Source organism: Gymnogyps californianus, chromosome 15, assembly GCF_018139145.2.
Source record: "Gymnogyps californianus isolate 813 chromosome 15, ASM1813914v2, whole genome shotgun sequence".
Lineage (NCBI taxonomy): Eukaryota > Metazoa > Chordata > Aves > Accipitriformes > Cathartidae > Gymnogyps > Gymnogyps californianus.
The window spans coordinates 17,275,529-17,394,551 of record NC_059485.1 but is presented as its reverse complement, the minus strand read 5'-3'; the positions used below and the strand labels follow the sequence as shown (position 1 = coordinate 17,394,551).

The 119,023-nt window shown below is 43.9% G+C and overlaps 2 protein-coding genes across 2 annotated transcripts in view; both read left to right on the top strand.

Moving 5' to 3' along the window:
* Positions 1 to 6,692, top strand: part of LOC127022577 (sarcalumenin-like) — a 23,966-nt gene extending 17,274 nt beyond the window's left edge. Inside the window, exons 9-12 of the mRNA XM_050906207.1 lie at positions 2,946 to 3,102; positions 3,805 to 3,921; positions 4,653 to 4,886; positions 5,676 to 6,692. Of these exons, the coding sequence (XP_050762164.1) occupies positions 2,946 to 3,102; positions 3,805 to 3,921; positions 4,653 to 4,886; positions 5,676 to 6,487 (1,320 nt within the window). The 3' untranslated portion in view covers positions 6,488 to 6,692. The remainder of the gene's footprint in view (positions 1 to 2,945; positions 3,103 to 3,804; positions 3,922 to 4,652; positions 4,887 to 5,675) is intronic.
* A 20,851-nt stretch (positions 6,693 to 27,543) lies between these two features.
* ADCY9 (adenylate cyclase 9) lies at positions 27,544 to 117,569 on the top strand. The gene is made up of 10 exons (XM_050906327.1): positions 27,544 to 29,577; positions 76,314 to 76,486; positions 81,825 to 81,929; positions 86,314 to 86,531; positions 91,294 to 91,396; positions 94,444 to 94,652; positions 102,611 to 102,770; positions 106,153 to 106,301; positions 109,308 to 109,349; positions 115,400 to 117,569. The coding sequence occupies exons 1-10, from the start codon at positions 27,876 to 27,878 to the stop codon at positions 116,586 to 116,588; spliced, it is 4,050 nt and encodes a 1,349-aa protein (XP_050762284.1). The 5' UTR covers positions 27,544 to 27,875; the 3' UTR covers positions 116,589 to 117,569.
* The last annotated feature ends 1,454 nt before the right edge of the window (positions 117,570 to 119,023 follow it).

Here is a 119,023-nt window from a genome sequence, read left to right as displayed (position 1 = left end):
AAGCCGATGAGCCCGCAGCAGCTGTCCCAGTAACACAGGCTGGCCCCTGCGCGGCGGCCTCAGCCCCCTCGGGAGCCAGAGCTGGCTCCTCTCCCTGCCTATCCTGCTCGGGGGTGTGCTGCCAGGTCCCCCCCAGAGAAGCAGGAGATGGGAGACGGGCCAAGAAACGCCAGCCAACACCCAGCCCTTCCCCTGGGTCAGTTGCTGGGCCACGGGGACAATGTCCCTGCTGCGTTATGAGGCGGGGAAATCCTATCTTCTGCCCCTCGTGTCCTACCCCACGGCCCCCACTGCCGGATCCTGCCGAAACGGGCTCCTCTGCACCCTGGCCCCGGACGCGGCAGAGCCCTGCCAGCGCCTGGAGGGCCTCTGGCTCCCTGTCGTGCCAGCGTGCCAGTAGCGGAGAGGGTTGTAGATATATATAGCATATTTCGATAGCTGTCTTATCTGCATCTCTAGCTGCAGGCGCACACACGCGTGCTGCTTGTGTGGGCGTATGCACACGGGGAGCACGGCACGGAGGCAGGCGCAGGCAATCTGCAGCCACGTGTGGCTTGTCCCTCCGTCCGCGGGCACACGTGCCGTGTGGATACTCGTGGCTTTTGAAGCTTCGGGAGCAAGCTGGCCAGCCCTCCAAGGGCTGCCGGGCAGTGCGTCCATACCATAGACAGAGCGGCCGGCGGTGTTTGTGGTACAGGGATGGGGTGGCAGCGTGGGCGACGCTGGGAGAGTCTCCCCAGGTGTTTTAGCCTTCCTGGGCGGTTTGAGGACAGAGTGAGACCTTCGTGCCCGTGGCTCAGTCTGAACCAGGAGAGGAAGGAGGTTTTGCCGCGTCCTCCACTTTGCCTAGCATCCTCGGGACAGACTTGTGCAACGGGGGGTGAGCCAACACCAGGCACTTCTGCTGGGCTTGAGGACAAAGAGGGAGAAGACCCGGCCCAGGGTTAATCCCAGCCCCAGAGCAGCAGTGCTCCCACCCAAGGGCAGCCTGGCGTTGCAAGCAACATGGTAAAACCTCCCAGAAAGCCACTGCTCTAGGAAAAAAAACTATTTGAACAAATTGCTCCTACCCCCAGAGCTGAACAGTCCAAGACAAATGCAGGCTCTGTGGAAGGAGCCATGACCTTCCTGGCCTTGTTTGCCAGGCGCTTTGCAGGATCGCACCGTGCTCTTTACCCTGCAAACCTGGCAGCTTAGAGAAGCTGTGTTTTAAGCCGCTGTGTTTTAAGCACGACCACAGATGAAGGGGTGCAAGGTTTGAGGACCCCCCTGCTCGCAGGCAGGGCCTGATCACGCACCAGCGTGCGACTGCTTCTGCGAATGCCACCAGGACGTGCCTGGCTCGAGCTGGGATGAGCTTGAGCCAGGGTGAGCTTGAGCCAGGGTGAGCTTGAGCTGGGAGTAAGGCAGGCTGGGCTGGGAGCGAGCAGCCACAGGGTGGCTGGAGAGAGCTGCCGTGATGGAGCTGCCACCATCCCTGCCCTGCAGCCAGCAAGGACTGGCTCCTTTCCCCTGGCCAGACCATCAAGGTGACCCAAATCAGTGCCGACAGACATAGCAGGGGGGATGTAGCAGGGACTGATGCTCTCTGCTCTCCCAGACCCTGGGCAGCAGCAAGGAGGACCCATGCGTGGGTGCCTCACATCCTCGGAGCTGCTGCGCTACCCAGAGAGCTGCAAGGATCCAGTGCCTGGCGCTGCCCACAAAGCCCATGGGCTCCCAGCACCCCGCTCCCAAAGCAAGGGGTAGAGATGGGCTTGACGAGCCGTCGGTGACCCGACAGGGGGGCTGCCTGCATGGCTGCCCGCCTTGGCACAGCGGGGCAGAGGTGGGGACGTGAAGCGGAGCCGGGGCGCGCGGGCTGCCTGCGTTCACACAGCCACGCCTGGCCAGGAACGTGTTACGAAAGAGCACGCGGGGACCCGCCTCAAACCTCTGGCACAACATCACAGGGGATAATAATAATAATAATAATCATCCGAAACCCAATTAAAGCCGGCAAGCGAACAGAGCAGCAGCGATAGAGTGGCACAGAGGAGTGATTAATAACGAAAGTCTGAGGTTTCAACATTTGTTTTTGTCCCGTGTGAGAAGACGATGTTGGATCCCCACGGCTCGCAGGCAGGGAGCCGGCAGCGGGCAGGGCCATCCCCCTGGTTCGGCTGTGGCTGCCCTGCTTTGGGGAGGAGGGTTGAGCTGCATGGACGCAGCCGTGCCCCATGGAGAGATGTCCCCAGCCCGTTCCCTTCCCCAGCGGTGACATGGTGGCCCTGCAATGGGCAGATGCAGGCAGGAGGAGGCTGGCACGCTCTGCCCAACTCCTGCACCCATGGTCGGATGGGTGCCCTCCGGCACCCTCGGGAGAGGGAGCTCAGCACCACGTGGGCTTTGCGGCTCCCTTCACCTTGGAGGTGGATCCCTGGCTTGCTGGAAAGCTGCTTGCTCCTGCATGGGTGACAGGCACAGAGCAGCGGGGTCTCTCAGCCGTCGCAGGGAAAATAGCTCTGCCTTAGGCGTGGGGCTGAAGAGAGGGTGCCGAGGGCAGCGCGGGTCCCCCAAGGGCATCTCCTCGCCCTGTGCCATGGGGAAAAGCTCAGCTCTGGCTGAGAGACAGCAGCTCCCAGCTCCTCCAGTGGCATCCAGCCCCTCCCCTGGCTGGGCTCCAGCTGGCAGCAGTGGGACCGACCCTCTCCCGCCCTGAGCGCAGGATGGGGATGGGGAAGGTTCCCCCCAACGGGAACTCACTCATCCAGTTTTTACTTCCATTTCTGGCCTGACTTGGGCTCCAGCTGACTAGCAGGCTCCTGGCCGTCCTGGGCACGGCTTGGGGGCTGACAAGGGCCAGGGGCTCTTCTGGCTCTGCCGGCTGCCTGCCCAGTGGCCTGGGGGCTGGGGAGGTCGAGCGGTGTGGGCACAGGCTGATTGCACGAGTCCCGCTCGAGCAGGGATTTGCTCCTGAGGGCAGTGGCTGCGTGTGTTCAGGGACCTCCTTGCCCCCGGACCGATTGTATGGCACGGGGACAGGTCCTTACGGGCCCATCACCAGCCTCCTTGAGCCCCTTAGCAAACTGCGGGACTCAAAGAGCGCGGATGGGGACTGTAGTTAGTTCTCCTTCTGCCTTTCCCCACACCCAAAGTGGGGCCGTTTGCCCAGCCTGCCCTCCCCGCACCGGGCTGGAGCCTCGCACCCAGCCCACATGTAGGCAAGGACCTTCTGCTCGACCGGAGGGCTGGGAGCCACGACCCGGGGGCAGATCCCTGCGAGGGTATGGTGGAAAGGCTTGCAGGCAGCTGGCACAAGGCTCAGACCGCGCTTATCAAGCACCGCGCCGTAGCGTTGCTCCTTAAACCACCCCAGCTCCCTTTGCACGAGGCATTCGCCTGGTTGCAGCATGGCCACCTCCTTCGCATGTCCCGTGCTTCGCGGTGGCTGCCTTCAAACAACACTCCCCCCCACAGCCAGCCCCAAACTCACTCCAGCTAAACCAGAACCAAACCGAGACAAGATTTCAAAGACCTTCAAGTCCTCCCGTAGTCTAAGAAGGGCCAAACCTCAGAGAATGTCAGACAAGTGAGGTGGGGCCTCCCGCAGAGCATGGTGACGTCCCACTCCTGCAGACACTGGGGCCCGTCGCTGGGCGATGCCTTGGCTCGCGAATGGCTGGCGGCCCCAAAAGGGTGGCTGTTTCCCCGGCAGCATCACCGTGCCGCTCAGATGGGATGCTCGTTACAGCCGGGAGTTAATCGCGCGGCGGCGACGGCTATTGTTTCTTCACTTCCTCTTGTTATTTCCCCTCTCCGCAGATGGGGAGATCACTTCCAAGCCGATGGTGCTATTCCTGGGACCGTGGAGCGTCGGCAAATCCTCCATGATAAACTACCTCCTCGGGCTGGACGACACTCCCTACCAGCTCTACACAGGTACCACGCTCACCGCTCCCTCCCTGCTCTGCCCAGGGCGTGCCGGCACCTGCATTTCTGCATCCGTGCAGTCAGCGATTCCCAGCCACGTCTCTTTGATCCCCCTCGTTACGGCAGGGAGGTTACGATCTGGTCCGTGTCGCCTGGCCGCGGTGCCACGCGGAGGGAGAGGTTCCCCACCACGGCCCAGGGCCTGGCCACCCTCCCCCGGGAGGAGGAGGGCATCTCTCCCCGCAGCATCCCCGTCCTGCAGCGCAGGGCTCACTGCCTCCGACCCTGACCGTGAGAGCAGCACTCACGTCACAAGGGCAACTCTCCTTTGTCTTGTCCCCTTCCCTCCTCACGTGGAGCCAATTAATTCACCCTCCCAGGAGAAAAGCCATTCCCCTTCCCTCCTCCCTGCTCCCACGCATGTCATCTCGCAGCTGAGAGCAGATGTCCGTGGCCAGCTCCGCGCCCCAGTAATGAGGGCTCCGGGGAGGTGGTTCTCCAGGCCGCCTCGTGCAGTCAGGCCACTTCCAGAACAACCAGTCCCTGCAGAAAACAGCCCTGCTGGCATTTTCTCAAGAGGTTTGGCAAGAATTTCATAGCCCCGCTGCTTGCCTTTCCCCAGCATCTCTTGGCAAGCGAGCGATGCTCCTGAGCTCCCTGGCTAGTCCCAAGCCAGCCCTGTCATGTCCATTGCCTGGCACGGCTTTCACAGCTCCGCTGCTCCTCTCGTTGCTGGGCAGGGGCAGAACCCACCACCTCCGAATTCACTGTCATCATGCACGGGCCCAAGCTGAAGACCATCGAGGGCATCGTGATGGCTGCTGACAGCGCCCGCTCCTTCTCGCCCCTGGAGAAGTTTGGGCAGAACTTCTTGGAGAAGCTGATAGGGATCGAGGTGCCCCACAAACTGCTGGAGCGAGTCACCTTCGTGGACACGCCGGGCATCATTGAAAACCGCAAGCAGCAAGAACGAGGTAGGGGTTTACTGGGTTCATCTGGTGCACTCCAGAAAAGATGCTGTAACGATGTGAGATGGCAAAGATGGCTGAAGCACAACGGGGAAGAGCCCAGGGCTACAAAAGGGGTCTTGCATTGGAGGGGATGGCGAGATTTGTCTGCCCATGGCTATGGCAGCAGCAGCTGGGACCTGGGCAACATACGCAAGTGTCATCAGCTAGAGCAGCCGCTTCTGCTGTTTGGAGGTATGACAGACAGGCGTTTTGGCAAGGTTTTTCCTGGGGACTCCTTGGGCTGTTGATTGTCTGCCTCAGCTCAGCATTTAATGTCCCGTTTGTCACCCTTGGAGCCAGGCTTTGCCAACGGCTGGTGCTACAGCAGGGCCCAGAGAAGCACCGGTCCGTCCCCACAGCAGCTGGGGTGCCAGGACAGATCAGCAGGGCTTCTCGACCCACTTGGTGCCCACTGGGGGAAGCAATGATGTGGCCGATATTTGCTCACAGGAGCAGCAGGAATCTGTGGCCAGCAGCAGGGAGAAAGAAGGTTTAGAGGTGAGGCTGAGGGAGACACGTAGTCGCGGGCCCAGGCACACAGCGATGGGTTTTCACGCCGAGAAACTCTGAAGTGGTTTTAGCACATGAGAAACAGGTTCTAGGCTGCATGGGAAGTCCGCTGTGTCTCACACCCTGTCCAACCCAGACAGGGTGTGAGGCACAGCAGGCTCAAGGTTTATCTACCCCTTGACCTGAAGGGACTCATCCCGTGCTGGCCATTTCTGCTGGATTTCTCTCTTTCCTCTCCTCAAGGTTACCCGTTCAATGACGTGTGCCAGTGGTTCATTGACAGAGCTGATCTCATCTTCGTTGTCTTTGACCCTACGAAGCTGGACGTGGGCTTGGAGCTGGAGATGCTGTTTCGCCAGCTGAAGGGCCGCGAGTCTCAGATCCGAATCATCTTGAACAAAGCCGACAGCCTGGCTACCCAGGAGCTCATGAGAGTCTACGGTGCCTTATTCTGGAGCCTGGCTCCTCTCATCAACGTCACGGAGCCACCCAGGGTGTACGTTAGCTCCTTCTGGCCCCAGGAGTACCATCCGGATACCCACAAAGACCTGTTCCTCAAAGAAGAGATATCGCTCCTGGAAGATCTCAACCAGGTGATTGAGAACAGGATGGAAAATAAGATCGCCTTCATACGCCAGCATGCCATCCGGGTGCGCATCCACGCCCTTTTGGTCGATCGCTATCTACAGACCTACAAGGACAAAATGACCTTCTTTAGCGATGGAGAACTGGTGTTCAGGGACATTGTGGAAGATCCTGACAAGTTCTTTATCTTTAAGTCCATTCTGGCAAAGACCAATGTCAGCAAATTTGACCTCCCCAACCGCGAGGCTTACAAGGACTTCTTTGGCATCAACCCCATCACCAGTTTTAAGCTGCTGTCTCAGCAGTGTTCCTACATGGGAGGGTGTTTCCTAGAGAAGATCGAGAAGGCCATCACTCGGGAGCTTCCCGATCTCTTGGGAAGCATCGGCTTGGGGAAGAAGCCCAGCGTTCTTTCCTGCGACATCACTGGCTGTGGCGAAACCCCAAAGAATCGCTACAGGAAACCCTAAGGTGTTCTGTAATATAACCATCCACGTGTTCCTACCAGTGAATGAGCTTATGTCTTATCTGTCCAAGAAGCCGTGGTTTGTTAACCCTTTGAGTGCCGCACTGGCAAAGGCGATGCCTGTACGATGAGGACTTTGGGTCATTGACATCGATGGCAGGGGAAGATGGGTGGGCATAAGAAAGAGAATAAAAACTGTGAATTCCTGACATTTTATCTTTGTTCTTTCAAGTAGAAGGCAATGTTTAAGCTGTAAGTATGAGCAATGCACGGTGAGCTAGAACTGTAGCTGCTTTTTCACTGGTGCCAAGAGTGCGTGAACAGGAATTTCAACCTCTGCATCTCCGAAGCTGGCAGGGAGCGAGAACGAGGGCACGGCGTGAGAGCACAGGGGAGCGCGGTGACACACTAACCCGGGGCATCACCGGGAGCCCCGGGCCAAAGCGCTGGGCAAGGAAAGAGAGGCCAGGTCCCAGCTGTTGTTTTCAGGCACAAACATCCTACAAATCTCTGCAAATATTGATCTTGTTTTTCTTTCCGAGACTTTTAGATCACCCGGTGAGTTCTCCTTTCGCATAACAGCCGAGTTGAACTTCTGCAGCCTTCACCCAGGTGTTCGCCTTAAGAAGGGGCTTTTGCAGGGGCATGTGTAGCTTCAGACAGGTAGCCATGATGGGATTTGCAAGTCCACGTCTGAGGAAGCAGTGGGCTGGAAAGGAGCTGAGCTGTGCTGGAGAAGGAGGGCCAGCACCCCAAATCACACAGTCCCGCAAGGAGCCGTGGCCAGGTTTTCCTCCCCCTGGGCCAGCACAGGGACAGGGCACTTCGTGCCTGCGTGTGCCATCGACCTCAAAAACCCATGCTGGCAAGTCAAGCCTGCGGATCATCAGGGCTCCGAGGATTAAGGGTTTGGCAGTTTGACCTTGTTCAAGTCCGTGTTGCTGTTTTCTCAGTCAAATCCCTGGGTTTTTGTGCTCTGTGGAGGAAGGCAGGAGCAGGGGGTCACTAGCCGCATCCTTTTGCCCGTCTGCTGATCTGTTCTCCCTAGGACAACCCAGGCAGGTTTCTCTGGCTTGTTTGCCAAACTTCCCTCATTTTAGCCATGATTTTGTTGGCTCATCTCTGTGCATCAGCACTCAGTCCTGGGAGGAGACTGAGTATTGCTTCGGAAGCACCCGAGCAGGGTGAGGTTCCCTGTGGACAGCCGACCTTGAAACGCAGCAGTGAAAGCCAGGGGATTAGAGGTGGCCTCGTCACTTGGCCCTCACGGCCAGCACGGCTGGCTGCTGAGCCGAGCACAAACCAACCAAGAGGTAGATGTTGCCCTGGATGGAGACCAGTGCCTTCGAGCCCACCAACGACCTGCTGAACATCCCTTCTCCTTTCTCCTGCCAAATGACCACAGCTAGCGCTGCTCTCCAAGAAACCTCTGGAGCAGAGGGACTTACCTTTGACAGGAACAAGAAGACGTGGAGGTGCCGGGTGAGGCAAGAAAAAGGCAAAAGGAATGAAAGAGGGAAAGAGAAAGCTGGGAATGGAAGGCTCTGTTGCGATGGGAAGGGTGTGAAGGGCAGCGCCCTTCATCTCCACGTGCCCAAAGGGACATGGGCTAGCGCAGAAGGTCTGTGGAGGCTCCACGTCCCCCGGCACTGAGGCCAGGCACTGCGAAGAAGAGGTCCCCTCAAGTCCAGGTGAGTTTGGGGGGATGCCGCCCCAGGGACTTCCATGCTCCTTGCCTCTGCTTTGAGGTAGGACTCTACATTTGAACTAACGAAGACGAGACCCAAATCTACGTCCAAGCATGGGGAGGGGCATGGCTCGTGCAGAGGGATTTTGCCCGCAGCACAGAGGGGACCAGAGGTCCGAGGGAAGGCAAGCAGAGCGTGAGAGAAAGCAGCAGCCAGAACAGCCCGGAGAGAAGTGATGTGCTCGTGAGTCAGCGCTGCGAGGTCTCAAACCCTCCCCAGAGCTGCTGCTCTCCTCCGCTGCTGTTCCTTCTTCTCGTACGTGATCCCGTTGTTCATCGGCGTCCCTCTCTGTCTCACCCACTCCTCCTCGCCTCTCACTCTCCTCCGCCGGGCTAGTCTGCATGGTTTTCTTAAGAGCTAATGGAATAGAAACACCGACAGAAATGGGCTAATATTGTCACTGTTCCTGCTGTCACACTGCGTGTCACTGTCATGGCAAGCAAAGGCAATCAAATGTTTCTATTTGCAAGCGCCGTATCGCGCCATCTCTTTCCTTGCTGCCCTGTCCCCCCAAAGCCCGTGGGCTCTGGGGTACCCAGGGAAAGGCCCCCCATCCCAGGAAGGAGCTCCAATTCTCCCTTACAGCCCCGAACCCAAAGGCACCATTGCTCTGCTCTCAGGCCGTTCCCATCGTTCTCCCCATCCCTTCTCTGTTTTCCTTCTCTTTTGCTTTGTTCTCCAGCACTCCTTGCCTCCTCTCCTCCCTTTCTCTTCCCTTCAGCACCTGCACGCCCTGTGCAAAGCCCTGGTGCCCGTGTCCTGGATCGGGCTCCTCTGTGACAGCCAAAACCTTTTCCCCCCGCCCCGATATCGTACGTTAGGGTTCTCTTTCCAAAGCGATGGCAGCGGTGGTCCGAAGCTGGGGCTGTTTTCTGCTCCCTGTGACGCACGCTGACTCGGCTCCGTGCTGGCTCGGGGAGACGCCGACACTGAGATGCTTTCTCTCCCGTGGATCTAAGTAGCTGTCAGTCCCAAGAGGATTGCAGTCCCCAGCCCAGCTCTCTCCGAGCTTTCTTAGGAGAGCTCTGGGAATCTGGGAGTGGAAATGGGGAGCAGGGAGACCTTTTCATTTTGCCAGGAAACCCCAAGCCCCCATGCCCACGGCACCGGGGGTGTGAGCGTCTCGCCCGAGAGCATCGCAGGAGGGAGGGAGCTGGGACACAGGCTCACGTAGATGCCCGTGATCGTGTGCATTGGGATGAAACTGTCAGCTTGAACATCAGCCTGTCTAATAAAACCTGGTATTTTCCAAACACACTCCCTGGAGATGCTTGTTTTGTTTCTCCTGCCGGTGCGGTGTGAGCGCCGGGGCTGGGGTGTCCAAGGGGGTGCAGCTGCAGGGAGCGAGGCAGGAGCTCCCCTCTCCTTCCCTGCACCCTGGCCTCGTACCCATCCCTCGCCCGGGACCTGCTGGCCACGCCTGAGCCATTTGGTTGCTTTTTCCAACCTGGCTTCCCGTGCCGTAGGCACAAACGGGCAAAGCGAACCCCAGCTCCTTCGCTTTGTGCTTCAGAGCAGCGCGATCCTCCCTGGTGGGACAGGTCCTTGCTCCCACCCGCACCAGGAGATGCTCTTTAAACCCCCTTTGTGTGCGGTCCCCCTCCTCCTCCTCCCCTTGCAGAGGTCCCCGCCATGCTGAGCGCTCGGAGAGAAAAGCCAAGCCTCCCCTCCGCCCAGGGACCACAGTCCCCCGGGGCCCGGCACAAAGCCGGCTCTGATTCACCCGCAGGGGCTCCGGCACAAAGCCCCGGGGAGAAGCAGGAGCCCCGAGGCCGGTGGCGAGCACTGGCAGCCGTGGGGCTGAGTCACGGCCGTGGGCCCACACGTGCCGCGGCAGGCACGCCGCCCCGTGACTCAGCCTCGCCGGCAGCACCGCGCACGGCTCGCCCGCCTCGGCGGCAGGGTGGGCTGGCTGCACGCAGGGATGCTCTGCGCGGCGGCCGCTTCTCCTCCCGCCAGCATCACGTTTGCATCCAGCCTTTGCCGCTGCCACGGGGAAAGCCCTGCACGAACGCCCTGGCTGAGCCCTGCAGAGGCTGGATGCGGCCTCTGTCCTCTCCCTGGTGGCAAAGGCACCCGCAGCCAGGCAGGAGCCGTGCTGCAAACCAGAGCCTGCGCACCACCCGGCTCCGGATCCACGGCAGAGGGCAGGGGCTTGGGGACCACAGCAGAGGGCAGGGGGTCCAGGACCATGGAGGAGGGCAGGGGGTTGAGGGCCATGGAGGAGGGCAGGGGGTCAGGGACCATGGAGGAGGGCAGGGGCTTGGGGACCACAGCAGAGGGCAGGGGGTCCAGGACCATGGAGGAGGGCAGGGGGTTGAGGGCCATGGAGGAGGGCAGGGGGTCAGGGACCATGGAGGAGGGCAGGGGCTTGGGGACCACAGCAGAGGGCAGGGGGTCCAGGACCATGGAGGAGGGCAGGGGGTTGAGGGCCATGGAGGAGGGCAGGGGGTCAGGGACCACGGCGAACAGCAGGGGCTCTCAGCAGCCACCCAGCGAGAGGCGGATGGAGGCACCATCCCACCAGAGGCGGGGCTCATGCAAACTGCTTATTATAACCCTACTGCCTGGCCTGTCTGTCTGTCTGTCTTTCCAACTATCTGTCTCGCTCGCTAATCAAAGAAGGTTGTTCCAAGAAAGCTGGAAGAGGAGAAGGAATGTCTCGCTTGGCCGTGGCTTCCTTTGGAAAGTCTGGAAAAACTGTGGCATCTTGACGTGTGTGAAGGCCTGCCTGGCGAGAAGCACATTTTCCTTCCAAAGCTGCTGTGAAGATGTGAATCATGAGCCGGTAACGCTCCTGGCAGAACGAAAACTGATTCCACTGAGACGTGGTGCTGGCAGCGGCTCTGCTGTATCTCTTGGACGGAAAAGACAAACATTTATCTTAGAGACATTACTGGGGAAGAGCCACTGGTGCTGCCGAGAGCCCGGTGGCGGCCGGATCCTGTTTGCACCCAGGGTGCTCCCGCCAAGGGGAGCCTCAAGCAGGTTTCCCAAAGGTCTCGCAAAGCCCGGCGGTGGCATTGCCAATATTCAAACACAAGCCAAGGGGTTTACGGTCCCCTTTGGTTGCCCTCCACGACCTCAAGCCCTCGGCGGCATCGCTGCATTTCAGGGATGAAAATATCCCAGAGCCCAGTGACTCGTTTGCGATGATGTCGATTCGATTTCTGGGGTTTTATAGGCATCACTTTGCACGTTGCAGGGAGAGACGAGGAGGGGGTGCCTGAGCAGATCGGTTTTTCTTGCTGTGAGCTCGAGGCCAGAGCTTCTCGCGGTAATGAGCCAAACTCCGCACCTCTGCAGCCGGAACCACCCCGTGGCAGAGCACGTGCCTTTCGGTAGCGGCAACCGCGTATGGGCAATGTGGGGATTCATTGCCCGTTTCATCGGAAAAGGACCTAAAACCTTTGGAGAGGTCTGCTGGGAGCCGGGGGGGGAGCCCCGGTGCTCCACCTGCAGCGCGGTGCAGGTCTCCCTGTGCCACCGTCCCCATCCAGCCTGTCCCCTGCTGTCCCCATGCACCCGACGCTGGGGCCAAAACCCCATCAAACCTTGCCCCCGAAATGCCCCGTGCTGCAATTGCAAGACCCCAGCGGCTGTGGCACATTTATGAAGCCACTCGCTCCCTTCCCAGGTGGCCCCCAAAATCCGCCCGCCCGGTTGTCTGCCACAGAGCTGGGGCTGCTGCCCTCCCCGCCGCTCCCACGCCGCTGCCAGCAGCTTGCCCGACCGGCTCAAGCCGCCGTTTACAGGCCCCAGAGCAAACAAAACACCCCTTCCATGCAAGTCCCTCCTTTTTGGGACTTTCGAGCTTTCTGGAGCCCAGAGGGCACCCTGGCTCACACCGTCCCCAGCCTCGGGGCCATCCCCTTCCTGGGGTGCCGCGGCAGGGGCCGGGCTCAGATTTTGTCATCGCTTCGCTGCTCGGACCTGGAAGAGTTTCGACATTAAGCGTCGATGTGCCGCGTGTGGCTTCAGGTCACGTCGGCCGAACACCCTCCGCCTCAAGCCAAAGCACTACGGCCAGTTTATGTCTGCGGAGAGCCCCCAAATCGATACGTTTTGCCCAAGACATGCATGTGCAGGACACTGAATCAGGAGGGCAAGTAAAGCCGTGTCCTGAAGAGCGTGCAGGTGCTTTGGGGACACTTCCCTCGGTTGATACCCAGGGGAGGAGGATCGCCCATTTGCAGGCTGCAAAGGGGTTCAGACCCAGAATTGGGGTTTGCAGGTGACATTGACCCTTCCCGGTGGAGACAGGGTGAAGGATGGGGAGCAAGCCCACCGCTGGGGATGCCTGCCTTGGGAAGAGCCTCGGGCTGGGGACCAGTGATGCCCCGAAGGATCGGCTGCTTGAGAGAGATAGGAAAAGCCTGGATATTGGCCCCAACAGGTCACCGTTTGCTTTAGCACGCCTGGGTGACATTCAGGGCAAGAGGCAGAGAAGCCAGGGCAGCCTGGAGCCCTGGGAAGGTTATTTTTGCCCCACGGGGTGTCCAGCAAACGTAACCCCTGCAAAATGGGGGGATGAAGGGCTGGTGGTGGGTGGTTCAAGCGAGAAGCTCGCTTGGATGCTGGAAACGAAGGAGGTAAGAGGGAGGTGGGTGGTGGGCCAGGACCTGGGGGGGGTCCCTTGAAGCAGACGAGAGACCGGAGGGATTGCAGGGTGCTCACACGCTGCTTTCTCCTGGCCAAGAGCCTGTGCAGCACGGGAGGCAGTTCGGTGCTACGTTACAGTGAATTCCCATGCAATTATTATATATATGCCCAGCACTCCCGCATGGGTTATCTGTCTCATTTGGCTGCTCCTTTTCTAACACGTTCATTAGTGGTCATTCAATTACCGGATGCAAAAATGAGCTGTTCTGAAATACTAATATACGTATGCAAAATATGCAATGAGCAATTAGTGCTACTAATGAGAGAGGGAGGCGTGGTAGCAACAACAGGAAAAATACAGCAACGTCCCAGCAGACCTGAGATCCGACCTAGGTGAGCCAGCCTGCTGTGACCTGGAATTATCCCAGCCGCCTTTCGGGACACAGGGAGAGAAAATGAAACCCAGGTGGGCGAGCTGCTGGCGAGCGGCCCTTTCCTACCCACGGGAGAGACACGGGGCGTCTGAAACCACCCCTTATTCACAGCAAGGGCTGTCAGAGGGGATGGGAAGGGGGTGCCGGCGCCGCTTCAACTCTGGATCTAAATTCAGCAGGACAGGGAAGCCCCTTGCTTCCCGGCAACTCTCCAGTGCCGTTTGCCTGGAGATGGGAATTAATGGGGCCGAGCATGGGAACCGAGCACTCCCAGGGACGGGGAACGCTGCCGGGTGCTTCCTGGTAGCTGTGATTAATTGTTGTTAATATTAAATTCAGCGCTCTCATGCAGGATGGAGAAGTGTTTAGGCAGAAGCCCAGCTCCTGTCCTACCTGTCATTAAAAAACATTGCAATTAAGCCATAGTGGAAGGAAATACGAGTAAACGCATCCTCTGTAAGTGGCTTCAGCTTTCCACAGACATCTGTGTCCCACCGTTTCCTCTTCGGCTGGCCGAGCTGCTTCTGTTTTCCCTCTTCCCATGACCCGTACGTTGCTTTTTCTCCTTAATCCTGCCCGCAGCTCCCGACGGCGGGGGCTCGAGCAGGGAGGAAAGGAGCCCCAGCTGCCTCTGACCCATTGCAACCCATGGAAATTCTGTGTCAGCTGCAGCTGCAGCCCCAGCCCCGGCCAAACTCAAGGCTGCGCTCCGGGTACTTGCTCACCTAGCTGGTCCCCGATGCTCTCTTCGCTCCTTTGCTCCTTTGCAGCCGGCGCCAGGGCAGGGTGCAAGCTGTACCCGGACAAAGAGAAATGCTAAAGCTCTGCCAGGGAGGGCAGTTGGCAGCAAAGCCGGGTACACGAGCACGGTACGCCCCAGTAAAATCATTAGTGGGGCACAGAGAGGCTCCTCAACCCACCCGGCTGCTCTCGGTACCTGCTTACGCTGTGATGAGAGGTGATGGGACCTGGGGAAATGCAGGAGAGGTGCCCAGGTCCCTGCTGGCACTGTGAAGCCAGGCGGTCCCTCTGGTTCGGCCCCATCATCTTCATCAGCCAGAGGAGCACGGCACAGCCAGGAGGTGCTGCCGGACCCCAGATCCCCCGGGGACGCCGGGAATAGGCAGCGCCGCGGCACACCATGCTTGCCAGCACCCCCAGACAAAACATTTCATCCTGCTTCAACAAATCTTTTTGTTGCATTCAAGCAGAAAACTGAAGAGTTTTAGAAACCATGAAGAGGTATTTAGGAACTCTGGGGCTGCCCGCAGAGCGCTCCTCTTCTCCATCGGCAGAAAACGGAACGTTTGGTGCTCTCTGCTTGATGAAGGGTTGCTGCTGGCCCGATATAAAGCGTTTCACAACTTGTTTCCACCTTGCAGCAGATCTGGATGGGATTTTCAGCAGTTGAGACCTGCTCCTGCTTAACTCAACGGTGACTGACCTCAGCCAAACGCTCCCAAAGAGCCAGCCCTGGCTACCGATCCCGCAGGGCCCGGCACAGCCCCGAGCTCTGCAGCAGAGCCGTGCCGACACGTGCGATCATGGGGCAAAGAAGAACTGGAGGGGGGGTCGTTATTGCATCCCGGGACAGGGTTTTCTCACGGAGGTGTCCGCCTGGTTTATTCCGGCTGCAGTTCTCCCCTGGCAAAGGACGAGGCAGGATGCCACGGGGCGGGATGCGGGGCCGGTGGCGATGGGTCAGCCTTTGCCAGAGGACACTGAGAGGAGCCGCGCCGGCGGGGGCCAAAGGGGGACCCTCCTCTGCCTCTCCCCAGTGACTGACGGGACTGCGACACGGCCAGAAGCCGTGGTTAAAATCTAGGGAATGCCAGGAGAGACAGGTCAGGGCGGCAACGACGGAGAGCCAGGTATGCCACACCACGGCAGGTTAGAAACAGCATGGCCAGCATCCCCGTCCCTTCCACAGCAGGTCCTTAAACCCCTGACATTGCCTGGGGAAAGGCAAAAAAAACCAAGATAAGACTTAGGGTGAGGGAGTTGGAGATAAAGAGGGGCAGCGAGGGAAAATAAACCCTGCGGCAAGTAAGATACTGCTGCCAGGAACACTGTGTTGAATATTTTGGACCTAGTGTGATAAAGATCATGTAAAAAGTGTCCTGAGAGCCGAAGCTGGCTTCTCAGAGCCACAAAGGATGCTGGCAGAATCGCACTGGCTCAATCGGAGGGTCAGGGTGGACGGGGAGGGATGGGGGAGCACCAGGCGTGCCTAAATTCGGGTGGATCTGGGACTCTGGCAGCCCCAGAGCCCGGCTGGCTGGGGACACGGCAGGACCCGAGCAATGGGTCTGGGATGAAACGCCGGGGATTGCGGGAACGCCCCGGCTTCACTCGGCGCCGGATGGCAAAGAGCGACGGGAACGGTCCCCGCGCCGGACCGGGGCTCCGGCCACGTCCCTGGGCTCTGCTGCGGTGGCAGAGAAGGGAAAGACTTTGCCGGGACCGCAGTGCTGATGAACGACATTTTTTTTTTTTTCCCATTGCTTGCAAACATCGTCATCTTGTATATAAACAGAAAATGCCAAACTGTGAGTCAGCTTAATGGCAGTTTGGCTTCTGCACAGAAACCAGCCGATAAACGGCAGAACGACAGTTTGCAGAGGTGATTTATTCCTGTTTCAGGGGGTTTCAACAAGTCGCTTCATGGCAGGCAGAATATACTCCCATGTTATAAAAAAAGAAAATTAAAAAAGAATTTTTAAAAAAATTATTAAGAAATAATTTTTTTTCAATGAATTGCTTCCCATCGATGAGGGGAAACCTTTCAGTCTCAGCTAGTGGCCAAACATACTTTATTTAGCTTTGATATACATTAGAGAGTGGAAAGAAATGCAGACAATGTCTTCCTATGAGCAGCAGATTCAAACTATATAAAGGTGGTCATTTTTTTTTTTAATAGCTGCTAAATAAGTTTTGTGGCCCAATGCCGTGATCCGGCACAACAAAAGATCCTATTCACACCAGGGAGCAGATCTGAGACTGCCTCAGGAATCTTAATTCTTGAATTTCTCAGGTTTTTTTTCCCTAACATAAAGAATCTCAATGAGCCAATTATGGAGACCTTGACCTAATGTCATTTTTTCGGTAACAAATGCTATAGTTTAAACTCCGCTCTGTAGACACTCAGGCACGTACTTATATCGCCACGTGCAAATAATCCCATCGCAGGTCAGCAAAACTAACCACGTATCTGAAGTTAAGTGCGTGTGAAAAGTGTCTGCAGGATTGAGGCCAGCGATTGCAAAACAGTTCAAACTATAATCCTCCATTTTCATTAGTTTCTTGAAAAACTTCTGCTGTGGGCTTGAAATTCTTCCTGTTTTGTTGAGCCAGAGGTGATTTTTCTCCCCAGGCAGCCTAAGCAAAAATCTTCCCGCTGTTTTTAAGTTGTTAGGCTTTCAAAAATCACATTTCCCACTAAGGACATTCTGCCCTTTTCATTTAGAGAGTTCAATGTTGACATCTATTGTGTAAATAAAGCTAATTAAAGACAGTTATTATTTGCCATACATAAAGTCCTCCGGCACGACAGTCCGGTAGATTTGGCTGCTTTTGTTAAATAAAGCAGTATCTGTAGGCACTGGGAGCATCCTTTAAAATGGGGTGTTAATTTTGCAGCCTAATATATAATTTAAATAAGACCTCAGCTCCAAAACTCCACGTGTTCATCCTCTTCTGGGACGCTGAGCGGCGCAGAAGTGGCGGGCTCCAGGCTTAAGCTCTGTTCTCTCGAAGAGAGCGACATCCACCCGTGAACGGTGCCAAATCGTCGCTGCCGTGCCTTGCCTGGCTGGGAAAAGCAAGGCAGCGACTGGGTGTTGCTGAAGTTTCCGTGGTTAGCGAAGCACGCTGCTCGTTTAGGGGAAGAAGGTGGGTTGCGGGCTGGTTTGCAGTCTGGCTGAGGTTAGGAAGATGCTAATCTCTCCGAGAGGCCTGCCCGCATTTCTGGCTTGTAAGAAGAAGTTGGAGGCTGTAGCGAAGCGATGAACTCGGTGCCTCCTGGTCTAAGCAGCCCGGCTGTGAAGGTAAGACAGGGCAGGATGAAAAACCTGGTTGAAAATGAACGCACCGCCGTTCAAGACAAACTGCCTCTAAAGGAATATGGCGGGTGCCTTGAGTTCGAACCGAATGCAACAAGAAAAGGAAGCAAGAGATCCAGATTAAGGGCAAATCCTTCGTTAAGAGCTTAAATGGTCCAGATAAAAAATAAAACATGGCAATCATTATTTGGGTTATAAGAAAATGGGATTTAATAAATATGTATTACAACTGTGAAAGGGGAATAGAATATTTTCCCTGCTCTTCCACGGAGCCAAAGCTGAGGAAGGCACTGAAATGAGGATGGTAAAAGAGGAGAAACGAGCAGAGAGGAAAAAGCCGCTTCGCACAATAAACCCGCTTCTCAGCCCCCACTTTCCCGGTGTGCGGCCGGAGCCTTTTCTCTCTCTGCGGCCACGTGTCTTCGCCTCCCGAAACGACTGCGGGGATCCGCAGGAGCGTGTGACGTCCTTCAGCGGTCCTCGCAGAAGCCCAGGCACTCCGGCTGGGAGAGGCGAAGCCCTCGCGGGAGGCGCGAGCCCACGAGCCGGCGGTCAGCACCACGTACGCACCAGCGCGGTGGCACAGCCCTGCTGCCGCACGGCACGGCCCGTCACGACAGGGGAGAGGGGAGGCTGTTCTTGCTGCTGAAACATCAGCTGAGGATGGCGGAATAAGTTTTTTTGAATATTTTCAGCCGCGCTTCAGCTTTGTAGCTTCTTCAGGAGCAGGTTCTCCAGGCACCCAGGAGTTTAATATTAATAACGGAGATGTTTTGACTAGACACATAAGACACACAATCTGCTTGTTTGTTTTGTTTGTTTGGACTGAAGAAATACTGAGAGGCAATTTCAGCTCCTTGTTTTGTTTTCTAAGTGTTCTAGGAAATAATTTACCAAATTAGCAGACAATATGTGGGACAGTTTCAGGCATGCGGTGACAAGACGGGGTCACACATAGTAGCGCAGCAGCCAACTCGGTCTGCAGCAAATTCCCTTTTAGAGATATCCTTCGGTAAATAACTCAGCTGTCTAAATCTACCGAAACACAACATCCGAGCAGTTCTCGCAGGTACAAATCACACAGAGCCTCCGAAAGCTGCAGCCTGGAGGAAACCTTTGGTGGGAAATTACCAAAAAGCCTGGGATGGGTTATGGTTTTTCCTGACTGTGTTCATTAAGAGTTTAGCACGTGCCATGAAGCACGAGGGTTATTTGATTTTTGCTTCTCAAGTGTGACCGTCAGTACTCCCATGATCCAATTTTAGGAGATTCCTGCTTTATAAAAGGATTAGGGCCCCGTTCCTAAATCCTGAGTGCATCTAGCCAATAATTGCTGGATTGAACGGAATTCCTCCCTCGACGGCCTTTCCTTGCATCCTGTGTTTTGCTCCCAACTCACCCTTTTAACAAACATTTGCTGTGTTTTCAGTACCCCAGGACGGATATTTCTCCTTCGCTGCAGAAGCACGCACTTTCTCTTACCTCCATCCAAAGGTACTGAATGCATTTGTCTAGTCCCCAAACAGCAGAACTCAGACCTGAGTGACTCCACATTTTATTTCCATAATACACCACAGTTGTCAGGGCAGCAGCATAGGTAAAAATGACGAGGAGATGCGATAACCACCTCTGCCAAAGCGTTTTGTATTAGTGTTTTCAGCAACATCTCTTCCCATCTTGTTCCCTGGAAACAGAACTGGGTGCGTGGCAGAAACACGCATTCACGCTCAACTTGAAACCTGACTGTTCGGAAGGTGTTCGCTGCTCTTTTTGCACTCACGGTCCATCGATAGCCCAGCAACAGTCCTGAATACTCAGCGAGCATCAAGCACTCCGTGGATATTATCTGAGAGTGTCAAAATGCTAAAATTAACGTCGTCTTTTTGTAATTTTTAAGTACTTGATTCTGAAGCCCCAACAATAACCTTTTACTGTAGCCTTTTCTTTGTGCAGTGTAAATAAAACCTTTAAATCATAAAGAGTGAAGTGCAGCAGCGACCGGTTTAGAACGAAATCAGTTTTTAAGCAACACAAATGCGAAATATTTCACCTAGCAGTAGAACCAGTGGACTGCGTTGGGCCACCCCAGTTTCAGTCACCACACTAACGTAGCAGGGGTCAAATTGCCCTGTATAATTTCTTCGTGTTTCATCAAAGGCTTAAACCTACCACCACAGCAATAAATTGAAATAATGACTGGTTCCTGTGTTTGCAGACAGGAGAAGTGTGCTCTTTCTGTGCTTATAGAACCCAAGTGTGTAGAAACCACCTTAAATACAAATTAAAAATCAATATAAGACTTTCTCAATGCCTTCCACTTCATGCTTGTCACATCGTTGCTAAATTGCTCAGATATATCTGCTCCGGTTGGAGTAGTGGGGATCATCTATATTCCTAGACAGCATTGGAGTTGCAGCCATGCAGGTGAAATCTCAGGTACAGCTGAGAAGAACGCTCTCTTCTACCCTTTCTGGGAAAAACAAAAAAAGAAAATCACCCAAAATCCACTATTACTGAGTTGGGTTATTTTTTTAAATGATTCTGGCACCCACAGCGCAGAATAACAGATTTGTAGTTGTAGCCTGAGCCAGGGGAAGAGAAAGTGAAACTATTCCGGGATGCGGTTGGGAACGCTCTGTCACGCTCAGCTCAGGCAGCGACGGCTGTCCCCGCAGCCGTTCCCAGCTCAGCAGCGCTCAGGGTCACCTTGCTGTCGCAAATCAAGCGAGACAAGGGATCAAGCCACAAAAATGCCACAGCAATTCTCTTCCCCCCAGAAACCTAAATTTAAAGAGGGCTTGGTGCGTGCACAGCAAATGTTTTACTAAGTTTTACGTTGTGTAATTCCTTGCGGCACTCACAATCCCCCAGCTAGGGTTTTCTGTGGATTTGCAGCAGGTCTTTCTTCCCAACCTGCGGCACGGGCACCAGATGATGGCATAAGCCTGTAATTGTGCCGGTAAAGTCTCATCCCCATCTCTTTTTGGTCGAATAATCCAAAACGCTAAATATAAAATGCGTTGCGATTTGCAACTGCACCGTTGCAAAAATCAGAAAATGCTAAAATTGTGTGTTGCAACGTTCACACCCATTGCAGAAATGACGATTTTTCCGCATCTCTATCGTTTCCTCCATAGTACTGCAGCAAAATCCCGTACCAAGTGTCACCCTAGGAGGAAACTTGCCTGCAAGGTTATAGGAACAGTTTAGGGTAGTTTAGTTCTGAACACTTGGACTAGTTGAGAATAATTTCATTCTGAGGGTCCTTGTGCTGCTCCCGTAAAAGGGAACTCCCCTATCCATCAGGATCTTCCCACAGAAACTGCTATCAAGACAGGTTGTCTAAATAAGTGAGCTGTGAGAATAGAAAGGTTTTATTTTCTGTTCCTCTATAGTGTTGGCTTCATAAACCTTATTTTGCAAGATCACAGAAGCTGTGATGTTACACAGGTAACGGATCACGTACGAGATCTTCACGGCTGGAGGGGAGCCGGTCGCGCTGCGGCACAGGAGAACAGCACGTGGGCACCCAGCCCTTCTTTCGGAGGAGACGGAGGGAAAGGTTCCAGAGAAAGGAAAATACATCTGCACTTTCCCTAAGGCACAGGGTTTTTTTTCCCTCAGCCCAGTAATGCTTGCGTATCTCATCTGCTCAGGGTTCGAAAGGGGTTACTGGTTTTTCGTTTGCCCCGTGGAACGGCCTGCTCTTTACGGAAGGCAAAGCCAGTTCAGCAGACTTGTGACGGAAGCGCCAGCGGCAGCCATTTGCTTGGAGCAGGAGGAGCGTGAGAGCGGCCGGCAGCATGCCTGAAGGGAAAACCAGGAGCATTCCCGGGCGGGTGGCACACCACAAGCCGCTGCTTGACAGCCCCCGGCAACTTGCTTTTTAATGGGCCTCCTTTTGTAGGATGCTAAAAATCACTGATGCTGCATCTGCAAGATGAAAAGCTGAGCACCTTGAGAAGGGCAGAACGGGTGAATTAACACTATGATTATTTTTCTGCGTCTTGGCCTGACTTGGAGCCACAGAAACTCCTCCCTAATTTATATCACATAGGGACTATTTTTATATGCCTTTTCACTGCCTTCCACCTACTCACGGAAGTCCTGCTGATGACTTTACAGCGTCACTTCCCACTATTTGACTGCAACTGTTGGTCATTTTCACTGTTTCTTGCTATTTTACGCTGTGCTATAAAGCGGAGTTACGGCACGGCAGCGAGAGTGACTCAGCTCTACTTTGGGAATCCTGGATGAGCACCGCTGTAGCTGATCTCCAGTCAGTGTTTTCTAGCTTCTACCCTGCCTTCTCACCACCATTTCTTAATGGCTTAAGACTTTGCTTGAGCCTGGTTGCAGCCTGTCCCTTGTCTCCCTAATCTGAATGTCCTGAGAAGCTGGAAGTAGATGGAGTGGGAGCTTGGTGCTGGGCTAGTCTGGGGGACATCAACGACTGCCACTTGTACAGTCCTGCTCCTGCTGTTTACTCCTTGGTGCTTCCACACCCAGACAGCCCCATGCAGAGCAATCTTAACACTCCTATTTCAAGTAAGAAAATGTCTTTTTTTTTTTCCCTATTTCAAGTAAGAAAATGCCCTTTTTTTTTTTTTTTTTTTAAAGAAGAAGCAGTGTCATGCAAGTTCCTCCACCGAGTATTCGTAGTTATAAAAGCACGTTAGATGTGGCTGTATTTGCAGACAACAGTGGTACTTCCTCTCTTCGGAAACGGAGCAAGTTTCTATTTCAGGCTCTGCTGACTCAAGGGTGAGGTACCCAAGCTGATTCAGCAGCTTGGCAAGCCAGGAGAACTTCTGGTTATGAATGGAATGAGCAATAAATTTTAAGTTTGTCTTCGTCTCACAGAAATGTATATTTGAGCGAAGCCACCTCCTGGTGGCAGACATTTTGCCAAATAAGTGGTATAGCCTGCCTTGCTTTCAGCGCAGAAGGCCGCTCGAATGAGACAACCGTAAAGCCTGCAAGGAAAATCCCGGTCCTGTGGGAGCCAGTGATTCCCACTCAGCTGGGCCAGGTTTTATCCTCCCTCTTGAGGTCCAAGTCACATAAAAAGATCTTCTACTGCTTACTCGCTTATTTTATCTGTGCATCTCACCTGGGATATGAAATCATGTCAGTAATATGGATAATTTGAACTGCAGTTTCAGAAGGGTGAAAATAGAGAACACAAACCCAACCTGGCTACCCCGAGGAAGTGAGAAGAATGCACCGCTTACTTACTCAGCTTCCGTGGCTTCATATGGAAAAGATGTCAAAGGTAATCCTTTGTGCCCTTCTTTGATGGAAAAGTGAAATAAGCGTCGTGATACTTTGCTAATTTTAAAAACCACGGAGGAGTAACAATCCTCCAAAATATTTTCTAATGCTTACCTGTTAGTCTGTGAACAGAAGTCAGAAAAGTTGTTGTTTTTTTTTAAATCCCTAACATGAGTTCTTTCACCTAGAGGTTACCAGGATCCAAAACAAAGCTCAGAATGAATGCTGCACACGTCAGCAAGGATGCGGACGCAGAAGTTTGTCAGAAAGTGAGATCCTGCTATTTATTAAGGTAAGAAAGTAGGGAATGGGGCATCTGGGCTGTCTCCCTTGAGCCTTTCTGTCTGTGGATGGACAAAACAGGTTTTAACGTATTTTCCTCCAATATTTATGCTGTTTCCAGAGCCAGACAGGATCAATAGTCTCCACCCATGGCATCCATGATGCCTTTTCTTGCAGGCCGTAAGTTTTCCTTTGACAGCATACAATAAAAGCCACAAACTTCTAAATAGCATTCCTCCTCCCCGACTACACCAACTATACTGGCATTAACATACGCTGTTGTTCTAGCCCGCAGTTCCCATGTCATATTCTTCTGCCTCGTGAAGGCAGTTTGTGAAGTCTGAAAAAGCATCATGTGGGTTGTCACATTTCAGAACCCCCCTAAATCGTTTCGCGCAGCTCCATCAGATAAGCGGTGAAGTACAATATTATGAACGTCAAACAAAAGCTCATCATTAGAGCTGACAAAGCTGTGCCTCTGGGAAGGGAAGTAAATTCAATTCTATAGACTAAATATGTATATTTAGTGGCATGAAGTTAAAAGAAATGTGCAAGTAGGATACGCATTTGCTGAGCTATTGCTCTGTAAGATATTTCCTCTAACTCGGTCTCTGAGAAAGGAAACCAGTCACAGAGCGTTTTGGAAGGGCAGTCAGAGTTCTCTGCAGGAAAACAGCACAACCCAGAACTACCAGACACTAAGATGAACCCGGGACTCAAAATTAATACTGCGGGGTAGCTCCCAGCTCTGCCAAGATGTGCTAACTGTGGTTGCTAAGAAAGTGACCAAGACGAAGCATCTTCCTTAAAGGATGCTACAAACATTACCCAGGCAGACGCTGCCTTAGAGGGACACGCTGACTGCATTATGTTCCGTGGGGTTACGCTGCTCCTGGATAAAAACAAATCAGAATGCGGGGGGGGGGGGGGGAAATAGCAGATACAACTTCAAACCACTTCTTGCCCTCTAAGACAAATTTTACTCACGCTTGAAATAAATACAAGCATCACTGGCATTTCTTGATTACTGCTTACATGTATTTAATCTGCTTCTTGAATTCAACACAGAAAAATCTTCACGATAAAAGCAAAGCGAAAGAATAGTGTCCATGACATAACACTCAATTTAAAAAACTCCGTCTTTCAGGAGGCAGCACTAGGTCTTTCCCCGCCAGCACAGAGCTAACACAAGCGAGTACAAGGTACCTGTTCTCCCTACTGCATACACAGCGTGTGTTTCCACAGAACTTGATGATGACAGAGGAAGCTGGGGAATGGCTGGGCTGGTGAGCGTTGGGTGACTGTTTCACCCAAAAGATCAAGAGGAGGAGTCTACGAGTAACAAACCTAGCGGGAGCTTCCTCGGGGGAGCAAGGATTCTGAACAATCTCGAAATCACGATCTGAAGCTTACCAAAGGAGGGTTTTGAGAAGTCAGATGTCTTCTTCAATCCCATTTCATCGTCCCTCAAAGCAGTAAACGAAAGCTGGGAAAGAGGAGACTACTTCATTAGCGGAGATCAAAAGCAGTCTCTGACTGTAGCCAGACAAAATTTGGGATCATGTGGGTCACTCAGTTAAAACTTGTGATGTAGCCAGTATCTTTGATGTAATTCTGTTTATTCTAAGAACATACAAAGTCCTGCTTTATTGAGCGCAGGGGGAACAAGACACGCTTCTCTTGCTTCTCAGTCTGAGCTTTGCTTCTGCTTGTCCTCTGTCTCCTGCACACGCGTACCTCCGTGCCCGAAGTGTCGGTCTCTTCTGTGTGCACGCAGGGAAAATGCCTATGAACGGCCCCTCTCCTCCGACTGTGTGAGCACACTCGTGCACGTGAACTCCCTCTGTGCAGCATACGTGCGCCTGAACCACCTCCTCCTGTGCACTCTCTTACGGCTGGACACACACAAACCACTGCCTAACAGTTTTGTTTTGAATGAAAGTACGATCCCCCATCTTCATTTTAGATGAAAACTGAATTAAAGCCTACCCAAGCAAGTTTCAGTAATAAATACCAATTTGAAGAGCCTCAACTTTTACTATAGTCTAGGCAAATAACGTTTTACTTATTTACCACCTATGCACTCTTAATCACCCTGGACCAAAGGAACTTAATGAAATGAGGACTTTGTTGATACCAGAGGGAAAACTCACATCTTCAGCTGGAGGAAAATGTACCCTGGTGTTCCTTTCGATGACATCCTGATTTACTTAGAAATAATAAGGGCTTAAATTATTTCCTGTTCCCTCCCCCTCATATTCTAGCTCTTTGTAGTTTCTACCCTTTTTGGAGGGGTGTTAAGGAAATGCAGCTGACCCAGGCTGGCAGTTGAGTATGAATATCATAAGCAATAATAATAAGCCAATACTATAATAAAGCAAGGCTACAAAAATGTATGCTGGAATTTCAGTACCTCTTACATCTCAAAGTTCAATCACCCTATCTCTACAACAACATAAATCTTACAGGTTTACATAACAAAGTTAAAAACCACAGGCAGTTTTACCTTAAATTCTTTGCCATTGAGGTAAAAAACTTTTTTCCTTTTTCCACCAAATTTCTACAGTATCTTTGAATCCTTGGAAGTTGTTGCACTTATTTAATCCTCCAGATTAAATAAATTCATCATCCTTTATGAAGTAAAAATGTAACTGAAATTACATTTAGATGAATCAATAAAAAGCCAAGCCCAGGAGGCCATCCTTCCTTTCTGCTCTGTCAGCTAAGGGATTTCTTTCTTCCTAACAATGTTTATGTAAGAGTGGCACGGTAAGCAGCACTCGCTATAAAATATTGATCAGCCGAGCCCTCAGCTGGAATTCAAGAGATGCCTATGTCATAGCAAAATCAAAACAATTATCGCTATTGATTGGACTCTTTTATTATAGTTTATTTTGGTATTTGAGTACATCAATTTCTTTGAAATAATAATATTAAAAACACATTTTACAGCATGGTTACTGCACAATAATTAATATCTTTACAAAGGAAATGGAAACAAAAAATACAAGTTTCAGTTCCAGTAACTGTGTAACCACATATTTTCTATTACTATTTTAAAAAAAGGGTACATTTTACCGAACGGTGCGGTCTTCAGAGGAGAAGGGACTCGCTGCCGGGTAGGAAGCGCGCTGGAGTCGAGTGCTTTGCGGGCAGCCAGCTGGGAAAGGCTCCCCTGGAAAACAGTAAACGGGATTCAGGGAAGCAGGAGGCAGAGCAGGGCCCGGGCGGCTGCAGAAAGAAACCGGGCAAGCAGCAGAGCAGGGGCTGAGGGGCAGAGAGGGAGCGGGACGAGGAGAAGCTGGCGGGACCCAGCGTTCGGGAACATCACCTGTGAGCAAGGGTGAGGGATGGAGAGCTGGGAAGAGGAGGGGAAGAAGCTGAAGCAAGCGCGGAGAGAAAGGCTGCGGAGGAGGGAAAGATACGGGCCATCTGGGAGGAAGAGATAATAAAATTGAGGGAGCGGTGCAGGCGAGATAGTGCCAGTTATAAACAAGCGAGGAAAGCGGAGAGGAGAAAAATAACCCAGCAAGTTTCCAGCAGGCTGCGGGGATGCGGAAAGGTTGAATTGTTTGCTGAAGAGCATGTTGTTTGCGCATGGCAAACGTCAGCCGTGCCAACGGCGGCGTTTCCCCGGCCCCCCCCCCCCCGCGAACAAACACGGCCCTAAAGGCGGCGGGGGGACCTGCCGGGAGGCACCCATCGCCTGTGGGGAGGGCGGCCGCGGGGGCAGCGCACGGCGAGAGGCCGGGCCGCGGAGAGAGGTTGTGGCGGGCAGGGGGGGAACGACACACCCTGAGAGACCCGCCCGGCTCCAGCCGCCGGTTACCCCGCGCCGTCCCGTCCCTGTCAGCCCTCCCCGGCCGCGGCGAGGCGGCGTCGCTGCCTCACGGGGGGGGATAAATCACCGCCCGCACACCCGGCTCTGAGGGGAAGGGGGCGCGCCCGGGGGGTCCGCGGGCCGGTCGGTGTGTGTCCGAGGGGGCCGGCTCCCGCCCCGCGCCCCTCAGGCCGGGAAGAGGGCGGGCGGGAAGGGGGGGGGGGTGCGCGCTCCCGCCGCGGCGCCGCGCCCCATTGGCCGGCGGGGGCGCGCGCCCGCAGCCCCCCGTGAGGAAGATGGTGGCGGCGGCGGCGGCCGCCCGCGCCTGAGCGCGCCCCCGCCGCTCCCCTCCCCTCCCACGGCGGCGCGCAGGCGGGCGGGCCGGCCCCCGCCAGGGCACGGAGCTCCCCGCGGCGGCGCGGCACCACCCCGCCGGGAGGGGTGACGGGACCAGCCCCGCCGGGCCCCGCGGCAGGCGAGGAGGAGGCGGAGGCGGCGGCGGCCGAGCCCCGCGCCGGGGGCTGAGGGGCGCCGCAGGGGCACTCGCTCTCTCGCCCGGGCGCTGCCCGCGGCGCCAGGAAAGCGCGGGGCGGCTGAGGGCCCAAGGCCCCGTTGGCGGGGAGCGGCGGGGAGGGCCGCGCAGGCCGGTGGGGGGCGGCCGCCGGTGCCGTCCCGGCTGGGCGGGCGGGCGAGAGAGAGAGAGAGAGGGAGGGGGCGGTGCGGCGGGAGCCGGCCCCTTGGCGGCGGCCGTGAGGGGAGCGCTGCCCGGCGGGCGCGGGGAGGAAGCCGCGGCCAGCTGCAGCCGACATGGAGGAGCGGTCCCCTCCCGGCGGGGGCCCGGCGTCCCCCCCGCGGGACTGAGCGAGCGGCCGCCCGCCCCCCCGCCTCGGCGGGGCTGCGGGAGCGGGGCCAGCGGCGGGCGGTAGCCCCGGCCCTGCCCGGCCGGCGGAGGCGTGCGAGGTGAGGGGAATATGCGGGGCTGCCCGCGCCCCAGCGCCCTGTGTGCCGAGCCCGGCGAGCGGCGGAGCGCCGCGGCGCTGCCCGGCCGCCCCTCCGCGCAGGCGGCGGTGGCGGCGGGAGGAGACTAGAGGCGACTCTCCGAGGAGCCCGGTGGCTTTCCCAGCCCGAGAGACCCAACTCCTGAGCGGGCTCTTCAGGAGGAATTGACAACATGGCTTCCCCACCGCACCAGCAGCTGCTGCATCACCACAGCACCGAGGTGAGCTGCGACTCCAGCGGGGACAGCAACAGCGTGACGGTGAAAATCAACCCCAAGCAGCAGCACCAGGGCTGCTCCTCTTCCAAGCACTGCAAGTACAGCATCTCCTCCAGCTGCAGCTCGGGGGAGTCGGGGGGCACCCGCCGAGCCGGCGGAGGTGGCGGCAGCGGCTCCGGCCTCCGCCGGCAGAAGAAGCTGCCGCAGCTCTTCGAGAGGGCCTCTTCCAAGTGGTGGAACCCCAAGTTCGACTCCAACAACCTGGAGGAGGCTTGCATGGAGAGGTGCTTCCCGCAGACCCAGCGCAGGTTTCGCTATGCCCTCTTCTACATCGGCGTGGCCTGCCTTCTATGGGGCATCTACTTTGGCATACACATGAGAGAGAAACAGATTGTTTTCATGGTGCCGGCTCTCTGCTTCCTCTTGGTATGTGTAGCGTTTTTTGTGTTCACTTTCACTAAGACTTACGCCCGCCATTACGTATGGACTTCGCTGATACTCACCCTCCTGGTTTTTGCTTTGACTCTCGCTCCGCAGTTCCAGGCTCTGAAACCTGTCTCAGGAAGTGGTGACATGTCCAATCAGACTCCCCCAGCAGATCCCACAGACACTTGTCTTTCTCAAGTAGGCAGTTTTTCTATGTGTATTGAAGTGCTCTTGTTGCTTTACACGGTGATGCACTTACCCTTGTATTTAAGCTTGTTTCTGGGACTGTCGTACTCGGTCCTCTTCGAGACCTTTGGTTATCACTTCCGCGATGAGAACTGTTTTACACCTCTCGGAGCCGGTGCGGTTTACTGGGAGCTGTTGAGTAAAGCCTTCCTGCACGTCTGCATCCACGCCATCGGTATTCACTTATTTATCATGTCTGAAGTCAGATCGAGAAGCACATTCCTGAAAGTGGGGCAGTCCATCATGCATGGAAAAGACTTGGAGGTCGAAAAAGCCCTGAAAGAGAGGATGATTCATTCTGTTATGCCAAGAATAATAGCCGATGACTTAATGAAGCAGGGGGATGACGAAAGTGAAAACTCCGTCAAACGTCATTCCACCTCAAGCCCCAAAAACAGGAAGAAGAAGCCCTCCATACAGAAAACCCCCATAATATTCCGTCCTTTTAAAATGCAGCAGATAGAGCAAGTGAGCATTTTGTTCGCAGATATTGTTGGCTTCACGAAAATGAGCGCCAATAAATCTGCCCACGCTCTGGTGGGACTCCTGAACGACCTCTTTGGACGTTTCGACCGTCTGTGTGAGGACACTAAATGCGAGAAGATAAGCACTTTGGGAGACTGTTATTACTGCGTAGCTGGCTGCCCAGAGCCCCGGGCAGATCACGCTTACTGCTGCATCGAGATGGGCTTAGGTATGATTAAAGCCATTGAGCAGTTTTGCCAAGAGAAAAAAGAAATGGTGAACATGAGAGTCGGTGTTCATACCGGGACAGTCCTGTGTGGCATTTTGGGAATGAGGAGATTCAAGTTCGATGTGTGGTCCAATGATGTCAATTTGGCCAATCTGATGGAGCAGCTCGGGGTGGCTGGAAAAGTCCATATTTCGGAAGCTACCGCGAAATATTTGGATGATCGTTATGAAATGGAGGATGGAAAGGTGATTGAGCGAGTTGGTCAGAGCGTGGTAGCTGACCAGTTAAAAGGTATGTGCTTTTATTTTGTGCTCAGTCTTTTTTTTTTTTTTTTTCCTTTTATGAGGGAATGTTTTCCCTAGTGCGTGTTTTGTGCTTGCTGACTTGCAAATTGAATGCATTTTACATTTAACTCCACGTGCTGGTGATCAGCAACACCATGGGAATTACAGAATAAAAGATGCCACGGAGATAAGCGTGAAAGATCTTCTGGGTACTTAAAAGATGCCACGGAGATAAGCGTGAAAGATCTTCTGGGGTACTCAAAATGTACTTAGACTTCAAAACTCCTTAGCGCTCCTTGTGAGAGTATCACATCGTAGGGAGGAGAAGGTTAATGTGTTTGCTGTCTGCAAGAGGTTTTTGTTTTACTGTTGTGTGTCATCCTTTAATTCAGTAAGTAAACTTGTTAATTGACTTCATGTGCCATACATAGAGCATATGTGTTTTGGAAAATTATGTATATCTGTGAAAAGTTTTTTTTGGCATTGGGAGAGTTGGGGCTGCGAAGGCATTTGGGAAAAATGACAGCTGGATTCACAGAAAGAAATGAGCGCTGTAGATTTGGCAGTTTGATATAGCAAGTTGTTACAGTTTGAAGTTAGGCTGGAAAAAGTTACTCAGGTGGTTCAGTGAGCTGGCAGATGCTCTCATTTCTGCAGCTCGAAGGATTTGGGGATGAAACTGCAAATTTGCCTTTTGGAAAAGAAAACGAGGGATCCTTTGGTTCCCCTTATAGCTTGGCTAAGGGTCCGATTTTCGTTTTTCTACAGAGTATTCATTTTGAAATGAAACCCTTGACTGCTTTCTAGCAGCACTTAGAAGCGTGTGCAGGAGGATTGTACATGCTGAGGGTTTAATTGTCTCTTTAGTAAAAGCTGTGTCTCTTCGGTGCTGTGCCTTTGTCTAGCGGAGGTATGGTTGTCTGCAGTGCTTGTAGCCCAAGGTGGGGAGCAGACAAATCAAAATGGGAGAGGAATATGTTGCAAACCCTTCTATGCTATGTGAGTTTATTCGTTCTGTTTATAAATGTACCCATTTTTATAAAGTAAGCATGGAAAACAGAGTGGAAGAAACTGAAGGAGTCATAGGACAGCGTTGTGATGGAGGAAGGAGATATTTGTTGCAACAAATACAAAACGAGGCCAGGATGGTTGTAGAAAGGTCAGTGAGTAAGGACGGGGGGAAGAGTATTGCAAAACAGTGGTGGAAGCGGTAATGGCAGGCCGCTCGCCTGTGGCAGGTGCTTATTTTGATGTGACACAAATACTTATTTTTGGTGAGCTAGCTGTCTGTGTGCGTATGGCAATGGGGCTGAAATGAGAGGCTTACGGGAGGAGAAGTATCGACAGTGACATTGGTGGCTGGAAGCCGTAGAACTGAAGCAGATGTGTGTCCGTGGGCTTTGGCTTTCTGTTTAGCTTCTACAAATACAAATTCAGTTAATTTCTTTGAAAACTGTTGACACTGATGTAGGTCAGTGGAAGTGTGCTTTCAAGAAAAAAGGATCAGACATAGTCTCTTCATTACTCTAAGCTGAATCTTGCTGTTCTGGTGAAAATAAATTGAATAGGTTGTAGAGAAACAACCCTGTGATACTGCCCTTTTCCATCTACCTTTACAGCCAGATACAGTGTGAAGGCTGTGTTGTAGCAACAAATGAAATTAAGTATTTTTGCTAAATTTATGACTGTACTCAATATCATTACTCACAAAATGACATGAACTTACTTGTGGAGACTGATGGTACTGTTCTTAAATATTTTTATTTATTTGTTTATATCTTCTAGGCGATCACAAGAGCACTGTGTAGAGCAATGATACCCCATGCCAGGAGTGTTTTTTTCATGGTCTTTCTCAGACCTCTGTTCTGTCCTTGGTTACATTTATTGCGAGAGGGCATAGGCTGCTGTGTCTCGTCAGTACAGTGGTTCGGATTTTGCAGCTTTGAATGCCTTTCACAGGTCCTCCTTTAGCCAGGACACTACAGATGAAAAAACTGAAATGCAATCTAGATAAGATGAAGTATGCTTTGTGGACTGACATTTTAACGGTCTCCTCTTATCCTGAAACCTAGCTATGAAAGCAACTGGAGCATGTGGTAAGAATTACTTTCACAAGGAATATGGGTTGGGTTGTTTTTTTCCCCTTTCCCTTCTGTATTTTGTTGTGGCACTGTAATAGCTTCCATTTCTTATTAATGTCTTATATAGTTACAGAAATCAGAGTCTGTGTGTACTTCTAAACCAAGCAGACCTCTGCCATGACTGCCTTTATCCGCAGGTCTGTGGCACACGTAGTCCCTTTCCCTCCCGTGCCCAGACCCTCAGGGGCACATGATGGGTGATGCAGAGTTACCCATTTTTTCCTGTTTCCTCAGGACTTTGTTCTGCAGTCAGGTTACTTGGCTGAGAGGTAAATGGCATCGGGGGGGGGGGGGGGAAAAGGCAACGATAAAAGCAGTCTAACAGCAGTGCCACAGGCTGGTGTCTAGAACCTGCTGCAGGGGAGGGTTTTGTTAAGGAGCAGCTCTGAGATTTGATAGAGGTAAAATCCCAGTTTACTCTTAATTGTCCTCTGCCGAGCATCTGCTCAGTTTTGTGAACAGAGGTGCTGTTAGGAAGCTTTGCTTTACTATTTTCCCTGAGAATTCGTTGATAGTAGTGATAGAGAAGAGGAAGTTTGCTGTGCTTGTGTAATTATGTCATACGTTGTACTCTTTTCAAGTATGAAAGTGCTGCAGAGATAACAGACATAAGCTTTGTTTCCCTACTGGTACTTCACTTCTCAGCTTCCTTTCAACCTTTGGTATCTTAATGATATCCTATTTTTTATGTTGTATGTCTAGTATATTATCTCCTAATTGTCTGAGCTGCCGTAGTAGTCGTAGCTGTCTTTCAGAGGCTAAGTCAACATGATCAAGTAAACTCTTTATAGAGCAAAATGGGAAGTGCCGAGGACTCGGTGTCCACGTTGTGCACATTTCGGGACTTCTACCTAAGACTAGTTCTGGACTGGGTCTTTGAACAAAAATACCTCTGTGGCTGGAGCTCATCGAGCGTGCTCCTGGAGCAAGCCTCTCGGTTCAGTTCACCCAGAAGGAATCCAGGTACAGCTCTACAGTGTGCACCAAAGCAGGGTACGCAGGAGTGAATTGGGCAAACTGCTTCAAAACCATGCTCCCTGTTCTATTTTAAATACTAATGTAGATGTACCCTGAGTTGTACTATTGCTGCTCTCCTTGTTTTTTGGAATAGACGAGGCAAAACTTCTCTTTCCCTATGCTGTTTTGTGGTTCACTGAAATCTTAGGATGGAAATATCTTTTATTTTCCTCCTTTGCTTCCTTCGCTCCTTATCGCAAGAAGTGGAGCCCTGGTATGTTCCCTCCTGTTTCTGACTTCTGAATTAAGTAGATGGTGTCTAAAACAAACCAACAAAGAGAGCAAGCCATTGATGACCTTACAATTTTTTTGCCTGTTTCTGACTGCTGTTTGTTTTAAGATTGCTTAGGCCATCTGTTTTCACAGCATCTGATCCCCTGGGATGTGAGGGGAGCTCAGGAGAGCAATGTTGCAGTGATTTTTTTTTTTTTTGAGGTCCACAGATAAAACCTAGACATCAGTTCAATTATATCTTCCATAATAATTTTGCCATAGGATTTGAGACAATTCACTTTTTCTGTTTTCTTGCTGAGCTCCCTGGCAAATAAGTTTATTGAAGACTATGAGATACTGAGGGTCACATAATACATGTTAATGTGTCCCATCTGAACTCTGGAGTCAGAGATCTCTTCTCAGAATATAAGAAGTTCTGCTTATGGAATTATTTTTGTTGCGCTCTGTTCTTCTTGGTTGTTTGCATTTCTCTTTCTTGTTACTTAGGAGGTCACAATATTGCTATTTGCCAGCCAGCAACTCTTCCAGAAATACCAGGGTCACCGGCATCTTTTTTTGAGTGCTCAAAATACATAAGCATGTTGGGGCAAGAATGCTTTCTCTGTGTTTATAGAGCATAGCACAGCGGAACCATGATTTCATTTGGGGCATTTGTATGTATGCTGATACTCTAATAAGAGTCATTGTTATTGAAGTTCCTGTTAAAATAATTCCTGAACTTTCTGCAGCAAGACACCTCCTTGTTCAGTTTGCCTCAAGGAATGGCTTTATCGCTGAATTTCTGTTAGAAGCCCTTGAAGATACAGACACGCTTTTCTCTCTGATTTTTGTCATTTGCTTCATCATGGAAAAAACATAAGTGGATCTTGTGCACTGTGTCACCTGGCTAACCAAACCGAGTCGTTGATGGCTTCAGAGGGAAGGTCAGCTTTCACAGCGCTCACTGCGTGAAAATCCACCAGTTCGCCTGTGGCAACTGGTGGCTGTTCCTGATAAAGCATAGCAAAGATCTGCAGCTTACTGTATTGTCTTTCACTGTTCTCCATGTTTCTTTTAATATCTGCTTTACTTTTAAACATTTTTTTTTTAATAAAGCAAATCAGTTGTAAAAGTCACCATTTTGCTCGATATTGAAACCTTTTAATGTAATTTAAGGCTATTATTTCTCCATAAATAGCCTAGCTCTCTACATGGTGGCAACCTGCGACCCATGGGATGCTTTTCCCTTGGCAGACCGTGGGATACAGCTCTGCCTGGTGACTTGATACTCTGCTGCTGCTTCAGGTTTGGGTTACAGGGAACACAGCGCGGGTGTTCCTGAAAGACGAAAGTCTCAGATAAGGTTATGAAGAGATAAGTCATTGAATTTTTCTTCCCTTCCTGCCCTCTGTGGCCGATCGGGAGGAGACCACAATTACACCCTGATGGCAGTGAAGTCTTCCCTGCCTGCCCCGTCTTTCTGTTTTTTACCAGACCTGCACGCAGAGGACCCATAGCTGCCATGCTTCAGGAAGTTCATAGGTAGATGAAAGAGAAGATGGAAGTTTTCCTTAGCTTTTTGAGCCCAGCCTGCTGGGCACAGTGTAAATCTAGAAGGCTTGTGCTTGTGCCAGCAGGACAGCTCTGCAGAGGGCTCTGCACAGATTGAGCTTTGCTCTGTGGCTTGGCTAAGAGCAGCTTTAGTCTCTAACTAGTGAGTGTTTTTGGGGTGAGTGCAGGAGGTTAGGGTGCTTGTCTTGTGTCTTGCCAGCTGCTGTGCAGGTCTTCCCGTTCAACCTCTAGTTTCATCATGTTCCATAAAAGTAAATCTTTAGATACTGGCTCTTTATATTTATTGAATTCGTTTGTGATAGACATTGTCATTCTGGATTTCATGTCTTCTGATACTAATCTGATGGTCAGGCAACAATTGATAGGTAGGACAAATGTCAATCTTTTTTTAAAGTGGTAATGAAGTAAGCATGTGTATGTATTTCTGCTTTCCCACAAAACAAAATTCTGAGTGCTGACTGAGACAGAAAATTCCAGTGACCTGATCAGTTTCTCAATTTTACATAATCTGACCTATTAACTGTTGTTATTGAGGTAGTGGTTCATGATCTTATTTTCAAGTGTGAGACTGAAAATAAAATGATATATAGGTTGACTTCACTCCTGTATTTAAAAAATGAAAAGTATTTAGTGACAGATAGAGAATTATAATTAGAGATAATTTGCATTAAGGCATATTGCCAGGAAGAAGTAAATTCTACGTTGATTTAACATTTTGACGTGATCTGTAATTTTACCATGTAAAAGCAAAAAGAGAAGGAGCTAAATAGTGAATATAGTTGCTCAGCATGGTTCTTGTCGAGTCTTCACATGGTGAAGATGTGTTTCATAGCTATAAACAAAAGAAAGAACTTTGTAGGAAAACCTAGTGATTATTGAGCTTTCCAAATATTTTACATGATGCGATGACATAACTTTTTCTGAAAGTAAACCTACGTATTTGTGCATTAGTACTGATCAGCTTTACTGCCAGGTAGGTTTTGTCACCTCTGCAGGAAGGTGACAATTTCTCCAGATTTTGAGGAAGACTTGTTGAGTTGCTCTTGGTTTTATTTGTGCAAGACCAAGTGGAAAAATATCTCAGTTAAAAAATATTCACATTTAAGCTGTTTTTATTATTTAAGGGAAACTTGGATGTTGGCTTTTGAGGCTTTTAGTTTTGATAACGTACTTAGGGGCTAATTTGACTGCACACAGTGAAAAATAATTTATAAGCATAGTTAGTATCTAAGTAAGATTCCCCACTTTGTACAGGATGGAGGCTGACTAACCATATACTTTGTTTAGCAGCATGGGCTCCAGTTTCAATTTATTGTGTGTCCTGACACTAATTAACAAATAAGTCAAGGCAGCACTGACAGTCTGGTTGTAAAGTGTTGCAGCTCTGCCTGTTTAAGCCCTATATAAGCACTGTAGAGTGAAGTAACAGTTTCAATAGACCTTAAGACATTTACATCCTACAAGAGATGAAGTGAGCATGGCAGGGAGTGGAGCTGTATTCTAGAACATGGGAAAGATGAGTGCCAAAATCCGAGGTCCTGTGATATTGGAGGGACACCATGGCTTCTGCTGCATTCGCTGATCATCATCTGCAGAGTCTTTCATTTATGTTTCTCTCTTTGGCTACCCAAAATATAGGTGCTGCAATGTAAACAGGTACCCTACAAATAACAAGTCTGAGCTCTCTTCTTCCTTCTTCCCGTTTAAATCAGTAAATCTTCAGAGGTGGGTGAGGGACTATTTAAATGCAAGAGAACAACTTCTTTAAATAAAAGCCTTGACACTGTGGCTTTTTGGGGAAAAAGATTGATGGAAAAGACAAAACAAAGTCAAAGACACATAATTTATATTCATCTTCTGTCATGAGGAGGATGAATGATTTGAATGGGTTGTTTAAAACTCTTTTTGCAGTTATTTCACAATATGTACTTCACTTTTCCTTCTAGCAGGCAAAGTATATAAGAATTTACATTCACCACTTTAAAACAAAGTACAGTTTCATTGGATTTCAAGTTGCTGTAGATTTTCCTGGAATATTACTAAAATTAGTAAATTAAAATTATTTTCTACCATCTCCAGTTGGTGTGTAAGCTATCTCTGTCTTGATCCTGAATCACAAGCTCACTCCATCCATCCTGGCTCTGTAAGGAGAGACAGCCATTCCTCTTTCCGTTACAGCTGACACTTGAAAATTCTCTGCTATTTTTAGATGATTTTCAATCTCATTTCTGTCCTTTCGAAAAGAAAGGAAAAAAAAAATTCCTAGCCTTTAAATTTTTAACTTCCAGTGGGAGTTGCTATTGCAAAGAAGCCAGCTAGTCAATAGAGTCTCATTAACACATTTTAACAGGTTCTGTTATATAAGTTTGCATTATTCTGATGGCTGTTTCATATGTTTGTAGGAAATTGTTGGAACTTGATTTAAAACAAAGCATGCAGGTTTTGAAAGTGTAGCTGCTTGCTCCCAAGTAATAATTTGTGAAAGTATAAAGTGGCAGTTGGAAGAGAAGTATAGACTGGAGATTGTACCATAGCGTTACAGCTTTTTCTTCACCCGGACGTCATGTTGGGGCACTTGTACTCTCTCAGGCAATAGGACAGATTTGGCTGGTTAGGCTTATCTTGCTAGGCATCTGTCAGTATTGGACCTGAAATCTGTACTGCCCTTCCAAGCCAAATTGTTTTCATCAAATGAATATTCTCTTTCATTTTTTTTCCCCAAATGTTTTAATCTAGAGCAACAGGCCTACTAGATATATGGCTTTAGGGATAGATATTTTTCATAGTTCTGAAATTACTTTGTGAAGGAACAAAACGTTCTAGATATATTTCTTCAGCTAGCATCCCTCAGATTCAAAATGCCCCCTACAATCGCCTGAAAACTTTTTGGGGTTGTATTTGCTACAGTAACTTAATGTAGGAATTCTTAGCAAACCATATAAATAATGATTATATTTCAAGTCTTTATTTCACTGATAGCACTTACTGTTCCTCTTCTTGCACTTCTAAAGCTGTTGTCTTCAACTTGACTTGATAAATTTAGAAATCACGTTATTGTCATAAAATAGCATTACTTAAAAATCTCCAAAATTGGAACAGTGCAGAGGAACTAGTAGAATAAAGTCCTCTAGCTTGCTAATGAACCTTTCCTTCTGTCTGCTGCCCAACATATGCCGAAACATGCAAACAAAGGAAAATGTCTTTGCTATACGTGTAACATCTTGAATATCTACTAGTCAAAGAGCAATTTGCTTTCCTTTTGCCCCCCCCTTTTTTCCCCCCCCCCCTTCTTTTTCCCTTCAGCTGTCAGCTGAAGTTAACTCAAATTCACTTGTGTGGATGTCGTCATGGGCTGGAAGGTTCCTGCTGGCCACGTGATTCCTTAAACCAGAGGTCCTCCCATTGCAAGGGGAGGAGAGGGGCCACACAGAAAGAGAGCCGAAAAGCATCCAAATCCAGCTGTCTATAACTAAGTCTATAAAGACTTAGTTTCCTTCCAGCCTTGTTAATTTATAGGCCTTAATAGAAAAATTCCCTTTTTCCTCCTGCAAAGAGAGGGAGGAGGAGAAAGTGGAAAGCAAAGCTAATTGATAATCAATAACAACAATATTAACAACTATTCGTATGTTTTAAGAGCCAAAATGGTGGTGGTTTGGTTGACTGTGCTTAACTGCACAATAAGCAAAAAAAAGTCTAGAGTTGAAATCAAACATGCTATTAAATATTGATTCAGCCTACAGGAAGCATAGAAAAACTTCTGCTTCTGATACTGGATGCTTAATTCTTTACATTCATTAGATAAAAAAGGATATTTGAGTCAGAAATAGAATCTCATTATTTTTTAAATGTGCAGCTTTGATTTTTGACTTAGATGCATATGCCTAATATATGGAATAGAAGTTAATTTTTTTTTTTCTTTACAGGTTATTACATTAGGTATGCTATTTTCAAAAGACCTCCCTGGGAAGCTTTTTGTATAGCTGTTCCCAGTAGTTCTTGGAATGAAATTGTTGCATTCTTTAACTCTTGTTTAATGGACATGTGAAGTCCGTCCTGTAAGGTACTAAGTGTCTGTAACCTCTGACCGACTTGGATGAAAGTACAACAGATAAATCTTTTGGAAATGCTCAGGGCCTGACAGGACCGGTGTTAAAGACAGGATGTAATGAGGAAATGTTCCTGTAAGGGCATTATTTGCAAAGAGACCAGGTACAACATTCGCTCCAAATTTCCTTTGTTTAGACAGCGTGATGCTTAGTAAGAGCTGTCTGTGTTTCTAGGAGGTCTACGTTTGGACGGCACTAAGAGAAGAAATGGCCACAGGCTTCCAGAAGAAAGATGGAGACTTTGCAGTGTCGCACACGCCCACAGGGAAATAACACCAGCAGATAATCAGACTTTGATCCAAGGCTTTTGTAACCTTTCCCATCTATTTCCAGTTTTTAAAACTTGGTTCTGATTTGATAACAATATGTAGGAAAGTAAAAGGATTTTACTTGTTTTGCTCTGTCTGGCTCCCTATTTGGGACTGACGTTGCTACCAAGATACAGGTTATGAAAGAGATTCTATCTCGTATGTACATATAAGTTACTAATGAGACAATATGAATAATATTTAATGTTTTACTTGCTGCTTGGCAATGTGGCATCAACTAGAAGCAGAGAGCATTCTTAAGAATACCACGTGAGGATGAGAAAATTTATTATAAGTTGTTTCATAATCCCAATAAACCATTTAAGAGAAACATACACACCCCACGCCTCACCCCAGGTTCTGGAATCCATAACGATCAGTAACTGAATTTTTCTGCTGAGGATGTTAAAATAACATATACGTCTTCGGTTATGAAACATTGCTGCTGCTGGAATTTGCTGTGGATACAGAGGTAAACAAAAGGTCTGCTAGTCTTCACTGAAGTCACGTTTTCTTACCTGTGTCAGATACTTTAATTTGGTATTTGACGATAGTTTTCCACAAATAAGTCCAAAAATCTTAATTATATAAAGCTGTTGTGAGTTACTTGCTTTTTATATGTACATATATGTGTGTATATATAGCATTTCAGTAAATATGTGCATCCTTAGGATGCTTCTTACATGAAAATACTCTGAGTTGTCTTTGCAGTCTGTTATTTCTGAATAATCAGATGCTTGAATCATGTTTAATCAGCTTGGAAAGTGTGCTGAATTCTTGTAGCACGAATGACTAGGTGTTCATCAAATGGGTGGCATTTTTTAATAAAAGTTTTGCTTAGCTATCTGTATTTAATAGGGAGCATCATAAAAGCTACCTGTTGATAATAGAAGGTGGGAGCTGCATCTAAGAGGTTTTCAAAGCACGCTTGTCTTTAGCCGTGATTGCTTCAGTACGGCGTGGGATCTGCCCAGCTCTGGAAGAGGAAGGTGGTTGCCGCTATAGCGGAGGTGTGTTTGAATACGATCTGCGTGCTCATGGTAACTGAGCCTGTGACCTCTTGCTTTGTCTGATGTAGAGGATGGGAAAAAAGGAGATAAAGGATGCCATTTTTTTAAAATGTGCAGGCGAAGCCTACTGAGAGGAAGGTGCTGGTTTCTGAGCCCTGATGAAGCACCGGGACGACCGTTGTGCTTTGTTGCTTACCCCTGCTCGGAGATAGAGACAATTTGGCGATGGCTGTGTGCTGTTCAGGAGTTGGTAATGATTTTGTGCCTGTAATCGGGTACTGAAAGTGAATCAGACCATACGGAAGAAATTTTTGATCAGGCACAGTTTCTAAGCTTTATAAAAAAATGCGTGCATGATGTGGCTATATTTAAAATGTAGTACATCTGTTAAGCATTTAATTCTTTCCAAGATTTCAGGAGGTGACAAAGTTGGAAATTGTCTTAAAATTTAGATTTAGTTTTTTTTCCAAGTTAGAATATTTGCCTGCTAGGCCTCTGCACTTAGCAGTGCTTCACTGAAGTAGTATATTTGATAAACACTTAGATAAACTGCATTACATATGTATTTTGGGACTTAGGTTATTATTTGACTTGTATGAGCCTAGTATCAGCCATAGACAAGTGTGCAGCAAATACAGTCATAAATTTGTGTGAGTTGTTCTGCTGCTGCTGTAATGGAGAAGGCTTTGCGGCGTTAGATTGTGCTGACAGTGCATTATTTGTCTAACCCATTTGGAGTAAAGGATTTGTTAATTCTTGCACTGCTTAGTAAGTCCAGGAGCTGGACCATGCCCCACCAATGTTTGGTGCAGCTTTTTAAACACTAAATCCTCCTAATTCAAATGGCACTCTTTGTTAAGTTCACCATTATAACTGTTTCATTTCGGAGAAGAGCCGGTTGTTTTTAATAGCAGAATTACCAATTTGTGGAAATAACGTGATTGCGTGTGTGTGTTAAATGTGATCTTCAGGACATTATGGTAACACAGCAGTCTGTGTGGGGGAAATACATAATACTCAATTCAGGAACTGTATTTAATATACATTGAATATGTATATAGCTTATCAAAATAAGACAACTTTAAATGTAGCAAATGACTTTCACAAATGTAAGTAAAGCAAAATGGTGTTCTAAAAGTCCTTGCTGCTGTATTTAGGTGATTCAGTATAAAATGAACACAAAGTACAAGAGTTAAAGCTACAAACACAGACTTTGGGATCAGAAGAAGGATGGCTGGGAGTATTTATAGGAGTTTTTATTGCCCTTTCAGTGCTTATGTAAAATTACAGCTTTGCTGCAATGACTCTTAGAAGACAATCTTATGGAAAATTAGCGAGTGAAGTGTAGCTGATATTAGACGGTCATTGAAAGGGTTCATCCTTTGATCTTTATTTATAGAGTGAGGCACTTCTCAGACAAGAAGCAGTATTAAATTAATTAGGAAGTCTGTGCTGCTACCCGGGCTCCTGAGTTGATGAGGAGCTGGTGGCGCTGAGCCCCAGCGAGGTGCACTCTCGCACAGCGAAGGCAGAAAGCAGTGAGCCGGTAATGCCGATAACTTATTCCAGATGTGCTGTCCCGCTCCATGCGGCAGAGGGGGTGTGCATCATGGAAGCAAAGAAAGAAGGGGATGGCAGCTTGAATTCAGTGTTGGGCCGTAATCTAGCAAAACCAGCAAGGATCCTATCCCTAAGCTTGAGCTGGTAATGGCTCTGTTAGAGCCTTGTAGGATAAAGAAATAGTTTTCATTTTTTGAGCAGTTAGCTTTTTTTTTTGGTGCTGTGACTTTGCCATGTCTCGTAAATTGAAGAAAACTCCCTTCCAAATGCCTTTATTTCAAGAAAGCTTAAAATAAATGTCTTGATTTATATACATTTGGATATTTTTATACTAATATATAGTTGAACCATAACAAATGGAATTTTACTCTCTAGTAATTTATTCTTTCCTTTCCCTTGTCGGGGGAGAAAAATCTACGACATAGGCACAGTACACAAACTGGAAAGATCACCGGGTATTTGAATAACTGTGTGGATTAAATGTATGTTACTTGTCCATGGTTACTGTGGTAAGAGTGAGCCAAGTGCTTGGTTTGAAAACTCTGTCTAGAGTCCCTATCTTTAGTTTCTTAATGAATAAACTCCTCGTCTGTAGCTGTGTAGCCCATTCCTGAAAAACCATTGTCTAGACATTTGACTGTCTGAATGTAGTATTTTTCTGATGTGCCCATTCAATAATCTGCCAGGGGAGGTAAGTCATCCCTAATCAAACTCCAGTTATAGCTGTTGTCAGGTGTCTTGGTTTGTGTTTTGTGGTGTTTCTGCTTGCTCTAATAAAGCTTCTGGAATAGTTTACTTCAGTTTCCTGTTCTGTGAAGTTTAACTATTGCTAATCTAAAGGGTTTTTTATGTGAAGCTTACCAGACGCATCCTGAAAATGTGATGATGAAATGTTGGCTTGCTGTAACTGAGATTTCTACTGTACATTCTACTACGTGACTCCTGAAACCAGGTTTAAATCCCTAGCAGTCATACATGTGTTCACATCTAAAATGTATCTGTGGTAGAACGCGCGACATGAAGTGCTGGTACGTGCCGAGGTAGGGTAATGAGCTCGTTTATTGATAAGAAGCTGTGCTAATGCTTTGTTGACAGTGATTCCCAAAATGCTGTGTTTGAGGTTTGTCCAGAAATCCAGGTGCTTGCTACTGTAGCAGAGTTAAATAGACTAAATAGCGAGTAGTTAAAATCAGTATTATTGTTCCATGGGACACAAGGTGTATTGCTTGATAATTCTGTCTTGGACACTGTTTGTCTGCAGATACTCTTTTTGTGCCGAGATGGGAATATCTTCTCATATCCCATCACAGTCCCACATTTTCTACCTATAGCATTTTTCTCCCAGTGTTGAAGTAGGAGAATATAGGGGAGAACTGTAATTTCCCTTTTTAGTATGGCAGTATAAATAATTTGTAAAATAATTTGAGGTCTTCAAAAGGTAAATCTGTATTCAGACATTAGAAGGAGAAGAGATGGGGGACTGTGGAGATACCAGGCATTGTTGTTTCAAAAACAGGATGAAGAATTGCAGGTTCAGCACAGCAGCATTTGAAATCTCTTCACCAATATGGGTAGGTGCAGTATTTCTAAGGAAGAATGTCCACTTTATCTCCTCAGTAAGTTTTCATCGTGCAGTCTGGTGTTTGTTTTGCTCTGCTGTGCTTGGGAGGCAGGTACTCATTAGCGATGTTTTCCCAGTTGCTCGTCTGCATCTTTTTGTTTGGTTTTCAGTTCCTGCACTCATGGTTGGAGCTGAGTGTTGTGCCTTGAGACTTAGAGAGGAGAAGTTTTCATGAACTATATTTCTCAGTAGGGTGGTTGGTTTTTTTTTTTTCCTTAATACAAAACAGATGATGATTTGTCTTTCTTACTGCAATGTTACGGTAGCTCTAGAAGAGAGAGGAGTTTTAAGTGACATTTATTTGGGAAGAAGGAAGTGATTCTTTAATGGTCTAAAGTTTTCTGATGCTGCCTAGCATTTTGGGCAATTCATGGTGTTTCCTGAAACAGAATTTAACTTTTTGGATGTTAGAGATGCAAAGAGGATACTGCAGCAGGAACAGTATATCCAAGACGTTTTTTGTTGTTCATTTGTAATAAGCTCTCCCCAAAGTAAATTCCAAGACCTTTAAAACATGGAGGAGCCTCTACTTGTCCTGTGTGTAGAGAAGTGATTGATTCAGTAAATGTATCCAGCTAATATTTGACTGTTTTGAACACAGAGACTACTTAGCATGACTGTTTATGTGAATACATAACATGAAATACATAACAGAACACGTTCCGTTGTGAACGTGTCTCCATGTGTGGAGAAATTGGAATTTTTGAACTATCAGTATACACTGTACAAAAAAAAATTATGTATTTTTAGTTGCAGTTTTATCAGCCAAGACAGCAGAGCCCAGTGTATATAATACATGAAAATCTGAAAGGTAGGCACTAATGTGAATGTTTACAGCACAGTCAGTAGGTTGCTGAGTTCCTTCATGTTTGCCTTTAAAATATACTATTATGACATTTGGAGCTTTAATTCCTTAATTTTTAAATATATTGCAGTTTTTAATTTTAATTTTTTTTTAAAATCTACTTAACTAAGAAGTTAGTTGGGGGGAAGAAAAATGTTTTAAAAGAACCTGAAGTGAAAGGAAGATTAATGGCTGATTTTTGGTCCGTTGGGAGACGACTAATTCCCATGGTCTTCTGAGTAGGGAGATGATGGTGCTTCTCTATTTCATGAGCTCAGACGCTGGGGTCTCTCCGTGGAGGTTAGTTTTTCTTTTTGGATGCTCTTTTACATTCTTGACTGCAGATTTTAGGGGCCACGTAGGAGTTGAATTTTCTCAGTGAAGCACAAGCTAATACCCATGATAACTTGTGCACTTCTAAAGAAAGATCATATTTGCCGGTAGATCATTCTGCCTCCCCTCAAAAAAACCTGACAGCTGTTTTAAGAAGTTATTTTCAGGCTGGAACGTGAAACTTGGAAGAGAACCAGACTCCTTTATAAACAAACTTAGCAGTCGTCCCTGTGTGTTCCCCCCCTGCCCCCCATTAAAAATGACTCTGTACTTTTATTTCACTACATTAATTGTAATAAATTTAATGTAGTTGATCATATGTTAATGCTGTAGTTTATTTCCCCCTTTTTATTTACTTTAATGTTCTTTAATGTTTGTTTGCTAGAAATTCAAAAGCATAAACAACTGGAGGTAGTGGTGGACTTTGTGGTGGGAGTTGTAATAGTGTTTCCAATGCAATTTGCTGATGTCAAATATGTTGTGAAATAGGAAAGGTAGAATTTACAGATAGTGGTATTATTATGGTTTCTAGCCATAGAACTGAAGAGCAAAACTTATTTCTGAGCAATATCTCACATATTTTGCTGCAAGTTTCCAAGGTCCCATAGCACCATGGTAGCTTTTCTCAAAATATTGTGGCTTATTTAGATAAATTTTCAGTGTTTGTTTTCTTTGTTCTCTTGCAACTGAAGATAAGCCCCGTAGGCATTATAGCAGCAAAATATTTTAATGGGATGGAAGCTGTTAAGGGAAAACAGTTAGTCCTAAATTTTCTTTTGTATTTTTAATTACCCATTAGATTGTATCTTCTGAGAAGTAAATTAGAGAGGAATTTTGTGATGGTATTTGGAAAAACTGGGAGGCAGTGGGGAAGTGGAAATCAAAGGGATGTTGGGTGACAGTGCGAGGGAAGAGATTGTAAGAAGTTGAAATCTGTAGAAAACTAACTGAATTGCTTTTTGTGGGGTGTTCCTTCTTGAGTCCTTAAATCTCCTAAATTTTGTTTCAGTAATAGAAGAAACATAAACAAAAAAGATGCGAACCAAATGGAGAGTCCGTAAGAGAGCAAGCGAGATAGATAGATGTCTAGAAGAGAGCAAAGGAATTGCAGTTGGTTTAGTCTGGAGTAAAAGCTGGATGGGAGAGATAACCATGGTCTTCAGACATGATGAAGGCTGCCTGTGGAGAGGAAAGGAGCCAGGGCAAGAAGCCCTGTACTTAAATTGCTACAAAAGCACTAGGCATATCGGGGGGAACAACAACAACTTAAGCAGAAGTTAAGGAACTATCTGTAGGGACTGCTCTGGGTGTCTGGCCTTGGGGCAGGTGAGTGCCTGGACTGGTCAGCCTTTGAGCCTTATAATTTATTAGTTCTGTGGAGATAACTTACCACTTTCTAGAAAGTATCCAAAAGCTGTGAATAGTGATGGATTGCTGCTATAACAGCTTAGCTGTGCCACTGTAAATAAAGACACGGTATTTCAGCAAGATGGTGTTAAAAGAATTTTAGTCCTCTTTTTGAATAATTTCCCATAGAGCTGTTGCTGATTTACGGGGGGGGGAGACTGTTGTTTGGGGGTTTTTTTTGTGTTGTGAACTGTGTGACTTGTCCAGGACACAGAATAAAAGATTTGCTCCGCTTGAAGTGGATAGTGATGATCTTTGCTGTCATCAAAAGAGCTACATGGAGTAATAATGTAATGCTAAAGCTATGCCTTTCCTTTCTACAAAAGTTTAGTACCCGGAAGTCTTGGTAACCCAGCCCAATGGTGTGTTCCCAGGGGTGCACACAGATGCAGGTTTGCCCACGCAGGTTGCAAGATGGTGACCCAGATGCGTGTTGATATCATGGTACCCATTTCTGGAATGAAAAGGTGGTGTTGAACAGATAATGGTACACTTGCCCTACCTCCTAATGACAGCTGCTGAACAAAGCAAGGTGCTTCATAGGGTTAGTGTTCCTTTTTTTTCTTTTCTTTTTTTAACACTTAATCAGTCTCTGCTTCTCATTACCAAAGTTTTTCCTATTGGTAGAAATTCAACATGCAATGATACTCATTTTTGTCTTTATATGCACACACGTGTAGGTATAGAAATAAATGCATTGATTCTGTTAGTTCAGAACTGAAAAAAAATATTGCAAACTAATGTTTTGGGGATTTGTTTTGCTTTTAATGTGAACACCTTTGGACGCTGCAGCCACATAAAATGCCAAGATAGAAGCTGGATATCTCTTTACATTCTAGCTGTCAGTGAAGTGGTCCCTCTGCTGCAGAGGCAGCCTGTGTCCCTGGCAGGTAGATGTGACAGTCCAGGTCAGTGTTGCCTGTGTGTGAGCGAATCTGGCTGTTATGTCTTCTCTTTCTGTGCTTATCTATGTTTGCCTTGGCCAGCCGAATCCAATTCCACTTCAGTTAGCTAGGCCTCGGTTGGCAGCGCCAGTGATCCCTGGTCTGAAGGTGTTTTTGTTGTGGGTACGCTTGTATGATAAGTTTTAGTGATTAGAAATGTATTTGTTTTTGGAATTTATTCCACTCTGGTCTGCAAGCCTTACCATAACATTTCCAGGTCTGTTTAACTGGAAACTTCACTCATGCTGTCTAAACTTGCAAAAACAAACGAGACATAACTATTTGGAAAGGTTGTTGTGTGAGCTGTTCTTTCTGTATATTTTCCAAATTTATATTGCAAACAGTAAGATGAAAGTGAAAAACTAGAGGTGATTTGAGTGAAAGTGTGAGCCACGAATAGTAAAAGATCCATTTCTTCTTTGGCTTTGTGTAAACAAGAGCACATGTGTATCATGAAACATTCTCAAATATTTTCTCTTCTATTTTATTTTTTTTTCTTCTTATCTACTAGTACAAGTGTATAGGCTTGCTTATTGATAAGCAGGTAAGTATCAAAGTACTCGTATCAAAGATTACGAAAATGAACTTGATTTTTTTGATTGAGACAAAGTTGGCAAGCGATGGAAACAATACATGTGTATGAGGGAACGTTCTCTGAGGTTGGTGAGCCTAATGACTTTCTTGGTAATATTTCAGACTTAATGCCTGTCTCAGCTATGAGGGGAGACATTAAATAATTAATTTAATATCATGTTAGCAGTTCTTTCCTTACAGTAATCTACAGGGAGACTAAATAAAAATACCTTAGAAAAAACATGTGACTAAGATCAAAATATCCTTAGGGGAGGATCACTTCAAGGGCTGTTTTTAGGTACCTAAAACTTGAGACTGTCTTCCACCCCCCCACCCCCCCCCCCGTTTGGTTTTGTATGGTGTTTTGGTTGGTTGGGTTTTGGTTTGGTGGGGGTTTTTTTTAATATTCTGTTTATTTTCATAATCAGGAAAATTGTTGCCTTGAAGTACTATATTTTTAAGGGTCTCAGGAAGTTTTAGGGCATTGTATTTTTTATATTAATCAATTTATACCAGGGCTCTTACCTAAAGATTACTTTGCATCTGTTTTATTAATTTTTATATCTCTTTAATTTTGTCGTTAAATTGCACAGGGCCATGTTTAATACAGAAAGGCTGCCAGTGTGTTTTTGTATCCAGTTTCCTCAATAATTTGTTCTCTGAGTTTGAAACTTGAGTCTTTTATTTGGTTTTGTTCAAGTCTGATGTAACAGTGCCAGACCTAATTATTTAAATTTCCCGTTGTAACCTCCTTACAACTTAAACATTTTCTACAACATTGGCCTTTTTCACAAGTCCTGAACTTGTCCAGGCTATACCTTGCATTTAATTTGCAGTGTGAAATTACAGTGGGAGCTGTGTCCCTAACTCATTTTGATCTATCCATCTACAGATTGTGGAAACCAAGTTTGAAACTCAGATTAGGGAAAAAAGCAAAGTATAAATATATTTTGCTTTTCTCACTGGGGCTGTTTTACTAGAAAGCAAGCTGTGTCGAGCAATTTGAAGCCCTTACTTGGTACGATACAGCGCGTTCCCAGGAAACGCTAGGGAGAACTGGTGGCCTGTTTCTCCAGTCTCCTACTCGTGTGAGATTGATGCAATTGGGATAGACCTGAGATTTAGTCCAATAAACTAAATCCTGTCTTTTGACAGAAAGGAGACAGGTTTTTTAGTTTCTCCATCCAGTTGCCAAACACAGTTCTTTCAGGATTGCTGGAGTTGGACGTTGTTTGCTGGAGGACAAGACGATGCCTACCAGAGCAGTGCTCAGCCTGTGCTGGCGGTGGCCATGATGCGTTTCTCTGCAGGATTTTCCATTACAGGAGGTTACACATTTCCCTTCAGTGTTCTGCACTTTTCCCATGTCCGTAAGCTTGTGCAAATAACTAACCAGCAAAGCTACATCCCTACAAATCGGCCTCCAGGCTTGGCGTTAATGGTCCTCAGGCTGTATCCCTCAGTTGCTGCTGCTCGTTTGCACTCTGGTTTTTTTCCCCTTTCTTTGCCAGCTTTCCCCCTCTCCTCTCGTTAGTGTAACTTTTATTCAAATTAAATTAAGGGAACACAAAGGAAAACGCATGCATTTTAAGAGACTGGTTCTTCTCTGCTAGTGCAGTGTTTGTTGTTAAGTGCTGCTTGGAGTTTGCCTTTGTACAAATTTTCAGCTTTTGCTTTGTTTTAGGAAAGGGGCAGAAGCGAGATAAGGGTTTTTAAGTAGGGGAGGTAATGAGGTTTTGCTGGTTGTAGTGTGATGCAGACAGGGTTCACATGGCTGCGTGGTTTCTTGGCCTTCCCCCTCCGTGCAGATTAGAATTGTTGAATTTCCAATTGCTATTTGGAATTTTTTTTACCTTCTTTAATAGAATCTTAGAAATGTTTTCCTTCCCCGCCTCCAGCCTCTTACTTTTCCCCATGCCCCTTCCCTTCCTTCCAGCCCTTCCTTCCAGGTTTCCACTCTGAGATTGAAGCCACAAGAAAGGGTTGATTCAGTGTTTGGTATAACTGAAGGAGTGAAAAGCTGAAGCAAAGGGAGTAAATGAAGTAATGGGAGTAAGTAGCCGGGGTAGGATGGTTGGAAACTTGCACAGCAAATCTGCGGATGGACAGGCGTTCCTCCTCGGTCTGCAGCAGATCCACTACAGGGGTTTCCCACTTCCTCCGGTCTCTCGTTTTCCTCCTTGCAGTTGTCCAGTTAATGTGCCCATCAGGGCAGGATTCCCGAAGAAACAGCCAAAAACTTGATTGGAAAGGGTCATAGTCATCCTTTTAATTTTATATGGGCCACGATCTGGAACATTACGCAATCTAAATGTTGATGAATTGGCAGTGAATCTCCAGGCCACTCATTCTTCAAAACCTGTTTTAGCTGTTTTTAATAACACAAAAATTTAAAGATGTAAGTGGCAGAGTAGCCGAGCCCCTTGTTGGTTCCTTTTCAGGAAAGGAGCCCATCTCTGGTGGGCTAGGAAGCGCCCATAAACCTTTTTCAATCCAAGTAGTTTGCTTTAACTCTGGATTTATGGGATTTACAATAGAGCAAAAAGGATATTGTATTATTTACTTTCCAATCTGGAGCATCTCTTTTACACTTGAAAATAAGTGAGTACTAGGAAGGCAAGAATCAGGATGACTATGGGAAGAACAGCTTGCCCAGGGATAACAGCGCCTTAGGACGAAGCAGAGGGTGCTCACCGCCTTCCCCCTGCGCAGACCACAGCCACCGACTCTGGGCCATAAAAGGAAACAACATTGCTTTTCAAAATACAGCTGCCCAGCCCCTTCGCTTTCTGGGAAAAATGTCCAGTAACTCTGCTGATACAGCCTTGTGATGTGCAGATTAAAAGTATAAACATTTACTTACTCTTAACTAGAATCGTTGGCTTTTCAGAACCCATAGGGCAGGGGAATAACATAATGCTGCTGACTGATGAATGGTCACCATGTAGTGCTGTAAAGCCTAGACAGAGGTTTAAAGTTCAAAACAGTTTGCTTTTTTTAAAAAAGTCTTTTATTTTATCAGGAGGAATATAGCAAACAAACTCACTAGTTGCAAAAATCCTGCATCTTTGCATTAAATTCAATTTTGGATAAAAAGTAGCAGAGTTTTTTTTTCCTCATCATTTAATTTGAATTATAACACTTATTGCTCAGAGAATTTTAAATTTCTATAAGCTCTTTAAATGATGCAAGAAAGTGCTCTGTTGGCATATAATGTAAACTAAGTGAGTGGAAAAGTAAATATTTAAGGCTGACATATTGAAGTATAAATAGTGGTTACTGTGTGTAATGTTTCAATTGTAAAAATATTTCTAGGGGGTCTGTTAGTATGCACCATTGCTTGTTAAAATGGTAGTGTTTTCTAAAAGTTGCATTTATATTTTGGAAAGTATATCTCAAATTGCTCACAAATACATCTTTGACAGCTGTGGTGCCTCAGATCCCTTCCTCTTTTGTCACTTGTCTCCTGAGAAGGTCTGATCTGCTTGTCAGCAAACACAAATTAACGGGCGGTGAAGTTTATCATTCCCAGAGGTTTATCCATATTCCAGGCTGGATTTGGAGCTGTCTAATCCAAAAATGAGGAAACTGGTCAGGCAGTGGGAGCTGGCTTCATCAAATGCCGGTGTTGGGTCAACTCAAAGTCCGGGGCTTCTGCCTGGCTGCTGGCGTGTGCAGCACTCCCTGGGGAAGCTTCTTTGGGAGGATGCTTGCATTGCCCCTTACAGTTAATTAGCTTTTCTCATCTCGGGTATCTCACCAGGCAAGTGGAGTTTGGTTTTTCTCCTTCTCTTTGGAACTTGATCTTTAGCACTTGTGTTTTGCAAGAATAGGGTATTTATCATACCTTGTGTCTTGAAACACCTTGTCCCATGGCCTTAGTTAAGGGACTCTCCTCTGGATTTCCCGTTCTTGTGGATTTAAGGAAGATGGTAAGTGTTGTTTTAGCACAGTTCTTGTGTTTAGCGGTAATTATACAAGCTTTACTGTATCCTATCTGTGTCATCAAGACTGGCTGGCTTCCACGTGGGCACGAAACCAGTGAGATGGAAGCTTTTAGTGTGCTTTGACATTGCACAACAGCTGTACACTACTTAAAGCTAAAGTTTAGCTCAGCCTGAGCCAACCTGACATTTGAACTTAATGTTTAACGTGTTTTACTTTAGGGAGGCATCCCTCTATTGAAAAGAGTTATTATGATAACAGGTAACGTTCATGTGGAATTCCGTTGATAATTACAGCTAAATCCACTTTGGAAAGTTTATATTTTGTATGTAAAACATGTTTTTACTAAAAGTTTTATAAAAGGGAATAGTGTGAGGGATCTTTCTAAATTTCAGCTTTTCCAGTTCTTAAAATAATTGAGTTTAAAATGCAAAAATTCAGTCTTGGATTGCACAGCAGAATGTGAATACACTGGAGCCTTTCAGAGTGTTTTCTTACCTTTCTGAAATGTAGCTTGTTCAGACCAGATTAATAAATTTGTCTGTGATATGCACAGTTATAAATGTTAATTATCATAGTCTCCATAGACGCTGCTGCTATTATTGTCAGCTCATACTTTCTCTTGTGTATTCTTTCTTTAATACTGCCTGTTAATACTGAGTCGTATTTTGAAGTTGTGGTTTGGAGACTCCTTTCCAAGACCACGAGCTCTCTGCCGGTGAAGCACTATATTGCATTACTTTCTCTAGTAGCAACTTCTTTTGGTGGTAACTCACATCTCCTTGTTTTCCTCCTGAACCACCTGCAGTCTTCACAGCAGAGTGGAATTTTTGGTCGCTGGTCCGAGTAGCCCAATACACAGTTAGTTTTGCATAGCAGCACAGGGACAGCGGCCGGACAACTTCTGTTTCTACCTGGCTGTGCTCGTGATGGGATTATAATACTCATGGCAAGGGTGTTTTCGTGTCGCTAGGTGGGTCCAGCAAGAGGAGATGGAGGATTAAGGGCAACTGCTTCCATTTAAACTAAGTCATCTGGTTGTCACAGCATTAGGAAAGGCAACTGGGAACAACACAAACATGTCCACAAGTAATGTTCGTAGTTGTGTTACTCGTTGACCGAATTATCAGTAATTTTTATTCATTGAAAAATAAATGGTTCGTAAAAGCTTTTGTGGCCAAGAAAGAAAAGTCTCCAGTTTTTTTTCAGTAGTTGTTCAAATATGTACATTTGGTTATATATTTAGCAATAAATACTTGCTCTACCACTCCCATACCCATGATGAGGGTGATGTAGTAGCATTTTTATTATTACCCTAATATAAATAATTTATTTAGTAAATTATTGTTTTATATATTAGTTTATAATCTAATATATAATTATATATATAATAATGCTAATGACACTCAAGAACATTCTCTTAAGTGCTCTAAAAACAAAACAAAAAAATCTCTATCCCTGTGAACTCTGGTTTAAATAAACAAGATAGATGCAACAGAGAGATACAGGCCACAGCAGAAATAAATCTGTATTCAGGATATGAATATACCTAAATATTTTCTTTTAAAATGAGGTTTTAAAAAGTACTATCTAATGTCCTATCTTATATATTTAAAAGTCTAAAAGCTTTGTTCACAATCATCAAATGTGCTGTGCTGATCGTGCAATACAGATAACTCTGAGGCTGTTTAGCACTTAACAAAAGTCTGATCTTGCCAACTTTCCTCTTAACAGATTTGTTCTCTCCTCCATTTGATTTGCTGCATTTCTTGCAGCCTACTGCTACTTTTCCATCTCACTAATTCTATAATGCGTTTATTTGCGTTCTCTGACATACCTGAATCCGCATTTGGAAAGCGTGGAAGAGAAAGGTTGCCCTGCAGCCTGCTGTACACTGCGTAGTTGATAGGGTCTGGTTGTGGTACTACAGGGCTCACCACAAGCTCTTTTTACCTTCTATTTTTCTCTAATTGTGCTGGTTTTTTTTTAATCACTTCTACAGACTGCTCATTTGCTATGTTTTAAACATATTCATGTACTTCAGTCCACGTGGCTGTTTGGAAATGAGCTATTCAAACTCATTTAAATAGTAATTGTAAGCTGTATATTTATATCCCATTTTACATTTTATTGCAGTTTGTAAATCCTATCGGTAATTGATTAGAGATGTCCTTCAGGGAGGCTAGATATGGTACCGTCAGGTCTCTGAAGGTGCTTGCTTTAGGCTTATTTCCTTTCTATTGCTAAAAAAAAATCAGATTTTTCTCACCGTAATACTGGCCATCGTCCAGTTGTTTGAATGCTAGAGTGATACACATAGTAAGAATGTAAGAGTGGCCAACAGATCCTTCCCTAACCTCAGAGCTCAGAAAGGGCCAGCATACTTTGTAAGGTAGGAATCACTGATTTGACTTTCGTGAATAATATGTATTTCTGCCTTTAGTAGCGTTAGCTCCAATACACTTGTGTAATTTGTAAAGCTTTAATACCAACAGGTTTTACAGGTTGTGTGTAGTTAACTCTTAGCCCACAATGGTATCTTGAGCAAATGCTTAATTTTTTTATTGCCCGAGAAATGCTAAGTGCTAATTTATGATGCAGTTGCGTTCAGGTTGAATCTTAATTTTATGTGTGTGTCACTTAACAACATATGCTTTGGGGAGTAAAGACTCCTATAATTAGATTTGGCATATGTTTTCATGATAGGTGAAATAGTTTGCATGCTTCTAGAATAAATATTTTCTGCAGCCTGTATTTATAATAATGGTAAACAATTGAACATGCTAGCTCTAAGTCCCACATGTTTAGTGTAAGCTGTGGCTTTTGGAACATGTACCCTTGTGATTCAAAAATACTGAGTCCTTTCTAATGGCATTTTTTTGTTGTTGTTTTAATACTCCAAAAAAGGGAAAGATCAAAGTGCAGTCTGTTCTTTCCTGCCCTTCTAGATATACAAAACAGCTGCAAAGCACAATCAACTATTGTAGTGATATGTGCCTGAGGTCTATAAATAGATGTAAAGCTTCAAGCTTGAACTGTGCTGCTAGAGAGGCCAGGGGATTTTTGCTTGGGGTTACTAAACATTCCCTCGCTTGTTTGTGGTTTAGAACCATAATTTCCTAGGCTGCTATATTCCAATTAAATTTGAATTCAAAATGATTTTGCCATGAAGGCTTTACGTGACTTCACTGTTTGCAGTTTTCTCGTTCCCTGTTTTTTTTAACTTTTTTTTTTCCGCCCAACACACAAGAATTTTGCAAGTTTCTAAAGGAAACCAATTTAAACACAAGAACTAAATTGTTTACCAAAAGAATATTGCTGTGATGTATGGCCTTAGTGGGAAGTTTATGGAGGTACGTATGAAGAGTGAGAATCGGAATCATGTTTCATTAAATTGTGGTCTGGACTCTCCTTCAACCTGGAAATGTGTAGCGTAATGCTTGATAAGAGCTTCATGTTCTTTTGAACTGGAAAGTAGGCGGCTGCTGCAAGTACGCTCTGCCTCACTGTGCAAAAGAGTAATAAAATCTGTACGGCAGATTCAGAGCTGTTAGAGCTGTTCCCAGATTTTTTAAATTTAATATGCCACATATTTTTTATTCATCATGTTAACTCGTATTGGAAGAGCTGAAGAGAATGTGAGAGTTAGAGCCTTGTTAGATGATGAGAGAAAAATTAGTGTATTTGGCAGAAGTAAGGTGTTGGAGATAATTTGGGTTTTGAGTATCCAGGATGTGGTTGAAGCTGCTGCTGGCAGAGGTGAAGGAGACTTGAAACTGCTCATCTCCTTTCCACACTCGCTCTTCCTGAAAAAACTATTGATTCCCATTGCTTTTCAACAACACTAGCACCTAACAATATCAGTAGTCCTGTCCTGCTTTAAATTTAAATGAGGGAGTGATAAAAATAACTAATTTGGCATTTAAAATTGGTACTTTTTAGATGTAACCTTCATGTTGAGTCAGGTGAACCAGTTCATCTCTTGAGTCTTTCTCCTTTCAACGACAGGACTTGAAATTCGGTTTATCACTGCATATCAAGAGTGATTTAGAAGGTCTTGCCCCATATAGGCATCTCACTGAAGGTGTTTCATGAAGCTTTCAGTGCATAAGTACAATATGAATATACATAGTCAGCATTTTCCAAGGCCATGTGAAGTTATGGTGGAAATTTCTCAGTCAGAGAACAGAGTGGGAATTTCTAAGACACTTGATGTTAAACAGTGTTGTTTCTGAAGAAATATCAATAAAAATGTTGAAGGAAACATGTTGAAATCTCAACTGAAAAAGATTATTTTTTTTTTTTTTTTTTAAATAATATACAGGCTTATAACATTTATTGCAGCACCGAGAGTTTGGTATAAGATGCAGGTATGTTTATAGGGCTGCTGTTCTGAACGGTGGTGATGGTTACTGAGCGGTGTTTGCCCATGGTTTTTGTCAATCAGACAAAATTAATGATGAATTCAGATTTTCCTGAATTGAAAAAATTAATCTAGTATGACCTTTCTTTGTGAAGATTAGAGCATGAAGAGGAATTTTTAAATCAAATATGACGAAAACTTGGAGAACTTCCTCCTGCCTATGTGTTCTTCTGCTGGATCACTGAAAATCTAAACCCAATGGGCACATAGCAGATCTTTGAGACAAGCAAAACTTTTCCTATAGTTTTCTATGTGGCAGCCATTTGGCTTCACAGAATAACATAGGTTCAGGGACCTCTGAAGGTGTCTTGTCCAAACTTGTGCTCAAAAGAGGTTTAATTAGAGCTGGTTGTTATGAATCTCCCCCGCTGTAACTTGTCCTCATCGTATCTTGTCCTGTCGCTGTGCACCTCTGAGGAGAGCATGGCTCTGTCTTCTCCCTACCCTCTGGTTAGGCAGTTGCAGTCTTCTCTCAAAGCTGCCAAAACCCAGCTCTGTCCTCGCACGTCTCCTCGCACATCGTGTGCTTCAGCCCCCTAATCATCGTGGTGGCCCCCCCGGCGTCACTCTGCTGTGTTGGGTGTCTAGACAAAAAAAATAGACATGGTTCTCCAAGTGCTATCTCAGGTGCTCACTGGTATGCTCTCATTGCTGAGGTCTCACTGAACAGCAGCCTGGTCTACCAGTCTATTGACTGCTCCCAATATGTCATCATGTCCCGTCGCCCCCAATTTGATATTGGCCATGAACTCAATGGTAACACAGAGTTGTTTTCTTACTCAAAATGAGATCTGCAAATTGAGGAGCTCCTGCTCTTTGTAGAGAGGAGGCAGACCAAACCTGTGTACCAGCACTAGATGACAAGTAACTCCATCTGAGAGATCGCCAGTATTTTACCTCCTCAGCTTCAAGAAAACAGATCATTTCTAAAGCACAGCAGAATGGGGAGGGGGAAGCGCCAAACCTTGCTTTCATGTTGAGACAGTTCCGAGCAGAGAGGACTCCTTTCTCCATAACCACTGCGACTCATCTGTGTGGAGGCAAGCATAGTAGAAGAGGCTGAGAGAGGAAAATCAGTCTCCTGCCCCCTTCCTGCAAATTGTATGGAGGATTTTAGCTGTTTTGCAAGGACTTGGACTCTTCCTTACTGTATGTTTTGGTGAAACTTGGTTCCTCGCGTAGGAGAGATTCCAGAATGCAGCTGGAGAAGTTCATCACAAAACCTCTTGCACTTGATGCAGGCTGTAGCTCTTCTCTACGGTGGAAGGGTAGGTTGAGCCTACTCAGTAAAGCAGGGAACTTTCACGCCTGTTTGCTGGAGCCGGCCTGACATGTTTAATTTCTGACCATCAAGGAGAAAGTACTACTTTCTTTGTAGTACTGCTGGCAGCAGAGGAGTTTTCAGAAAGGATCTAGAGAAGGCCACATGTGACTTGATAAGCGATCCTTGGAGGGCATTGCCACTCTTGGTTGTGAAGCATGTCCCGATGTCTGTCTAACGTGTCAGTGGTTCTGAGCTGGTCCACGCCTGTCTCCAGGGAAGAAGCTGGCCAGAAGTTCCCTTTGGACTGCCAGGCTTAGAGCCTGATTCTGACTCCTCTCTCGTGGGACCTGCCTTGTGTTGTCTCTTGAGTGCAGCCTAAGACTTGGAAGTTCCACTCTGCGCTCAGTTTAACACAAATCCATGGTTTTATCCCCCTTTTTCAGGAAAAATATTTCAAAACGTAATTACAAGATTGACTCCTTCTCTTCTCATTAGAATGAGAGAAACAGGGGGGATAAAAACATGCAGATGCAGAGATGTGCAGATCTATCTGGTAACAAACAAAAGTAGAGGGAGGGAAAGGAGCATCTTTTGTTTTCATTTTCAGAAGAGTGCAACAAAGGGGTTCCTCTTGGAGGCACTGCTGCAAGCACAGCATGAATCCGTGTTCCTCAGCTGCGTATGTCTGTGGAGTGCCTGAGGAGATACTGGCTGTCAAGAGGGTCTGAGCTGCAGGAGCAGCACTGCAGGTGCTTGCGAGAGCGTGAGGAGTTGTGCTGGGGGCATGGTCCAGGGGTGCTGCTCTCATTATGCGTTCTGTCACAGATAATAAAGAGGACGAAGAGCCTTTGGGGAGGTCAGTGGTTTTGGACTAGAAGATGTTGTCCTCTAAGTTTCTTTTCCCAGAAAAGAGCATGTAAACTAAAGCATTTTAGAAGGGTTGGTTTCTCAGGGCAGGTTCTGTATTGCATGCTCCTCTCTTTTGGGATCAGCATCTTTGCCCAGCATTTTTAGTGCATCGGGCAAAAATGGGCTTAGCCTTACTTCAGTACCCAGTGTTTTTATTTATTTGCTTTTGAGAGCAGTAGCTATTCTGTGTCTTCCTGAAATACTGGTTTTTTTTCCGTGAGATCTCATTTGGTTTCTGATGTTGTTATGGGCCCCTCAGTTGAACTTCTGAAATCACCTTGTTATCTTGAACAAAGTGTAGCTGTTGTGAGAGTCCTCACAACAGTTCCCTGTTTGAGTTGGCAAATCTTTTCCTGAACTTGCTGTACCCTCCATTAGATAAAGTGGCAATCTAAAAGCAACACAGGCTTCACACCAAAAGATCAGATTCAGGCTTCACTGAGCACAGCTACTTTTTTTTTTTAAACCCCCCCCCACCTCCAGGCTTCTGTGCTTGCTGGTTTGCCTCTGCGAGAAAGTGCAGCTACCCTGGATGTGTGCACCATGCTGCTCCAGCTGAAAAGACAAATGCTTTGCTTGTGCTTTGGTGCTAATGGGAGAGCAGACTTAAAATAATCAGTTTTCCTCTAAAGTAAACAACTTTTATGCTTCTGACATAAAAGATGAAAAGCACACCTCCTTTTAAAACCAGAGCTTGCTCCTTAAGATTGTGGCAGCTTCATAAATTAAAAATCATTTTAAAAAATTATATGATTCATATGAGAAATTCTTTTTAAGAAACACTATATGATTTCCATATTCTATATATTCTTCATATTCTACAAACAGGAGACGCAGCTGTTGTGTAATACCTTTGGTAGGTGGCTATGACTCAGTGGAGCCCTCCAGTAACTATTAGAAAAGTATTTCCTTTCTCAGTTGTAAGTTTATATGCTCCCGTTCCAGTTTCCCAAGTGAACTCTTGCATGAAATTCCAGCGGCCTGGATCAATGAGAAATTAAAATGTCCTTTCTTGGACTAGGCAGCTAACTGGAAAAAAAGACATTGAATTATGGGTTTAGTGCAAAAAGTTTGTTTTAGGTTGGATTTTGTGCTCTGCAGGAGGATAATGCTGTTCATTTTGAAGTTTCATTTTCCTAAGAGACATGAATGGAGGTTTCCAGCCTAGGGAAGTGTCTCAAGTGGAACAAAAACTCCTGGCCGTGCATGTAACCTGTTGGGCCTTTTTCTGTTAAGCGGAGAGCTGCAGCTGGGCGCTGGGAGATGAGCAAAGCCTTCTTTGAAAATTATTAGCTGCATAATGCAATTAATTTTGGCTTGCCCATTCTGGTACAACTTTTGATTTTTTTTTTCCTGCAGAAGTAGTGCTCATTCTATAAGCTCCAGTGGAAGACTGCTGTATTAGCAATGTATATTTGCGCGCTCATATATATCATAATATACTTATAATTCTGATTTTCCTGGTGTTTCTAAGATAGCCTGTGATGATGCTTTCTAAGGGAGAAAAATCTCTCACTTCTACATGATACCCACAGCATCGATGTGTCTTCCTTTATATTAAAAATTATTTTCACAATGTATTTGTTTAATTTGAACTGTTTTTAATAAGTAAACTTTTATTAAACAAGTTTGTTAACAAAGTTTTTTAGATTTAATCACTTGGGAAGGTACTCTATTTTGACAGAAAAATTCTTCTATAATTTTTGTATTGCTGGTTAAGAAAGGAGAGTGTGCAAGAGCAACAGGAGGAGTGAAGTGCAGTCAGAAGTCCACCCAGGAGGAGGGCAAAATGCCCATAAAGAGTAGAGATCTCGCTGTACACAAAAATGATGTGAAAACTGGGGTGTAGACTTGTGACTGAAGTTTTGATGTTAGTGACAGGGAATATATGTACTGAATAACCTGTGAACTTACCTGCAAGTCATGCACTTTGTTTAAAACCATTTCATGATATCAGTGTCTTTAATTTCATTATGTTGGTTGTTTAATTTCCGTTTCCTTGAAGGAAGACATTGCAAATTGAAGGGTGATTTTAACACCGTCAATTTTTCTGTTTTGAAACTTCCTATGCATCTCTGAGTTTTGCAGCTGCCTTGCTATACTCTAGATATGCTGTTGCTTCTAAACCAGCAAGAGCCCATGCTGCTTATCTCAGGATGATACTAAAAAGTGTCAGCAGTTTGTTATAAAATGCTCCCTTTACATAAAATAGTATATACAAGTGTGAGGGTAACAAAAAGCGTATTCTCTTTCTCATTCAAACAAGCTTATAGTGTTTCTTAGATATTTTTGAAAAAAGAATTGCTTGTTATCAGATTAAAAAAAACCCACTTTTTAAGATGAGTAAGCTAAAACCACTGTGATTCATCATGTTTCTCAGAAACCTTGATCCCTAACCTCAGGGAAAGAGTAATCCCACAAAATACTTCATTCTTCACTGAGGAATTTTGTTTTTGAATGCTTGGATCTTCAAATAAATCACAAAAGACTTCATTAGGCAAGGGAGTCGGTAGAAGTACAAAGAAATTGGACCATGGAGGTGCCCCTTCCAATGCTAACAGTTCTGACAGCAAATGGCAACAGCAGTACAGAAGCAAATACAGGGGTCGGGGAAATATTCAGCTTTTGTTGGATTTCTTTCAGTTTTGCCAAGTATAGCCAAGAGCCCTTTTCTTAGGGTTTGGTGGGGGAAGGGGCTATTTCTTTTGTTTCTGTGCTTTCACTTGATTTTTAGGTTTTAGGGGGTTTTTTTAAGCTTTTTTCTACAGGTATGGCTGCAATTAAATATGTAGTTTTCACAAGAATCTTCTTCTGAAGCCCTGAAATGTGTTCTTTACTTTTCCCAGTGTCCTTTACACCGTACTTCAAAGTGATTAAGAATAACTCCCTGTCTAAATGAGAAGGGATTTAAGTTACGCAGGTACAGCACACCACCAGCCCAGAGCCCCAAAAATCAACCTGGGGGGGACTGATCCCGTAATTTCCATAGATACCTAGGCCTATTTATATAGGTACCTTGCAGGGCTACCTTCTTGCCGTGTGCTATAACACCCTTTGCAGAGAGGCTGGAAAAAGAGAACAAACCATGCTATCTATGCTGATCTCATGGTTTAATGCTCTGCTTGAAGATGCCTGGGCACTACAAGGTGGAGGGTGATGCAGGAATTTGGATGGACTAAAGTAAGTTTTCATACCAGAAACTTTCTGTCAATAAACCTGTTATGTGGTATCATTTAACCATAAAGAAACCTTCCACAAGAAGACATTTTTCCCCATTTCTTTCAAAAATGTGAAGTATTTGGTGTATCCCGAAACGACTGTCTCTTGCGTCAGTTTATCAACAGATTACTCAGGGTAGTTAGCTATCTAGCATGCAAGCATAACAGAAACATTATTTATATTGTATTTTGTGTAGATATGAGATGCCTCTTCCTAAGAGCTAGGACACTGGCTGAATCAGTTTACCAGTAGATTAACTAGAGGAGATAGTGGGCCAGTGCCTTCTGGTTTTGGTTTTTTGAGAGGAGATGAGTTTCTATAGTGAACTATCTATTTATACCAGCTCAGAGCCCACTGATTTTCACCCCAGTTGTTTTTGCATTCCAGACACATTCCTGTACTCCCCAGTAATAACTTTTAGCCTGAGGGAAGTTTGAAATGTAATCAGCTAGTTATTAGCACGAAGTCTGAGAATGTTTTTGCAAAGCATGAAGAAATCAAATATGGGACATGAACTGACGGAGGAGCTGGTTGTTGGGGGCTTGCTTTGGTATGAAGCAGGCTGCCAGGTTTGGTCCAAATGTGGAGAATAATAATAGCTGATTTATGGAATATTTAAACCTTGGAACAACAGAAATGCTGATTTTCTTACCCATGTCTGTTTTATGTCACTTGAAAGACTTCTACTTGCTTGTCAGCTGGTGGTGTTAGTATCTCCTTCGGTCTTAAAACTAGGTTTGAGTACGAGCACTGGGCAAAGACTTGTTGACATACTAAGACATCCTCTTAGTATGAGGATGAACTCATTTCAAACACAGTAACAAGCCAAAGGAACATGTCAACAGACTTGCATTTGGAGAATGTTTATTTAACTCTATGTTATTTAATGTCATTCACACTAGGTAGATTTAGTGACATGGCGTAATGATGATCAAGCAAATCCATTGAGTAACAAGTGACAAATCTCAATATTCATTTCATCAGGTAGTTTACCATTTGGATACATGAAAGAATTCATTGCATATGTTCTATATTTTATGGGCATGTTTCATCTAAGTTATGATTAATCTATCATGTTATATTATTTGGTGAAGTACAAGTTCATTGGATAGTGATACAGCATTTGAAGTGAATGCACGGGACCAGAGGTAGCATGGTTGTCTTGGCGCGAGACACCAAGTGGCACAAGATAGCTGTAATGTCTCCTGACCCAGGTGTTTGGCTCCTGTATGCTGCGAGCTTTGAGTGATGGGATGAAGATGCTCAACAGCTACTCATGTGACAGAAAGTTTGTTCTCTGTCCTTGTGGTTGGGTGGGTGGGTCATTATCCTTCTTGCCTGTTGTATTGTCTTCTAGTAGTAAGAGATGCAGCTTACTCAACTGAACAGTGGTATAATGGGAGAGGACAGTAGAAGATGTCCTAGAAAATGCCTTGTTACATTGCTGGTGGTTTGCAACCTGTTCTGGTTTGCACACTCCTATGAGTATAGGTGCTTTGTCACGCTTAGAGAGTCAAAGCCTGTTCTCAGCAGGCTCGTTTTTGTTCACAGACCCCTAACACATACTCCGTAAATTAACAGTGTAAGGATCACAGGCTGAAAACAGCTGAGAGTCTAACCAGCTGTTGGGTAAGACTCTTCCAGTGAAGAGGTTGGCTGTGTCTTTCTCATCGGCGTAACTAGCCAAGAGCTGGCACCCTTCGTGCGAGGTGGCAGGTGCCGTCTTGCAACCAGCCATTGCAGGAGCTATTGTGTCCTTGAGAGTCTGCTCCATGTGTAGCAACACATGGTCAGTCTCCACGGGGGGCTTAGTGCCATGTCCCAGGTAAAAGGGGATCCGTGTTGTGGATCTGACCTGGAGTCTGAAACTGTGGCTGCCACGTGAAGAGGAAGGGGACAGTTAATGTGTCGTGTCAGGACTAGAGGTTGTCTGAATGTTATACACGGAGGAAATGGAAGGAATTGCAGAAACGTTTTGACTGTGTGAATAAACATAGTCTGGAAATATTTCCTTTTTAACTTTGTTTTGCAACTTGCAAATTCTTTTTTTTGGGGGAGGGATTGTTTGTTTATATATTTTAGTTAAGGAAGGGAAATAAACTGAAAAGATGATACTGTCTGCTTGGGGGAGACACAACACTCAGTAGCTGTTCTCAGCAGTGGCTCTCAAATTAATCTTTCTTTTGTGCTAGAAACTGCAAATACTATGTGGTTGAAGTTTGCCAATTAAATTAAAAATACAGCTGTACAGTGATGCATACTTAGGTGGTGGCTGCACTTAGGAATTTCTTCTTTGCCACCTTACCAGTGTTTAGACTACTGCTATATATTGTTATTCTGAAGTGCCTCCTGCAGCAGTTTTATTTGCATTAGTTTTATTTTTCAGTACTGAATTAGTAACCATTTAAAACTGTCAACCACATGTAAACAAGTGGTGTATAAGTTATGAATAACAACTCACCTTGAATTACAACTGCCTGTTTGTATTGCACAAGGCACAATGTTGGGGGAATTGTGAAATGACTGAATTCAGTAGTGCAACATCGTTTCTATTTATCTGGCTTCTTGTAGCCCATTTGAATAAATATCTTGATGCTCGCACGATTCCCACAGCTGGCGATCCTGGTAGGGGGGTTGCTGGATTGCCATGTTGTTGAAATATGCTGGCTTCGTTCCAGTCCATCTACCATGTGATGAGCAACATTTTTTGCAGGCTCTGTGGAAGCTGTGCTTGCTCACTATGCAGCTCTTCAGTTCTGACCGAAGAGCAACAGAGCTAGGATGGGGGGGGGGGGGGGGGGGGGGAAATCATTATTAACTGATTTAACAACAATAAAATGTATTTAACAAACACTTGATCTAAACAACATTAATTCTTCAAACTGTGCTGGTAGGTTCTGACAGGTGAAAAAATTATGATCATCTTCTTTACTTTGAAAACTGATACAGAGATGTAATTAAAAAAATTAATATCCTCTTATTTTTAATGTAGGAATTATGATATGCAGATTTGTTTCTTTTAATTTGGTCCCTTAATGACAAATCTTTTATGTTCTTTGAGTATGACTTAGGCTAATCAGGTTAATGAAGTGTTATTCAAGGTAACATCAGTGAATGTACTTCGGTAAAATTTCACAAAACATTCTCATTGGAGAATATTTTTGTCTCATTCTTTTCAATTAAGTATTTAGGGTTACTTGGAGAGTGCAGGGGTCATCTTTATAAAGATGTCCCAGTGCAAATAAACAGACGTAGAGAAAAGCTGGCCAAAGTTTGTAGTGAAGTTGAATAGCAGAACCAGTGGCATGCATTTCCTAAAGCCCTGCCATGCCTTCTCAAATAATTGCTTTTATTTTGTTACTCCTTTTTGTAATAGGAAGAGGTGACAAGTTACACATGTGGATAGCCAATAGCAAGGAAAGGTTAAACGAGAAGGGTCATTCTTACCAGTATGTGATGGATATTTGGAAACATAGGGGTTAGCGTTTTTTTTATACGTGGTCACAAAGATGCCTGAGATGATATATTTTCATTTTGACATAAGTCAAAATGTGGGTGCTTGCTGTGTGTTTTCAATATTACTTGATCAGTTGCTTGGAAAAAAAATTTTGAAAACTGCTGATGACAGTATGACGTCTGGTTTTTACTTTACCTTTTAAATGTCAGACTGAATTTTTAACAGTGACCAACCAAAAAAAGTTCCACGTGCAGAGCCCACCAGCTTGTAGTAGGTTTGCATGCGCTTTTTAATTGATTTAGGTTTACTTGCCTGCAAGTCCGCAGAGAGCAGTGCAGTTGCACAGCTCTGCATGAGGGCATAATTAGCCTGTAGGATGCCTGTAGGATTGCCCTGGCTTAAATAAAATGCTGATTTAGCATGTCAAATCCAGACTACCTGCATTATGCAAGAGGGAAAGAATTTGCCTGATTGTAGTCCTGTCAACACAAAAAGATTGCACCAGTATAACAAAATAGACTTCTAAAGTCTTGTTTAAATTGGTGCGTGCTCTTGTCTGGATTCTATTAAAAAAATGTTAGTACGGAGAGCCACAATAGCTCACTGTTACCAAGGGCTGGAGCAGACTCCAGTTGCATCAGACTATTGTTTTTTATTGGAATCCTTTCGTGCATCCTGCACGCTTGCTATTCATCATTTCTAAAATACCAATCAAAAAGATAGGTGGCATCTTCTGGTGCCGAGTGAAATTTTCCTGGGTGGGATTTCTAATAAACTTCTAACTGCTTTCAATCTAGCCGTGCCTTTTTAGTTTAAAATGAATCAATTCCCATTCCCGAGAGCCTAGAGCTGACAAAACTTTCACTTGGAGCTTCTCTCTCTTCAGCTTCTGCCTGTGTTTAGCAGAGGCTGGTACGGCATCCGTAGTTCCTGAGGTATGCCAGCCAGTATGTGGGCAGAAGAAAATCTAATATATAGGATGTCTTTCTGAAATGCTTGTGGCTTTGTATAATTGTCCCATCTAGAGGAGTGGAATTTTTCTTGAAAAATCCTCGTCCATCCATAGGTCTCTGTTTTATAATGCTGCTGTTTAAATAGATTGTTTGAAGTCCTTGCCTTGGAGATACCCTCCATGCAGTTTTCTGATCGCTTGTTTCCCTCCCACAGTAAAATGTAGTTTCAAGTTGGAAACACTTTTTTGTTTATAATAAAAGGAAGTTTTGGAAGTATGTGCTACATATCCCCAAAGGATCAGTGCACTCTTTGAGCAATCTGGAATGTCAGAACTTCCCATGTGTGCAAATTCACCAGGGCAACGTTGACAGATGCCTGACCGAAAGCTTGAATAGACTATATGGGAAGCTACTCCCAAAGGCTTCCTCCATCATCTTGCTGACTTCCATGCCGTCATCATGGCCTGGCCACTAGCAGTAATTTAATGTAAGTACGTAATGCAAGTGTGTTACGGAGGAACTCCTGGGTCTCGATACGTGGTCCTGCATTTGTTAAAATGGAGGGCTAGGCAGAAGTTAAGGTTGGTTATTGCCTTAGCCATCTGTTTTTGAACTTTGAGGTACTTTCTTGTCAGTTATGAAGGGGGGGGGAGGGGGAACCAAACCCACATTTGCACCCTGAACAAGAAACTGGAAGAAAACGTCTCTCTTTAATGTCTTCAAAAGACTTTACAGTGTTGTGACCTTATTTTTCTTAAAGAACAGAGTCCCAAAACAGGCATGTTGTATATCTAAAATGTATTTACATCTGCTTTACATCACTGCAGCCATGCAAAGCAGGCTGTATGTCTCCATACCACAGCTCCCAATTTACAGTGGGCGTGGTAGTGAGCAGGGCAGTGCCAGAGAGTGGCTTTACTGGGGCTGAGATGGCTCCGTTTCCGTCCCTGCTGCAAAGCATCCCTTTTGCTCCTCTGCCTTCGCAGTTTCTTCAGCGCTGGCACCTCATTCACAATCCAGCCAGTGAAGCAAATGTTAAATTTCTAAACAGGTTCTATTCGTAGTTAGATTCAATTTGTAATTCATTATTCTTTAGGTATATTTTCAGAAAAGGTATTCTGTGGTAGAGATATTATAATTTTTGAAGAAGTTTGAACCCCCTGAAAAAGCCGTGCCCTGTGGTGCTTGGTTGACTCTTGTTTTGGCAGCTGCATTGTTCAAAAATTTTATTTTCTCTCATCATGCTTATTCCTTCCCAGGTGTTAAAACTAACACAGAGGGCAAAGGGATAGTCAATAAATGTGAAAAATAATGCCAATAAGATAATAGCAGATGCTTTTTCACGCATGTAATTGCACCATGGAATTTGTTTTCACCAAAGTATTGCAGAGACCAAGACTGCAGGAGAGTTTACAGAAGGATCGAACAGTGTGAGTAAAAGCCAGACAGTATCTTTACCAGTTAATCCCAAATATCCTAGAGCTGGAATTAGGCCCTCTTTTTGCTTTAAATGTAGGAACATCATATATCTCTCAGGTTTTGTGAGGAACCCTTAGAATAGAGATAATCTTTTATCTGCAGCACGTTACTAAATTTGCTGGACTTCAAGCTTCCCTTGTGGGGCATGCTGTTTCCCCTGGCAAGACTGAAAAATCCCAGGCTTACCTTTTGACTCAAAACTACTTTTCTTTCCTATTAAGATGTCAAGCTGTGAGCTGTACTGAGTAAAAAAAAAAAGAGGAGTTCAAAACCTGGAGAGTCATCCCAGAGAACGCGCTCATCTGCCGTTCGCTTTCAGGCCGTTGGTCGGTGGCATACGGGCACCAGCAAAGCTGGTGGAGCAGAAAATAAATAAGGGCAGTTGTAAACCCCAGGACAGGGATCGGTCTTGCTCGTCAGCCTGTCTTTCATTTTGCCAGTAGAGTTTAAAAATACATATGTAAATATATTCCTGAGCTAACAGTGGTAGCTAGACCTTTGTGTTTGAGCTGCATGTCCGTGCTGGGTTTGCCTAGGCCTTTTTCTCCCTCGTGGTTGGGGTTTTTTTTGTTGTTTTTTTTTTTTTTTAATCCCACGCAGGTGAGATGAAGATAAAAGAGACTGAAGGAAGATAGATCAGCAGCCTGCAACTTTATTTCTGCAGTTTAGCTGTAAATGTAGATTGTGGGTTTGGGTACAGGGTTCCCCACTTAAAACTGGCAGATGTTGAATACCAAAATTACACATATGTTGTTGATCAGCATTTTCCAGACCCACTGTTGTCTGTTAGCTGATCAAAAGTAAGCATTTTGCTAAACAAAAGAGGCATAAGGAAAACAGTGGTTTTCCATAATACAGAAGATGCCTCTGGTTTCTTTGGCTTTTTGCAGTTCTTCTTTGGAGATTATCAAGATAGGTTTGGGGGTTTGTTTTTTGGAGTTCCTTTTGTGTTTCCAGTCTATAAAGTTCTGTTTCTTATTATCATTGTTTCTGCTTTCCAGAGACCTAAGATAACAAGTTGGCTCATAAATTCCCTTTCTAATTTTAGCCACAGGAAATGTTGCTCCATACATTGAAAGTGCTTTTCCAGGTAGGCTGATTTGTTAGAATCCAGGCGTTTTGGGTTACGTGCTTTTGTTTACACTGAGCCGGAAGTGGTTTCTACAGGTTAGAGGGTGGGACTTGCTTCATCGGAAATGCAGCTTTGCAGGTTGGAGAAAATTACTTTTATTTTTTTGTGAAGTCTTCCAATGTTGTCTTGCGCAGTCCTGCAGTGTGAGTGACAGAAAATGCCTATTGATATAAAAGACAGTGATGTGCTTTTGGTTTCCAGCTATGTTGCTGAAATATCTGGAGATAAAAAGCTGAAATTCAGGACTACAGCAGGACAATTCTTAAGACTATTTTTAGGGCTTTAAAAAAAAAACACCCTCATGAATTTTTTTTTTTATGTCATTCTACATAGCCATTTACCAGACCGGTAGGATGCGTCGTGTCTGATTTTCCTGGCACTTCTACCACTATTTTTCAAGAAGGTTGGATACCATAATGTGGGGGGTTTTAGGTTGTATTTAGTAATATTGAAGTGTTCAGTAAACTGCTGTGGTGTGTAATGTTGCACACAAACCATACGTCATGCAGAAGCAGTAGAAATTTGCAAGCATTTTGTATAGGGGTTATAAGAATTAACATAAATTCTTCCCTGATCGTGTGTGAAGAAGTCTGCTGGCTTTGGCTCTGCAGGGACCAGATTGCTTTCAGGCGTGAAGACGACAAGAGGAAGCGTCTGCGCAATGCAGGACACCTCTGCCTGTGGTCTTCTGCAAGGAGCAAGTCTGTGACGGTCGGACCTTGCAGCACCGACCTCTCTGGCTGAGTTTGAGAGATCGGGTCGTGTGCTGAGGGAGAGGTGCGGTCTGTCTGGCTGCCCCTGTCACCTGGAGAAAGGATGGCAAGAGAGATGCTGTGCCTCAAAGAGAAGTAATTCTGGGTGATGCTGGGGAAGTTGTCTAAAAGAATGTGGTAAATGTGCATTTGCTGTATGGTTATGGAAACATGTTCTGCTCCTCTCTGAAAATCCTGTTTAGTTTATCTGGGAAGGTGGTGAAAAAGGTGAAGGTCTAGAAAAAGTAAAAGTGAGAGAACTGTGAGTTTGTAGTCAGAAGCAAGCAAAAGCGCACCCGATGGGTATGTGTGGGGTGGGAGCTATTACAGCCTTGCAGCTGGAGTAAAGATTAAACATAAAGACAAAATATCAAGTTAAGTACTGCTTCCTTTCTCTCTGATCTTTCTTGAGGAGTGAGGGAGAACAGCACTTTTTTAGATGCTGTGTCTAGTGTTGTTTAACCACGGCTGCTGGTAGTTCCTTCAGGAAATGAGGTGAACTCTGTTTGGCACAGCTGGCAGGCTGGGTTAGGCAATTGTTTCCACTCTTGGAGAGTCTTGCAAACTTGCTGGAAAAGCTGCTCCTCTTGCACTTAAAGATCAGGCTAATAACTCTGCATTCTGGGCGTGATGCCTTGGAGGGAACCTGTAAGGTTCTGCTGTGGAAGCTCTGCACTCTCCTCTGTTCAACACGGGCAAGCAGATGTTTGATCGTCTGCCCGTGCCTCGTTGGGGAGGAAGGTGCTGCGAGCACTTGGCCTGTAAGTGGCCTCTTAGCATGGCCTTTGGCACTGCACAGTCCCACGAGTTCTGGGCTGCTTCAGAGGTTCAAGCAGAAATGGATTAATTTTTTTAATTATTTTTACTATTTTTTCCCAGTTGCTGACATGCTCGACTGCAATTTTCTCTCCAGGCAATCTAATTACAATGCAGTTGCTTCCTTGAAGTTAAAAATGTACCTATAGGCCTTTACATGCCTGTATTTCTGAAAGCCAAAAGCCTAAAGTTGATCTTCAAAGTCAGAGCAACTTCATCGAGTTGTGATGTAGAATAACTACTAGAGCGTAGCATTTCCGCTCTCACAACTATGACAGTTCAATTGACTGAAAGATGTTTTGCAGGGATATCGCAACCCCTTTGATTATCTAGTTTGTATTTACCAGATGCTGTTGCCCAGGTAAGGATGCTCCTCTGAGCTTTGGCTTCTCTCTTCATTTCTGCGTACACAAGTACTTCAGTCATGAAATTATTAGAAGTTTCAAAGGGGAAAACTTTCTGAAGTTATTTCTTAAGTGTAACAATCTTTTGACAAATAAAGGTTGCAGAATCAGGGAAAAAAAATATTATTATATAAGTCACGACCCCTATTTACATTTAGAGTTGCACATTTCTTGGCACTACGTTCAGCTTGGTTACTGGGTACCTCTTTGAAGATGCCTCAGTTGATCTGTATTATGTTAGCTACTGAGTCTATCTAGGAAAAGGATTTTAAATTTCCCATTCATCCCTTTTCAGATTTGCTCTCTGGTGAAATACAAAGTGAAAGTTTCTGTCCTTCAGTTTCTAGTGTTTATGTATTTTGAGCAGCGTTTCACGTTCTAGTTGTACATTGTGGGTAGTTGATCCTTTGAGTAGTTGCGCATATTACCAGTGCATGTCAGCATTGCTGTGCAGCCCCGTCGGGCTCTCGGGGGTCAGTGGCCTTGCTTAGCTTTTTGCTGGTTCTGAGGTTTCTTCTTGTGGTGTAAACTACCAGTTCCTGGTTCAATAGATGAGAGCATTGTGCTGGGGGGAAGGAAGAGGTTTACATGAACTCTCTGTGCAAGAGTGGGTCTAATAAAGTGAGAAAATAGTCCCCATAAATACAGTTTTGGCAACTATTGAATTTTAAGAATGAGAGAGAGTATTTGCTACTGAAAATCATCTTTAGATTCAGCAACAACTTGGACCTAAAGGATACTAAAGCTCCTGGAATGATGGTGTACACTATATTTCTTGCATAAACATTAGGCTAGGTTAGTACCTGAAAAATTATTTAAGCTTTGACAAGGAAAAAAAACAACATGGAAAAGTTAGCGAGATGCCAAAAAGAAACTGCAATTAGAAGTAGTAAATACATTTCTGGGTTTTTTTAACTGTTATTTGCCTGTCATATTACATTCCAGAAATTGCAGTTAGTAGTTTATTTTACAAAGCAAGTCAGAGTATAATGAAATTGTATAGCAGCATATTTTATTGTATGAGGAAACCTAACTGTAGGTCTCTGTTTCCTTTCCCTGGAGTGGCAGTGGCTGAATACCAGTATTTTCACTCCCAGATTTTTGGCAAAATGCAAAGATGATGTCTCTAAAAGGCGTGGAAAAAACTTTTTGTTGTATTTCTAGAAAGAGGAAGCAAGAGCTGATTGATTGCAGAGAAGCATAACCCAAAAGTGAGTTACCACCCATCAGTTCAGAAAGAAAGGAGCTAAAGCCAGTCCTGAACTGCAAAGCTTTTTTTATGACCTTGCTATACTACTACTAGTTACTTGTGTCAGAGTTATATAAAATGAGATATTAAATTATTGAAAGATAATGGCTGACATTGTTCATCATGGCAGGCTGCAGCAGGGGATTAAAATTACTTTCTAGCTGGAAACTAATTCTTGCCCTCACGTGGGAGGGACAGTCACTGTGGTTCTCACGATGAAACAGTTTTCATGCAAATTCTAATTTTGTGAGGTAAGATACTGCAAAAGTAGACGGTTGTTAAATAGAGCTCAATTAGTCTTATAAATTTATACTTAATTATTTGGAAAGAGATGATTAAATGATTAAAGTATGTAGACTCTAAGGGAAATGATGGAAAAATAAACAATGAAGGAGAAGCATTAATATAAAGCTATTTGGTAAAAGGGGGCATAATCAATACAATTTGGATTTTATTACATCAATACAAGGAATATTACTAGTCTCACAGAACAGAGGGTTGTATACTGGGAAGCAGTTATTCTGAAAAGGAAGGTCACCTGTTAGTTAAATGCTGTTTCCCCGTACTGCAACTAAAAAGGTAAAGCAATTCATGGAGGGAGGAACAGGGATATATAATAAGAGTGGGATTATATTTTTATTAAATGAATCAGTAAGACTATGACTGAAATACTGTTTTTTGGTGTCTCTTAGAATCAGTGCTGAAAAGCATTTCAAAAGCATTTGAAGTTTGTTAGATAGAGACGTGAGAAGTATGACACATTCAGTTTGCCAGAGAGAAAAGTAATTTTCCTGTCTGCTATCAATAGAGGGCTAAAAAGTTTCAATTCCATACAGGTGAAGCATCAAAAATTGAAACTTGAATCTTATTTTACCAAGGAATTGCTTATCAGTATTTGTATTAATCCCCTATCTCTTGAGATCTCCTGTAGCAGAAGACATCCTGTCTTTAAAAGATGCATGGAGGGATGCCCTCTACTTGTGTAAAAATTGGATTAGATTGGCATAACAGCAACTTCTGTCCTGAAGTCATGAGGATAAATGAGCTGAAAGAAAGGAAATAAATGATTTAATTAAGGACTTGAAGGACCAGAACATCTTTTCTCTCCCTTTCCCCGCTCCTTCCCAGCAAGTGACTTCCCTCTAATTACCTGAGACAGTTTTTCTCTGCACACACAGCTACAGCTGAGGATGGCAGAGTCGCTCCAGCCTGACCCATCTCAGTATAACCCAGCGGCTGGCAGGGTGCAGGCAGGGGACTGGCAGGGAGGCAGCGCCTGGGCAGGGAGCCCCAGCCTCTGCCTGCCCCTGCCTGCACCCACATTACTGAACTTTCCATTCGCTCTGCAATGACCGGGTTTTCTCACGCTACCAAAACCAGGTTGAAGACTGAGATGTTTATACACAGCCTTATTTATACTTTTGTTTATTTTTGTGCATACAGAAAATAATTTGTGTGTGAGTGCATGCATATGGGGTTTTTTTTTATTGTTATTAGGAGTATTTTTTAGTGTTTGGGATGGTTTTCTGTTTTTATAAGTTCAGAGAAATGCCACTGATAAAAAGAAAAGCTAGCTGAGGAAAGGAGCCAAGTACAGAAATTTCCTAATGCTTCTAAAATTCAACGGTAGTAGGAGTAACAAACCCACTGTAGTTCTATGGCGATCTCACCTGTTAACAATTTTGTCAAAAATACACTTTACAAATGCTGCCATGTCAATATTCAAAATGGTTGAATTTAACAAATGAGCGTTTTGGCTCAGCGTGCAGGAGCTGTTACTCTTTATAATGCTTACAAATTTTCAGAACTTGAAGACAAGTGAAGGAAATGGCTTGTGTTTCTCAAAGATAAACGATGTAGCTCATTTTTTCCCCAGGGCAGAAAATGCTGTATACGTTGAATTGGTATGTTAGGGGGTGGGTTGTTTTAGCCAGTTCCCCGTCTTTGCTTCCAAGAGCCATCTCTGGAAAAAGCAGAGATGCGCTGCAGGATAAAGCCTGCCAGAGTACAGATTTGCTATCAGGCAGTTTGAGGTTGTGTTATTTTTCAGCATTTATTTTGAATAAATTTGGGGGAAGGAAGTGAGCGTAAGATTGAGAATGGCAGGAGGGGAAGAAAGGGTGAGCTTTGCCTTTATAAATAGCGGTATAAGCATCTTGTAGCACTTTCTTCATTGCCATGTCTTGAGTTATATCGTTGCGCAGCAACACACACCAAAAATTGCACCGTGTTTGCTGGTTTTCACATAAAATAGCAGCTCCTCCATTGCTGGCTTATTCATTTGATATTGTTGCGTTACCTAATTGATTTAAACGTGCTGCGTGGTGGTGTGAATGTTTTTCACTCCATACACCGTTTGTATGGAAAATGACAGTGTTGATTGCACTAATTCACTGGAGCTGTAGAAGGAGGAAGAATACTGTTCTTGTATAATACACTTTAGTTATACCGATACACTTCTATTGAATTAATGACCCCTTTTTTATACCGAATATTTGAGACTGAACGTAGGAGTTGCTTTGTGAAGTGTCACAGAGTTGCAAGGAATACTAAAACAAATTGAATTTTCCTATCATAAGAAGGAGTTAGTAACAAAGTATTAGGTAGGCAATGTTAGTAAAGTTCTGTAAAGATGAAAGATTTTTACACGTCCTAATTTTCCAAAACTTTCCAAAAAAACCCCCTTTTTTCCCTATTTGCTCTCCTGAGACCCTGACCTTGCATTCAGCGCTAGGAGTAGCTCTGCTGGCTTCTTACTAAACGTATGCTGTGATTCTGCAGGATATTGGCTTTTCTTTGTCCGATTTCAAATTACCCATTTTGAGTAACGCTTCTTGTTCAGTGGACGTGGCGGGGCTGGGGAGCACGAGGAGGTAATAAAGAGACTTTTATAGTTCCTGGTACCAACGACCAGCCATTTTAGCCAACTTTAAACCCTGCAGCTAAAGCCTGTGGGACAAAGCGGGTGCGAGCGGCTGTCGATGCAAAATGTGGAGATAGCGGCTGTGGGCTGGTGGGTTTGCCACGGATGGGAAGGACGAGGGGTGGAGCGGGGTCGAGGAGCCGCAGCCCGCTGCGGTTTCAGGTTGGGGCGAGGGTGGGTTCTGCTTTCCCAAACACGTTTTCAATTACTGGCGTACCGTAGCCTTTTCCCTTTTTCCTCGGTGTGGAGCTCAAACTGGAGATAATTTTACTGTGTGCAACAGATTGACAAAATAATTATGCTGCGCAGCACAGTAAGACATAAAAAGTGCCTTTTGAAAAATACAAAAAACAAAGAAAATGTGTTTGTTTAGAAAAAAAATAGAGGAATAATAGGAGTGGTAAAATAATCCTGTTGCTTTAAGGTAGCTTTTAAAAATAGGAGTAGTAAGCTTAATGCTTCAGCTTTTACCACAGCAAACATATAATTGTAAGCTGATTGTGGTGAATTCCTTAAATGACAGCCCCCGTCAATATAAGTTTTAAAGAGACAGCCCTACATCTGGAAGCCAGCAGCAGCTCAGGATTTTACTAAGTGGCACTGCCAAATAAAATCCAAGCACTACTATAAACGATATAAAAATAAAGATTGGCTATAGTGTAACATCTCAAATACACGAGCGAGTGCTCCGGAGTTTGGAGCACTATGTGAGAGCACTGTAGCTTTCCCAGCAGCTTTTGAGCCCAAGGTTGAAATGGTCGATACGGATGTGGGTTTCTGCGTTGGTTGTAGAAGTGTTCAGGAGCTTAAGTTACTAGTGGAATAAATAGAGAAACTGCAAAATTGCTGTTAGTATGTGTAACTTTATTGGAAAGGTTACAGACAAAGTACTGTCTGTGTTACGTATTACAGACAAAAAAAGAGTTTATAGAATATGATTTTCTGTCTGTAAAGAAAGGTCATTCTCTCATAACCTATCATAAGGAACAGAAACCTGCCCTCTTCCAAGGGCTGCAACTTGACATTTATTTCCAGCTTTCGTCCTATGGATGGAGGCAATTGAGTGCAGTCGATGGCTGTGACAGTCATGTGTCTGACTGCAGCTGGGTGACAACGATCAGAAAAAGGCACGGCTTTCAGATGCACAGCTGACCCGAATAGAAAACCAGCAGCCATCCTGTGAGTCTTTCCAGTTCTGTGAGCTCATGACCTCCACACTTTTTGGAGCACATCGGTGCCCTTCCTTGCTGAGTGGGAGATTTCCCGTGCAGTGGCAATAAAATTAACTCATTTGAATTCAGAAAGCAGTGTGATTAGTAGCTCCTTCTTAGTCTTTGTGCCTAGAAATAACCCAGAACATCATAACGCAAAGTTTCAACAAAGTAAAATAAGCAATATTCTAAACGAAATTCAGGTCTTTTATTTTTTGAACAGGTTTTTGATACAGCTCAGCTTGATACAACATGGTATTTACCAGCCTGGCCTTTAATATTGGATCTGCTTTCCAATTATGCTTCAATTCATACAACAGTTGCAGAAGGCGTGTGTGGGCGTACGTGCGAGAGAGAGAGATTGATTTTGTTCTTTAAAAATGTGAAGTCTGCACTAACTATGAAAACCCATCAGAATTTCTAGCACTTAAACGCCTTTTCCTTTCTCAATGTGCTACCAGCATTAAGCAATCTTCGCAACATCTCTCTGACAAATGGAGGGTACAAGTGGAGGAATGCATGCTGATTTTTCAGAAGTAGAATATTAACGCAGATATTACTGATAAACAGGCTGCAAATCCTTTCCAGAAGTAAAGAGTTAATGTGAGAGCTCAAATTACAACTTGGAAGTGAATACATAAGGTCTTAGCTCTGTTTTTCAGAAGTACATGAGTGAAAATGGAATAAAGAAAGTACATGTCAGTCCTGACTGTTGCTGTGTGTTAGGGTAGTCTCTTGTGTCTGGGACAGCAGATGTTGGGCAATCCTAATAGCCACCACTTTACACAGAGCATCTTTATATTCCTGGTGGTTGTGCCCAGCCGCTGTCTTTTTTTGTGTGCTGTATTCCCGAGCCTTGATAGTGCTTTGACAGTTACTGTGTTTCATATCTGAGAAGTCCAAAGGAGTGTTGTTTTTGTCTTTCTGCAGTCCTGACTGTTCATTCTTTTTTCTGTAGGTTTGAAGACCTATCTGATCTCTGGTCAGAAGGTGAAGGAGCCCCACTGTAGCTGTTCACAAGCATTGCTTCCTGGCTTGGAGTCCGGAGATGGAGCCAGGATACAGGGAGCATCGTCAGCCGAGAACGCCAGTGACTTGACAAAGAGTCTCAAACTTGCAGAAAAACCTAAGGTGAGTTCTTGTTTCAAAGCCAAGCAGCGTAGATCTCAAACTGTGCAAACCAGGGAGAGATGTGTGGATGGGGAAACCTTACAGGTTTGTTTACACACTGCTTTATATATTTGTGTATATATGTGTGTATATATACATATAGTGACAAAACATAGTTTGAGGGATGAAAAAATTTACAAAGTAAAATGCCTTGCAAATTGACAAGCAATCCCTAAATAAGGTGAATGCTTTTTAAAGGTGGTTTCAAATAAATGTGTTTTTTTTAACATTCAGGACTGAGAGGTCAATGCTGCTTTTTCAATGGTCTTGATTTTATGAGGGAATAAAGAATATGATTTATGCAGCTACTGTAACTTCTATGATTTTCTGCTTTTGCTGCAGTCTGCTTCTGCTGTTCCTCTATTGTGCAGGTCATGTACCTGTGAACCTTTTCATATAAGTATATAACAGACATCCCCGCAAAAAGATAACAGGATTGTTTGTGTGGTGGGAGAAAATGCTCCGGTAGGCTATGAGATTGTGTTTTATCTGCTTGCTCTAGAAACCTATATCTAGAACTGAGGGCAATGATTTGTATGGATTCAGCTTAGAGAAATGATGACATTTTGTTATGTTCACACCTCTCACAAGATCTCTTGACAAGGAAATCTGTGAAACAATGTGTGTTGCTTCGAAGCTTTGCTGTTACTCTCCATCTTCCAGCTCAGAACAGATTTCCCAAACAACAGATGTCTATTCTCTATTTTCATTTGTGCTAAGAGTTCCTCGTCCCGGGTTGCTCAAGCTGGGCACAAATGTCAGAGCCACAGGTGGTCATCTGCAGGTCACTGTCCTTAGACTTCAGTGTGTTTAGTCCTGAGACGATCTCTTCAACACAGGTTTGAGATTGAGCTGACAGAGTTGATGGGGGAGCAACTTTCATGCTACTCCATTTTTGCTGCTTGTATGTTTGTTGTCTGGATTAGGAGAGTGTGACTAGGGCACCTTTACCCTGCCTCTGTGCCCGGTTTTAAGTTTTGGAGTAAAAACACTGGATCGCATGTGAGATCAGCTGGAAAGCTGGCCCAAAGATATGGTCCAAAGTTAAGTGAGCTCCTTAGCAAGCCAGGACTGTTTAACTACAGAAGGTAGCTGTAGCCATCTTTATCCCTCCCCAAAATACGCACTGTGTGTAGTTTGACTGCATCCAAGTTACTGGTGATACTTTTCTATTCCTTTTCCCGTGTAAGAAAGAATACATTTGGCGCATCCCTCAGGCACCAGCTTCCCAGCTCTCTCTTGTCTTTCAATGAAGATACTACCCAATAAGGTAGGAAAATACATCTCGAAGCAGTCGATGGGTGTCTGTACAAATAAGCCTGTCTGTGCTGCCCAGTGCGTGGCCATACAGAGGTACAGATGTGACAGTAAGGGGTAGAAACTCCTTTATTTCAAGTAATGAAAGCAGAAGAACGTACAAAGTGGAGCAGTATTACTGAGCTGCCTGTCCGTGGTGCAGAGGGAGAGAGGAGGGATTAAACAAAGCAGTAACACCAAGGGTGCTGTTCTGAGAGAAAGCAAGGATGCCTTGTTAATGTCAGACAGCAAAGTAAGCTGTAACTGGAGGACTGTGAAACTACAGCGGACTACAGGACTGACCTGACTGCAGCTAGGATTTGATAAAATTTGCTATGTATTAAATTGTGGTGGTACTTGTTAAAATGATCCAAGTCCAAAATGAAATCTGTTGTTAAGGATCAGCTATGGGATGTGTTTTCTAAAACATGGGGTGACTTACTCTGCAGAAGGGTAGATACAGAAGCACCACTATTCCTAAACAACTAGTATGCAATGTGGAGGCATGCTGCTGGCCCACGATGTTTTGTTTACTGCCTAGTCCCCGATTTTCTGCTCTGGGACCATCTTGGCTGGGTGTTAATTGCTGTTTAAATGCTGAATGATGGTCTGCACAGTGCAAAAGTACAAACGTGGCTATCTGAATAAGTGAAGGAGAAGCTAAAAGAAGCTGCAGAAGTGCCAGCTCAGTTTCAGCCTTCTTGGATACCCTGTCTTACCATTGTGCTAAAGCTACTGCATCGAGTTTATGCTTATAGGTACCTGGTTTTATTCATCACCACAAGCACTGCAGGTCTGGCCAGTGATTTCCCAAGCGGCCTCACAACTCTTTGAAAATAGTGTGCCAGTCTTGCCCAAAGTACACTGATGCTGGAGTGAGTTTTCAGTGACCCCAAACTCAGCTTTCCCTGCGGTCTGATAAGCATCCGTATAATGCATGCCACAAACCGTGTCAGAATGCGTATAGCATAGTGATGAAGCAATCATGTGAATGCTGAGCACTTCCTTAAAAACGTGTTCTGCGACCGTAGTTGCAGCATAGCAGCGCAAAGTGTACTTGCTTCTCACAGCGTGGCTAGGTACAGGTATTCCAGACTCCACAGCACGCTTTCAAGTGTAGATGTGCACCAGCATTCTCTCTGCTGGGTGGTCTGTTATTGGAGTGATTGTGGACCGATAAGGCTGGGTCAAGCTTCCAAGGAATGTTTCATTTGCCAGCCATGCTAGAGTAGGTCTTACAGTGTTAAAAAAATACATATATATGTATATCAAAAAATCCCCACAAAGAACAACTGTGCAATTTAATCACAGATCATGCAGTTTTTGAAAAGGAGTGGGTTTCTTTTTTACAGTTTTTCGTTTGGTTTTTTTTTTTTTTTTTTAAAGCCTGCGGCTTGCTGGTAGGGTCTGGAGATAATAATTTGCAAAAGAATCATGACTTACATGCCAACTGTTTTAAATACAAAGCTGTAAACAGTGTCAGTGTAGGAGGAGATGACTCCAGCTCTGCGAAAGAGACTAAGTAGGAGGGGCAAAATTACAGGCAAGTTGAAATATTTTTGTTTTAAAGGGAATAAGTGGCCATATTGGATGCAAAGGATGACTTTCACATTTTGGGCTTGAACGAATATTCTAGCAGACAAGATCTGTTACGCAAAGTTGGGAAGGAGAATGCAACAGTAATTGATCCATGAAAAGAATTGTGTTTCCTCCTCTCCTCCAGTGTATCTGCAGTTCATTTAATTGCAGACCTTGTTGCAGTATGGATATCAATAAAATGCATGTACATAATTAAAATGGTGAAGATAGAGGCTAAAAACTACAAGTAAATCTATAATAGCAGCTGATTTTTTGAATGAAAACACTGTAACCTGCTTAAGCGGTTTTGGTATCAGTTTATTTTCCCTATCATGTTTTATAAAATCCCTTACTTGACAGGGAATGATAAGCTGTTGTAAAAACGTTTTAATCATCTCTTGGTCTGAAAACAGAAAGTACTTTTGCTTGTCTTGGTGTTTGCTGAAAGTGCATTAATGTATTATTCATTGTGATGAGGTCACATACGCACTGAGCTTGTGTGAATGGCTACAATAGAGAATGAAGTTAATGATGTTGACTTGAACACATGGGGTAAGGCAGATGGACTTCCGCCTCTTCTCAAAAGGTCAGGCTTCTTTTCTGAGATTTTTGTCTTCCGGTTTAACCCCAGGAGCTAAGCGTTTGAGGTGGCTTGCTGATTTATTAGCAAGATCAAACAGGGAGTATTTTCTTTATTTTTTGTTAGAGGTATTTGGTTTTTATTATCGTTAACTGACTTTTCCCATGGATAAATCTACTAACTAATGCTCTAGGAGCATAGAAGGCTCGTTAGCCCATTGTCATATTCGTTTTTAAAGCCGTCTAATATTGCCTTCCACAAAGTGGCCAAGGCATTCATGATATTTAGTCCTAGCCTATTTTTAAACAAAACGATTTGAGAACCAACTTCATAGTTTCTTCAAGTGTGCTGGTATTTGTTCAGACTGTACAGGTTCAGAACTGGATGTAACTTGCTTATCTGATGCCAGATTAGGAAACTCATAGTAACTTCAGTGCTCCAACCCGGACCGTGGCCCTGAGGAACAGCAGATATGATGGTCTGCTGGCTGCTAAGAAGGCTCAGAGTCTTCATGAAAGCCTTTGCGAGGCATTGTTGGGTGATTAGGTGGATCAGCAGTCACGGGAAGAGTGGGCTGGGAGAAATGCCATGCCATAAGAACCTGAAAATTAAACATGCCGCATTATTCAATTTCAGGTGTGACGCCAGAGACAGAAAAGAGGCTTTGGGTGAAAAGTCAGTTCTGAAAAGACTTACATGCTGGTCTCTGAAATCAGGAGTGAACCTGAAGGCAGAAGTTGTTGTGGTTTTGGACCAGGAGAACGATAGACTACAGAGGCTTGAACGAGTTCCTCCTGAGTCCAAAATAAACAGATAAAATGGGCATGGGGTGTTGAGTTTGGGTCAAAAGGCTCATGTTGCTTGTTGGAAAATTTACCAAGATGTTTAGTGGATCACCTACCACCATTTAATATATAGCGTGCCGAATTTAGTGTGCCATTCCCCATGACTGGTGTCTCTGTACCCAATAGTAGACTTCTGGCAAGCCTGGTAACAGTAAACCATCTGCAGAGCAGAGGAATTGCCAATAGGGATCAGACACAGGGTCCCTCTGATGCAGGATCCTGCCTGTACGTTGCCAGGACTGGAGAAAAGCATGAACAACTTGCAAGATACAGATACGGGGTTAATTCCCCTTAAGAAGATCACATTTTAACTCTTAAGGGGTTAGATTGTTCTAAAAGCTGAAGTGTGACATTTTAGGTTGCTTCCAAAATGCATAACCTGCAACTATTAAAAGTCCTGATGTTTTTGCTTTCCTTGTTTCCTTGTTTCCTGTGACATTTGCTGGGTGTTTGGCTTCAACAATGTACGGTAGCCTGAGCTCCATACTGCTCTACTGTCTTAGAGCACTATGTGAAAAAGTATTTCCCTTTATTAGTTTCAGATTTGTTGCTTTCCACTTCCCTGTACTGTTCATAATGCATCATGATGTTTCGTGCTATTTTTTAATTTTGCTGCATTTTGTGCTAAGTCTTCACTCATAATGCCATTCAGATCCTTTTGCAGGCAGTTTTTAAACAAGAAAATTGCATTTCTCTCACTAAAGAATATTTCATTCCTGGGGAGGTGTTTTGCTAGTATGCAGCGATTACAGTATATCTGTGATCTTACACCAGTAAAGCTTTCCTGGATTAGATTTAGCTTCAGTAAACAGAAAATCTGTGATTTGTTTTTGAAATGGTGCGTTCTGTTCCAGTCAAATTTTGCTCCCTGCTTCCCATTCTGTAGCTTTGTTTATCTTTTAACCATGCTGCAAGTATACAAGTGGACTGAATTATAAATTGCCTAATACTACGTGGACACCAGAACGTTCCTGGCTAAAACTTTTTTGTCTCATTGCAGCCTTGCCCTTCATGTAGTACCACCCTTGCTCCCCACTGTGATGTCAGCATAGACGAAGGAGCTATCCAAAATGGTTGTCAGGATGAGCATAAAAACAGTACGAAGGTAATTTAAGTATTTATCACTTCCCTTCTTTTCCCTTATTTCTCTGCTTCAGTTAGCTTTCTCATTTTTGCATTGCTGTTCCTTTATTCAAGCTCTTAAGCAGCAGAACTGATTTTGATTTTGAGCAGTTGTGTTCTAAAATTTAGTTGAGCCCCCCTCACAAATTTTCAAAACTATTAGTAATTTTATGAGCCCAGTTTGATACTGAGAAGGACCTAAAATTTGGACTCTTTAAAGTATGCTGGGGTTACCCAAAGAAAGAGGCACAAACAACACTACCACACTCTCCATCCCTTACACCAGTTGTCTGTGTGTAACCTAGCCACAAGTTACACCTGTGTCTTGCTGATCTCCTCTGCATCGTAGCTCAGACACAGTCATGCCTGTTCATGCGCACAGCTGAAATTCACAGCCTTTAAGTCCGTTCGCATCCTTTTTCTGACTGACAAATACAGCGTCTTACATATTCAGCGTGCTGCTGCCAAGATTGCTTTCCTTGTCTGTTGCTTAGACGTTCTCACTGAAGCCACCTGCTTCCTCTACAATACCAGACATGGCCTATTTATCGTCTTGTTTGTGGCCGTTGTAGCCTCTCTACTCTGCCTGTCACCTCTCATTCCCTCCTGAATATTAAGCTCCTGCCTGAATGCAGAATGGATACCAGTGCTCATCACCTGATTGTTATATTTTCAAATAAGTCTAATGCTTTCCCTCGTTGGGGAGAATCACTTTATAAACATACTCAGAGATAGCTATCTTGTTCTTCACATATGTCTTTACAACTCTTCTCGCATATAGAGCTAATTGGAAAACTCACCAGCACTTATTCTACTGATGAGCTACTACATTAATCTGTGTTTGTCCCTCTACTCTCTGTCTATATTTGACCTGTTGTCTCTTATGCTTAAATTGTAAGCTCAGAAGCAGGGACTGTCTTACTGGGCTGAAATGGTATGTAACACAGTAGACCATGTTCCGTGCCAGGGTTCCTAGGAAACAGCCTAAGAAAAAAAATAAAATAATAATCCCTTCAACCCTGAGGGAGATAGAGCAGAGTGGCCAGCAGGTACTGGTCTCAAAGCAGCATGAGATCTTTAAGACAGAAAACATTGTGGGAGATCTGCCCAGGCTGCCAAGATGGTATGCGTGAGATGCTTCTTCCCCAGGCTGCCTCTGCCCACGAGCCAGGGATCTCCAGGAACCGATTGCAAACAGAGATTTTCCTTAGGTACCAACTGCTTAGTGTCATATGTTGTCTTCGTCAGAATTATCCTTTAAGTTTCTTCCTGCTACAGCTGTATTAGCTTCATGTGTGTTAATCAGCAAGTCATCTAACCTTGCTTAGAAGAGGTCTGTACAGTGCTGAATAAAATGTCTGTAATTTCAGTGGAAGAAGCATGCTAGTGGAGACCAAATCGCATGTCCTTTGATTTGGTTTAGTTATTGCTAAGTCACAAATTGGAGCAGTTAAGTGGCTATCCAGTAAGTCTGGGATGCCTCTTTAACCGAAAGCTTAAAGAACAGCTACGTGCACAAAGTTGCCGTGGCATTTGATTTCCAAATCATCTTTGCAGTCTCAGCTTTCTTGGGAAGAAGAGCCATAAGCTCCCTCTCCCCATCTCTGGAGGCTGTTCCCTTCCCATGCCGCGTCGCTGTGCCTGGCCCTGCAGCACTCGTGTCCCCTGTCTTTAGGGAATGTTAATGTTAACCACGTCCTTGGACCTTCGTGGGTCCCAACAGCCTCTGGAGCCTCCCTGTCTCTTGATGAGAGGAAACTGTCACATGGCGCACCAAACCTCTGAGCGCTCAAAAAAACCTGTACAGCCTGTTGCCATCAGAAACCACAGTAACATTGGAGCTAACAACATTTAATAAATAGGGATTTTCTCCTTACGCACAAGCAGTTTCACACGGTAATCCCCTCCTGTTAAGATTAACAGAGTGGAGACAGCACAGGAAAACCTTGAGCTGACTGAAGGGAAGAATTTTCTTAGGGATTTGAGCCTTTGCCAAGGAGCTAAAGAGAAAAGGCCAAGAGAAGTCCATGCTGACCTTCTCTGGAAGAGCAGAAATTTGCGCTGCATTTTTCAGATGAACTTGAAGAACAGACAGGGAAAGCAAACAGTGCACAGGAGTCCCTATCTTGTTTGAGCTGCTCATAGCAAAAATTGTGTTCTCGGTTACAGCTTTTCAAGTAATGACATCTGCTGCAGGGGTGAGGAAAAGGAGAAAGATTCTTTACCAGAAAAAAAAAAAGGTGATAACTATGACCTTTTTTTTTTTTTAGGCCTCAAGTTGTTCTGGGAAGTGCTCTGAGCAAATATAATCTTTAGCATAAACTAAAAAAAAAAAAAACCCCAAACAATGAAGACCCTTCACTTCTAGGAACTTGTTGGACAGTTCTCTTTGGTCTGCCTTTGTTAATACTTCTCATCTCAAAAACAGAGAGGTTTCCCTGGCACTGCAGTATGTCTTGTGCTCCGTAGCTGTGTTCCCTCTGGGTAGGCTAGATAACCTGTTACGGTCGCAGGATGACTTGCTCTGAAGCTGCTGAATGTTTTCCCTTAGAAAAGAAACTGGTGACCTTTTATGTGAGAAGTTCTTGTGCCTCTGGCTTACCGGGAGAGTGCCTTCTGTCATACACAAGCGCCTCTCCGGTCCAAGGGGTTTTGGTCTGCTTTTGCGAGATATGTGTTGCTGAAATCACCTTTCTCTTCTGTTGATTATGTTCTTTAGCAAAACATTGGCAGCACACCAAGGTAACTACTAAATTTCCTATTCTACTTCATCAGCTGCTGTGACTGTGCTGTGAACACCTGCAAGCTGCCAAAACAACTGTTGTGAGCGGTAGAAGGGACTAGACTGGGAATCCTTTCATCTCTTGGCTCCCAGCACATGGCTCTAGGGGCTCACACCTCCATCAGGGCAGCCCGCAGGGTGGGGATCCTGCGTCCCTCCGGGGCAGGAGGAAGGGGAAGCACAGCCCACCTCCCGCCTGCTTTTCCTGTAGCTCCAGGGAACCATTCCAACACACCTTGTTATGACTTCAGCTCTTGAAGTCTTGGCAGTGATAGGGAGCCAAGCCCAAGTGCTTTCTGACTCTTCCCTGCACAAGGTGACGTTCTCCTGCTGCTCCATTAGTCTTGTATTTTCCCTGGTTGTGTCTGCACCTTTTGTTATACTTGCCTACATTCATGTGCCTCATTTGCTTTACAGGATAGATACACAAGGAGGCTGACTTAATTTTGCATGGGCAGCCAGAAACCAGATACTTCTTAACTTTAAGTTGATTTTACAATCTAAGTAGCATATTTCAGTGCACGGTTGGGGTGGTGATGATATTTATGGTATTTATTTATGGTCAATGCAGTGGCATCCAAGAATAGTCTTCTGGAGGAGCTTGTCACTGCTGCGCTGACTGCTGTACAGGCAGAAGTGAAGAAACTTCTGTCGTGAGTGGGTTTCAGGATGAGGATAAATGATATGTGATAAAGGATAAGACATGGAGGAGGGGAGATGAACATTCAAATATGCTAAGTTTGAGATATGTTTGCATTTGAAAATGATCCTGACTAACTGCAGTTCATTTTCATTCTAACCATGCTTATTTGTCTGATTTTTTTTTAATTGCTTCAGTGCATATTGGTCTAGGTCAAAATGTAAAAGAAGGAACTTCAGGTTCCATGAAAATAGAATAATTTTTGGTCAAAAGTAATTTGTGTTCTCGAATGAAAGCAGAATTGATAATACTGTGTACCTAAACTGTCTTGCAAGCTGGTGTCAAAATTTAAAAATGCAGTATTAATTAATACAAAGGCAAAAGAAAACCAGAAAGAAGTATATCTTAGTGAAGAAAACATAGTTTAATTTGCAGGATAAATTTTTTGTGGGATGTTGAGACGTACAAAGGGGCTGTTCCCACAGGTAGGAGAAAGGAGGAAGCTCTGTCTGGGAAAGCAGCAGGGCTGTAGTGGTCAGTGGAAGGATCAGCAAGGGCTGGCTGAGTAAGTTGTCTCATGACCTGTGGAAAGATAGCACAGTTTAAGTAGGTATTTAAAAAGCTTTGTAGAAGAATCTTGACCTTAAGATAAGCGAATGAAATTTGGGCTTGTGATTGGTCTTCATTGCGTGTGTGAAAATGCACTTTGTTTTCTGCTCCTTGGAAACTTGGTACATAAAAAGCAAAAAGACACCTAAATAGGCATGCACTTGCAGAAGATGTGAATGATTTCAAGGCAGGTGGAGTTAGGTCTTTGACGTGATCAGGTAAAAGCTCAGTGTGTTGAGGGAAGAACTTCTTCCAACTTTTGCTCCGTGAAATCTCTTCTGTCTGCTTTCTCAACCACTAACGTTCCCCATGTATGTTTTGCTTTCTGTCATTCAGGCTCCAGGAGGACACAGTCCAAAGACTCAAAATGGACTTTTGAGTCCTCCACAAGAAGAAAAGCTCAGCAATAGTCAAACTTCGCTTTATGAAATGCTGCAAGAGAAGGGAAGATGGGGCGGAGTGAGTCTGGATCAATCAGCTCTCCTTCCTTTGAGGTTCAAAAACATCAGAGAAAAGACAGATGCTCACTTTGTGGATGTGATTAAAGAAGACAGGTAAGGAAAATCGAGCTGTACAATGTAAAATTGTATAAAGGTGAGAAGGCAGTAACAGGGGTCCCATATCTTTAATCTTTATTTGTGTGCTTTTTGTCTAATGTCAATAATTATTGTTAACATATAACATGTCGTGTGTTTTCTGATCTTAGTCTATATTCTGCTTAAATTACAGTAGGAACTTGATGTCAGAAACATTCTGCTCAGGAATATGTAAAGCCAGGTTTTTCATAATTTCTGTGGGGAACAGTCGTTCTTCAGTCAAGTCTTTGGAAAGGAAAAATACTCTTTAAATGACTTGTCATGAAGTTGAACTCTTATCTTTACATTCAGAAGTCCTCTTAATGCACATGGTGTGTACCTTCCTCTGCAATTAAAAGTGTAGCATAAAATCTGAACCACAAAACTCACGGGTTTTTTTATAGCAAAAGACCAACATCTGATAACATTGTGTGACTAATACCTAGAAATCATGCTGGGCTTGGAAGCAGAATTAATAGGAGTGAATTCTCATGGACCTACTACCTACCTACAGCATTTTGTAAAGTTAGCTTCCCTCTCTGTTTCAAACAAAAAAAACTTATTTTGGGCAGAGGAAAATACGCTCTCTAAAATTCAGTAGTGTGAGATATTTGTAAACACACAACCATATCTCCCTTATTATGGCAGTCACTTGACTGGAGCAACTAAACAGATAACTTGAGTTTATTATTATTTATGGCTATTCTTATTTTTCCTTCACTGCTTCCACTCAGATTAGGGGCATTTTATCTAAATATCCTTGAAACTGTATGCTCGTATAGACTCCAGGCTGCTTGGAACAGGGATACTGTCGTCTTAACTGAAAACATGACTAAAGCAGGGAGAAGCAAGAGGGAGGGACACCAGTCCCTATCCAGTCTCTTCTCTAGATTTTTTCAGATTACCTTTCTCCTGTGGCCAACTTCAGTTAAAATTTACATTCCTTGGTTTTTTTTTTTTTCCCCTCTGCGTGTGGTCTGTCATTAGTGGCTGAGAATAGGTGTTTAGCTGGTATTTTCAAATATTAGAAGACAGACGGATTGGCAAAGTCCAAACGTTGGCAGAAATAAGCAAGAACAAATTGGATTTTTGTTTAAAATGTAGCTAGCATGCTGCAAATTTTAAATTATAGAAGTAGCTTAATTTATGCCATTGGTCTGCTGAAGATACCTAGCTCGAGCTCTTGTGTTCCTGGTGCTTTCCTCCTCCACTTACAAAATGGATAATTCTTTCTGATTCAGAAAAAGGAAAAAGTAGGACCGTGATTTGACATCAGTCAAAGCCTAGCTTTTTTTTTTGTCTCAATTAAATATCATCATTACCATATTAAGTGGGCCATTTCTTGTTGCCAGGGAAACTTCTCTGCTGAGTTCAGTTCATGTAAACATAACTTTCCAAAAATAATCTTCTGATTAATTAGGTCTATGCAAAATGCTTTAACATTTTTTTTACATTAATGCTTTTTAACATTTCTCAATGTGAAGTTGTATGTAATAAGTAATTTAAAAAACATTCTTGATCCCCTACTGGAAACATAATATATTGTTGGTCTCGACAAATCTGGTATCTGTGAGGATGTTTGAATGGGAAATTTGAGTTTTCTTAGGGTGGGGAGCGAAGTCCAGACTTCCCCTTGGTCCTCTTAGGTGACACCCCATTCGCAGTAATAATACTGGAGTTTTGCTGCTTTGGTTTTATGTTACTGCAAACCCAGCAGCGGCAAAGTGTGAGCTTCCCCCAGCATTGGGCAGTGATTTCCACTGTGGTGCTGGTGTTCTGATCTGTGATATAAATTCCTATTAACAGAAAGTACCTAACGCGTGTATGGTGATAAGGTGCATCAATGAATCACACAGGCTTCCTGTACAGCTGGGCAAGGTTAAACATATCCTAGGGAGGACTCGGGAGCCTGTCCGCTGCGTTAGGAAGCTGCCTAGGGCTCGCTAGGAGGAAATGCTGGACACTGGTGGTATTTTTCATTTCCCAGCCTCTTTGTAGAGTTTAGATGTGTGACTGAGAGTTTCGTGAGTGGCCTTTGGTCTCTTTGCATGCTAAGATTTCACCGTGGACCTAATACCTCAGCACAGTTCCAGATGTCTTCAAAAATAATAATAGTAAAGCCAATGTTAGTGCCGCATGTTTGTATTATTGCATTATACGAGAATCCTTTTCAAAGAAGTTATCAGTTTGCATCTTCTTACAACTTGATTATTTATATTTGGCAAACACTGTATAGTTTGAGCTTTGAGTCTGGCTTTACTACAACCGCTATAAAAATACCACGCTTTGTTCATTGTAATCTGCATGTTACTGTGTATTTTAAAAGAAAACTATAGTGTAAGAGTGCAAAATGTTTAAATTTAATTTCATTGGGATACCCTCAAAGGATTCTCGCTTTTCAGATTTTTGTTTTCAAGAAGAAGTACATATTCCTTGGGTTATAAACCTTTTGAAGTACAAGAAACAAATACTCATGCGCTAATCAGGACAGCACTTACAAATGATCTCTTTAGACTTGCCGAGCAGAGTCCCCGGGAAATATGAAGCTCCCCCCAGAAGCCAGGTTCTGTGCAGCCCTTCATCCCCCCCCGTGGGTCAGTTTCCTGTTTAAATACTTTTAAAATTTGTTTGTTTCTTTCATCTCCTGCTTCCCAGTCTTGCTTGATTCAGGGAAAACAGAAATCACTTGTGTTGGGGAGGCACAGCGCCTCCTGGGAAGCAGATTATGTACTTGACTGTGTTTAGTCAAATAAACTGGGATCTTCCTCTTTGAGACAGACGACTATTGACATGGAGCTGGACTGGTGCGGTACGGCTGGCTGACATCAGAAATGCTGCCTTCCCCCTGGTTTCATCGTTTTATACCTTCTGTTTCGTGCTGCACTGGCAAACTGGATTGTTCTTCCTACATCCTTAGACCATCACAACTCTAGCACAACATCACCATACTCTGTTGAGCTTCCCTGGAGGAAGAAAGTGAATTCAGCAATATTTAAAAAAAAAAAAAAAAAAAAAAAAGAGCTTGCAAAATTCGTATTATATGATGTCCTTAGAAACATCTAAGAGAGGTGAGGGAGAGAAGACAAGGAAGAATGAAAGAGAGAAGGGGGACTGAAGTGAATGTGTCCTGTCATTCCTTCAGAGTATCCTGATGGTTTTAATGTATTGGGCAAGGCCAGAATGTTTAAAGATTATAAAGTATCTGCCATATTCATGGTTGAAGTCTTTTGTCTTCTCGAGCTTCAGTCTAGGAATGTGTGTTTGGTTGGTCTTGCATCTCAAGGAAAAAATGCTTCCCACATGCCATCTTGTGCTGGGGAGCTTGTACTTCCAAAAAACCTCTTTGCCAAGTGTTCATAAAAAATAAACAGGAAAAATATCAAAAACAACCCCTCTGAAAAAAGAATTCAGGCACAGACTAGCTCTATAGGATCTTTCAGCTTCTTCATCTGCTTAGAATTTGATCTCCTGTGCATCTCTGTTTTTTGCTTAGAGTTATCAACTTGAAAATAGCCCACTCTAATTGTTGCTCCGGGGCTACAATTTTCAAGGTGGGAATAGCACTTGGAAAGAAGCTGCCCCATTTCAGATTCTACAGCAATTTTAAAAACAGTTTGTTCACTGTAAATAATAATCGGTTGCTTGAAAATGAAAGGAGGTTCGTAGCAAGAGCGTGTTTTGAAGTCTCAGATGAGGACTCCACAGAAGAGAGGGTGACAGGCTATCCCAGCAATAAATGGCATAAGCAGGCGTGACATTACTCTGCAGCATTGGGCACAAGGCACTCAGTGCTCTGTAAGTCGAATCCTTTCAGCTCTTTGACACCTACTGGAGAAAGAACAGGTTTGCAGATCAAGCGCCATCAATGTCGTTAGAAAACTTCCTTCATAAACCTCTTACAACTAACGTAAAACTCAAAAAATGTTCTATTTTTGCTCCAGAGGGTGGGGAATAGAAACAACTTTTTAATGACTGAGGCCTCCTTTATGTTTGGGTAGGTTTGTTTTCTTTTCTGCACCTGAGGCTGGAAGATAAGGTGAAGGAGTGCATAAACACCCTCTGGTAGATGCTGCCTCCTGGTTCCTTAGTCCTAGTGAGCTAGTTTCATTATTTGTCAGTGCCTTTGTTGATGATTCTGGTGATTTCAAATCTTCTGTTTCAGAAGTAAATGTAAGCTATCTATCTCCTCAGGTTCCATTTCTCTGTGGCCCAGATTGTTAAGGGATCGTTCCCAGCTGAGTTACTGAGTTATTTTGGTGTCTTTGAAATAACAAGAAAGTGCTGTTTTCTAAAACGGACAACTTTTTTTCCCTAACAATTTGTCACCTTTGTCATCCTTGGCTTGCTTTGAACGATAGAATTCCACCTAAGACACAAATATCCCGCAGCCGCGTGTCTCCTAAGGTTGTGCCTCTCTAGCAGCAATTAACCTTTACTATTTGCTGGCTTATGTTACAATTATCTGTAGTCATCTGCAGTTACAGCTGTTAAGTTTCTGGAAGGACTTGTTAGTCTCTTCCTGAAAGTATGAAAGTTTGCTCTGTCATTTTTTTGTAACGTATTTCCTTTGACTGAGCGAGTGATGTGGATAAGGGGGTACCTCGGTGACCAGCAGCAAAGAAAAGCTACAGGAACTTCAAAGCCAAGCTCCAGCGTCCCTAGAAACAGAAACCACGGAACAGGGGGCTCTGACAGAGTTACAGCTGAGTAAACTGATGTTGATATCGTCTTTTCTCTTTAGCCTCATGAAAGACTACTTCTTTAAACCGCCTATTAACAAGCTGAGCCTGAACTTCTTGGATCAGGATTTGGAGATGGCCTACAGGACAAGCTATCAGGAAGAGGTGTGTTTCTCCTGGCGTTGATTTCCGTCTGTAATCTGTCTAAGCAACTGTCTGTTGTTGTTTTTAACACATTTCATTGCAGTTGATGACAAGGGTCATGAAATGTCAAATGTGATTTACTGCTTGGTATTGCTGCCTCTGAAAACAGTCTCCTTTCAGTTTACCTGTCTTGTGCCATGCCCTCAGGCTAGTCCAATGTTTAGGCTGGAAATACATTTTCACAATCCACCCAGATACACTAATTACTTCTCACCTGCCTTTTCTCCGTTTTCAGGTTAATGTTTTAAGGCTTTAGGCAGGCCAGAGAACCATGCTAAGATGAAACTAAAGGACCAAATGCTACTTGCCTTCTCATCAAATATCCTAACTTTGAGAATGGTAACTTTGAATTTGATTCTCGTTCCTGTCACAGCCTCATGGTTATACCTGTGGAACCCAAACCTGCTCTGAACTCAAATGTCCTAAGTTCTGTAAGTGTGCTGCATTCAGAAACAGGCAGTTCAAAACACTGCATAATGGTAAGAAACAGTGAGTAAATTGTAACAAACTTGGTGCCTTCTTCAGGATTCTGCACTGAGTGTAAAGTCCTTAATCCCCTTGGGGGCTAATAGTATTGCAGGCTTTTCATGTCAGTAGATATTCCTACCTGGTTGTTTTAAGCAAGATGTTTTAGGTTTACATATAGTGACATGAGATGTCAGTACTAACTGAGGCTGCATTTCCACGAGGGGTTGAAAAGTTGCTGCCGAAAGAGGGCATTTGCTCTCTCCTTCTTGTTCCTACTCCTCCCTGCTCCTTCTAATGGCTCTGGTGCTTATCAGGCTTCCCTGCTGTGAACCAGTTCATTTTACTAGCCTAGCATAAAATACTCATGTTTTGTTTTTCTGTTTGGGGCTTTTTCTTTTTCCATCTGGGTCTGTTTTCTGCTGTATTGAACCAGCAGCTCACAGAGAGGTTGGCAAGTGCCAGAGCCAGTGCAAGATAAGTGTCCGGCAGTAGGAAGGGGAATGGGCCCTTCCCTTCCAGTAGCGTTGAGCTGTTAGTTTGGGTCATCCATCTCGCAGAATTGCATCGTGATAAATGTAGGTGTTGGTTTCTTTTCTTCCCAGTATGTCCTACATCTGAGGGCAGGTACGATTTCTGCTTCTGCTGCTTGTTGCTTTCTGTTCGTGGGCTGCTTTCTGTTCTGGGCAGCGTTGTCACATTGTCCTTAGCCATAGCCCCTATTTGCTTGTTTGCCAGTGTTTACAAATGAGGCCTAACTTTTTTAACAAAGGGAAGCATAGTTGTGTTGCAGTTCAGTTTGTTCACTTTGTTCAGGAGCTCCATACTCATCCTGCAGCACTGTATTCCAGTGGTATCTCTCTGAATAAAAGCTCATGTAGCAACAACAGGGAGAAACTTCCCGTGGGATACAGCCTGCAAAATTTGCACAAACTGTACAGAAAATAGTAAATCAAGTTCTTTCCAATGGAAGGATTGGAAAGAGAAGCGAAGCAGTGATAGTCAAACATATACAGATTGACCTATTAATGTGGGTATGTAGGAAATTCATAGAAGGAGCAGAAATGTGGTTTGTGCATTTTGTTAGTGGCAAGCTATTAATTTGAAAATTATGATGTAAACCTCCCTGGAAATGGGAATCTTCACTCTGTAATAGTAACTCTGCAGCATTGGGGCAAAACCTGTTACAGCCTTAATATTAGCATAGTACTGGTCCAAAACAACAACAACAAAAAATCTTCTCTTGGGAGACTGAAATGATTTGTCAGCACTGCTGGTTATTTAATTGCCTTGCAGTAAACTGTTGCTGAAAGTAGCTTCCAACACCACTGAATTCACCTCTAATTACACAGTGCCAGCTGCATGCTCGGTTTGTGATCGTTCTCTGTAAGTGGCTCCACTTCCCAAGAGCTTGCTTAGCCTGTTCTTGTTTGGAAATTAAGGCAGTACTTAACACTGTGAGGGCATCCTTAACACTGTCACTTTAGGATACAGTGCTGCTTTCCTTAATTCAATTTATGTGACTTTCTGTGTGGACTAACAGGATTCTGCTGCAGTTCAGATTAAAAGGTAATTTTGGCACTGAATGATGCTAACTGAATATATTAGTTTGCAGAGAGGTACAAATGAAGAACAAGTTCATTTCCCAATATTGCTGAGTGCAGATAGTGTTCTGAGGAGGAGAAGAAATTTCCAAATTAAACCAGAGTACGAGACTGTAGTATTCAAACTGGGCCACTTCATGGTGATATGGATAACATACTTCTTGTTTTTCTTTGGAACTTGCTTTCTGTGGTCCCTTGAGCAGACATAAACACTCATAAGATTGGGCTCATCTGAGTGAGCCAGGATGTGGAGCTCATGATGTAGTTTTCAGCTGGACTGGCCAAAGTAGCACACAGCACAGCTGCACAAGCACTGGGGCCAGGACAAGATGGGATGGGAATGTGTGGTAAGGGGTTACGGAAGAACAGAACTTGGTGTCCTGGGCTCTGATCAATTCAGATTACATAGTGTCCCGATTGCGGCTTTTAATCTGGTCTGAAAGGGAAACGTGAACTCGGCCATAGGCAAGTAACTGTTTCTGTAGAGTAGCGTTCGGAAGGTTTTCTTAAAGAACCATTGGAGCTTAAAGGTTTATTGTAAAATCTATTATTATTTTAAATTAGAATCCTTGAAGAAAACTTCTTATAGCTTTATTTGCTAGTAGTTATAGTTTTTATGTTTCTTTGAATAGAATAGGCAATTTTCATATGGTTTATTTCTGCATCATAATATTCTGTAAAAATCACCCCAGACCCAGGGGCTGTGCTGCCAGTGCCTTTTTTTCAACACAGTCTTATTCTCAGGGAACTGTGATAGCCATTGAACTACCTCTTCTGTTTCTTGTTTCAAACTAGTACTTACGTTGCATTAATGAAGTGGCAAAAAGTTCTGTATTCCTTCCTTTGTTTTTGTGAGCTGCTGTTTATGGTACAGTTGAATTCAGCAAAATAGCATTTATTCATTTTCATCCCTTCCCTCAATCCCTGTATTCCACACAGGTTATAAGGAACGCTCCAGTGAAGACATTTGCCAGTGCTACCTTCAGCTCGCTCCTGGACGTGTTCCTCTCCACCACAGTCTTCCTCATACTCTCTATCACGTGTTTCCTGAAACACGGGATGGTCGCGTCCCCTCCACCACCTGCAGCAGTCGTGGTGTTCATCATCGCCATCCTGCTAGAGGTGCTGTCCCTTGTCATCTCAATTAGGTAAATAAAGCGTAAGAAAGTCTTGAAATAGCAGTGAGAACTAAAACGGTGGCTGGCTTGGGAACATTTTGTTTGACAGCATCCCAGGAACTCACTTGGACGGTCTGTAGTATTTGGAGAACAGTGTTAGTGAAGCCAAGGAGGCTTGCGGCAGATCTTGTGCAAAGAGAGGTCTAGCTACAGAAACTGGAGGAGAGAAAGGTGACTCTGATAGAGGCCACTTAAGGAAACAGAATCTGCACGCCCTGCCTGCCCCTGCTTATTGTTCCTTGGGATGCCATGTGCAACTGGATATCTTCTCCCCTCACAGGGCCATCAGCATGAGGGAATTCAAACAGAAAACGTTTATCTGTCCTTCAAAAAGAAAAAAAAACCAAAAAACAAAACAAACCCCCTGCCTTTAAGTTCCTAGATAAAAGTATGCTGTTCTGGTGTTAAAACTGAAGTAATTTATCAGATATGCTAAGAGCAGTCCTTTTCTCAAAAAAAAAAAAAAAAAGAAAAAAAAGAAATAAAAAAAAAAGAAAAAAAAAATTGCAAAAGTCACATTGCATCTGTCCAGAATTAGTTTTCATAATGATCTCTATTTCAAGTCGCATGGGTTTAATATTCAAATAGTTTGTGTTTTCTCTGTTTGACACATAATTGGAGTTCAGCATTTCCCCCAAGTCCTGGGCTGTGTGACAGTCAGCTGCTGCTTGCAGAAAGGGTGGCTTTGCAGGACTGTGCTTGGCGGTGCCAGCCCCCACGCTGCCTCTTTGCAGCCGGCAGCGAAGAATCCCCAGTCCCTGAATTGTTATACGTCCCTGCAACCCCAGCGCCTCTGCCTCTCCTGTGCCCTTGGAGGTGAGGCTTGGCTGCAGATGCAGATACCTGATATTTAACAGTGACTTCTCATTCCTGATTTGTACCCAGTCACCCAGAGGACGTGTGTTGTGGACTTCTAGGATGCTTGCTGGCCTTACCCCGGCGTTTGTAACTAGTAGGCGAGCGGTTACTGTGCAGTTCCTACGTAATGTGGGGTTTCCCCCAGGCACACTGGAGTTACTAACACATTCAAGTGTAGCAGAAGACTGCAGTTGAGTATGCGTTCAGTAGAGCTCATGCTCTCCTGGGCGTGTTGTCTGATTTATACAGATACCACGTGTAACCTGTTATTAACCCAGATGTTAGACCTAATAATAAGTTGTTTGTTTGTCTCTACTTGGGAGAGCAAGTTTATTCTGCCCTCCTCGTCCCCCGTTTTCACTGCACTTCCTTCTGACACAAGAGCGTGTTGTAAGGGTGGTGTGTAGAAACGTGTGTCCTTGCTTGTAGTTCTACAAATCTGTCAGGTATGTGTAAGTTAAAATGCTTTTGTAATTACAAGTTAGAAGCAATTCTGTTGTTGTTTCAAAAGAAACAAGAGATTGCAGTTTGCACTCTTATTGACTTTTCAGGGTCAGGGTGAAAAAATACTAAATTAGTACTTTAGTCACTGAAGAAAGCTTGTAACTGTGCATATAAATGTATGCAAGCATATTTACAGGAAAGCTGCCATTTAGGGGTAGAGAGAGGTCATTTTTGAACAGAAAAACATTTATGAATGCTTTTAAGGATAGTGTTTCTTAGCAGGTGTATTTGATTGTTGCAATTTGAATAGTTTTGTAGTTCTGGAGTTTTTAGAAAATCTAGAAATTCAGAAAGTGTTAAGACCTGTACTGGGAGATGGTTGAACTGGTAGGACTGTCATTCTAGTGCATCCTAAACTGGATTAACTGTTGCTCTGTCCTCTCTCTTGCACCAGAAATGCATTTTCCCCTTTGCAGAACAGTTTCTGTACTCTGTCTTGAGTGGGGGAGAAGTTTTTTTTGTCAGTTTAATGTGCCTGGCCAGCTCTTTCATCACACCAGGCAGAAGAGTAGGAAGGCAGCAGTGAACGGGTAGTCTGGGTTTGGTGGCCATGGCATTGTATCCTTGAATTTGTTCAGCTCTGAACAACTCAACCACCACTTTGCAGAAGAGCTAGTTTCTGCTATCCAGATATGTTTGGAGAAAATTTGCGTTCATTCACCTTGCAGATGAATTTTTACTCCATTTTAGTATTTTTCAATTCACTATTTTTCCCACTTGTTTTTCCGATGCTACATTGGATTTGCCTTTTCTTATTTTGTACATTTATAAAAATTATTGCTATAATCTTAGAAATTTTTCTGTGTAGGTACATAAGGTTTTATTTCAGTCCTGTTCTATAATTGGTGGTTTATGGGTTTCTTAAGGAGAAGGAAAATTGTTGTTTTCAATATGCTATCTATATAGTCAAGAATTTGCAAAGTGGTTTTGTCTTTCTGAGCTGCGTACGGCTGTACAGAGGTTTAGCTTCATTGCAGGACTATGTTGTTGAGAGTCATGCTCTGTGGTAGTGAGCCTGGGCCATTACCGAGGTGAGTTGAAGTGGCTTTATAACGTTTTCTTAACACTATTTGGTTTTGCCACTGACATTTCTAATATTTTTGTGAGACTGTTGGCTTAAAGCCCAAATTTTACTTTCTAAGCTGGCTTGGATGCCTCATTTAAAGTCAGTGAGATTTAACAAGCAAGCGTTTCAGGATGACTCCTAAGTCTTAGAAGTATATTTTTTTTTTAATATCAATCATTCTTTTGTGCTTAATTCTGATTTGAAAAACAGGTTGAGAAACATCTCACACTGTGGAGAACACCTGTAGCCAGCCATCAAAACTCACATAGTCCTGCCTGGCATAGTAGTAACGGATTTTCGATAAACACTGTATTGACAGCAAGCAGGACTGTCTTTATCCTAACGGGCACTCACAGGAGGTTTGGGCATGCAGGGAATACTGCAATTCCTGCACAGCTACTACAGATGCAGATGATCCGTGGTCGCTAGCACTTGCTGCACTCATTGGAGTCAAGCTGACCGTTAATCTCAAGGCCCCACAAATTCTCCTGGTTAGTTTGGGAAACAGGAATCGCTGGATGGGATAAGTGATTGCTGCCCTTCCCTGCCCTCTCTGTCAAACTGGCAGCGGAGGAGTAGGGACGTAGGAATCGAGTCCCCAGGTATCCCTTGCTACTGGAGCCCTTGTCATGCAAGCGAGAGATGTGTTGCTCCTTTCTTTTGGTGGGAGGGAAGTGTCTGCAAATCACTCTGTATTTACTCCACAGTTACAAGCAATTGGTTCTCAGGAACTTGCTACCAAGGGCTCACATCTTTCCTGTACTAATGAGATATAATTTGTACTTGGCTTAACTCTGATTATCACATCTAAGGTAACACTTCAGTAAATCTCTTAAAGTACAAAACAGGATCATCTCAGATCTGAGTAGATCTTACCCAGAGTACCTTCTTGAAAATAGCCTCATACTGTACACCAAAAAAGAGCAGTCTTTGTGGATGAAAAATCTCAGAAGCTTTCTGGTAGGTGTTCAGTTTTAAATGGAATGGCAATGGTGTATTTGGGAGGGACTTTTGTAGGAAAAGGTATCTGTTTTGGCTTGGAGGGGTTTTTTTGTTTTGAATTTATAATATGTATTTACTTTATAGTAAATACATAAAATACGCTTTTGGGCCACTCTGGTCTCCACAACCTGAGGCACACAGTTCTGTACAGTTCCCTTGAGCAGGAAGAAGAAAATTGTCTTTTTCCTCTTCAAATCCTCTTCAAAGTGAAGACTGCTCACTCTGACCACTCGTTATGCATAGAAACGGTGCAGAACTTCCTGTGCAGAAATGTCATCCCAAATGACAATCACAGAATACCACTGAGATATCTTAAGGGAGGAGATTGAACTACAATGCTGGGCACAATCCCAGAATTTCAGGAAAAGGGATTATTTTAGGACCAGAAAATTCTTGCCTAAGTTTCTCATTGTATTTTCATTATCGTGATGCGAAACACCCTGCCTTTAAATCAGTCTAACTTTTAATTGAATCCAGGACTCAGCCTAGGAAGTACTCGCGACAGCTCTTGTGGCTGAGACCTTTAGTCCAGCTGCAGGAGTGGGAGAGGAGAGCACTGTCGCTGCCTGTACAATGAGAAACGAGTTAAAACTTTTAAGTTCTAGAAGAGCAGAAGTCGTCATGGAGCAAAGCTTACAAGGGAGAAGGATGTTTTGATTCCTCTGAAGTGTCTGATAATAAATTATTGGAGTATCTATAGATGAGGATCCCACTGTTATCACAAGAGCCACTAAAATCAATTGTATAAAGCTGCACGCAAAAAATGGTGCTTCATTTGTAAGCATGTGGAAGATGTCATCTCCTGTTCTGTAAATGTAATGCAAAGAACATCCTTCTGCCCACTTCAAATGTGACTACTTTGACTTTCGTGAGTTCAGTTGAAGTGTAAGAGGTCCTAAAGTTCTGCTATTTTATAAAAATACCTTGGGAAATGTCATTGAACATACAAGTGTGTGAGATTTCACTTGGGATTCTTAGGAGTGCTTCTGCAGGAATACAGGTAAAAGACATCTGCCCACTATTTTAGCTGTAAATACAGGGTTTTTGTTAACTAGATACTTTTGACATCTAATTCTTGCTCTCAAGTAAGACTTGTTATAAGTAAGTTTGGTTTTTTTAAAAAAAAAAAAAGTGTTGCTTTCGACAGCATCCTTCAGTGAAGACTTCTGGGTGAAGAGATGAGGCCAGAATAGTGGATATTTCAGCCCTGTTCAAAAGAGTGGGAGGTGGGAGCACCTGATAAGTCGATTCATGAATTTAGAAGGACCTTTCTAAAGAGCAAAAAAATACCTTCTGGATGAAGAAAGCAAGTACAATCAAAACAGTAGAATGGGAAACTGCTGTTGTCTGACTACGCAAAACTGCCCTTTCCCTAGTACTTCACCTTCCCAGGCTTGCTGAAGTAACACCCACGGTCTGTCCACAGCTAAGACCCTGTGGCGAACCAGTTGGATCTTCTTAAATTGCTAATGACCAGGAACAGAAATTGTTTTCTGCAACTAGAGCTTAATGAACCGGTTCTGTTAATAACATGACTGATATAGAGTATTGATGCGAGGGAAAACAATGTATTCTGTTTGCCTTTATTTATTTCTAACATCTGTGACTTTGGTATTTAATATCCCACCAAATTGCTGCTATGCCAAAAGCTTTTGATTTGAACTATGGGAATTGATTTTAAACTGCCAGTAAATACAGAAATGATGGTAACATTCTCCATTACCCATTAATCATTTATGTCAAAGTTACTAATTTGAACTCCAGCTTGTGTAAACATCTTGGATGCTTTAGCATTTAAGCCCTGTTGAGCTACCCACTGACACTGCATTATTTACTGATACTGCCCTGTAGCCATTAAATCTGTCTGCAGCTCTCATTGCTGTCTGGATTTAATGCACTTCTTACTTCCTGAGATGGGAGGGTTGTGCTGTATTCACAGGCTTTTGGGTTTTTGTGAGGGATGAGATTTCAATCGTTTTAATTCCAGAGTGCAGAGCATTGCGATAAATACCGGACTGGGGCGGGGGAAAAAAATCAATGCAAGAAGGTAAATGTTATCACGAGAAATGTGGCGTTGTCCTGGAATTTGCACTAGCTTTTTTGAAACACACGGCTGCCTAAATAAAGAAGTGTCCTCATCGCAGGATTAACTGATCGGGTTCGCTGATGGATTTGTTGCTATAGTTCCCACAAGAATTTGTCCTGGCATGGAGGCTTGGCAAAAAAAAATTAAAAAAAAAGCTTTCTGCACCATGGAGTCCCTGTTGTGTGGGTTGGGGTGAGAGACATGAGCTGCACTGGGTATCTGCCACACTTTGCGTGCCACGGAGCTGGTTTCTGTGCCAGCCTACACAGGAGCGACACGGAAGATCACGCAGAGCGTGGGCAGAGGTGTCGCTGATCTGCCTTTGGAGAGACTGGCTTCTCCTGGCTCTCCACCCGGCTGCCGGCGGGGAGCGCGGGGATGTAGGTTAGCCCAGGGAGTGCTCTGCCTTGGAGCCCAGTTCGGTTTCCTTTCTCACAGTTCAGCCATGTAAATGTTAATCCTAATTCGTAGGCTTTGGGAGAATTGAACTTTATTTTTAGAGACGTGAACTTGGGTGGCATTTTCAGAAGTACTCGATACTGGGCTAACTCAGCTGCCACTGAAGACAGGCATAGTTCTGTCATTGATGTTAGAGGCAACTGAGTTAGGACAGTATACAACACTTCAGAAAACCCAGTTCTTACTCTATAGAGCTTTTCTTTAAATTTTATTTTGCTTTATATACAAGTTTTTAATTTCTGTGCTTTGTTGGAAATTCCTTTTTATGATGGAATATGGCTATAACTTTTGGTGTAAATGGAGGTCCATTAAACTAGGAACTAGCAAATCTGTGAGCACCCTCTCGTGGGGTCCTGATGTATTACAGCGTCTTCCATCCTGTTACCCCAAATGTATCTTTTTCTATGCATTTAAGTATAATTTCCAGATTTTAATATATTAAATTAGAGAAAAGCTCGTGAAGCTTCAAAAAAAATGCTTGAGGTTGCAAAATTCACAGAAGTCTAGACCAGAGAATTAAAATACCGTTCATAAACAAATACATATTTAAAGGTGTGGAATAAGTGTCAAATTCACATAAAGCTTTAAATTTATCCTGTTTTGTATCAGGCATTTATCCAGCATAATACCTTGTATTTTAGACAACAGTGTTAAAAAATCAGTGGATAGCTTTTCTAAGATACACATAATATGGAATAATTTGTGTAACTTTGGAGATTGTGAATTTCATATTTAGTGTATGTCGTATTTATACTTTTTTTTAAGCTGTGAGCACCTCTGTCCAAAAAAAGTAGTAATTATTTACTGTTTGGGCTCTGCTGTAGTCCACTGTTACAACAGCAGTTACCTGCCTAGACAGATTCTGAAAATTACATACATCCACATGTAATGGCTTTGAATGAAGCTAAGTGTACTACGTTACCTTTTTATGTCTTCATAAAAATAATTAGAAACTGGAACAGCAGTTGCAATTTTTCTAGAGTGACTCATTTTTTTGAGCTTTAAGGAGGAAGTTATCCTGAGGATTTGTTTCTGCAGATAAATAATAGTTTTCTATGCAATGTCCTCGAGCATTAAGCATCCTTTTACCTTTCCTTATTCATTTTAACAATTAGAAGTGCTCTCATTTAAGAAGTATCTCCGTTAAGCTGCTCTCCAGAGCTCTTCCAGTTGGCTCCTTCAGCACTTCACAGGTTTGGGCCGTCGTTTTATCAGCAGCTTGAGGCAAGAACCGTTCCTTCCCGTTTGCCTTGTGCGGAGCCAACTGGGTTGCTATGATAGATACCAACAGGCGAGCGGAGGAGCGTGTCAGCTGCCAGCTGGCCTCCGAGGTGCTCATCGCAACTGCTTCTCGGGCTCTGCCGCCTGCCGAGGGTGCCAGCTCTCAGCCCACACTCTTCTTCCCCTTCCCTAATGAGAGGGAACGGAGTCTGACTGCAGACGGGAACTTCTGTCGGGGTGGTTGTAACTGGGAGAACTGGTTTTGATTGCAGTATAATGTTAAGACGGCGTGGATTTGCACGGCCTCTGGGTGACTGATCTGTTAGCAGGGTATACAGCCCTGCTTTTCAAGCATTTCTGGGGTTAAGTAATTGTTTTATCTTGTAAAAGCTTCCCCTCTCCCCACCTGCTTTAAGGCTACGTATTTATGAATGGAGAGAAGTCTTTCCTACACTTACCTTCCAAGTCAGTGAGGTTTGGATTTCAGTTTGTTTTCTCAAAGCCCGCCATCCCACTTGCTCTCCCTCCCTTTGCTGGAGCAAACAACCAGTCATCTTTCAGCAAAGGTGGATTATTTCCTGAAATTACTGGCAGGTGCTCTGGCATGTCACGTGCTGTGATTGCTCACCCAGTCTGAGTGAAGGATTTGAAGTTATATTATTACAGGTAAATTAGATGTATGAAGTGATACGCTGAAATTAATGCCTCGATCTGTGATTTCATTTGTTCCAGAATGGCGTTCTTTCTGGAGGAGGTGATGACTTGCACCAAGCGTCTCCTGGAGGTGATATCTGGCTGGCTGCCTCGACATTTTTTCGGTGCAATCCTGGTTTCTCTCCCAGCTCTTGCAGTTTTTTCACACTTCACCTCTGATTTTGAAACAAATATACATGTAAGTTGTCGAACTCTGTTTCATAATCTGACATTTTGGATCGAACAAAGCTTGTTGCTTGCCTGCCGTCTTCCTTCACCTCCCTCGTGCTTTACATCTGTTTGATACAGAACCCTTAGAGGGATAGGGCTTTTGTGTATGATGAAGTGCCTAGTTTGTTACGTAAATACAGTCACTTGCTTATTTGAAAACTCATACGAAAGAGGAGAGGGATACCTATAAATGCCTGCCTACGTACATACTTTTTTTTTTTCTTAGACCAAACACTTCTGTAGGTGTTTATTCTAGATAATGCAAGCAGTGTATCTCAGGCTTTTCATTGCATTCATTTTGGTTTTGATTTAGAGTTTGTAGTCGGAGATGCTGCGTATACTCAAAAACTTTGCGTGCACATTAGTGAATCTCAACAGCAAGAACGGTATTGGCAGTGGTTGTTTTTTCTTTGAAGAGTTAGGTGGAGAAACTCAAAGGAGACAGCTCTCAGTACATAGAAATGATAATCCTGCAGGGGCTGCGGGAATGGTTAAAGGAATGCAATAGCTGTCTTCTGAAAAGGAATGGAAAGAAATTGGCATATTTAGCCCACCCACAGAAAGGTCCATGGGGGATTTGGTGTCTCCTTTAATAAAAACATTCAGAAAGGGGGAACAAGGGGTTAAATATTGAGGAGGGGGAAGAATAGTTTAATTTAAAGGCTAACTGTAGCATAAAATCAACGCTTAAAAACTGTTTGTGAATAAAATGGACTGGAACCGGAGATGAAAGGTTGTTTCTCTTAGGTAGCACAGTGTACGATCCTTCCTTTCCAGGATCTTCGGGGAATTCTTTCACAAATCTCTTGCTATTTCAGGGCCCTGGGCGTAGGTAACGACCAGATCCTCATCATTCTTCCTGTCATAGTTTATTACTGGCTGTTGGGAAGTGTTTGTTCCATGGGAACGTGTGGACCAGACGTGTTTTGGTCCTTCCTAATTTAAAGATATATTCTATGGTTATCACAGTCACAGAAGAGTGTATTTGATATTCTTTCACATCCCATGTTTAAAATCATTCTGCAGCTTTTACCTTTTTTGAACTTCAGTTAATCATTTTTAAGCTGTAAATTTTTTTTTTTCAGTTTAATGAGGGTCTTTCTTCCTCATGACTACCAGTAAACTAATTGTAGGAATGTTTTCCTCACACTGAACAGAGCTGAAAACCTTAAAATCTCTCAAATCTGTCCATTGATTTTTATATCATCCCGTTCATCACCATCCTTGATCATCTCTCCAAACGTTTAAAAATAATGTTGGAAGAACCATTTTATTAGCGTATTCTCGATACCTGCCTGTTCAGATCAGGTTGTTAGTCTAAATGCTTCAGGCGGCAGCAGTAGGATGGTGGTGTTCATCACCAAACTGAGAATGAATTTTGCTTTCTTTCCTCTTGCAGGTCCTCCAGAGTCGTGGGGTTGTTGGCTCACTCTCCAAGAGATGTCCCAACTCGTCTTGTGCTCAGTGTTTCAACAATCATGGAGCTCTAGGAAATGGAATCAATCTATAGAGGGTCAGGTAAGTGTCATATTTTACTATGACATGGTTTTGCGAAGTTTTTTTTTATTCATAGCATTTTATACCCTCCCTGGATATAAAATAATTAAAATCAAAATTAACAAAAACAGCAATGAAAAAAAAAAAACTTTCCAAAGCCATGCATACATAGTAAAACACAGCACTTACTGACCCTCTATAGGCTGGCTTCATGCTGGGGCATCACTTGGAGTGAGAACCAGTGCTCTGCCACTTTAGGAGACCTGAAATGGGGGGAAAAAAGTAAGTTTAAATTATGGGTTTTTTTATGGACCTTCTGAAATTCCTTTTATCCATTTTTGAGTCATTTAAAAAAACGACAACTGTGCTTGTGGTTTAAAAATGGTAAATTATGTAAGGTTTTTTCCCCATACACTGTGTCTGCTTCTGAATCACATGCTTATTTGTTATGCTACAGTATTGCTAATCTGCAGTCTCTGCACTTCAGCTGTAAAGGAAATTTAAAATGAGAGAGAATGATCATTTGATACTGTGAAATGCAGTATGTAGCTAGAACAGAACTCCATAATGCAGTTGTGGAGTCTCTGTTTTAGCTTGGATGGTCATGAATATTCTTGATAAAACCAAAATTTGCGAATCAGCTTGAGAATTTTGTATCTCGGGGAAATGAAGACATTCTGGGCAATATATCTGTCCTGCACTTCCTTTTCTTTATCCAGTAAAGGCGTGGAAAGGGAAAGGTTTTTTGAGATAGGGCATTTGGAACAGAAAATCTAAAACTGTCCTTTCAAATTGGCACGAGCGGTGGTGTTACCAAGCGTCAGCTGACAATGACTGGTACCTGCCTTTTGTTATCAAACCAGATTTTTTTCTTATTTGAATTCACCTGTTGCTGGCCAGTATGATAATGTCCTCTAAGAAGTTTTTAAAAGTAGGCAGTTGGGTGAAGTTTCTGAGGGTGAATGTGTTCCACATTATCAATGCAGTGGAATTTTGACATTCAGTTTAAAACAGATAGGGTGTAACCCCAGCAACTGAGAGGAGGTTACCATGAATGTTTACCCTTTTTTCTTTTTTTTCCTTCTTTTTCCCCTCCTTTTTTTTTCCTTTTTCCTTTTTTTTTCCTTTTTCCTTTTTTTCCTTTTCCTTTTTTTTCCTTTTCCTTTTTTTTCTTTTCCTTTTTTCCCTTTTTCCTCTTTTTTCCCTTTTTCCTCTTTTTTCCCTTTTTCCTCTTTTTTCCCTTTTTCCTCTTTTTTCCCTTTTTCCTCTTTTTTCCCTTTTTCCTCTTTTTTCCCTTTTTCCTCTTTTTTCCCTTTTTCCTCTTTTTTCCCTTTTTCCTCTTTTTTTTCCCTTTTTCCTCTTTTTTTTCCCTTTTTCCTCTTTTTTTTTCCCTTTTTCCTCTTTTTTTTTTCCCTTTTTCCTCTTTTTTTTTTCCCTTTTTCCTCTTTTTTTTTTCCCTTTTTCCTCTTTTTTTTTTCCCTTTTTCCTCTTTTTTTTTTTTTCCTTTTTCCATAAGAAGAGGCACTGAGCTTTTTGCAAAGGTAAGCTGAAGGTATTGAAAGTTACTGAAATAATGGTTGTGTAATGCAGTAACACAAAATTCCATTTAGGGAAAATTGTGACAACCTACCTGTGCTAAAAGTTTTCTTGCTCTTTGAAGGGACGACCTCCATCTTCAAGTGCTGTCTCCTGATACAGACACTGTGAGGGATTACTTATTGTGCATATAATACAGACGAAACTAGATCCTTCTCTTTCATATCAGACATTCTTTAATTTACGCTGGCATTTATGTGCAGAAGGGCTCCAGACAGCAAGAAGAAGCTAACTCGCGCTCTCTCTCTTTGTTGCAGTACACCATGTTTATGTGTTGCGCGATTCTGATCACCATTGTGCAGTACTGTAACTTCTGCCAGCTTAGCTCCTGGATGAGATCTCTGTTGGCAACCGTAGTAGGAGCAGTGCTTCTCATTCTGCTCTACATCTCCTTGTGTCCAGACAGGTGAGCATCACACCTTAGCACTCATAGACTGTGTTTTAGATGAACAAATTTGGATTTCTCTGCCAGTGAAGTGAGGGTCTAATGCATGGGATTTTGGTATCTGCCATGACTTTCTCCAGCATCTCAAACTTAATAATTTTATTTGGGAAGAGTTTGCCTTTTTTTTTTTTTTTTTTTTTTTTTTTTTAGGATTTCAGGACAATATCTGAGGGGCCTTTTCCTGTAATCTGTTTTGAAATGACATTCCATCCTCAACTGATGTGTTTCTAGGGCATGCTTATTCTTATCAGACCCATAGAATTGCCTTTCACCGTTTGGTTGAAAATCTATTTCATAAAGAAATTTCTGAGGCATTTGGTCGTGCCAGAGAGCCCAGTTGTTCCTCCACACCCCTCTGAATTTATTTTTGCCCTTAGGAACCATGTATCTTTCTTCCATCTCCTTCCTCAAGGAGTTTTCCACTGTGGAAGGCAGGTGCTTAGATTTAATAGGATTCTAATACCCTGTTTCCTTTCTCACTTTCCTCCCTTTTCAGAGGACACTGCAAGGCAGTAACCAGAGGAATCAAGTTAATGCAGTTTCTGTGCCATAACCTTAAGGCTTTTCAGTTTTTCCTCTGATAAGCAATTTTCCCCATAGGAGAACTTGTTTGCAGTATTCGCCTCCTGTTTTCTTGCCAAGAGAGTCATCCACATCATTTCCAGCCATCCGCTCCTATTGTCAAAATTTTATAATCAACTTGCACTTCTCAGTGGCTTAAGAAATAGCCTTTGGCATTCTTACCGTAGTGTGGACTTTGCAAGGGCTTCTTACGATAGATTATTCAGGTTCCTATCCCTTCTTCAGAGGCCTGCTGAGTCATACGGTGAAAAACATTAAAAAAAACCCAAACAAACCAAAAAGAGTTTGCAGATACATGTTTTGTGTGAGTATTTAGCTTTTAATCCCCTCTTCAAGTATCTTCAGTGGTCTCTTTTAATCTTGATCTAATTTATCTAAAAAAAGACAGGGAGAAGAAAAGTCACCCCGTAACAGCTGTTCACAGCTGTAATTTGGAAGTGGCTGTAAGGGTTGTAGGGAGAAAGTCTTTCCTTGGAAAAAAAATAACTTGGAACTGGAGTCAGTTGAAAAATGGTTTCTAGACCATATTAGACTAAAGAAAAATCCCTTTCTTGTCTGTCTGCAGAGCACTCGGGCAAGGAGTGCAGGACAGTTCTTTCTAGCTTCAGTGGAGGGAAGTAGTGTTTAGTTTCTGGATGCCTCCCCTTTCTCATCTTTGATTTGTCCCTTTGGTTTTAGTTGTCCAGCTTACCTAACACCGTCCCTCCTCCAGCACACTAAGTGACCCTCTCCCACTGAGAAAGCTGACTTTCCACCCGTTGGCTTTTTCCTTTGTAACACTGACGCTTTCACTGTCCAACCACCAGCTTCACTGAAGAGTTAGCGCAGGTTTGGTTTTTCAGGGAAGTTAGTAAAGAGCAAACCCTTGATGCCATTTCTCGACTCCCTGGCTACTCTGCCGTAATTCCCCCCAAGCAGGGGTTCTTGCAACTCGTTAAGCTACACGCGTGCTAGCATGTCTGCATGGAGCTAGCGTGGCATAACTAGGTGCTGGTTCACAGCAGAGCATTTTACAATAGGGTAATATATTCGTAGTACCAAAAGTCTTCATACAAAGGCAGGCAGTCAAGCCAAAGCATGAAAAAGGTATCATAGTGGTTGACATTCCCTCAGCGATTGTTTGAACAGAGCTCTGTGCATCCATGTGAAAGGCATTTTGTCGCAGAAGAAAATCGGGAGGTTTGGTGCCATAATTGTAACTCCTAATTCCTTATTCAAAGACAAAATTTTAGAACAACTTACATGTGATTACTACATCAGCTTGTGCATAAGCTCTGTATTAAGACTTTGTGCAGAGAGAAAGACACAAAACTTGGGATTTTCCCTGCATTTCAACTTTATTTCAACAACCGGGAAAGGCTGTTCCCAAGCAGAGAGGTGGAGACCTTGCTATTGTATCAGTTCATAGCATCAGCTTGTGCTGACTACTGAAGGGGTGGTATGAATGTTAAAGAAACATTATCTTAAGAAATTTTGCTAATGATAGCATATTGTTGCCTGTGGTTTGAATAGCAGTGACCGTTAATGGGCAAAGTACAGAAATCACGGAATATGTTGTTACGTCATCTTTTGAAAAGAAATATTTAAAGTAATAGACAGAGCTGTTCAACTGCAGATCTGAAAAAGTGATTTATAGAATTGATCGTGAACAAAAATAATACAGGTTGAATTAGTGAGACCCACAACTTTTGTTTGTTAATAATAACTTTTTTGTTCCTCTCCTAATTAGTCTGGATAATATTTTTTTGTCACAGTGGTAATTGCAGCTTTGTATGCATCACAGGCAAATCCATTTGGCAGATTTCTTTACTACTTTTTCCAAAAGTAACTAATCCTGAGAGTGGTAATACTTGATTGCAGTAGAGAAATTGTAATGCAAGTAAACATAAAAATTGCTCGAACTACTTATTTTCTGTAATGGCATTTTCAAAAATAGGCTCTATATTTATTTGGAGTTTTTTTGTTTTGGAGGGAGTTGGGGGGGTGTTTGGTTTTTTGGTTTTTTTTTTTAATCTTTGTATTATGTGGTCAGATAAGATGAAGGCGTAACTGGGTTTTAGAGTTCTGAAATTGCTTTTCCATGTTTCCAAGGTAAGATGGGGTTGTTTAACAATTACTCGTTCCAGGCATCATCTTGACTGCGTTATCATCAGTTACTCTTTAGAGATGTTTGCGTCTCTGTCTGACTGGTTGCTTCTTCCAAGCAAAAAGTGCAGATAAGTCATGTTCAAACAAAGTTTGTCTGAAGCTGATCAAGCGTGCAATGCAATTATTGGTGCTACGGTCTACATAATAAGAAAGTTTAAAATGCTAACTGAAATTCTGGCGGGATGCTTTGTTTATTACTTTAACTTTCCTTCTGAAATCAATGCTTTTTTATTTCAGCTCCGTGGAAACTTTTCATCTAGATTTGGCACAGAACTTTAGGTAAGCTTTATATAAACTTAGCATGTTTATGTTTAGGGATAGAAACATTGTCAGTCAATTATGTGTAGCAAAACTTTGCATCCACAGTAATACACTTGGGAATTCAACAAATTGGTTCAGCAAGTTGTGTTTAATCTCCTAGTGTACGTAATTTACTTTACAGAGGACTTGGATATGATCAAAAATCATCAGAGAGCTGATGCTGCAGTCACTGAGTTATGTAATGCTATTTTCTTTTTAAATTTGATTTCTAGGAAATAGAACCATGGAGGAACTATATAAAATAGCATCTGTTTTTCTAGTAGTAGCAGCTTTTAAAGCATTATCTGTACATCATGAGCTATTTATTTGATTTCCTTGGTTGATTTGCACCATTCAGAAGTGTTCTGAGTTGGATGCTATCCACAGCTGCCAGGTGAGAATTCGCTGTGGAAGAGGAGCTTCAGCTGAAAAAGCTGGCTGGGAAGGCAGCTGCCTTCACCGGGATGGAGACCTGCTGGCGATGACAGTCTGGGCGCTGTCTGCCACCCTGAGCTCACTCAGGCAGAATAGCAAGTCGTAGCATTGAGAGCAAATGAAATTTTAGCCCCCGGACTTTTAAACAAACAAACAAAAATCTTTTCCTGGGTTAGTAATAGCCCCTTATAAATAAACATATTAAAGATTCACTCTGATTATTTCAGTGTTGAATTTCTCATGGTTTTATTGCAAGTTTTGCAATACCATTTTTAAAATGTTTTTATTAGTCTTTGGTATTAGAAAAGTATGTGTCTGCTAATTACAAATTTGGGGGCAATACTGGGGCGATGTTGTACTTGATTGAACTAATGACCCTGTGAATATGTGACTCAGTAATTCATCTAAACAAATGTGTATTCAGGAGCATGTTGCTTTTACAGGGAGTATGTATCAAAACAAAATTACTTTTTAAAAAATGTCATATACATGAATGCTATGGTAGTTTAGAAAACTTGTGGCTTTTAAGTACAGAGAGATGGTAACTGTGCTTTCATGTTAGATATTTATTCACCAAGAAGTTAGCACTTACTGCAGTGTTGGGTTTTTTTGGTTTTGGTTTTACATGGGCTTTCCTTTTTGTATGGCTTCGATTCGTGAAAGGAAGCTTCATTTTCATAACAGAATTCCAGTTCACTAAATCCAGAATGGAAAGTTAAAGCCGAAAGAACAGCGTCGGCTTGATTTTTTTGTTAACTAAAACACTGAAGGGAATTTGCTGAAAAGGCAATGTACAAAATACTAAAGCATGGTGATCACTGGAAGTAATGTCTTAGGATTAGCCTGAGTTTGGATCCTTAGTAGTTTATTATTAGTTTGTGAAATCGCCGAACCTTTTGTGCTGCTCAGAATTACAGACATCTTGCCCAGCGCTGACAACAGCTTAGCAGGCTCCTGACCAGCTGCTAATCACTAATAAATAATTCATTCTGCCTTAAATAATTGACAACCCAGTCTTCCGTTCAGTGACTGTTTCAACATCATCATTTATTAGAAATGTCAAAAAATTAGCTGTCAAGCATTGTTTGAATGCAAATATTTTTCTTCCGTAAATATATCATATAACTTTTAACTCGTGACAAGCGAAGGTAAGAGTGAGTAAGAAACCAAACCATGCAGAAGATGCTATTGCAAACAGGCATGGAGAGCACGCTCTGCCTGCTTTGCAAATCCTAGCTTGCGATGTAAATGCCAAATAAGGCAGTGGCCAAAATATCTTGCTCATTAAACATTTCTAAACTTCGTTTTTAACTTTTTATTATGAGATGTACTAGATTTGTATTTTGTCTGTCACTCCTTCAGTTGGGGAAAAAATGCATGAACGTTGTGCATGAGTTAATACTACATAGCGCTGCCGTGTCGGCAGCAGTTTGTCAGGTTAGTCGGTCACTGTCTGTGTTTCAGTGCAGGGATTGTATCAGTCCCGCGTGATCTTTGTTAACAGTCCGGGCCCCGCTGATCTGAAGCTGCCCAACCTTGTCAATTAACGCAATTCTTCTAAGTGTTAGAAGTTAAGAGAGAGAACTAGGAGTTAATCCTATTCTGTTTCTGCCATTCATTTGCAACAGAATTTGGCTTCTATTTTCAGGGCTCTTTTAATGTACATTGTTGTATACCACATTTCTAGAGTTCTGTGCAAACAGAATTTCCCCTTTTTCCTGGCGATGGACTAATTAATAAAAAGTTGAAACTCCCTTATCCTAACAAACTTTTTTGCTGTTCCTTTCTCACTGAAATAAATGAAAAAGGTTCCTTGCTCACTCCAGTCAGCACAAAAGCTTTTCGTGTGTTCTAAGAAGGCCAAACAAACTTATTTGTTTTGCATGCCTTTAATGAGGTTATTCCCTTTTCTTGATCAAGAGTTGAGATAATTATTCATGTTGCATGGGAAGAGTGATACTAGTAATGGTAATGAAGTCTTAGCACAAAGTTCATCTCTGGACTGTCCACGCTATGCTCAATAAATCAAAATACAGAATTTGCCTTGTTTTCCAGACAGACCAGTTCTTCAGCCCAGAAGAGATACGACCATAAACTTGGTCTTTTAAATGGGAAATATTTCTCATTTTCATTCATTTCTTATCTCGGAGCAGGTAGGGTGTATCACTTTCCAGTTTGTGACTGCTTGAGGAGGAACAGTGATAGGCCACTTGAGGTGGAAGGCTAAAATGGCTTGATGGGGGGGGGGGGGGGGTGTTTATATGCATCCACTATATGTTCTTCATCGAAAGCAGCAGTTTGAGTTCCCTTTTCCGCACTGTTCCACCATTGCGTTCTTTTTTAGATTTAGCAGGCATGCATCCTCTTTAAATATAGCAAGATAGCCAAATCCAAACATAGGTTACTGGCTCAGAAGCAAAATGGCTTTCCAAAAATCTTTATAAGTGGAAAGCCATTATCTTTATGATTTGTGATCAAGCCAAAGGAGATTCTATCTCCGGAGCTCTCACTTGTTCCATATTCAACACACAGCCTGGATGAAGATGCCAAGTTAATAGTTAGGCATCTGTGCCAGGAAGCACTTCACCAGTTTGAGTTGAAGGAAGATTGTCGGCTTAAGATTTCGATTTGAACGACTTTTAAAATTAGTTTTCTGCTGCAGCACCTCATAAAAAGTAGACTTTAAAAAGGTTTGAGTGTGTGTGATCCTTTCTGTTATAAGTGTGTGGGGTTTTTTTTCTTCTTTTAATTCTAAAGGGTGGCTTCAGGTCATCTTTGCTAACTGACTGTGTAAGATGATTTATAGTCTTGTAGGTCCTGTAACCTGGTTGCTGCAACATCCAGAAATTTGGTTTCCAAATGAGTAAGATGAAATTGCTCCCTCCTTCAGGCTGGCATCGTGGCTTTTTGTACTAATGCTTGTAGCAGTCGCGTCGTGATCAAAAATGCCTGCTCTGGAAAAGATACTGCACCTTTTTTTTTTTTTTTTTTTTTGAGATACTAACCCATTACCTTATTAATGAAATCGGGTCAGCTTACAAGTGAGTCACTCATTTCACATGCAGATCTCTAAGGTTGTACGCCCACGTGGGAAACAAGGTCAGGCCAGCGCTTGAGGAGATGATTGAGAGCTCGCAGATGCCAGTACTTCAGGAGTGGTGAATGGGAGGCAGCAGTTTCTTCTTAAAAGGCAGATCTTGCGTTCAACACAAGCCACTTTTTGTAACGTAAAATTTGTGGTGCTTGCCTTATTCATTTAAGAGGAATTAGAGTACTTTGAGGAGTACTTTGTACAATAAATTGTAAATAAAAAGCCTTTAATGACTTAAATAAATCCCCGTGGCAGGGATGTTTGATGTTAGAGCAGATTATCTGGATCAAACTTGTACTCTCAAAGGAGTAACATGTCATTGCTCAGATCCTCTAGCAGATCTCTTCCCACAAGATACAGAAAATAATGAACTGTTCTGAAGAGAACCTGGATCGTGCTCCTTAACCAAGATTCATTCCTCACCTTCTCCAGCCTTATTTATTTTCGAAGATCTTTTCTCTTACTTATCCTCCCCTCATTTTTTTTTTATAGGCCCATCAAACTGGGAGGATATTTTGCCACCTGCAAAACAGGTAGCAAGGATTCTAGTTCAGGAGTTGTTACCATTCTAGTCATTAATGTCTTAGCCTTTGTCTTAGTCTCTGACTTGTCTTTCTAGGGAGAAAATGAATAGGTTCATAACAGACGTTCTGTTGAGAAAAGTAGTTGTAAGGGAGAAAGGAAGGAGTCTTAGTACAGCAATGCACCAGCAATTACAGGAACTTGATTGTAGGGACCTGTTCCGTGAGTTGGGAGTAATCTCCTGCTTTCATTCTTCCCTCGTGTTTTTTTTAATATCAAACCAATAAAATGAACATACCTTCACTTCGCCTGGGAGAAGTATATTTATGGTTGAAAACAAAAGGAGTAATTTCCAACATAATATGCAGTCTTATCTTTAATCTGAAATTCAACCTGTAAGCTCTCTATTGTAAATATTTTACTTACGGAAAACTTTTTCTCCTGTAGGCTTATTATGATAAAAGCTAATAGATACAAACAAAGGCCATAGCACAGACAAATGTTTTCAGAGATTGCGCGCATTTATCTGTTTCACAACTGTGCTATGTTTTTGCTTCATCACGCTTTTCTGTCAATCAAATATTTGAGGATGAACATTCAGAAAAAGAAACCGGGTCCGTAATATAGCTCAATTGCTAAAATGTCTGCTTTGATTTCAGAAGTGGAAGCATGTCCTCCATGGACATAAAGAAACAAATCGAACTTAGAAATGTTTTCACATGTTACAGAAACAAATTTAGTCTTATCTTCTTGGGCTGTTGCTACAGTTGTGCTTTGAGTTTTAATCTCTCTTGCTAACGTACCTTCATAAGAGAAATACAGACAGACACTGAGATACGGATTGCCTTTCTGTTTTTCAAGGAGAAAGGTTGATGTGATGCTTTCCCTTATCAGACCATCTCTTGACTTGAAAAACTTCAGCATGTGTCTGCTCATATCAAATCTTAAGCTTTGGCATAATTTTATAGAAAAAATTGCAGTTAAGTGACGCCAGAAATCACTGCATGCCAATCTGTCTGGGTTTAGACTTAGTTTCTAGGATTGCATAGGTGGTGTCTTCTCAGATTAAATTTGTGTCTTTGCATCTCTCCAGAAAGTTGAGATTGTAGACTGCAGATGTCTCCTTGTTAAAGGCGGTTTGGCACTGGAAGCATGCTCCATCAGTGCTTCATAATCTGCACAGGCAGTCGACAAATTGTCGAAAGGATTTGAAATACTACTCTGAATCTATGTGAGACATGAATTTTATTTTTTTTTTTTAATCTTGGCACTTTGAGAAACTTTCTGTCTCCACTGTAAAAAGCTTCAGTGGTTATAACGTACAAAAGATGTCAACCCAGAGCTCCATATTCTCCACTTTCATGCAGTTCTCCATGAGTTGTCTTGTACAGGGTTATCTTCTTCCAAAACCTTCGTGTGTTAACCTTTGCAGTCTGCCTTTAATGTTACTGGTCTTTGATGAGAAGACAAGGGAAAGGCACTAGGAATATAAAGCAGACGTTTCTGAATATTGGAGGTAATACAAAAAAAGATAAATTCCACAAAACTTACGCACGCACACACCCCCATACAGACATACCTGTGCACACATGTATCTAAACACACAGGCATTATTAAGCATTTTTATATACATATTTACATGTAGTGCTTTTAGTTATCTATTTAGATATAATAATAACTGTTTCCTTGGTAAAGTCCTTAAAATAGGACTGCTGTAAAGGCAGGGCAATTTCTGTGTTGCTGAATCTGATGATATCCCTTTAAAGAAGTACTCGGTGAGTTTAAGAATGAAATTAATTCTTTAGCATGCTTAACAGCAGATAAAGTTATCAAAGCGTATTTTATAATTCAGTATGTAACATACACTTCCTACACTTCTTTTTCTAGCAAAGGATTTCTAACTACAGAGCAGAAATGGCAGTGCCCCAACTCTGTGTTTTTAAATGCACCTTTTGTGTTCTTCCCTTTCTTCTGCTTCCAGCTCCAGAAAGAGTCCGTGCAACAGTTCGGTGCCAAATGACACAAAGAGGCCAGCAGACCTGATCGGTCAGGAAGTGATTTTGGTTTCCTTCCTTCTGCTCCTCCTCGTCTGGTTTCTGAATCGAGAGTTTGAGGTCAGTTACCGTCTCCACTACCATGGAGATGTGGAGGCTGATCTTCATCGCACCAAAATTCAGAGCATGAGAGATCAAGCTGACTGGTTGCTGAGGAATATTATTCCGTACCACGTGGCTGAACAGTTGAAGGTTTCCCAGAGCTATTCCAAAAACCACGACAGCGGCGGAGTAATCTTTGCAAGTATTGTGAACTTCAGCGAGTTTTATGAAGAGAACTACGAAGGAGGCAAAGAGTGCTACAGAGTCCTGAATGAATTGATTGGGGATTTTGATGAGCTGCTGAGCAAACCACATTACAGCAGCATTGAGAAAATCAAAACCATTGGGGCAACCTACATGGCCGCTTCGGGACTGAACACCTCGCAGTGTCAGGACAACAACCATCCCCATGGACATTTGCAGACCCTTTTTGAATTTGCCAAAGAAATGATGCGAGTGGTGGATGACTTCAACAACAACATGCTGTGGTTTAATTTTAAACTTAGGATTGGCTTTAACCACGGCCCCCTCACTGCTGGGGTCATTGGCACCACCAAGTTGTTGTATGACATTTGGGGTGACACTGTGAACATTGCTAGCAGAATGGACACCACTGGCGTCGAGTGTCGTATACAGGTGAGTGAGGAGAGCTACCGCATCCTAAACAAGATGGGGTATGACTTTGACTATAGGGGGACAGTCAATGTGAAGGGGAAAGGTCAGATGAAGACCTACCTTTACCCAAAATGCATGGACAATGGGATCGTGCCACATCACCAGTTGTCTATATCTCCAGACATTCGGGTTCAAGTGGATGGCAGCATTGGGCGATCTCCGACGGATGAGATTGCCAACCTGGTGCCTTCTGTACAGAATTCTGATAAGATAGCCCATGGCACAGATAACTCAGAAGCCAAGGACATCCTTCCTTCTGCCAAGAAGCTCCAGAAAGATGCGGTGAAAGCAGAGGAGAGGTGCAGGTTTGGCAAAGCCGCGGAGAAGACTGACTGTGAGGAAGCGGGAACTGAGGAGGTCAATGAACTGACAAAGTTAAATATCTCTAAGAGTGTATGATGCACTATCAGAGTTGCATGAAGTGCTCTGTCAATAGAAACACAAAGACATTTGCAATTGGCAGTTTTCTTTTTCAAGAGAGACCTTCTCAACACCTGGGTTGTACGTTTGTTTTCATTTCAGCGCCTGGTGCTGTGTGGATCACAGCTCTTCAGGGCTTGTTTTCATCCATCTCTCTCCTCCATGCCCCAAATCACATCCCAAGCTCCCCAGCTCCCTGTGCAACCATCTTACAGCTGAGTAGAGGATATTAAGTGCCTTCAGATATACTCCATTGGACTCCCTGTCAAGGTACAGAGGCCCCAAGTGAAATCATAGCTTTGGGTATTTATCTAATTTTAAAGAAAAGAAAAGCTGTGGTTATATCATTTTTATTGTTGTTTCTCACAAAACACTTTTTTTGGCTAATGCAGCTCCTTGGGTTTTTTATATCTCTCTGAACAATGTTTTACTGTTATCAGACCTTTTGTATGTAAACACACAGACAAATGTGCATGTATCTACCATATGAGACTGACGTAAAGTGCCAGTAACGTACCACAAAAGAATGTCTTGGCGAGGGGGTGACACAATTTGACTTTGTGTTGGGTTGGAGGAGGAGTTCTGCAGTGGCTCAACATTTAGTTAGAGTAGGCTGAACAACTGCTGTAGTTTTACTCTCCTTTACCAATGCTTTCTTCAACCTTAATGTGCCATTGTGTGCTTTGGATACACTTCTTTTCCATATAGCCAATGAGTTACTGATATGTGGGAATGGACTAAGGGTTCGGACATCACCAGCTCTCAGGACAGGTTTCCAGAAGCAGACGAGTGACCATGAGAGTGTTACAATTCAGGTCTTACGAGTCTAAAGCAGTTTCATGTTACTCCGTACGCTAGCTGAATTTGCGAAGGTAGGTGAAGTTGGTATCTCTAAGCTGGTCTGATTTGAGAGAGAGAGAAAAGCGAAATAAATGTTTGGGGACTGCCTTTATTTATTTATTTATTTTATTCCTGTTTTTATTTTGTTTGGGGGTTTTTGTGTGCGTGTGCGGAAGGGATCGGGAGAGATGAATTGTTAATTGGTTTAATAAGAGTAATAAGATGGTGTTTCAGCCTCTTTGAACTACCAACCACTGTGAGGATGTTACCTAGGCAATATTTGTTTCAAAGCTGGTGAAACTTCCAAAGCCACCAAACGCAATTGAGTATCCCAGCTTCCCTCTGTACTGAATCAATGGTGCTGCACAACGTTTTCAGGATTTCCCCCCCCCCTACACTGTGCTTTTTGCAGCAGGGAATACAACAGCATGCTCCCTGTGTGCCACTGAAAACAGGAATAGGGAAAAGAGTCCTTTCTAGTGAGCTGAGAAGCACAATAACTTCCCAGTCCTGCAGATGACTCTGCGCAGGTCCCTGGGACCGAAGACCTGCGGGAGCACAGGAACCTGCTTGCGCAGAGGGAACTGCAGGATGGGGGCCGTAGACTATACCAGTTTGCCCTCTGCATGCTTCCATCACCTCCTTCACTTACATTTGATGCCCCGCTTTGGATAATATTAATTATTCAGCTGTTCCAGTTCAGCTAACTCCTTGCGACACCAAGTAAAATGAAAGAATTTTTATGCCCGAAATAAGTTCATTAGGCAGGGAAGAGATGGTGAAATGCAGTGCTGTGCTGTCTGCGTATTGGTGTGGTTTTTAATTCTTTCTTTCCATCTGAACTAAAGTCAGAATATGTTGACACTTCTTTTTATTCCCTATGTGATTTTTGGAGTTTGAGTAATAAATGTATACATTGTGAGGTTCCTATTCAGCTATTTGAGATCCGTCTACACTCCACGGTCAGCACGGAGCCCTTGAAGCCTTTGTCAAATGTAGATCTGTGAGATTTCTGGCTCTCGGTTAGTTGAACAAGACTCTGCACACTGTTCTCACAAAAGCTGCTGTTTATGCACGTCTAAATTGCGTTTCGTAGGAAAGCTATTTAATCTTACTTGCTCAATCTGCCAGCACACAAAAAACCCCAGGGGATACTCATTCCCATACCCTTCTGCCACAGATGCTGTAGCCTGTTTGGGGGCTATTCCTGACAAGCAACAATATAAGGTTTTTATCAGTGCACAGTTTTACAGCAGCCTCCCTTCTCTGTACATTAAAACTAGCCCCCTTCTGCCCCCCTCCCCGTAGTGGGTTGCACTTCCAACTTTCAGGTAGTATAATTCTGCAAATACCTCTTGCATCCGAAGAATGTATTCTTGAAACCATTTTTAGGGTTCTCGTTTCAGTTAAGTGTGTGTCAGTATTCCTTTTCTTACAGTAGAGGAGTTAACGTGGTCCGGAATTGTTTACATGCCTTCTAGTGTTATATTAGCGTCTCAAAGTCGTTCAAACCTTTCTCCCTTTCGCCTCTTTCTCCCAATTTTATAGACGACTCTACTCAGCATTTCTCTCTC

What these genes read in the sequence shown, in the direction of transcription:
- ADCY9 (XM_050906327.1), top strand. Translation starts at nt 27,876, where the DNA reads ATGGCTTCCCCACCGCACCAGCAGCTGCTGCATCACCACAGCACCGAG. An exon ending in TCCCTTGTCATCTCAATTAG is followed by an intron (nt 94,653 to 102,610) that starts GTAAATAAAGCG and finishes CATTTGTTCCAG; the next exon opens with AATGGCGTTCTTTCTGGAGG. An exon ending in GATTTGGCACAGAACTTTAG is followed by an intron (nt 109,350 to 115,399) that starts GTAAGCTTTATA and finishes TTCTGCTTCCAG; the next exon opens with CTCCAGAAAGAGTCCGTGCA.